Genomic DNA, 144179 nt, shown 5'->3' on the forward strand with positions numbered 1-144179 from the left:
TTTCCATGTTTAATTTTCTACTAGTTCCATGTTTAATTATCTACTAGTTCATAGGATACTCACATTCAAAATATCCAAAACTAAATTTTCACCTTTGAAAAAAATTAAATTTTCATCGAAACCCAATATATAAACTTGGGTTTCCTATCTTGCTGAGCTGCTTCACCACCTTCCTAACTGCATAAGCTGGAAGCCCCAAAACTCAGTGATCATCCTTGGCTTTTTCCTATAGCTCTGCCTATATGTTCATCCAATGGCCACCTTCTACCTATTCTGATATTATTCTGTCATCTAGAATTTATTGAGGATCTAAAGTGTGCTGGGCTAACTATTCACAATAGCAAAGACTTGGAACCAACCCAAATGTCCATCAATGATAGACTGGATTAAGAAAATGTGGCACATATACACCACGGAATACTATGCAGCCACAAAAAAGGATGAGTTCATGTCCTTTGCAGGGACATGGATGGCTGGAAACCATCATTCTCAGCAAACTAACTCAAGAATAGAAAACCAAACACCGCATGTTCTCACTCATAAGTGGGAGTTGAACAATGAGAACACATGGACACAGGGAGGGGAACATCACACACCAGGGCCTGTGGGGTTGGGGGGCTAGGGGAGGGATAACATTAGGAGAAATACCTAATGTAGGTCATGGGTTGATGGGTGCAGCAAACCACCGTGGCACATGTATACCTATGTAACAAACCTGCACGTTCTGCACATGTAACCCAGAACTTAAAGTATAATTTAAAAAAATTTTTAAAAATAAAGTATGCTGCGCTAGTGCTCCACAGGCTTTAATGCATACATGAATTACTTTTGAAATTGTCCAACTGAATTAGCTACTTATTCCGTAGTTCTAGAATGGGGTATGAAATGCTGCATTTTTCATAAGTTCCCAGGTGATAGCAATACTGCTGGGCCATAGATCATATTTGGAGTAGCAAGTTGTTTGAAATCTTTTGGGAGCCATTGGTGCCAGTGACCCAAAGTTTCTCTCCTCAAGCAGCTTACATTCTAATGAAGAAAGACAGAAATAAACAAATGTCAGAGGAAAAGAAATACTATGAAAAAAATGAAGCAGAGGGGTATAATATGAAGTGGGGGTAGAGAGTGGTAGTTGAGCTATTTTATAGGGTGCTTGGGGAAAGCCTTTCTGATAAGGCAACTTTTGAGCTGAGACACATAAGAAGTGAAGAGCCAAGCAATTTGGAAATGCAGGAAAGGGGATCCCAGGCAGAAGTTGCCTGAGAGGTTCCATCTCTGCCACCAGAGTTGAAGTACAGGACCAGTGCCGAAGTCCTCCTTCCAAGCGTGCTTGTCTCTGACCCATTTTCTACACTGTATTCAGAATGATCTTTCTGAAACATACATAAGTTTATGTCTTTTTTCTAAAAGTCCCTGTTAACATCCATTGCTCTTAGTATAAAATATGATTAAATCACTCCTTGTTAAGAGTGTTATGTGCATTAGCTTTCCCGCTTTTCCAATACTACCATGGTGGAGTGAATAGTGGCTGGGTCTTCTTAACGTAGGAAAGATCCATTTTAACTTTTTTTTAAATTATTTTACTTTAAGTTCTGGGATACATGTGCTGAATGTTCAGGTTTGTTACATAGGTATACCTTTGCCATAGTGATTTGCTGCCCCTATCAACCCATCATCTCGGTTTTAAGCCCGGCATGCATTAGGTATTTGTCCTAATGCTCTCCCAATGCTGTCCCTCCCCTTGCCCCCCATCCCCCATTAGGCACCGGTGTCTGATGTTCCCCTCCCTGTGTCCATGTGTTCTCATTGTTCAACTCCCATTTACGAGTGAGAACATGTGGTGTTTGGTTTTCTATTTCTGTGTTAGTTTGCTGAGAATGATGGCTTCCCTACATCCATGTCCGTGCAAAGGACATGAACTCATTCATTTTTTATGGCAGCATAGTATTCCATGGTGTATATGTGCCACATTTTCTTTATCCAGTCTATCATTGATGGGCATTTGGGTTGGTTACAAGTCTTTTAAGTTTTAAATAACTGTTTGCTGTGTCTTTGCCATTTTTTTAGATCCCTACCAAATCTTTTCATGCGTTGTTAAAATGCCCACCTAAATCTAAGATTTTTTTTCTCACCAATTTGTGTTTTTATGGGAAAATGTAGATGGTTTCAAATCTGGATGCTTGCAACAAGAAGAATGCAAAAGTCTTTTTATATTTCAAGTTTAAACTTCTCTGAGAATTGGATGAGCAACAAATTTAGAACTTGTTTAAACACTTGCAAATTCCCAAGACACTGAATTGCTATGAGAAAATATGTTTTTTGATTTGGTTCTTAGTAAGTTAGAAGCAGGTCCACTATAAATATCTGATCTATTCTTTTTAAAGTATTGTTTCTTTTACACTTTCTAATGTCCTTTTATATGTGGTTGACTTACAGTTATAGTCCTCAAAGCCAAGAAAACAAAAACAGTTAATGCATACATTCTCATAATCTTATTAAGAATAAGGTAACAGGCATGTCAAATCCTATACTGATATCCACATAAAAAACCATTGATACTTACCTCCTGAATATAGAACAAGTTATTCTGCATAAGAAACCTACAGGAAGATGACAGCTTTGGAAAACTGAGGCACTTTGAGTCTACTGTTTCTCCTATTCAACTGAAATCAAATTTTCTCCACAGTATTTCAAGCGGGATGCTGGCCAAGTCAAAGAAAGTTAGGTTCCTTTTTCTTTGTAGTTTTCATATCACTTAGCAATTTAAATACAAAACACTAAAGGTACTCTATCAAAACACAAGGGTTAGAAATATCTGAAATTCATGAAATAGGGCTCAGAAATTCAAATGCTGACAAGAGCCAAGTCAGTCTCTTTTCATAGGAAATTTCAATGAAATACCAAAACAAACTAAGAAGAAAGTAAATTTCAACTTTAGACATAGCAGGATCAGAATTCTTGGTTTGTTCCCTGCCTTAGTTATACTTTTCTTCTCTTTCCAATTCCAATTTAGTTTAATTAATATTCCAAAAAAGTTATGAAACTATAATTTAATTACATAATGTTGGTTGGTTTGCAAAAATTAGTGGCATAAAAAGGGTTTATTAGATTTCATGATGTTTTTCAGATTGTCTTGGGTCAGCTGGATCACCCTCAGTTCCAGAGAGCATTACTCGAGGTAATTTATGCAAATATATTTAGCTGGAAGTTGGACTACAGTTGCACCATCAAGTTGGCCTCAGTTACGTGGCTGATACCTCAGCTAGGGTGGATGGAACAACCAGAGACTGGCTGGTCCTCTGTCTCCAACAAGATTCAGCTTCTTAGTTGGTGCTTGGCTTTCAAAACAGCAAAAGTGGAAACTGTCAGATCTCTTAAGCTCTACACCAAAAACTGATATAGGTTCAAAGCAAGTCACAAGGCCAACACAGATTAAAAGAGAGGAGTCGTAGACTCCATCTTTTGATAAAGGAGAAGCATACATAGAGTAGGAATGGGAGGAATTGCTGGTTCCCATTTTTGGAGACAATCTACCAAAAAATTACTCTCTCCCATTAGTTTATTCATTTAAAATTATTTATGTAATCGTAAAATAAAACACATCTCCCTACCCTGTTAAAGAAATTCTAAACCTTATCAAATAAGTACGAAAATTCATTTGTGGCTATAGGTGCTTCCATGAACCGTCTATTTCAGATACAGGTAAAACTGATCGCACATCTAGAAAAGATTCAGAAATTTCTACAATTTACAGCTTAACTAGCATTATGCATGTATAAAAAACTAAGTGAGGTTTCCACCATCAATTTTCAAAAACGAGCCTTATGCTTTATTCATGACTTATAGATTAATATAAGCTGAAGTCACCAAAAATAAAGTCTTTGGTTTATGCAGGATATCTTGTATAGTACAGAGCTATTACTTAAATTCAATGGCTCAGAAAAGCAGCAACATTTATTCTTCTTGTTCAAAAATCTACATGGGGCTGTTCTGCTTCAGGCTGTGGGTCAGCTGGGTGGGGCTTCAGGGTATGTGTTGGATTCCAGGGAGCTCCACATCTCTTTCTGGGACCAGCAGCTATCCAGGGCATACTCTTCTTTTGACATTTAACATGAGCATAAGAAAGCAAGTAGAAATACACAATGTTTCTTAAGACCTATCCACATTGCATTTGCCTAAAAAAATCATTTGACTAAGCCCAACATGGATGGAGCAGAGCAATGCATTTCACAGACTCTAGTGCACTTCAAGGTCGTATGGCACAGGAAGGAAATAAGAATGGGAAACAATATTCCCATAGGCCACAATTGGTTTTGTCCAAATCTGTTTGCCCTTCTAATTAGAGTGGCAAATATGCCTACTGATGCCTAATAAGATGAGGGTGACTGATATTGATGATGATCTTGCATCAACTAATAAATATTATGTAATCTTCAAGAATCTTAGTTATTTAAGATACTAAAATGTTTTTTAAAATGTTTTAACACTGAAAAGGATTGTCTCTAGTTTCACAGACAAAAATTTCTATTGAACACATCCTATTACAGTGTTATTTGGCATGTTATTTGTAATGTATAACGTATAATGTTATACATTAATAATTGTAATAGGATGTGTTTAATAGAAATTCACATCCTATTATTTCTATTGAACAGCGCCCAATAACTGACATGTTACTGTAGTTAATTAGAATTTCCTGCTCTTCCAATATGCTATTTAAGGCTATAATTCCTGCACTCCAAAGTCACAATGTTTAGGTCTTTCTCTATATTCACACTCTAAATTGCAGCAGAAGTAAATCCTAAGAAGATTTATTTTCTTTTCTTAATTTCAAATTTATCTAAGAAAATTCTAGACAGTGTATTCTAAAATAAGCAAAGAATAAGCAATCAAAACTGCCCAGCATTTCCACTGAAGACAGAACAGTTACACTGAAACAACATTTAATATGCTTTTTAACTTGCTTCTTTTCCTCTGAATATGAAGCAAAACTCCGTGTTTAGAAACACTGAATACCTGTTTCACTCCAATAATAATTCATTATACATTTTTACTAACTTCTTGAATTATCTTAACACTTGTGGCCCTTGAAATGAAAGCACACGGTTGAAGTTGAAGATAAAATACATAGTATTATTCTCTCTTCTGTATTAACAAACTCTATTCCCTTGAACTGTCTCTCTTGACATACTCAGATAAAATATTTGTATGCCTAGGTACTTAAAAACCAGGAGCAATTGTATAGTAAGCTCTACTAATATTGTTTTAATTATACTTAACTAAATTTAAATATCACTCTTTTATAGAGACTGGGAGGAAACGAATTTAGGCACCACATAAACTATAGCTTTTTATAGTCATCATGTAGTCATTACTTCTCTATACAATATGTTTCTGGTAGGAATTATCCTTTACAAATTAGATACATATTTCCATTTTAAGTTAAATGACAAAACCATCAAAAACTCAAGAACATAGTAACATATTAATAATAAAATAAATTATAAAATGTTATAAATGTTTGGAATACATGTACTTACATCAAAATGAGTCAACCTATTCTTTTGGTCTAGAATGTTCTTTCTTACCCTAGCTAACCAAACTTGTGAATCCTACTTCTTATGATTAAGCAAACTCTCCATCTTTAAAATCATTATTGATGATATAACCTCCAAATTTAGTTACCTTAAACAACAATCTATCCTTTTCCTGAATTCCTACAGCATTTATTCACTATATCTAATCTTTGGAACTTAGTTTAACTTGGTTTGTATTAGCAGTTCTCTTTTTTAAGTATATTACCTCTGCAAAAACACTATAAGCTCCTGCATATGAGTAACAGGGTGTTATAACTACTTGTATCCACTGTATCTCATGGGATATCCATCCAAAATTATTTGAAGTCTAAAGAATTCAGTATTAATTAATCAATTTTGATGTTTCATTTTATTATTTGTATAATAATTGGTGGAGAGCAATCACAAGCATATATTAGATTATCATTGTACTTTTTATTCATGCAGTTTCTTTACGTAATTTGAAAGGAAAAAAGGTAAATCAAACTTGTATTTTAGAATTAGGTTGGCGAGCCGGGCGCTGTGGCTTACGCCTGTAATCCCAGCACATTGGGTGGCTGAGGCGGGCAGATCATGAGATCAGGAGATCGAAACCATCCTGGCTAACAAGGTGAAACCCCGTCTCTACTAAAAATACAAAAGCAATCAGTCGGGCGTGGTGGCGGGCGCCTGTAGTCCCAGCTACTTGGGAGGCTGAAGCAGGAGGAGAATGGCGTGAACCTGGGAGGCGGAGCTTGCAGTGAGCCGAGATTGCGCCACTGCACTCCAGCCTGGGAGACAGAGCGAGACTCCGTCTCAAAAAAAAAAAAAAAAAGGAATTAGGTTGGCAAACCGTTTTGTAAAGGGCAGATAAGTATTTTGGATTGTGTGGGCCGGCCCATCTCTAACACAGTTGTTCAACTCTGCTGTTGTTGTGAAACATTCATAGACAATACACAAACAAATGAACATACATAGCTACGTTCCAACAAAACTTTATTTACAAAATGAGTGGTGGCCTAGATTTGGCTGCCTAAAGAGTTTTGCTAGTGTGTTGTTCCAGAGTGTTGGTGAAAATATACTAAGCTAAAAACATATATCTTATTTCAATTGTACGTAGAGATACAAGTTTGTAAAGTAAATAAAGCAATATTCCCTCAGTAGAGTAGATTTTCCTTAAACACTTTCTGATATTCAGCAAAATTTATGCTAGCAAACATATATAATGTGATCTTTGGTGCTGCAAATTTTGAAAATACTTTGCAGTACAGCATAACTTTGTTTTAAAAATATAATCTTCCATGTATTGATGGTTTCAGTGGTAAGATTAGATAAAACAATAAAATAAATAGTTGTTACATTTTTCTTGAAAATTGAAACAAATAATTATCATCTACTGATGATTCAGAGTTGATTTTAAACAGTTTCATTATGGAGTATAATTTTTTATTAATAAATAAGTGTATTTGGAACCTTCTAAGCAAATGCCACTTTAAAGCTTTTCATAAATATCTGCCTTTATCTTAAGCAGATTTGCCCTAGAAACACACTCAATGTGTGTTCTGGGTGCTTCTCTTTTGTATAGCTCCAAATTTTCTGAAGAAACAGATATATACCTTTCATCACCTCTGTATAATTAATAAAAGTACCCAGAAATCAAGCTTTGACTTTTATTTGCAGGTTTTAATAAAGAAAAATATGACTTGACTTTAGAAGTTGATTTTCCTTAATCCATCGTCCCAGCTAAATGTTAACAGTTCATTTTGTTTTCCCTGGTTCAGTGTGTCATAGTGCCACCTGCTGGTGTAATTAAAGAAATTGTCAGTATAATGGAGGAAAAAGCAAACACAGTGAGCATAGTATGAAAGTGGACTGTGAGAATCTAGAAAGCTAAGTAATGTACCCTGTGCAAAGTACGTAAAGTTACTTTACCAAATTTGAATTTTACTTTTTAAAAATTCATTTAAAAATGCAGTAAGTGTCCATCCAAGACCTGGAAAACATTTGTAATAGCAAAAGTTTCTAATGAGGAGTTGACTTTAGGTACAAGAATTGCTTCCAATTCAACTTTTTGTTTGAAATTGTTCTAAATTTTTTATATAAAAAATTTTAAGAATTTTTAAGACTATTTGAATGCAATTTGTGCAATGCACACGCATCAATAATAAGCATGCCTTTAATCAATTTTCCATTATATTTCCTGAGTCTGTGGGTGAATGTTCACTGCATGCTATAGTCAGAGTAGCCCACAATACAGGCCTCTCTCTTCCCCTCTCAAGTTCTTTCTAACTTCTTTTATTCATGGAAATCACCTAAACAATTAACAGAAATGTAAAACTACATTTAAAATAAAAATAATTAGAATGGAAGTATCGGTGCCAGCTTACAAAAGGCTTATAACTTAGCTCTAGAGTGTTTGCATGGGGAGAGACGAGGAATGACAGATCCCTGCTTAGAAAGTCTGTTTGTTTTTATTGAATAAACGAAATAAAAGTTTTACCACTCTGGATTAACTCTCAGCAACTGGCTCTTAATTTTGTTTAACCCATCCTTCCAAACATATTTTGGATAACAGTTTACTGTTCTTTTCCTGGGGCAGAAAAATAAAGTAGGGGAGAAATGGCAAAGCAGATGCACCCTGAAGGTGAAATTGTGTAACAGGCAAAGTTTATAAAGTCACGTTTCTGAGCGTTTGTCAGAGGGGATTCTAGAAATGCTCATGACTTTATGCTGTGCTCTAGTTGCACAGTGCTGCCATGAAACATTTAGTACTTGGAATATTTGCTGTCTCCTTTAATGTAGTCATCCATGTGCCTGCCATGAACCGAAGGCCACGGTACCCCTCTCTGTATCCCTTCTGCTACATAACTTGGATATTTCTTTTCTTGCTTCATTTGTAATTCTCTGGCTTTCAATACTTTTTTTGTAAGTGACTTAAAAATTTTTTAAAAAATAGTCTGGGTACAAAGCATAAATATACTCAATTAAAAAATCTACTGTAGGTTTTATTCTCTTGAAGACCTTTTTTGGGGAAAAATGATCAGTTTTACCAGTGACTTAAAGAATGCCTGGTTGAGGTTTCGTATGGTTGGTCGTTTTCAAAACTTTGTCTAAAATGAAAGGAGTAATAAGAATATGAGCATTTTATCTAGTATATTGTTCCAAATTATGGGAAAGATGCAAAGTCTTTGGGAACCTGGAGGTTCACAATCTGTTTATTGCTTTTTTGCTCCCTAATCAGAGCTGACCCTACAGGAATTTAATAGTGAAGTTGCCAAGACAACTCTGATTGAAGTTTCTACTTGCCATCCAGACCCAAAAACAAACAAATGAACAATTTCCAACACTCTTTTAGGCTTTGCTAACGTAAAACAAATTTAATGTAATTTCTATAGCAAAAAAAAGTAATGTCACATAATGCTTACATATTCTACTAAACTATAGAAAAACCATAACTTATCACCAAAACCATAGTATCACGTACCTCTGTGGAGACATATCTAGACACTCACTACTTAAACTATATAGAGAATACTTTATACTGAACAAAGTATTAATATTCTTTTGAGGAGAAGATTCATATTGTTATTCTGTGTTGCTTTGTCATTAAATGATGGTCAATGCTGACCGTCTGCTTGAATGAGCAACAGGAAAAGTGTCTAATTCTATTCGATGATAATTTCTTGAGAATTTGAGTTGACATAACATTGAGAAAGCCTATTTTTATTTCCTGAAATAATTTATCTCTGTATATGTTCGCTAAAAGTGCTTTTCCTATCTCTAAAGAACTGTTTTAAGATATAGTTTCAGTCTGACTAGAAAAACTGCAACTCAAACCATCATGCTTAAAATTTTTAATTTAGAATTAGGGACTGCCTAGCCCATCCTTGACACCCTACGATGTAGAACCTCTTAATAAATAAACCACTCTTGAGTACTGCATTGGGTAACTTTTGAAGATATAAGAATTACTGAAAGCTAGTAGAATGAGATTCAGTAAAAATGGATACGAATTTAGTAGAAAGTGCCTGCTTGTACTAGAGATTATTGCTGCTACACAGACAATGACACATTTTCTGCTAGTGTTTTAGTAATGTCCATTCTGATTAAATGAACATTAGTCATAAACTAATTCAAAGACAGGACTGTTATTTGCATAAATGCAACTATGCCTATGGTAGTGGTCAATGTAAATGCCCAGTAAATGCCATGACATTCAAATTTTATAAATTGGAGCCATGGGAAATACAGTAGGTAGTTCTCAAGTAATGAAGAACCTGGTCTAGGAAATAAAGAGATTTAAGTGTAAACCCATGATACAGTCCAGATATCTGTCCCCTCCAAATTTTATGTTGAAATGTTTCCCAATGTTGGGAGTGGGCCTGGTGGTAAGTGTCAGGGTCATGGGGGTGGGTCCCTCATGAATGGCTTGGTGTCCTCCATGCAGGAATGAATTCATGCACTGAGTTGTTTTAAAGAGCCTGGCACCTATTCCCTTCTCTCTCTTGCTGTCTTGCCATGTGATATGCCTGCTCCCCCTTCGCCTTCCACCATGATTGTGAGCTTCCTGAGGCCCTTACCAGAAATGGATGCCAGTATCACACTTCCTGTGCAGCCTGCAGAACCATGAGCCAAATAAACCTCTTTTCTTTATGAATTACCCAGTCTCAGGTACGCCTTTTTTAAAGTTTTATTTTTCCGTAAGTTATTGGGTTACAGGTGGTATTTGGTTACATGAGTAAGTTCTTTAGTGGTGATTTGTGAGATCTTGGTGCACCCATCACCCCAGCAGTATACACTGCACCATATATGTGTCTTTTATCCCTTGTCCCCCTCCCACTCTTCCTCCCAAGTCCCCAGTGTCCATTGTCACATTCTTATGCCTTTGTGTCCTCATAGCTTAGCTGCCACATATCAGTGAAAACATACAATATTTGATTTTCCATTCCTGAGTTACTTTACCTAGAATAATAGTCTTCAATCTCATCCAGGTCATTGCAAATGCTGTTAATACATTCCTTTTTATGGTTGAGTAGTATTCCATCATATATATATGTGTATATATGATGTATATATATGATATGATGTATGATATATATGATATGATATATGGTTTTATATATATATATAACAGTCTCTTTATCCTTTCATTGATTGATGGGCATTTGGATTGATTTCACAATTTTGCAATTGTGAATTGTGCTGCTATAAACATGCGTGTGCAAGTATCTTTTTCAAATAATGACTTCTTTTCCTCTGGGTAGATACCCAGTAGTGGGATTGCTGGATCAAATGGTAGTTCTACTTTTAGTTCTTTAAGGAATCTCCACACTGTTTTCCACAGTGGCTATACTAGTTTACGTTCCCACGAGCAGTGCAGAAGTGTTCCCTGATCGCCGCATCCATGCCAACGTCTACTGGTTTTTGATTTTTTGATTATGGCCATTTTTGCAGGAGTAAGGTGGTATCACATTGTGTTTTGTTTTGCATTCACCTGATCATTAGTGATGTTGAGCATTTTTTCCTGTTTGGTGACCATTTGTATATCTTCTTTTGCGAATTGTCTATTCATGTCCTTAGCCCACTCTTTGATGGGATTGTTTTTTTCTTACAGATTTGTTTGAGTTCATTGTAGATTTTGGATATTAGTCCTTTGTCAGATATGTAGGAACGGTCAGCAAAGTAAAGAGCCAACCCACAAACTGGGAGAAAATCTTCACAATCTATACATCTGACAAAGCCATTCCTTTATAGACATGCAAACAGACTAACACAGTTCATTTGCCTACCTAACCTGCTTTTAGTATATGAAGTTTTAGTATACATATTTAGTAATATAAAGTTTTAACACCTACTTACAGTACTTGCTATTGGCATTATAGTTAAAATTAGACTTCACCAAACATAACAGCTTATGACATTGTGGTAAACAACCCTTAATTCTGAAATGACTTAAGTGTTTTCTGATCAAGGTTTTTGTTGTTTAAAACTGCCAGTTACTCTAGGTAAATATGCACATTAAGAATGGTATAAAACATTTTTACTATGAAATGGAGTATTTAAGCAATTTTCTTATTAATACTTTAAACAAATCTTGATATAATACAAATTGTATTAATGTGACAGTGTTAATAGATTTTCTCTTGTGCCGTAACTATCCATTCTATAAATACACTTTCTCTCTGACATCTTCTCTGTCCACAAATTGGATATTTCCTGGGTTACAATTGACATATGACAATGCTGTAGCAATATTTGCAATTTAAGAGGAAGTTGCAAATAATATTTCAAGCAAATGTGTAGATAGGCTATATAGCCTATACTAAGATGTTCTTAGCTTATGAAAAGGGATTAAATACAAGCTTTGGAAGATGCTTCATTTTAAGCACTATATTTACAGGGTCAAGTTGTAGGATATCATGAGCACATTGGTGGACTGATATTTTTACTTCAAATTCTTGTTTCACAGTGACACTTCAGCTTAAGCATCTATTATCATGAGTTTACTTATTATCTTATTCCAGTTAGAGAATAGTGGTATGGCTACTTGGAGAAGAGAAGATTTGCAGGCAACTCTTAAGCAGAACTCAAGGACTTAAGAAAGGATGAGCATAAGTCCTGAAGAAGGTTCAGTCCACACTCGGAGCTCTTCACCAAAGATTTCTGTGTTATTTGGAGACTGTTATTCAGACAACTTCCTTTGGCTTCTATATGTCCACTCCCAATGTCAAATGCACTGTTACCCTTCCTGGATGCAACCAGGAAGCATCTCTCAACCCACAGATGCTTCTAAAAGGCCCAGGATGAGGCTGGGTCCTTGTAATACGGTAGAGAGGTTGAAAGAAAATGTGGAATAGGGGCAGCCAGAAGACTCATAGACTCCCATCTAGAGCAGTCTCTGTAATGCTTCTTTCTTTGAAATATCCCACCCCACAGAATTTATCACTCACTATCTTTACTTCAAACTTCTTTTTTAAAAAATCTGTCTGAGTTTTAGCCTCCAATTGCTGATTTCCCTTCATTACTGAGTGACTTAGTTTTGTATTGAATAGCTCTTGATTTTTCCTGACCAATGTCTTTATTTTCTTCTTTAATTTAACCTCAATATTTCTTTGGGTAACTATAGCATCTATTCATAGAATATAGATGTCAATCAAGACAGTCTTCCTTCCTTCAGTCTAGTCAAATGAAAACAACTTAGTTCTGCAGACAACCATGCTGTTTCTTGTGTCTTCATCCTTACACTCCTCTGCTCTCTTTGTTTCTTTTATTGGTATATTAATATCTCAATATCTAGCTACAATGTCACCTACCTACTATGTTATTAAATCTTCCACAGTTTCCTCCCCCCTCCCATGACCACACTTGTAAATGCAAATGAATTACTCTTTTCTCAGTAATCCTTAGGTGTGGTGTATGTAATTATATTATAGTCTTGCCTTGTTGCATTGTTTAGTTTTGAGGTTAGGACTCTCTCAAAATCATAAGCTTCTTCTTAGTAGGGCCTATATGTATAGCCCTACTGTCTTATAGTGTCTTATGTGGTTAGATCTCAATAAAGCCTTCTGAAGTTATTTTATTAACTGATTAGCAAGTTGGACTACGTGATCTCTAAGGTGTCTTTCAACTCAGTGTTAAGTGATTCTGTTGAAGATGTGAGACTCTGGCTGTGAAAGAGTAACGGTGCGGAAATTAGACTGGCTATATGAGCACTGAGGAAGAACTCTTATTCCAGGTCTCTTTAGACCAGTTCAGTTTCTCCAAAACAATGAAATAAACTTTTCCAGCAACAATGAAGGAAATAGTATTTCTTGATGGTTGAAAAACATCCTAAACTCAAGCAGGGACAATATCTTATGCATCTCTGCTTCTCTCCCAACCAAGAATCACAGAACCCGATCTGCTGTGTGTGTTTAGTAAATAATTCTTGAAAAACTTAATTATTTTCATTTCTTCAGAATTATTTCTCTGTGGAAAAAATAGTTTTGTAGAACTGATATTTTATCTGTTGAAAGGTATAATTGAAATACCTCTGGAATACACTTGCAAAAATGTTTGGTAAATAAATATAGCATGTTGTATGAATGTTTTAGCATATTTCAATTTTAAGAATGAAATTCTGGAATTCATAGGACATATATAAACATAATAAACACTGTTTATTCTAAGCCTACTCCAATTGCCATTAGTTTGTATCTCTTTTTATATATGGGTTTTAAATATCTGGATAGTGTGATCTAGTACAAATATGTTCCATTATTTGCCTTTCCTGTTGCCCACTGTCAGCCTCCATCTCCCAGTTGAGGCCATCATCACACCATATCTGGATAATTATGGTTCCCCTCAATGCTTTTCCTGTATTCTAAGTATTTCCCTTCTAATCTTGCATTCTTACTTAAATGATTCATAAACCTCTCCTTAAATCAGAAAGCCCTTTTAAAAAGTTTTCCATAAAAAAGTCAAAATTGATAAATTGATAAATTACCTGATAAATAAGGTAATTTACCTTATGCTCAATACTGTGACATGAAGTGGATTGTTTGATCAACTAAGACTGAATTCACTTGGTAGACAATAGAGCCAGATGACAAAAAACAGATAAGCAAATAAGAAACAACCCATTAAGTCATCCCAAAATGTCAATTCCTTAGGGTTGTTTTTTTTCTTTGTTGTTTCATTTTGTTTCGTTTGTTTTGCATTCCAGGTGAAGAAGATATGGAGAATATCAATTTCTAGAATAATATCCTGATTCACCAGAAAACTGAAATTTTTATTTTATGTTGATTGATTGATATAATTGTTGAATTTTCATATCTCTTTTATCATCATTTTAGAAAAGAAGAAATACAGTTTCTAAGAATTCTAGTGTCTTATTTACGAAATTTTAAACTATCAACATGGTTCAGAATACTTGTCCAAAATCTCTGTGAAAGCTCTTCTTTATCTTGCTTTGTTTATATTTCTATAATGAGATTTATTGCCTATTCCATTAAATATTTTTTTAAAACATTTTTTCCACTGCTGCATTGTATTCCTCATATGTAAATACTATTATTTATTTGAACATTCCCCTATCATCTGACTTTTTCATTTCTTATTAAGAAAATAATAATTTTATGAAAACACTTATACAGAAATATGTGTTGGCATCTCTAAATATTTGTGATGATACATTTCTATGGGCAAGAACACTACATTAACACTTTGAGATTCATCATCATATTGATGACGATGCCGAGTAGATGTATAGATACGTAATACCAATTTGTAGCTCCAGTGGCGCAATCAGTTAGCATGTGATACTTATAAGAAATGTAATACAGATTACATTTCTACACAGAGGTACGAGAATAACATTTTCAATTTATCTTTTTTATTCTTTCCATCTTAATATATGATCAATGATATCTTATTGTTATTATAATTTTTATTCCTTTGAGTATTAGTAAAACAGAATATTGTTTGTATTGTTTAATGACTATGGGTATGCTTTGTCAGGGTTTCCTTCCTTGTTATATCTCCAGGGCCTAAAACTACCTGACACATAGTAGGACATGAACATACTTTAATTTGTTATTAACTGTATTTTATATCTTAATTTATTTTCAATTGTATTCCAAATGTATAAAAAACTCAGACACTGACATATTTAGCGCCAGATTTAATAGTTGTTGACTTTGTTTATTGCTTAGATTTTCCTTTTTTATATTTATTTATTTTATTTATTTATTTTTTTTGAGATAGAGCCTCGCTCTATCGCCCAGACTAGAGTGTGGTGGCATGATCTCAGCTCACTGCAACCTCAGCCTCCCAAGTTCAAGCCATTCTCCTGCCTAAGCCTCCCGAGTAGCTGGGACTGCAGGTGAGTGCCACCATACCTGGCTAATTTTTGTATTTTTAGTCAAGACAGGGTTTCACCAGGTTGGCCAGGCTGGTCTCTAACTCCTGACCTGAAGTGATCCACCCACCTCAGCCTCCCAAAGTGCTGGGATTACAAGGATGAACCACTGTGCCAGGCCCAGATTTTTATTTTTTAACTGATCCATTATATTTCACATTTTTATGGGTAAATGTATTTGTTACATGCTTAGAATATAGTAATATAATGTATTAATATAATGATCAAGTCAGGGTATTTAGGGTAACCATCACCTTCAGTATTTAGTGTTTCTATGTGATGGGAACATTTCAAGTTCTTCTAGCCACTTTCATATACAATACATCATTGCCAACCAGTCACCCTACTCTGCTATTGAACATTAGAACTTACTTCTTTGAGGCCGGGTGCAGTGGGTCATGCCTGGTAATCCCACCACTTTGGGAGGCCGAGGCAGGAAGATCACTTGAGGCCAGGAGTTTGAGATCAGCTTGGCCAACATGATGAAACCTCGTCTCTACTAAAAATAGAAAAAAATTAGCTGGGCGTGGTGGTTGGCACCTGTAATCCCAGCTACTCGGGAGGCTGAAGCATGAGAATCGCTTGAACCCGGGAGGTGGAGCTGAGATTGTGCCACTGCATTCCAGCTTGGGCAAGAGAGTGAAGCTCTGTCTCAAAAAAAAAAAATCATCTAACTTTATGTTTATATTCACTGACCAACCTCTCTTCATCCACCCCTCTACCCACACACTCTTCACAGCTTCTGGTATCTATCATTCTATTCTCTACCTCCATGAGATGAATTATTTTAGCTCCGATATATGCATGAGACCATGCATTATTTGTCTTTCTGTGCCCGAATTATTTCACTTAATATAATGACCTTCAGTTCTACTCATGTTGCTGCAAATGACAAGATGTCATTCTTTTTTTTTTTTTTTGAGACGGTGTCTCGCTCTGTCACCCAGGCTGGAGTGCAGTGGCGCCATCTCTGCTCACTGCAAGCTCCGCCTCCCAGGTTCACGCCATTCTCCTGCCTCAGCCTCCCAGGTAGCTGGGACTACAGGCACCTGCCACCACACCAGGCTAATTTTTTGTATTTTTAGTAGAGAAGGGGTTTCACCGTGTTAGCCAGGATGGTCTCGATCTCCTGACCTCGTAATCCACCAGCCTCGGCCTCCCAAAGTGCTGGGACTATAGGCGTGAGCCACCGCACCCAGCCGACAAGATGTCATTCTTATGGTCAAACGGTCATCCACTGTGAACATATACCCCATTTTCTGTATTCATTCACCCATTGATGGATACTTAGATTGATTTCATATCTTTGTTATTGTGAACAGTGCTACGAGAAACATGTAAGTGCTGGTATCCCTTTGATATGCTGTTTTATTCCTTTGAATAAATACTCAGTAATGGGATTGCTGGATCATATGGTAGTTCTATTTTTAGATTTTTGAGGAATCTCCATATTGTTTTCCATAGTAGTTGTACTAATTTACGTTCCTACCAATGATGAAAGAGGTCTCTTTTCATCCTTGCCAGCATCTGTTGTTTTGTCTTTTAAATGATAACCATTATAACTGTGGTAATATTATAGCTCATTGTGGTTTTGATTTGCATTTCCCTGATGATTAGTGATGTTTAGCATTTTTTTCATATACCTTGCATTAGTTCATTTTCACATTAATGATAAAGATATACCCAAAACTGGAAACACAGAAAAAGATTTAATTGGATTTACAGTTCCACATGGCTGTGGAGGCCTCAGAATGATGAGGGGAGGTGAAAGGCTCATCTTACACGGCGGCGGCAAGAGAAAATGAGGAAGAAGCAAAAGCAGAAACCCCTGGTAAAGCATCAGATCTAGTGAGACTTAATTCACTATCACCAGAATAGCATGGGAAAGACCAGCCCCCATGATTGAAATACCTCCCCCAGTTCCCTCCCATGACACGTGGGAATTCTGGGAAAAACAATTCAAGTTGAGATTTCAGTGGGGACACAGACAAAACAGATCATACTTGTTGGCCATTTGCATGTTTTCTTTTGAGAAATTATTCGTGTCCTTTGTCCACTTTTTTGTACTGTTGAGTTGTTCAAGTTCCTTGTATATTCTGGATATTAGTCCCATGTTGGATAAATAATTTGCAAACATTTTCTCTAAATTCAACAGGATACCTATTCACTCTACTGAATGTTTCTTTTGCATGCAGAAGCTTTTTATGTTTCATATAGTCCTATTTGTCTATTTTTGTTCTTGTTGCTTGTGCTTTTGAGGTCATAGCTGTAAAACCTTTGCCTAGACCATTGTTCTGAATTTGTTCAGAACCTGCCTTGACCAGGTTCTGAAGACCTGTTTTCTTCTAGTAGTTGTATAGTTTCAGGTCTTATGTTTAAATATTTAATCCATCTTCAGTTGATTTTTGCATATGGTGAGAGCTTGGGGTCTTGTTTTATTAATCTGCATATAGATATCCAATTTTCCCAGCACCATTTATTGAAGAGACTGTCTTTTGCCCATTGGATGTTCTTGGCACCTTTGTCAAGTATCTATTAGCTTCAAATACATGCATTTATTTCTAGATTCTCTATTATGTTCTATTGGTCTATATGTCTGTTTTTGTACTAATACCACGCTGCTTTGGTTACCATGACGTAGCGATATATTTTAAAGTCAGATAGTTTGATGCCTTCAGCTTTATTCTTTTTACTTGAGATTGCTTTGGTTCTTTGGGGTATTTTGTGATTTGCTTGGGGCCTACTGTTCTTGAATCTGAACATTATCTAACAGGAAATCTAGAAATTTCTTTGCCATCATTTATTTGAATATTGCTCCTCCCAGATTTTATGTTCTTTTTCTAGAATTCCAATTCATAATATAATAGACCTCATGTTATACCATCTCTTAAATTTTCTAGCTTATTTCACCTTTCTTTATTTCTTTGTACTTTGTTGTAAATTATTCCCACAGATATAAATAGAAAAAACTACTTTAAAGTTCATATGGAACCAAAAAAGAGCCCACATCGCCAAGTCAATCCTAAGCCAAAAGAACAAAGCTGGAGGCATCACACTACCTGACTTCAAACTATACTACGAGGCTACAGTAACCAAAACAGCATGGTACTTGTACCGAAACAGAGACATAGATCAATGGAACAGAACAGAGCCCTCAGAAATAATGCCACATATCTACAACTATCTGATCTTTGACAAACCTGACAAAAACAAGCAATGGGAAAAGGATTCCCTATTTAATAAATGGTGCTGGGAAAACTGGCTAGCCATATGTAGAAAGCTGAAACTGGATCCCTTCCTTACACCTTATTCAAAAATTAATTCAAGATGGATTAAAGACTTACACGTTAGACTTAAAACCATAAAAACCCTAGAAGAAAACTTAGGCAATACCATTCAGGACATAGGCATGGGCAAGGACTTCATGTCTAAAACACCAAAACCAATGGCAACAAAAGCCAAAATTGACAAATGGGATCTAATTAAACTAAAGAGCTTCTGCACAGCAAAAGAAACTACCATCAGAGTGAACAGGCAACCTACAGAATGGGAGAAAATTTTCACAACCTACTCATCTGACAAAGGGCTAATATCCAGAATCTACAATGAACTCAAATTTACAAGAAAAAAACAAACAACCCCATCAAAAAGTGGGCAAAGGACATGAACAGACACTTCTCAAAAGAAGACATTTATGCAACCAGAAAACACATGAAAAAATGCTCATCATCACTGGCCATCAGAGAAATGCAAATCAAAACCACAATGAGATACCATCTCACACCAGTAAGAATGGCGATCATTAAAAAGTCAGGAAACAACAGGTGCTGGAGAGGATGTGGAGAAATAGGAACACTTTTACACTGTTGGTGGGACTGTAAACTAGTTCAACCATTGTGGAAGTCAGTGTGGCGATTCCTCAGGGACCTAGAACTAGAAATACCATTTGACCCAGCCATCCCATTACTGGGTATATACCCAAAGGACTATAAATCATGCTGCTATAAAGACACATGCACACGTATGTTTACTGCGGCACTATTCACAATAGCAAAGAGTTGGAACCAACCCAAATGTCCACCAACGATAGACTGGATTAAGAAAATGTGGCACATATACACCATGGAATACTATGCAGCCATAAAAAATGATGAGTTCATGTCCTTTGTAGGGACATGGATGAACCTGGAAACCATCATTCTCAGTAAACTATCGCAAGGACAAAAAAACCAAACACCACATCTTCTCACTCATAGGTGGGAATTGACCAATGAGAACACATGGACACAGGAAGGGGAACATCACACTCCGGGGACTGTTGTGGGGTTGGAGGAGGGGGGAAGGACAGCATTGGGAAATATATCTAATGCTAAATGACGAGTTAATGGGTGCAGCACACCAACATGGCACATGGATACATATGTCACAAACCTCCACATTGTGCACATATACCCTAAAACTTAAAGTATAATAATAATAATAAAAAAATTAAAAAATAAAAATAAAAAAAGAATTTTTTACATTATTTCTTCAGTTATATCTGTTTATGCTATCCACAGAGTTTTTCATTTCACTTATTTTCATTTCTATGTTTTCAAGTTGGTTCATTTTTAAATGTACATGTTCTTTACTTTAGTATTCTTTTCTTACAGCTTCAAGTTTTTCTTTTAGCCCTTATTTATTTTGTAGTTTATTTTGAATAATATTTACATTAGCTCAAGTTCTTGGGCTGCTCAGTCTTTAATTTGTTGGTTTTGCACTCTTGCTCATGGTGGATTTCTTACTCATGTGATTTGTCATTTTTAGTCATGAGCTTTATTTTCAGTAGTGATGGTGATTGTGCAGCTGTGTGAATCCCTGGTACTTAGCATTATTAGTGAGTCCTTCCAGTTGTCAAAAGAGCGTAACTATGACTCTCACAGGAATGGTTTTTATGATTATTTCTTAGAGTGAAAAATACCTCTTTTCTAGAAAAAGTATCAAGGGAAGCTTTTGTGTTTTTTTTTTGTTTGTTTGTCTGTTTTCACCAGTAGCCCAGGCAGAGATAAGCTTTTTCTTGGTGTTTTTTTGTTTGTTTTGTTTTGTTATCTTTCTTTTTCTCTGTTAGCAGATACTTTTTCTCTCATTCTTTTTCCAGCTAGAATGCAGGCTTTAGAAGGTGATGTAGTAATTGAGCTGTCTAGAATCCAATTGTTCGCCTTGTATGGATCCATGCCTTTGTGGTTTCTTTTGTGTGTGTACGTGAGCCCAGTTATACATTTAAAAACTTTATTTTATACATCATTCCTACTTGTGGCAGAACATTTTCTCCATTAATAAGACTGTCATTTTTTCAGAGCTGAAAGTGTTAACCTGAAAGTGTTAAAATTAGTATGTTTATGGTGATTTTAATGTATAGACATTTTTATATGTATATATATATATATATATATATATATATACATACAAATCTATATGTCTTTTCCAAAAAGAAGCCTTATTTTTTTCTTTACAGGTCAGTTTTCAAGACGAGATGAAATAATCTCCTATAAATTCTACTTGTGTAACTGCATTTTTATAAAATGCATTTTAGTCTATGTGTGCTTATATAATATATGGTCAGAACTGAAGCTCAAAATGTTTTTCAATGTAAGCCAGGTGTCACAGTACCATTTATTAAATAACATTTTTTCCTACTCATTTTAAAAACATTTACATCAGAAACTAAATGCTTACAATGAGATTTGTATAAATGATTTTGAAATTATTAGTAGAATTTAATGAATTATTGCAAATATGAAATATTAATTACTAATTTATTAGAAAAAACTCCATTATAATGTTTTTAGGTTAAAATCTTGTCTTCTCTGTCTTATGTTTCAAAGCATTACAAGTGACCTTTAATAAGTGCTAGGCTTTGATTTGAATATGTTGATGAAATCACTTGGTGTGCAAGATGTTTGATAGAAAAATGAAACCTTAAACTACCGACTATGTTTGAACAGATGATGTTTTTCTGCCTATCACATCAATATTCATTAAACAGAAGTATGTGCCCAAAGTTCAGGTATGAATAAAAATGGAAAGGATTTTCTGAGTGCTTTCACGTTAATCTCCATTTGGTCATCGTTTCTCAACATCATTATGATTTGTACTTTGTTCTTCAACACAAAAGAAGCAATTAAAATATTACAAAGCCCCCATGAACTTTAAAGAACTTTTGTTCTCATTACTAGTCATTTTTAAACTAGAATAGTTAGCTTTACAAACTTGCGTAATTGACTAATCCTAAGAACTTGTTCTATGCATTCTAGTTTCATCCTTCCCATCTCCCTAATTTTTCTCTCCAAATTACGAATATCAAGTGCAAATTGAGCAGATGCTACAAGTAATAATTTAAGAATACAAAAACAAAATTCTTTATGATATTTTCCTTTGTACATCTCTATTACAATAAACTGAATTTTCTATATGGTTTATTTTTCTTTTGCATATGGCACATATGAAACATGAATACTATTTTCTCCTGTACATGTACCATGTGCATGCTCCTACCTACCATGACACACACATGGGCCTTTTAGATTTATGGTATATGGTCAATCTTTCTCAGTCTCTGCACCTTTCTCCCCTGGACCCCCTCTTCTCTTCCTTATCCTTTTCTTTCCCCTCACCCTGTCTAGTCTATTTAATCCCTTCAAAGTATATAGAGTTAAAGTAAGACAAGTTAAGGTACATGTTTATTTCACTGTGTATTGACTAGTCAATACATAGGCTTATTAAGAGAGAATGTATTTTAGAAAACATTGTCATGTGTTTTTATATTTTGTAAATATTATCAACATATTAACTATTAACCATTTGTAACTTCTGAATCAGTTTTTCAATTTTTCATTAGAAAAATAATAACTATTTATTATAGCATGTAATGTACTTAAAAATAATCTTACTTCATAGGATAAAGTACTTAGAAGATTCTAGTCAGTTCTGACTTTACAGTTCCTTACCTGACTTCATGCAAACTCACTTTTTAATGTTCGCTTATCTGTAGTATCTTAATATCAATGTCATTGATTTAATTTATTTTATGCATTTAAATATATTGTCTACAAACATTTTCAGGTCAGCTGTTTTACTCAGATTGATTATTTATCATCCTTTAAAATTCAGAATTTAACTAACCTAGTTTTTAAAAAATTCTGTCAAAGCACTTTGTTTACATCCTACGTGTTCTCTGAGAACCGTGAGAAGAACAGCTTTAGCTGCAGAGACAGTTCCTGCAGGGCACGACGTGGCAATTTTCATTTGCAGAATCAATGTAGTATAAGGCAGGTGTCTCAGTGAGAGAAATTATAATTTTATTTACCCATTATTGAATCTTTCAATTTTTCTTAATTAAACTTCCAGGCTCCTGTCAAAAGTAATGTAATTATATTTGTTTTATTCAGAGCTTTATTATCTAGACAGCAATTAATCAAATACATACACATATATACACACACATGCATGCACATATATATACACATATATATTCACACCTGCACATATACATGCATATTTCATTGCTATTTGGGACATAAGAAAGTATTCTCATATAAATTTTCTTTAATCTGTTCTCTCCATTTTCCCCTGCATAGAGGACAGCATATTTCACTTGCTCAGCATGACACCTAAGAATTAAACTTGAGTTTATCACTACATTTAGTTGCACAATAACTATTCAGTTCCTGCACTGAAAGAATTCTAGTACTTGATAAAAAAGTATGTGGGAAGATTATGATTTTTGAATTAAATATAAACCAGAATATTGAATATAAACCAGAATATTGAATATTTCTGTGATAGTAACACTATAAGAAACATATAGGAACGTGTTGTTTTTAAACCAATAAAAAGATAAATGACAAATTTACAAACAATAATCTTTCCAACAATGTTGTGAAAATATAGGACAGAGATGAGCAGATGACTCGGAAAGCACTACAATTATAATAATTTAAATAGCATATGATAGAATAACAATGTATTTTAAAGTACATTGTACAAATATGTCACAAAGTAGATGTTCAATAAACATTAACTGAATCTGATTTTGATTTTGAATTCAGAAAGAACTATCTTATTATAAAAGAAACAATTTTCACTGAAGAGTACTACACTAAAGAGTACTGCATTCTTAATTACTAAATAATTATTCACTAAATAAGCAAAAAGAGTACTACATTCCTATGCCTACATGCCAGGAACAGCCTTAAGCACTAAGTAATGTCCCCCAGTCACTCGGATTTTTCAATTCATTTAGTTATGCTGCCATTTATTTCTCTCACATCCATCAAACCACTCATTTTCTTCCTGCTTGAATCATAAATCAAGTAAGATTCAGCCACATCTACTTTCCTTAGTGATTCAGAATAACAATGATTTATGAAAATTTAATTTATTAGATACCCATTTTCTCGACAGAAGGAACAAAAATTTATAAACACTTCATCTGCCCATTACATTTCTGCATATTAGGTAGGGAAAAAGAAGACAGCATAAATTATACTTTGAAACAAAGTATTTAAAAAATAAACAAGGATAGGCAGAAGTTGTATAAACAATTTGTGGTAGAATAGATAGTCTTAAAGCAGAACATGGGATGAATCTGTCTTCTGAAAGCCTTCTAATTCTTCATTGTGATCTATGGTAAGTTTTGCCTACCTTCACTTTTATGAAATTGTTTTACCAAATTTTGTGGATTATAGAGACATGACTGAGTGTTCCTTAAACAATCCTGATAGGCTGAGTTTTTTAGTTAACATAGTCTAGGCCCCCTCAAAAACAAAACAAAACAAAACTCTGGGAAATCCCAAATAATCAAATATATTTTTTGATCCCCATCAAAGGAAATGAAACACCTTTCTTCTTCCCGCTTTGTACCCCTGTTTACCTCGTCTCCCTTCTGCAATCCCTACATTAGATTATCTTGTGTCATGAACTAAGCCATAGCCAGATGATTATAATTAAATAATCTTATTGCAGTAACTAAGAAAGCATTCTGCTTCTTTCATCTTTAGAGATGCCTAAATGAAAAAAGGTGGCAGACTCACTCAGCACAATGTCATTTAATTTGCAATGTTCTGTATTAATTTCTTATTAGACCATATGATATCCTTGTGTCACCCAGTAAGACTACTAAAGAGCTAATCATTTTTTCTTTTATTTACATCATGGGCATAAGGAATGAAAATCTGACTTCTTATTCAAGTGCAATAGCAAACATATCTCTTGTGAAAGATTTACACACTCTAAAATGTACCTCTATGCATTATCTATTAATGTGGTCTAAGAAAACCGAGCAAAGAGATTTTCCAACTAAATTAACTGAGACGCAGTGGTATATTGTTTGGACAAGGCTGGATCTATTTAAGTGAGGCAAATGATAAATCTACCCATGAGCTATAGTACAACAGAGAGATAGCCCTTATGGGCAAGCATCATATCTAAGTCAGTGTCTCACCTTGACATTTATTTGCCGTAAGTTACAAGTTTACCCTTTAGACAGCATTAAGAGAGCATTCATCTTCAGCACGGTTGCAAACCGTCAACATTATCTCTTCCTTGGGAAATAAAGAAACTTGATTTCTGTATGTAAAATAATTTAAGCAAGGGCGATCTACATAATGTGTACATTCATTGTTGTTTTCACTATCAATAAAGAGCCCAACATGGCATGCACGACTGATGATGTGTGCCTTAAATAATGTCTGCTTCCAGTGTGAGATGTGCTTTAAATAATGTCTGCTTCCAGTCCCTTTTTAAACAGTATGGCTGAGTAATCTTTTCCTTAATAAACTACTTTGAGTAAAACTTATCTTTTCAAAGGTTATGAGTTGTGGAAATACAACATTTTATTGCCACTTAAGCTAACTGAATAAATTAATTTAGATTCATTTTCACTTTCTTATCGTAATAGAAGCCCCCATCTTAATTCCTTTGTCTTTGTATCATATGTGTGTGTGCATATGCGTGTGTGTGTGAATTATCCACAACTTGTAATCAGCTCAAAGTAATTTGAATTGCAAGTTGGTGGAAATAACAATTATTAGCATCAATTGAACACATTATTGAACGGGGTTAAGTTATTCAGCATTTCCAGTCCATTGCTCTGCAAGGAATATTCCCCGTATCATTCATGTACTATAGTGCAATACTAATACGGGATTATACGGAGATACGGTTGAAAAGATCATCACATCATTGAGAATCAGCTTTCTTTCCATGTTTTCTCTCTGAATCTATGTGACAAATAAAAAGTCTACATATGAAGATACATAGATGAGACAGAGAACTAAGACAAATCTCAATACTATATAGATTTTCCTTATATAATAGAGGACAGGATTAGGTAGCTTGCTCAGGCTTTAAGTGGCTTATATTACTACACCAGCTTCAACACTTACTGAATGACCTTTGGTAAGCATTTATCCTGTGTCTCAGTTTCCCAGTCCATAAACTAGTGCCTATATCACTAGGTTAATGTGAAAATAAAATGAGATAATACATAGAAAGCACATAGACTACGCATAAACAATAGTTAAAAAGCTTTGCAATTAGTAATTGCTAATAATTACTGAAAGTTCATTACATGGCAGGCATTGTTGTAAGTGGGTTTAATATTACTATTATCTCCATATTACAGATAAAATAACTCAAAACACTAAAAGGTAAAATTACTTGTCCATCAATGTATAGCCACTAAGGTATAAAGCTTTGGTTTATAGCCAGACAGTTTAATTACAGACTCTATCTCCATGCTGAATATATATACTGCTTCTGAACTCACAAAAAAAGTAGAAAAATTAGAAAACATATATATGAAAAATAAAAAGAGGAAAAGAGGTTTTAATTTTATATATAACTCAGAGATAATAGATTTGAATATTAATTCTTTTATTTTTATTTTTATTGTTTTTGAGACAGAGTCTTGCTCTGTCACCCAGGCTGGAGTGCAATGGTGCCACCTCGGCTCACTGCAACCTCTGCCTCCCGAGTTCAAGCGATTCTCCCTGCCTCAGCCTCCCAAGTAGCTGGGATTACAGCCCGCCACCAGGCCTGGCTAATTTTTGAATTTTTAGTAGAGATGGGGTTTTGCCATGTTGGCCAGGCTGCTCTCGAACTCCTGACCTCAGGTGATCCACCCGCCTCAGTCTCCCAAAGTGCTAGGATTACAGGCATGAGCCACCGCGCCCAGCCATTTTTTTAAAATTATACTTTGAGTTCTGGGATACATGTGCAGAACGTGCAGGTTTGTTACACAGGTACACACGTGCTATGGTGGTTTACCGCACCCATCAACCCATCATCTACTTTAGCTATTTCTCCTAATGCTATCCCTCCACTAGCCCCCACCCCCAGACAGGCCCCGGTATATGAGGTTTTCCTCCCTGTGTCTATGTGTTCTCACTGTTCAACTCCCACTTAGGAGTGAGAGCATGCAGTCTTTGGTCTTCTGTTTCTGTGTTAGCTAGCTGAGAATGATGGTTTCCAGCTTCATTCATATCCCTGCAAAGGACATCAACTCATTCCTTTTTATGGCTGGATAGTATTCCATGGTGTATATGTGCCACATGTTCTTAATGCAGTCTATCATTGATGGGCATTTGGGTTGGTTCCAAGTCTTTGCTATTGTGAATAGTGCCGCAATAAACATACATGTGCATGTGTCTTTATATTAGAATGACATAGGATTTTTTCTGGGGTTATATATATTTTTCTCAACATGTGATTTGTTTTTTGAATCTCAGAGTATTTAAAAAAATCAATCCTTTGCTTAATTTAAGAGGAAATACAGTGAATAAATCAGGCTAAAAACACCTGGTGAAGAATTGTCTTCTGCGTATTTTCTTTTGTCATCTTAGATTGAAGTAGAATTTTCTTCTAATTTATCTGGTAGTTTTCAAATTGAGCTACAATTTTCATTATTATCTAAGTGATTATAAATGAGCTCTAGAAACATACAGAATACGGCAGCTTAAAATGTCAACAGAAAATTTCTTAGGGTGCCAAAATAACAAAACAAAGGTAAAAATAAATAAATGAGCCTTTGGATAAGGTAGAATTTTAAAGTCTGAAATCATTAAAAATGCATGCAAAAAATGAACCACATGTTAACTCTTACATAAAATACTATGTATACCAAGGTCCAGCATAAATTTAAAAGATGAGACATTAAGAAAATTTTAATCATACAATGATCAGAGCAATGAAAATTTAAATTTTTAGTGTATTTGTAAAAGACACAAATGGATAATAAAACTGAATGGCCTTTAAATAAAAGGATAAAATATAGAATCTGTTAATTAACAAAATGATAAATACAGATAGCAAATATAAATATGAAAACAGAGAATATTAGCAATCAGAAATGCAGATTAAAATATTAAAATATCAGATTGATAAGGCATATGTATTTACACATTATTACTAACAATGAGAATGCCAGACAATTGTGAATTTTACACCACTAATGCTAGTGTAAGATGGTATAAAAGCATCAGTCATATTTTAAGGGTGTCTTCCAAGACAATGTTCTATCCCTCCTTGTTTACAAACATCTGAATGTATCCAGGACAATCCTACCTATTCATAAGTGTGAACCACTGGGAACCATCTTTATACTTCTGGAACTTACCAAAAAGTTATGGCCAATAAGAATATTCCTCTCCACCCAGCGCAGTGGCTCACATCTGTAATCCCAGCACTTTCGGAGGCCGAGGCAGGTGGATCATTTGAGGTCAGGAGTTCGAGTCCAGCCTGGCCAACATAGTGAAACCCCATCTCTACGAAAAATACAAAAATTAGCCAGGTATGGTGGCAAGCGCCTGTAATCCCAGCTGCTTGGGAGGCTGAGGCAGAAGAATCTCTTGAACATGGGAGGCAGAGGTTGCAGTGAGCCAAGATCACGCCATTGCACTCCAGCCTGGGTGACAGAGTGAGACTCTCAAAAAAAAAAAAAAAAAAAAATTATCATAAATGTCGACTGAGAAGCTGCAAGATAGTCTCTTTGCCTCCTTGAAAGTTTAAGGCATGATCTGGAGATTTTCGAGGTGACCATGGATGGCGAATCAGCCTAGGCTGTTCTGTAGAGAAGGAAAAAAGTGAGAGACAAAAGAAAAAAAAAAAATGCAGGTAGGAGACTCAGAGAGGTGTGCCCTCATTTTGTATTCAGTCTCTCTGTATGGCCTGACTTCCTTCTTTTCTGTGAGTGCCAAGAAACTCCCGTGTCTCCTGATAATAAACAATTCTGTTTTGCTTGACTTACTCCTGATATTTTACATCAAAATCATAATATAATTAATTATTTGAAAAATGCAAGTTAGTAATGTTTTCAAGATGTTAAAAGTTTGTAAGACTTAAGCGTAGTAATTCTTCTTCTAAGAATCTGTCTTAAAGGGGTACATTCCAGATAATCCTATGGATATATTATACAGTAGAAGACTGTAATGGAAACATTTATTTCCTGGCTTTACCTCATTTTAACAGAACAGGTGTTTAATTTTTAAAAATGATTATGGAAGAAAGTCTAAGATTGCAATTTAAAACTTTTTAGATATCATGGTAAATAACTGGGAAAATTTTGTATTGTTTGCTAGGCAGGCTTTATGGTAGCTCATAAAGTATCTTCAGTATACTTCATAAAGTGTATTTTTCACACACTTTACCAACATATTCCAACGACTCTATATAACAGTAGTAAAATTATTAAGGGACATTTTCAAATTCTATTTTCTATAAATATCATTTAGCTTAATTTTTAACATACATGATGCCCAATAGACATACTTTTATTTAATTTTCTTAAAAGAAACTCCAAACAGACATACTGAAAATTACCTTTTTGTGTATGTGAAGTCTGAAAATGATCAGAATTCTGCAAGGGTATAATAATGCTTTTGATTACTTGAAACTGTCTCTCATTAGAAAAGACTAATAGAGCTTCAAAGATACAGAATTCAGAATGAAAAAATATGTCATTTTTAGAATAAATATTTTCATTCCATATCCAATGATTTATGCAAGCTTTTACATATTTTCCTTCAAAATATCAGCTGCTTACTGACAAAGTGTTCAAGTTTTTGAAAATGTCATATCAATATTAATATTAAATTTGACACAAAGCAACCAATTCCAAATTATCTTAAAACATTCCATAGTACAAAATTAGTGTCTACTCACATCAATAATATCTATTCCTGTTCGGTTACTTCTATTTGCTATATTACCTTAATATACAATACATAAATAGTATTTCATTTACTCATTATATACTCATAAATCATGATCATTATAAAATTTTGATGCTGATATTTATCTTTGAAATAGTTGGCTGTAGCATATTATTTTTTTCGTTCTCATATAAAGTCAATATATTTTGTGTGAGAAGTTTGCATCTAGTTAGGAACTACCATGGTTATCTCAGGCTTTGTGGCAGAACCACCAAGATCTCAGCCTCTGGCAGAGTCTAGCTTCGTGAGAATGGCAAGGTACACAACTCACATAGATGTGAGATTTGCATGACATAACTGTATAAATACCTAGAATACTGTCAGCATCTAGTAACGGCTTACTAAATACTGGGTTCTTGATGAGTGAATTGAAATCAAGGTAAAGAAACAATTACCCATATCTTATTTGTATTTAACTTTGGTGCAATAGTGATTGTGGTTCTTGCCATTAATGCAGTCACTTTTGCACCAACCTATCACTACTACATTTTATCCAATTTTTTTTCTATTTTCCACTTGTAGTAAAACTTATATTGGTTGTCATAGTTTTTAAAAGCTGTGCATTGTTGAGTATGAATCATTAATTGACAACATATTTTCTCATATTTAGTATTATATGCTTCTCTCAATATAATCTTAAATATTGTTTCTTAAAATTATGTATAATAGTATGCACTTCTTTTGTTTCATGTTTTATCGAAGATTTAATGAGAAGTTGTTTAAAAAAATCTCATATTTATACATATACAATCGTGTTAGTAGCAAAAAGCTACCTACTATTTTTCAATTGATTGTGGCATTATTTTTTTGAGGGATGTGTTTTCAAAATTGTTGATTCCTTTCTAAAAGGTCTGAACTACTGAAGTTGTCAAATAAGGTTTCAGATTTCTCCCTTCCCCTCCATCTATACCCCAGAATCAGCTTCCTTCTCTGCCATGGATTATGTTTGGGGTAAAAAAGGAAGACGGTTCAGATTGATAAAGCAATACTCCTGGGAAAAGACTATTAACATGTATAAAGGGATTTCCTTGCAATATAAATACTAGCGCGCACCCTCCTGGTGCCTCAGAGCCTTCCTGATGTATATATGCAGGTAGTGAGAATTGAATCGGCCCTTTGAGACAGTAGTATAATAAAACTCTGATTTGGGGAGCAGCAGTTCTCCTTATTTTTCTACTCTCTTGTGGGAATGAGTTGCCAAGCTTTTACTTCGGCTGATACCTTTATACCTCTGAATTCTGACGCCTCTGCAACTCTGCCTCTGATAATGCATCACAGTGCTGCCGAGTGTCTACCAGTCTCCAACCATGCCACCAATGTGATGTCTACAGGTACTGACTCCTTTGACAGTTTACATATGACCGGGCCTAAAGATTTCAGAATGAATGCTTTGAATCTTGATAGTTAATAATCTCTTTGCATCTTTCATTTTACCCCTCCAATTTAATTTGTTTTAAGTGAAGTAAGCATTAAGCACATGGAAAAAGCCAACAGGCCAAATAATTTTTTAAAGAAATATTAGCAAGTGTAGTAATTTCAATCATTGTTGGCTTTGTTATAAGGAAGAAAATGTGTTTTCTACATAAGAAAAGAATGAACTTGGACATTTTAAATCTAAAAACCATTTTAATGGAAATATTTATAGAATAAGGAGCAAATGAAATGAATATTATAAAATAACATAATATTTAAAAGGTGCTACTTCTTTATCTTAAAGGTTTATTTGGTTGTTAAATTACATTTACTACTTTCTAAAAACAGCTATAAAACTTATATTAAACACAACAGAACAATCTGCAGATCAACAACAATGGATTTCATAGAATAAAATAATTGAGTTTTAATTAACATATTTTTAACATAAGATACAGAAAATATAGCAAGAAATAACGTGGCATTTAAAGCCCATTAACTAAGGTAAATTTGCTCAAGATTGCGTTCTGAAGAGACTTACTTCACTTCTAACTAAGTTTTAACATTTATCTCACATAACTTTTTAAAACAAAAATTAAACTTCTGAATTCAAAGGCTCAACACGATCAGCCAAATACGTATGTTTTGCCAATGTGTTCATTCTTCATGCAGTAACAAAGTGCTTTAGAGTTGATTTACAAATGAACAAAGGCTTGAATTGAGTAAATTTCTTCCATTGAATAGCAATATAATATTCACTTTCCATTTGTTTTAAATGCAATTTGTCTCATATTTAGGAATGAAATTATATACATTTAGAAATCAAAATTTGAGTTGATACATTATTCTGATTTGGAGGATTTAAGCTCTATCTTTTATTATTATTAAGCACTTTCTAAATATATGCGTAAGTTTGGCACCAATCTTCTGCTGGATTTTAAAGAATCTAGAGGTCAGATATTTAGACTTTAGTAAAATCATTTAAGGGAGAGATTTTTCACTATTACCTTTTAAATTAAATTTCAGGAATCTGCCGAAGATTTCTGAAATTTAATTTAAAGAGTAATACAGGAAGTATCCTCCAATATAATTTTTGGAAAAGATAATGAAGAGTTTTTATCAAAAATATATGCTATAAATAAATCTAAGCAATTACCACATAGCTAATCATATATTTTAAATAGTAGGTCATCCTATAGATTGAGAATAATGAGAATAATACATTATTTCTGTGTTTGAAGATAATTTGGCCAGCAGGAAAATAAAATTCAGAATTGAGGTAATAATCTAGTAAACTCTAATTTTATGCTCAAAATGCTATTTATTTACTTTAAAATAAGTAACAATTTATTTAGTAAATTAGCCTATCCTGTATTTAACTTCCTAAAATCTGAAAAGCAAAAATTATTTAAGCCTTAAAATTAAAAAAGAACTGTAACTAATAAAAGTGACCTACAAATGTTTTAAATGGTAATAACATTGATTTATAATTTTTTAATGAAATTTTAATCATATGCATCTAATTGTCTAAGGAACTATTCTAGAAACACTGACAATGGGAACACTTGAGTATTAAATGTGTTTAATGATAATTTGTTTAATTTTGGAATGCATAGTAATGCATTATATGTAATCATTATATTGCAAAATGACTTTATTTTGACTTATTAGTTATAAAATAAAACTGTATACAGATTTTTAAAAATTAAAGATTTTTTCTATTTTAAAATAATATATTTTACTTTATGAAGAGAAGGCATGTCTTTAATCAGTAGTTTGTATATTGGTATTCTCAAAGGATTCTAACTATACTTTATAATATCTCATTTATTCAAGAAGATAGTTATAGTTATGAAAATTAACCAATATATTCAGAATATGAAGAAAAATTGAGAAAATAAAATATATAAGGAAATATTGGTTTTATTGTCAATATTGTGTGCTGTCAACTTGATGATTTGTGTTAAAAATTTGATAAAAGTCTAATAATTCCAATTTACTTTCAAAATACACATTGATTTCCTGAAGCATATAACCATTTATGAATGGTTATGTTTATATACGGCTTTATGGATTTATGGGTATTAATTCGTTCAGTGAATGAACTCATTTTTGACTAGCTTTATCATTAGAATGGTTGTATCAATTGTGTGTATGCAGACAACTAACAACCTCATGGTTTCATCATCGAAATAAATAGATCATATATTGTTACAGGTTTTTAATAGCACTCTGAATGTGGTGAGATTTTTATGATTGTATCTAATAAAAGGCTAGTTGCTCTGCCATTTACACTTTGATGAAACAAATTTGTTAGACAAATAAGCAAAAATACACTGTTCAAGAGTTAATTTCTGTATTCATTCATACAGACTGCTTTATAATACCATGCAACACAAGAATTTTAAAGGACTATTCTTCTAGTTGGTGAGTTGCAATGTCTGCATTGAACAGAACCAACGAGAATTCTGCAACTCCCGAAGACCAAGGTCTAAACTGGTCAGTCACCCCTTCGTGGGGCACTCGTAGCCATAGCACAGAGCACAGGATAATTAATGAAGTCCCTTTTGATGATTTATTATCTCGTTACATGAGACGAACTTTGATCCCCCCTAATTTTAACCTACTCATCAGAGAACTTACCCAGAATGAGAAAAACATATTGGCATATAACTTAAAGAACCACATGAATGTGTATTTTTGAAATAAAACGAATGTGTCTTGAACCCTTATACATTTTCTTACCAGTCCCATCTATTTTGTCTTTGATCCAAACTCCTAAATGTTTGTGCACACGTTTCTCGGTGACAACGTTGGGAAACACAGCAACGGGACTTCATTATTCTGTTCCTTCCTGTCATTATGGAAACCAGCCATCAACCTATGGAGTGATGGCAGGTAAGAAAAGTTGTCTTTTACATGTTATTGAATTTGGGGACACTTAGATGGATTTTCTGGGCCTGAAAGAATTGTGATCAGAGTGTGACATGAAATTCGATTTCTTTTTTTTATTCACAAAAGTCAAACATTAAAAAAAATTTATTTATACAATGTTAAGCATGTTTCTCTCTGTATGTTTGCCACTTTGTATATATGGCCTGGATATTCTTTCTTTTTTATTATTATTATTATACTTTAAGTTTTAGGGTACATGTGCACAACGTGCAGGTTTGTTACATATGTATCCATGTGCCATATTGGTGTGCTGCACCCATTAACTCGTCATTTAGCATTAGGTATACCTCCTAATGCTATCCCTCCCCCCTCCCCCCACCCCACAACAGTCCCCAGAGTGTGATGTTCCCCACCCTGTGTCCATGTGTTCTCATTGTTCAGTTCCCACCTATGAGTGAGAATATGTGGTGTTTGGTTTTTTGACCTTGCCATAGTTTACTGAGAATGATGATTTCCAGTTTCATCCATGTCCCTACAAAGGACATGAACTCATCATTTTTTACGGCTGCATAGTATTCCATGGTGTATATGTGCCACATTTTCTTAATCCAGTCTATCATTGTTGGACATTTGGGTTGGTTCCAAGACTTTGCTATTAACTTTGAAAATTACTGTTAAAAATCACCACTTCTTGTTTCCTGCTCTGTGACACCCACAGAGACCATAGGGGTTATACCTAATTTCCCTACTTACATATCCCTGAACTGCTGTGCTTCTTGAGTTTGCTTTGTATGGTTTTTATTCAAATTCACTATTCTCCAACTGTTAGTTGTAACATGATGCTATTGGTAGGCTTATCTTCACTAAAAGTATAGTAGCTACTAGACTCATGTGGCCATTTAAATTTAAATGTAAACTAAGTAAAATAAAATAAGATTTCAAATTCAGTTTCTCAGTTGCCCTTGCTACATTTCAAGTGCTCAATAACCACATGTGGCTAGCGACTCCCATATCAGACAGCACAGGTTTACAGAACACCCCCGCCCATCATTATATTTCTTCTGGACATTTGGTCCATAAACATAAATAAGACATTGATTGAAGCTAAGAGTGATTGGCAAGCGCTTTAGTGATAGCTGTTTCAGGCTTTAGCAGCCCTTTCTGTATTGCTTCTGAGTGAGTCTTCACTGAGATGGAAATCATTTGAAGTTACATACTTTTCTCCTAATGATAAGTGAAGTATGACTGTATCAAGTATAGGTACCTGTTTGTTGATCCTTCTATAAAGGCATTGAAGCACAGTTTTTGAGGAATGGGCAGATCTGGCTTATGAGATCTATTCATCAAAAATTCTTGCTTAATTTCATGGCATGGCCACATAAGATTTTAATTATTTTTAAAAAGTGCACAGTTTTATTATGCACAGGATTTTCATTTGTTGGTTTATTGTTAAAGAAATTCTTTGATATTTTATACTTATTACTACAGCAGGAAAAGAACTCTTATTGATGACAAACTAAAACTGTGTGAGTAAATGTGTGTGTGCATGTGCATGGCGTGTATGTGTGTGATACTGAGGGAGAAACTGTGGATAAAAGAATCACTTATTAGGGAAATCTTTTCTAATTGACTTGTGTTTTGTTATGATCCAGATAAGCGGTAAAAAAAAAAAAAAACCTAAACAAATATTGATTTATTCCTATAATTTTCAAGTAAAATGGAGCAAATAGTTTAATTTTAATTAAATTGTTTAATCTTTGATGTCTCAAAATTTGTCCATGTAAGACTAAATAGAACATTAAAACTTTAAAATAATAATCCAGAAAAATATTAGCTTCTCCTACATTCTATCAAGCAACATTCTGAATAAACCAGTAGCCTAACATTTATGGTTAAATGAAGACTGGTGTTCTTAACAATGACCTGTAAATCTTGACGTCTTTTTTTAAAAATTAAGAAATAAAGCCATATTTTTTTCTTCCTCTCTGAAAATTGATTATTTATGATCAACATGCTTAATTAGTATTCCTGGTTAATGAGAATAGCGCTCCTCAGTGATGAACTACTGTCATTATAAAATAGTAAAATAAACGCGTTTAGCTACTGGAGGTGCGGGTGGAATGCTTTCTGTGGCCTTTACAACATTTTGATTATGAGACAGGAAATGACGAACACATGCTGCTGTTTCCTGGCGAAAGGACCTTACAGTTCGTTTACAGGAACCCCCAGGAACCAAGGTACATTGTTAGTTTCTCTCTTAACCCAGCACAGAGGCAGTCCCTGCCAGTTGATTGAGGTTGGCACCAAGATTAAAACCAGTCACAGACCAGCGGCCAATAATCTCTTGGCCAAATACCTTCAGATAGTTTTTGCTACCACCTCCCACCCCGCCAAATCAAAGAGGGCCACCGCTGGCCTCCGGAGGTTGCAGCTGGCCTCAGAATTCTAACACCCTTCCTGCTTCCAGGACTGGAGTCAACATGCCAGTGTTCACATTGAGAGTGTTGGCAGCTCATGTCTTTCTGATCCAAGTTTCCTCCAGCACGAACTCAGCAAACCCACTTCCGTGAACCTCTTCCTCATTTCAATTAAAATGTAAAGACCCCTGGAAGAGCCTTTCAAAATGATTCAAAAACCTGGTTTAGTGACATCAAGAGCAGAAGACTTACACCAAGGTTTGGAGCTATCACTGTGGTCTTAAAATTAAATATATTCTGTGACTGAAAGAGAAACTCACTATCAGAAGCACAAAGATATTTGAATATTTTTTAGAGGGATCGTTAAATCCCTCTCAAAAATTTTGTGAAAATGTGATATGCTTTAAATGTCAGGATGTCTATACTGGGACATAATTTAGTATTAGCATTTGCTTCACGAGAGATTTGATCTTAGAGAATCTGAACTCTCCTGCCTTTATCCCCAGTAAAGCCGCATAAATTGAGTTACAAAATACAGCAATTCAGAAATAAGAGAGAAAAGGTAAATAAGAGACAAATGTATAAAGTACACAATAGAAACCTGATTATGTCATTTGAATTTTCTGAGACGTCTTAAGGCATTAATCAAATCAGCCACTTCCACACAATCCACAGAAGTGTCTTAACAACAACAAGGACACTGTGTCACATACTCTATATAAAAGTGAAGCTACAGAAAGAACTATATTTCTAAAATATGTGAAATTACTTTATTTTCATACGGCTATTTCATTACCCATACTCTGATGCTTACATTTAGTTTGAGCATTTCATTAAATTAATAACTCACAGGAAAAGAAGAGCTATAACTGATATTTTGTCAGGTTGGTAGGTAGACTTTTAATGATCAGATGAATCAACTGTACCTAATAGTCCAGGTGCAGGCAAAATAAAGAGAATGACTAATTGGGAGTAATGAATTATCCATGCCACTAACTAATTACTAACATTGTTCAGGTGATTAACACCTCTGAGTTTCAGTGTCTTCGTATCTAAGTTGTGGTGGGTACTACACTTCTATTGGGGTTGAGTAGTAGCAAATTTGTGTCAGCTCAAAATGATTTCTCTTTTGACCTTCTCTTCACATACTCTTGCAGCTAAATTCCTTCTGTCTTTTCACTCCTGAGAACTTAGAGAATTCAAATCAACACCTTACAGTACAAATCATAGAAAACCGAGAATTACAGATGCTGTTCAAAGTCTCTCCTAGATAAACACAAAACAAAACAAAATATCAAAAAAAAGTTCTCAAAACTCTGACTCTTGGGTTTCTGAGATTGTTTCTGTTCTCCAGTATCTGAAGCAGAGTACAATTCAGGATACAAGCTCAATGGGGGTTCACCATTTCCACCGTCCTGTGGAAACAGCAAATCAACCTCACTGTAATGAATGAATTAAACCCACCAACTTTACATGATGTAGTGGCCAAACCAAGAAGTAGTGTGAAAGTCCTTGCTTTAAAAATTAATTTCAAGGAGAAAACAAAACAAAACCAAAAACTTGTTTAAGTCCCAAAAGTTTGGGACTTAAGATGATGAGCATCCAATTCTTTTGGATGAGAAGTGGATATTAAAAAAAAAGATTGTTATGGCTGAAAATATTCTCGCTGCCTGGGCTAATACAGAAGAAAACGGAAATCAGCCTGGCAATTGACAGGGGGCAATAGTCTATTTTGGAACCCATCTTTTCATTTTTTGAAATTTGAAATTTTTTTTTCTTAATTTACTTATTTTGTTTCGTTCTTTGTTTTATTTGGCCCTAAATTGTTCTGGTTGTAACAACTCTAAGGAAACAAGTAATTCTGAAGATCTTTGGTTCCGCATCATGAAAGGTCTTTTGGTAGGAGTAACATGATGTATTTTCACTTCCAGACTAGGGGTTGGCAACCCTTTTCTGTAAAGAACCAGACAGTAAATATCTCAACCTTTCTAGTTTTTGTTGCAACTATTCAACTCTGTCATTGTAGCAGGAAAGCAGTCACAGGCTGTATGTAAAGAAACAGGCATTTCAAATTAAACTGAATTTACAAACACAGGCAATGAGCCCCTGTTGCACACGGATAGGATTTACCAATGCACAAAAGTGAAAAGATCACGGTGGAAGTTTATAATTTCCTTTGAATTTTTATGCCTAAGCAACACAGGGGACTATACGGAAATATCCAGATACATGTTCCCGTGCATGTTACAAGCACAGCAGGGTGGCGTATTTTACTCTGTCCCTCTGCTTCCCCTGTTTGTTTTTTTAAGGCATCAAGCCAGTAACCTGAGATGATGTTGTCAGCTAACCACATGCTGCAAAGATCAATTTGCCCCATGCTGTGGTACATTGAGTCAGCGCCTAGTAAGGCAGCCCTATCTCTGACCCCCATTGCCTGCTTTAAAAGATTTACCTCTGTTCTTCTCCCTCCTCTGTCATACAGAATGCATACACAGCAATTTAGAAAGGCTCTGGTGAATTAATCTTCAATGTGAACATGTATTTGGAACTACAGTGTGCAAACACTTCCGAGCTATGTGTGTGTGTGCTGTCCAGGCCTCAAGATAATTTTTCTTTATCCATGTTTCAGAAAATGTTGATGAGACCTCTGTTGCACATGACTCACAACATCTTTTATCTTATTCCTACTTTTTTCAGTAATCTAGATTTTAAAAATATTTGAAAAACACGTTGCTATACATATCATCCCAATCACTCTCCACACTCCCCCAAATGCACGCTCAGATGCTAGAAACAGAAGTTAGTTTGGCTTTTCTTTTAAATTGTTGTGATGAAATTCTGTGTGAAGTTAGTTCCAGGAAATCTGTGACCTTGCAGATAATTGTAGATACTTTCATATAATGAAAAATAAAAGTGAGCCGGGTGCAGTGGCTCACAACTGTAATCCCAGCACTTTGGGAGGCCGAGGCCGGCAGATCACCTGAGGTCAGGAGTTCGAGACTAGCCTGGCCAATATGGTGAAACCCTCTCTCTAAATAAAAAATTATAAATAAAAAATAAATTAAAAAATACAAAAATTAGCCAGATGTGGTGGCAGGCGCCTGTAGTCCCAGCTACTTGGGAGGCTGAGGCAGGAGAATTGCTTGAAGCTAGGTTTCAGTGAGCCGAGATGGCGCCACTGCACTCCAGCCTAGGGAACAAGAGCGAGACGCTGTCTCAAAAAAAAAAAAAAAAAAAAAGGAAAGGGAAAAAAATAACAAATGTATCACACATCACATTTTCCTTCTTGTTCTGGATGCCAAACCTTGGAGCATGGTATTTTCTGTGTACTTTTCATGGATTCCATTCAAATTTGTTTTCTGTGTGTCCACTTTCCCAGAGTACTTACAATGTATAAACTACTTTTCAATTTCTGTGGTTGGGTTCTGTGGCTTATACCTATAATCCTAGCACTTTAGGAAGCTGTGGCTGGAGGATTGCTTGAAGCCAGGAGTTTTGAGACGAGTCTGGGCAACATAGTGAGATCCCGTCTGTGCAAAAAATTTAAAAAATTAGACGAGCATGGTGGTGCATGCCTGTAGATTCCACTTAGGATGCTGAGGTGGGAGGATGGCTTGAGGCCAGGAATTTGAGACTGCAGTGAGCTATGATTTTACCACTGCACTCCAGTCTAGGAGACAGAGTGAGACCCCGTCTCTAAAAATAAAGAATAAATAAGCAAACAAACAAATAAACAACTCTATGGAAACAGGGATGACACACTTTATATATATTTTATTGTAATATTTTTGTGGAACAGTGTTTGTTTAGTACAGCCAAAGGTATTGAAATAGAGAGAAAAACCTTTTAAAGAGAAGTTATTTAATTTACCTGAGTATAGCCTGCCTGGAGAATGAACCGGGCAATTATTTTGATGTGGCTTACTGCAATGCTTATTAGACTTTAGTTCTGATTTAAACTGCAAAGTTAATTCACTGGGCACTGGACGCAAGTTATTTACTTTCTTTCTACTTAAATTTTCTCCACTGTAAATTATGGGGAAATATATATATCTTTCCTGACTCATTTTTTGTATAAGGATAAAGATGATGACAAATGTGAAATTAACATGACACAAAGTGTTGCATCTAAGATTTGTAGCAGTATATGATTATGATCAGCAAGAGAAATTGAAAATAATAATAAAATTTGATAACAAATTTAGACCTTTTAGTATGCGTATGTAAAAAACACACAAATTGTTTATATAAAATAAACATAATTTGACATAGATTAAATGAGTTATCTAAAGTGTCTTAAAATACGTTAAATGTACAAAATCTAACAGTAGCCTGGCTTTTCTTTGTACTCTTTCTCAGGGTATTTTATCATTAACTGTATTAAGTGATACCTGATGGACCTAAATAATGAAAGAAGTGAAAGTTTTATAAATATATGTGAGAATCAATTCTGAAAGCATAAGCACAAAAGTCTTCAGATAAACGTCAGATTAAATAGATGCTAACATAAATGTCATCAGTTTTCTTTTACATCTACTAGTCCTTCTTTTAATTTAGCAGAAAATTAAAATTAAAAAAAGCTAAAAACGAACCCCAAGGCAATAAACATTTTCAAGAAAAGCTATATAATAAAAGAAAAGTTGGTAAAATTGCTTTTAAAAATGTGCTCTGATCAAGATGCCACATAATAAAGCATAAAATGGATAGTTAACTGACTTTTACAAAAGTAAACCTGGATAATTTTGGTTTGTAAAAGTAGCAGGAATTTTTTAAAGACAAAAATAGTTTCTTTCACATCTTTTTCCCAGCTTTAGAGCAGACAAATTTATTTTATGCTAATTTGTTTAATCTCTCATTTGTATGTTTGTTTTAGAAAAATAATATACCCTATTAGATGGGGTGCACTTTATAATTACATATTTTTATATAAAAAATATAAACCAACAATTTGCTGAGTTACAGTATTCTTTGCTCATTCCATATTGATATATTAATGTAAGATTTATGTATTCTGGAAAATATATTATCACTCATGTCTTTGGTTTGAGAATGCATGAACTCTTGATGCATTTTTTTCCAGCAAGGCACATCCTCTGCTTTAAGTCATCTCCAGATTACTTATAATATCTAAATCAATGTAAATGCTATGTAAATAATTGTTATACTGTATTGGGTTTTTTATTTGTATCATTTTTATTCTTGTGTTGTTATTTTTTACTTTATTTTTTAAGTGTATTTAATTCACGGTTGCATCAATCCATGAAGGCAGAACCCATGGATATGGAAGGCACGCTACACGTCATTTAATATAAATTGAAGTAGAATCTTTGTCGATAAAAACTGTAATGTATTGATAAAGAAACCAAGAAACCAAATGTGTTGGAATTTGGCTTATATACTGTCCTCTCACCTATAGTTCCCAACTAAGATAGACACTTCCAATGAAGAAGGAAATCTGGAAGCAACTGTGTAATAATTTCAGACCTTTTTACATTTTTTGTGATTTAACATATCCACTCAATATGATAAGTAATTACCCATAAATGATAAAGCGGATTTAACATATCTGTTTTATCATTTATGGGTAATTACTTATCATATATAAAGTTGCAAGCTTTCTTGCTTCTTATCTTTGCTTTTCCTTAAATAATAATCAAGAAATTATTCTATTATATTGTATATTTTTCAAGAAATCTTGTTAGTGACTTTTTAATAGAACTTTTTTTTTTTTTTGAGACGGAGTCTGCGATCTCTCGGCTCACTGCAGGCTCCGCCTCCCGGGTTCCCGCCATTCTCCTGCCTCAGCCTCCCGCGTAGCTGGGACTACAGGCGCCCGCCACCACGCCTGGCTAATTTTTTGTATTTTTAATAGAGATGGGGTTTCACCGTGTTAGCCAGGATGGTCTCGATCTCCTGACCTCGTGATCCGCCCGTCTCAGCCTCCCACAAGAGTGAGCCACCACGCCCGGCCATTTAATGGAACTTTTAAGGTTACCTTTTGTTAATATTTAATCACTCCTCAATCCTATTTAGCCATATTAATATATTTTATTTTCTCATTATTCTCTTTCTGCCTGCCTTCATTTAATTAAAAAAGATGTGATTATTTCCTAATAAAATCAAGTTTTTACTGATTAAATAGTGGGGTGTTTTTATATTGTGAAATCAATTTCCCAATCACGAGAAAACTTCTCAGCATAGCACTTAGCCGAAGCATTTAGTGCCACGATTACAACAAACATCACCCATTATTTATTCAGTGAATTAAGAAAACAGAGTTCAATGAATAGATTCTGGTTAGAGTTCAACCTCAGATTCCCAGGAATAGGTGTCATTTAAGAGAAAAACATGATAGAAAATGTACACTTCTGAGAGAAGTTGTTTGTTTGTTTCTATTTTAGTTATTCGCAGTCCCCTGCTTCTTTCCTTTAACCCTATCTTTGGTTTTGCTGCTCTGGAGAAGGTAGAAGATAAATAATCTCAATTCTGCTAAGCTACTTTGACTCCTTCTTCGGAAGACTGAATGTAAGGTAACCTTTTAAGTACTGAGACAGGCTACAGCAGAATAATGGGCTAAATCACGCAAAACCCTTTCTTATATAGAAATAAGGAGAATTACAAATGGTCTTTTTCATTTTATTTCTTTGTTTACTCACAGGTAGTTTAACCCCTTGTCTTTATAAATTTCCTGACCACACCTTGAGTCATGGATTTCCTCCTATACACCAGCCTCTCCTGGCAGAGGACCCCACAGCTGCTGATTTCAAGCAGGAACTCAGGCGGAAAAGTAAATTGGTGGAAGAGCCAATAGACATGGATTCTCCAGAAATCAGAGAACTTGAAAAGTTTGCCAATGAATTTAAAGTGAGAAGAATTAAGTTAGGTATGTGCTTGTTAAAGGCAACAGGAAAAAGAACTTGGTTTGCAAATCTTCATTGCTGTTAAATCTCTTACATGTTGCTAAAAATATAAGATGATTCTCATTCTTCATCTCTACTGTGGATGTAGTTAGTTGTTATGGAAATCCTCCAAAAACTTTTGTTTTCTTATAATTTCTTACGAGCCTAAATACATAATTTTTAAATTAATAATACTCTTTCAAAATGTACTCACCTCAACATTAGTTTTGAAGTGCCCATTTTTATCTATATTTTATTTGAACTTTTGAATAGGCCATACATTTACATGATTCAAAAGTGCAAAAGAGTATAAGTGACATGTATCCCTTCTGCTTCCTTTTTCTGAATATCATTGTTGTTCGTTCCTTGTGTATCTTGTATGGATCTTGCTTCCGTGTATCTACGTATTGTGCCAAACATATGTACTATTTCAAGTTTTCAGTAGTAATTTTTATAGAGCTCCTTTTCCTCTGTGGAGCTGTCAAGTTTCACTTTATGAATATACCGCAATTTATTTGACCAGCCCTCTACTGATAAAATTCAGGTGGTTTCTGATCTTTAGCTGTTAAAAACAATGCCACGATTATTAACCCTACAAATGTTATTTTGCACTCATATAAATATATGTGCAGGAAAAATGTTAGAAGCACAATTGCTTGATCAAAAGTATGTGTAAAATATGTGTACTGGTAATTTTGATAGATGTTGTTGTCAAATTGGTCTCTAGAGAAGGGATACCAAATTTTGCCACCACTATGAGAAGCTTTTTCACCATCCTCAGGCTATATAAACTCCAAAATGGTATGAGTTTTTAAAATCTATTTCTTTTTGTTTTCTCCTTAATGATCTCTCCAGCCTCTAGAAGAGTATAACTAGAACACAAAATAAATAAATGGTGGTTGAAGGAAAAAATACGCTGTTAATATTTTAGATCTTTGCAAATCAGACAGATCAAAGTGACATCTCACTGTTATTTCATTTAAAATTTTATTATGAGTGTAAAGTGTATTATTTAATGTGCTTAACAATCATTTATATTTCCTTTTCTGTGAACTATCTGTTCAGAGCCTTTGCTCATTTTCTACTGAAGTGTTTTTAAAATAAAGCAACAATTGACTTTGGTTAAATTGCATAAAATTGTTTATATTTCTTAATGGATTGAAATAATAGTTCAAACCTCTGCACTTGCAGAATGAACCATAGATAACTTAATAAAAATATTTATTGATGAGCATCATATGCAACCATCTTATACATATAGGTATATAGCCTTAGGTCCTGAAATAATACGTAGCTATTACATGTAATAAGCACGGCAGTAGGAATCTTTGTGAAATTCATTTTCAGTTTTCTATTTATATTACTGTGAATGCTTCAAATTATATGTTGATTATTTCAGCTGTACTCTAAAAATGTTTGGGACAAACAATACAGATCATTAGTCTGAAGACAGAGGCATTACCAAAAACTATAAAATGGGCTCAGAGGTATACACGAAATGTGTAATCATAGCCTCTTAATAAATATGATTTTAGGGAAAGTAGCACAATTCTTAGTTTTATTTATTACCCTTCAACAATATCATCGAATCTTTTAGAGTTGAAATAAAAATTTTATGATATTTAACCATATATTTTATGCATTACAGTTAATATATTAAAAATTTTTGAACATACATTGTTTGATATTTAACAATAATGATAAAAAAGCCGTAATTTTCAAGTGCCTTATAAAGTGTTTAGGATACATCTAAACACTGGCTAAGTATCATGAATGGCAGATGTTTCTATCTGAATTCTTTTGGTGACTAGATAAAAGTAATTTATTAACTAGAAGAAATATGTTTTGAAGTATTGGACAAGTACTTCAAAGTATAACGAATCTTACTAAATAATTCTGATTTGCCAAGAACATATAGTTAAAAAACAGTATGTAATAGTTGACAAAGATACACAGATTTGTGTGACAATGAACCGAAATTAACATTTCCTGGAAAGTTGGAGCTGATGGTCTTCATTGTCCCTTCACAGGATACACCCAGACAAATGTTGGGGAGGCCCTGGCAGCTGTGCATGGCTCTGAATTCAGTCAAACAACAATCTGCCGATTTGAGAATCTGCAGCTCAGCTTTAAAAATGCATGCAAACTGAAAGCAATATTATCCAAATGGCTGGAGGAAGCTGAGCAAGTAGGAGGTACTAAACTGTGTCTCTGAAGGCTGTGCTGTGTTTTAACCTAAAAATAATGGCTTCAATAGGTAGGATTAATGCTAAAGCAGGAGGTTTGAGGGGTTTTTTCCTCCTTTTCTCTTTGAGATGAAAAATAAACATTTTGTTATATCACACTAAAACCAACATCAAAAAAGGAAGGGCGATGTAAATGTGGAAATAAATTTATTGAGGAGAGAATAACCTATATAAGGAAAGCTTACAACGTAAGTTGGCATCAGCATGAAGGGGTAAAATACTTATTTTTTTACACATCCATTTTTTTCCTCTGTTTTATACTAGAGAAATTATATATGAATCACATTTGTATCCTAATATTAGTGTACACAAAACATTTGCACACACCAGTCTTCCAAGTAAATAATATAAGCAATTGCTAGATATGCAACTTAATGAGATAAAATCATCTACTCATGCAAATGTCAGGGCTTGATAAAGAGTGAGGTTTGAGAGTATTTACAGCAAGCATTCCAACAGAAGTAAAGTGAGGATATTATTTGTAGAAAGTGTCTTCGCGAGGTTAATATTTATTTCTGTGTTGAGATTTTTCTCTATGGTCTGTACTAGAAAATGACTTAGACTGCAAAAATTGAAGACAAAAATGTCTGGCATTTTTATTTTGCATTGTTTTATGAAGAAAATTTGAAATCCAAATCAGATAGTTTTTTTATAAAAAGTCTACTTTGTGTTTGTAATTATCTCTCTTTTCCACATTATAGCTTTGTACAATGAAAAGGTGGGAGCAAATGAAAGGAAAAGAAAACGAAGAACAACTATAAGGTATTCTTTATATTAAAAGTTACTAGGGGACAAAACTGGTATTTTATAAATGGAATGAGTATTTGAGTGTAATGCAGGTATAACATAACATATAAATGTAAGGTGAATTGGGAGGCCAAGGTGGGCCTGAGGTCAGGAGCTCGAGACCGGTCTGGCCAACATGGTGAAACTCTGTCTCTACTAAAAATATAAAATTTAGCCGGGCATAGTGGCAGGTGCCTATAATCCCAGCTACTCAGGAGGCTGAGGCAGGAGAATGGCTTGAACCCGGGAGGCGGAGGTTGCAGTGATCTGAGATTGCGCCACTGCACTCCAGCCTGGGCAACAGAGCGAGACTCCGTCTCAAAATAAATAAATAAATAAATAATAATAATAATAATGTAATGACTTAATTGTGAGAAATGGAGAGCTAATACTTTTTAACATTTGATGGAAAATTGTGTATTGTTTGATTCAAGAACACTTTTGCTCCAAAATTTTGAATACAAACAGAAAGAAAACAATACTTTCTAAGAGACTGGCCATATCTTCTTCCCTTTTAGCTATAACTTACTGCTCTGGCAATGTAGTATCCATGGTGTCTATAGTATTTAAAAATGTGACGCTAGTAATCAGTGTTTTGGTCTCTTAAAGTTCAACATGACCTCTTGCATTTCAACCCAGAAAGATTGTTCATTGATCTTTTTGTAGTTTCTGTGAGACATGCTTAGGAAATACTAAAAGACAGGTTTTGTTTTGGTCAGTTGTTTACTAGAGATTTCCTTTATCGTAAACAGCCCTAAATGATTTTGGGGATATATTTAGAAATGTCTAGGAAACTGTTCATTTTCTTTTCAAGAACTTAGTGCCCTCTGGTGGCACAAAGTGGGAAAAACATAGAAAGCCTGAGTCCCCTACTTAATTCTTTCTGTGACTCTAGTGTAACTCTACCTTACATAAGACAAAACATCTACATATTTAACACCTTATACATTTGTCCTTGTTAAAGTGTCTTGCAAGTGTGTTCAGAGTTTTTAAGTTTCCTTTTCATGTTAATATTTAGGAAATTCAACCTACCTTAATTTTGATCTGCCAAAAACTTCACTAAAAACAACATAATTTCACCCCCTATGTCCACCCCACCCCAGCATTGCTGCTAAAGATGCTCTGGAGAGACACTTTGGAGAACAGAATAAACCTTCTTCTCAAGAGATCATGAGGATGGCTGAAGAACTGAATCTGGAGAAAGAAGTAGTAAGAGTTTGGTTTTGCAACCGGAGGCAGAGAGAAAAACGGGTGAAAACAAGTCTGAATCAGAGTTTATTTTCTATTTCTAAGGAACATCTTGAGTGCAGATAAGATTTTTCTGTTGTATAATAGCCCTTTTTTTTTCCTGTTTCATTCCTTTCTCTTCCTCAACAAAAGCAGAAATTAGTTGGTTGATTTAGAATCATTTTATATCAATAGCTTTTTACAGAAGCTTACTTTTCCATTTTTTAAAAAAAGAAACCAACAATTTAAATTATATTGATGTTATTTACTTAAAATAATTATCCCCAGAAGCCACATTATCCATTTTAAGCCAAATATATTAACAGTAATGAGCTCTCCGTCTCTGCCTCTCTCTCACACACACACACACACACACACACACACAGAGTGTGCATATGGGTTTATAGGTTCCTTTTCCAAACATGTTTATTAGCTTTTTAACATTTAAGTGAGTAACAACACATATGTAAAGCACATCGCCAGAAATATCCAATTCAAAAATTAACCAATGGTCTGCTTTCTACCAACTCTACTAGTTTGTCTGAACTAAAAGTTTTGAACTTAGAGCTGGAGGTGTCTTATAGTTTTATTACTACCTTTAGGAATAAACCTCAATTGGAATTGATACTTTGAAGCTAAAATTTAGGGCATAGCTGACAGAACTGTTTCAAAAGAGATTTGTAGGAACATTAATTTTTGATCTTTTTATTCTTCCTAAATATTAACTCTTTGATGTGTAGCTGTAGAAAATAATGCTTTATGGATTCTTCAGCCTCAAACCATTAGTCTGTAAGCTGCAACAGGACAGGAAGAGATCTGGCTTGTTTGGTGTTAACTCTCCAGGGCTTAGGAAAGTTCTTGCTCAGATTAGGCATGCAATCTTTGTTAAATGAAGGAGCGCAATGTTAACAATGGCTACAAATGTGAACGGTGTCACCTAATTTTACATTATAATGTTTTTGAAATCTCACAATCTAGAAAATCATCCAGGTTTCTATAACAAGACATGATCACTTTTGGTATAATTGATTAGAATCCGATTTACTATTTGTAAAAAGTTTGACATATTGAGATTTTAATTTTAATTCTGAGAATTGCATTGAAAAGAACATATTTATTTAAATTATAAGAATGCATTTCCTTGAAACATGCTAGTAGAGGCAAACTGTAATGTGATATTAACTTAGAATATTGACTTTTTTGCATTTGGAATGTAAATCTGCTGGCTATGTTTATCTAACTTATTTTAGATAACAAAAGTGGTAACAATTAGACCAAATTTTATTGTTGAATTAGAATGCTTACTAAATAAATTATACTGTCCAGTCTCTTTTATGATATTATTAAAGACCTAGCATTTTTACAGGTCATAATCTACATAGATCATATATATGTATGTTCATACATAATCATCATCAATTGGATGGGTAAAATTTGATATATTACTAATAAAGGTAGACATTTAACTAACAGCTTTCAGTGGCCTAATCATCCATGCTTACGCACACATTTAGCATCCAAAAGATATTAAATACAACATTCTTATTTAAGAGTAAATTCCAAATTATTCAGCCACACAGGCATTCAAATTCCTTCTCTGGTTAACTCAGTATTTCTTCGCCTACTTAAAACACATTAACTGGGGAAGGGATTCTTTAGTTTGCTAAAAGCCAGATCATGTATACATAAATGTATATGTATATATGCAAAAATGTATATATGCATAAATTTATATATGCACTTTGAACCTTGCAAATAGAAACAAAATGTCATGCAATATAAATCTAGATTAGTGATTGTTTTGCATTTTAAATATGATTCCTCTGGTAATGTCTACTCTTATGTAACAAAAATAAGCATGTATATATGCTTACATCATCAATATATGCTTAGATCATAAGCAGTATTATCAAACATCCATCCATAGGTCATTCTTTTCAAGTTTAGACACTACCAGTATTGGGAACCATGTTTTTTCCCTAAAATAAATTATTTTGAGTTAATACTTACTATTGAAATAGCAAATTATTATTATTATTATTATTGAGACAGAATCTCGCTCTGTCACCCAGGCTGGAGTACAGTGGCATGATTATTGTTCACTGCAGCCTCAGTCTCCTGGGCTCTCCACCTCAGCCTCCTGAGTAGCTGGGACTACAGGTGCCACGCCACCATGCCTGGCTATGTTCAAAATTTTTGTAGAGATAGGGTCTCCCTATGTTGCCCAGCCTGATCTTGAACTCCTAGACCTAAGCAATCCTCCCTCCTCAGCCTCCCAAAGTGCTAGAATTACAGACATGAACCACTGTGCCCAGTGAAATAGCAATTATTTGCTAACTGATATGGTTTGGCTGTGTCCCCAACCAAACCTCATCTTGTAGTTCCCATAATCCCCACGTGTGGTGGGAGGGACCAGGTGAAGATTAGGGGAGCAGTTTCCCGCATCCTGTTCTTACAATAGTCAGTTCTCATGAGATCTGATGCTTTTATAAGGGGCTTTCCCCTTAGCTGGGCTCTCATTCTCTCTCCTGCCGCCCTGCAAAGAGGTACCTTCCACCATGACTGTAAGTTTCCTGAAGACTCCCCAACCAGTAAATACCAGTAACTCATTTGTATTAATGTTTTGTATTATACAAAACTCATTTGTATTGAGACTACTTTCTAACTACATTAAAATAATACTTTAATATATTTTAATTAATCTTCAAAACAGTAGAAAATGGTTAATGCCATTTAGAATCCTAAACCTCAATTAAACAAATAACATATAATTCACTGTGTAGACTGATATGTTCATACTTCGGGGAATAAATGACAAAGGCTGACTTTAGCCATAGTCTTTCCCTCTTATATATTTGTGAGCTCTCTAAGTCTTCAGGAATTCAGTAGAGTTGTCCATTAAAATGGAATAAAGATGTTTGTCATTTCTACTAGTTTGGTACATTCAACTTTACCTAGTAAAGGTGGCTGATAAACTCATTCATACAATTTACCTTTCCATCTCTAAAGGTGGAAAGGATTTGCCTAGTCAGAGAAATATTTTCAGTGTTTGGGGATGGCGGGGTGGGGGGGGGGTGTATTTTCAAGTTTTTGGGGGAATGTGGTGTTCCAACAGTAGGACACCTGAAAGCAGGCTTCACAATCTTCAGGCTTCCTCTAAGGCAACATCAATCCAATTGACTACTAAAACAACTAAGCTTAGAATGGTTTTGAATCCTCAGCTTCTGCAGAGAGGAAATTGGAAAGTTGATCTGTGTTTCTGAAGTTGCCAAAACCTTTTCATGCACAGTAATGGCATCAAAGGGAAAGTCATCACAGGTCTCTTTTGAGACCACATTAAAACTCCTGTTTTAACAGAGGAGTGTCTAAAATAAGAGTACATATTTCAGTTAGGCCCACAGAGATCAGGTGAGAAGTATGGCAACTAGGATGGTAGGAAATGCACATTTTGGCCGAAAAGAGAGTACCAGATTTTCTCTAAAGGCATTCAAATGCAAAAAGTAAAATATACATCACTGTGCAAGTCAAACAACATAAAGCCCATAGGCTGACAGCTTCCTCTCTCTGGTCCATAGGGTCACAATCTTGAGCCCCTTTCCATTAGCTCTTGCAGTAACCAGATGCTCCCCTCAGAGCACACAGTACAGTGTGTGCGACATAATCATCTGACAGATGGTCGTTTTATGTTTTCTAAGAACAGGTGTTATCATTAGCAGTGACATTTTTGTATTACATTCTACTTCTCTGGTACTCTGAAATTTCCCCCATAAAGAACTTTTTCATTTGGTAACAAAATGTGGCTTTGGGCTGCATCCTTTTCAGTAATAGAGATACTCTTCTATTCTTTCTATGGCAACCTCTTGTTTGATTACAATTGTTAAATATTTATTTTTGTGCCTAAAGAAAAGAAGTTAGAAAAAGCAGGTTAAAAAAAAAAACAGTGTTTTCATTAAGCTCAATCTAGAAGAACCCTTATTTCTTATTCTTTAAGGGCTCAAAAGTAACTGTTTTCTTTTTAGCAAAGGATAGGGTAACATTACAAATTCACAGTGACAGTGATTGTGAAAACTACCACCAGAACACTTTATAAATGTAGCCAAATCAGAATGATCTCTCTGTCTTTTATGTCCGAATTATTTTGTGGTATCCATGTTTGACTGAAATGAAATAAGTCACTGGGACTTACACATTCAAAAATAAAACTTAAAAATGTTTAATCCCTCGGAATACTGGGAAAAAATTAATGTGAAACCACCAATTCTTAGGCTTATTACATTCACAAACATTAGTCTTGTACCAATTATTTCTTAAAAAGATAGTTTTTTTTTAATGTAAGTAGCAGAGTTTATCTGATTGTACTTCTAGGAACATAATAAAGATCATTCTTTTGAAAAATTACCAAATATGCATAAAATTTTTAATTTTAGCAGGAACCAAAAAGAGCAAAAGAGGTAAGAAAAGGACAACAATAATAAATCTTTATTGAGATTTTTTAACAAAATAATTTTTAAAAACAAAAGCTCCCACATGTAAACAAGAACGTAAATAAGTTAGATGGTATTATTATGTACATCCAAGAATCAAAACATGTTCTGGTAAACATTCCATAATCCAGTAAAATGTTTTGACCCATCACTGTTAAGAGAAACTGTGTATTTAATACTATCAATAACGAAACCTAATCTTTGAACGTTATAAAATGGTTTACGGAATATAAACTATACAGTTTAGTTTTTCGTTCCTCTTAGCAATCCGTGGTCACATGTATACTAGTCCTAAGATGTATTTTGTCAGTATTAGCCCAAAATGTCCACCATCCCAAATTAACCAGGTTACACATATCTCCTCCAGTTTTCATGGTAGGGTGTCTTAGAACTCATATGTTACAACAACATTTTTCAAAACTAACCTCATCCTAAATTCTATTCTAACTAGTCTGGCACTCCTTCATTTTCTCTCTCTGTCTACACATTCATTAGATACCATGGCAATTTCACCTTTAAAAATACTGCTAATACATGTTTAGACAGTAATTTCTGGTAAAACTGTAGTTTATTTATCAAAAAAATGTGAATTTTTATTTTAAAAATGTAGGTCAAGCATTGTCATAGTTGTAGTACTTAATTGAGAATAAGGCTTCAATTTAGAAGATTCAGTATACACATTAAACAAAATTAAATGGCTTAAATTATAATTCATATAATTATAATCTTCATTTTTAGATGGCCAAAATATAGTTTTCTTACTATAAAGTGTTATTTATTCATTGTCTATTTTTACTAATTATATTCAATTCACAGTAATGGCATCAAAGGGACAAGTCATCATAGGTCTCTTTTGAGACCAGGAAAACCTGGTCTGTTTTAACAGAGGAGTGTCTAAAATAAGAGTACATATTTCAATTAGGCCCACAGAGATAGAAAAGAGCCAGGATAATCTTTGTATTGAGGCCTTGATTTCAGTTTTAAATGTAATTCTTTTCTGCCAGCTGAAATAATTTAAAGATGTGCACAACAGGTCTGTGCTATTTAAGGCAGGTGCCATGCACATTTTGAAAGGTAATAAACTTACCAACTAGAATGTTCTCCTAATGGAAAAAGAAAAAAGAAAAGCTATGACAGTTTTTGTTTAAGACAGATGTTTAAATAGCACTCTTCTTTTTGACCATTTAAAAATAATTTGGCAGCTGTAACTGCCTATGGTCATAACACGTAATCACTTACAAAAGACAAACAACAGATACAGAATTAACGATACACTTTTAATATTTTTACTACCCTCTTTAAGTTGGTGCCTAGTGGCATTTAACAAGATTTTTATATTCAGTGAAAAAGATTTAGAACATAAACTGACATGAAGGAATATAATTTCTCTGTGCCATGCAAAAGAGAAGTCAACTTTTTACACATCATCACTCCTAAATAGTTCTAATTAAAATCCAAACTGTTCCCATTTCTGCATCATTGTCATTCTTTGGCAAAAGATTCAAAATAGCCATGGGTTAGGAAACAACTGTTCACTCATGGTCTTCATTTTTTTTTGCAAAATACATGTGTTTTGTAAAAGAAATCTGCACTGTGCTTGGTTTATACTACATAATTATAAGTAAGCAAAATATTATGACTTTTTTTGACTAATCTACTCCTAAAGCCTTGAGTTGCCGTTCAATCTCTTCATCTGAGATTGTAGCCTTTGAAGTAGAGGCAGATGGTAAGCCTCCAGCAGCTGATGGAGCTTTGGCCATCTATATTAAACAAAGAAAAAGACAAACGTGCATTAGCAAACATTTGGACTAGGACATACAGGATGTGCTGTAAAGAGGTCTGTTTAATTTACTTTTGAAACAGAAATAAAAAACATGCACCTCATAGTAAAAACAAAACAATTAAGTGACAAAGGTGGTAGGTAGAAACTATTTCCAACTAAGAAAAGATGATGTTCATACCTTTCCAGAAATTTCAATTCCAATTTCATCAAGAACTTGATTCACAATATCCTGGCTTTCTTCTTCATCATCAGAACCGTCAAAGATGTCATCAAGTGTATCATTGACTAGGGGATATGGGAGAAGGAGCAAAGCAGTTACTTTCAAACAAACTTCAGGTTAGACTTACGTATTTACAGTCTAGCCCAACTATTTTGTATATCACAGAAGGCAAATTCAGTGAACTAAAAAAATCCTTCAAAATGTCAGTGAAGTACACTGATAAATACATATTTGAGCCATTAAATCTGGAATAATGTTCATTTCAACAAAAATTATCCTATAGTAAACAAGTCTACTCTGTTTTTTTAAAAATTAATTCTAATAGACAAAAACCACGTGATATTCACAGCTACATGTTTAAGATTTTTAAATATTATTTCACAAATTGTATCCATTAAGCTGGTAGAGGAATAATATGCAAGAATAAATATCCTGTTAATATCTGGAAAACAATTTACTCTTTTTATATCTATAATCGTATTTTTATACCTCTTAAATTTACATTCAAGTATAGGTAGAATATTCTAAAGAAATCTAAGGTTCAATATTTTATTAAGTTTGCCCAAAGAATGATGTCTGATTTAACAGGATTATTACTGCTACAACCTTTTCTACCTCTCTTCCCTCCCCAAAATATTTATTGAAAGCACTCTGTATAGAATGCATGATGTTGAGTTGTGGGGAAGCAATTTTTGATGGATTGAGATTATGTCTTTTTTATCTTTGAAACTGGGCACCTAGTGCCTGAAATGCAATATAAATACGATGGGTGTACAGACGGAGAAAAATAAAGACCTCGGGTAGTTGACACTTGAGTATAAAAGAAAAAAATTAAGAAACAGATTGTGGTAAGAGAAAAGATGAATGATTATAAAGTTTCAGAGAAGGAGATTACATCCAACTTGGAGGAAGTAACATGTGAAGTAATCCAGTAAGGACACATAGGGTTTAACCACACAGAGATATATAAATGGAATGGCCTGGGCAAAGTCACTGTGAGGCAACAGGGATATAAGGAAGAAAGAATAAGTTCTTCAGTTTGGTTGTTATTTAAGGTACATAAATGGAAGATGTCTGGGAGAAAAAAAAAATTAAAGCAGCTAGCCTAAAATTGTTCCTCTCCTGGTATCTGGGGAATGTCCCCAGAAGAAGAAAGACAGGTAACCTAGTCTGATTTCTTTGTAATCATGTTGGTAACTGGGGCTCCTGGCAAACAGGATTAATATTTACTAGCAAGAGAGTCCTTGTCTATGGAAAGCTCTTACCAGGGTGTCCTGGTTTGGGACTGCTATAGTAACAAACCTATAATCTATGGGTTATGAGCCATAAGGTAGGCAGTCATCTAGGGTATAAACTGAAGATGTTTCATAACCTAAATACTTCCTTCTTGTTTTTTATTTAAAATTTGGGGATTTTATTTTGTAGTAAGCAAAAATGAAGGAATTTAATCGATATGCTCAAAGGTAAGCCGCTGGAAAAAAATAATTTAGCAGTATGTTACTCAGATGTAACTTAGTAAAGTAATACAGGAGATGCAAAGTCCAGGTCATGCGGAGTTTATAAGGAGTTTATAAGTATAGGTAAAGTAGTAGTTGCAGAAAAAAAAAATGAATGAATTAGATAGAAGAAAAAGATTAGACAGGTGTAATCAGACTAACAAAGAAGAATGCTTTCAGAAAAAGTGTAATAATGCTCATCAGAGGTATAGTATAAGATTTCCCAACGATCTTGTGTCTTAACTGTGAAGAAGCTTTGGAGCAACATGGCAGAATATAAATCCCAACTTGAAAAAGATATGTTGATTTACACCTTGAATTTATTTTTGGATGAAAATATTGTTAGTGTATTTTACTAGGTTATTAAAGAAATGAGTAACCATCAATAACTACTATTATACTACAGACTAACTTGCTATGTATTAAAATATACTACAGACTAACTTGTAATGTATTAAAATACAAATGAGAACAACTGCAGTAGGTATTATAGATATCTGATTAAGTAAGGGTTATTGATTTTCATTATAGCTTAATGGAAAAGTTAATTTCTCTGGTGAGAACTGCCATCACTGGCATTGGAAACCATATGTTAAAAACTATGATCATTGTATAAATAACAGTTCTCTCAGTCATTAAAAAATCATTGATGTTTCAACAACCTGAAACAACTCATAGTTGTCAAACTAAAGTCCTGACGTAAAAACTACAGAACTTTTGGAGCTGCCAAAGATAAACATGCAGTATTATTACAACTGAGAATAAAAATAGGTATACTGAAATAGAATACTAGAACAATAATGAGTTTATTAACCCTGGTAACTTAATTAGATACTATTTTATACACTAAATATTATTAAATGCTGTTAAACTAAAATACCAGCAGATAAGCAAAGCTAAACTGGTATATAGGGATACATAGTTGTAAAACATTTATTTTTCTATTTTTCATTTTTTATAGTTGTAAAACATTTAGAAAACATACTTTCAAAACAATAATGCCAGTTTCTGACATAATATAAGTAATAATCTAATGTTGATCAGGGTGCTATGAAGGGTCAGTCATTCATTATTGGTGAAATAAAAATTGGTGTAGTCTTTCTGGAAAGAATTGGTAGTACAAACCAAGAGCCTTATAAAAGTTAATATTCTAAGGAGATTTAAGAAATTCAGTCAAAGATAATATTTAAACATATTTTTCAATGGGCGACAGAGCGGGACTCCGTCTCAAAAAAAAAAAAAAAAAAAACATATTTTTCAAAGGATTATCAAACCCATTAAAAATTTTACAACAATCTTATTGACCAACACAAGAATGGTTTGATAAACTAGGGTATACTGATTTTAAATGATATTAAAGCTATTTTTTAAAAAGACTTCAGAGAAGATTTAATGTCAAGGTCATGAGTATACGCTTATGTTATACTATTATGTTTTTAAAAAGCAAGATATTCACAATTGTACATGTAAGGTGATCTCACTTTTGTAGATCAGGATTATGAGAAAAAACAAAATAAACGAGCAACATTAATGGTAAGTACATCTGAGTGCTGTGATTATTTTTATATGCTCTGTCTGTGTATTCTCTGTATTTCCATCATAACATACAATTAGTTTATATTCAAAAAGACAAAAACTAAATATTAGAAGACTCTTGTGAGAGGGAAAAAAAATGAGAAAAAAACCAAACAAAAATAGAGCTCCATTACCTCTACCTCTAATACAGGCAAATCTTCTGTAGTATCAAAGAGCTGACATAACTCTGAAACTGCTTGACTTACATCATGAAGAATTATGTACCTCACAAGTTGGTTTTGGTATACTAATCAATAAAGTAAAACTGCTGAAGCCAATGTGTAATAGAGATGTGGCATAACATATTTTATACCTTTCCCTCAGTTAAATACAAAGAGAATTTTGAGCCTATCATTTTTGGTTTCATCATTTCTGCCTTCGTGAATGAAAATATGAGACTTATAGTAAATAAATGGCTAATTCAAAGATGAGAAAACTATAAATTTCTTTATAACTCATTAAACTTACTCATTTCTTCAGTCATTTCCATTTTCATGTTTTCCTTCTGGAAACTCTGCATTGTTTGTAATGTCTTTTGTGGATCCATCTTCTTGTTAACTGCCTGCATTGTCTTTAAATGTATTTACAAGACTCATGTTACTTCCATAATTATGAAAATTTTACTATGAAATAAGTCAAAAGGGAACACATCAAATATAGATAGGCTTTAAAAAGATAGCCATCCTGCCGTAATCAAACACAGAGTGTTAAATATTCTAGAAAAAAATGAAATAGTCATTTGGAAACCATCTGCTTAACATCTATATAATAAATACCAGTGTGAAAAACCTAATCTGAACAGCAGGCAAGAAATTATGTAATAAAAAACATTATCAGCATAAAATCCTTTGCTATTCAAATAGGAAAATTAAATTTACCTGTTTATGTGGCAAGTAGGTAATGTCAATAAGTTTTTAAATTTAATTTTTATAAAAACTCATTAAAATTTTTAATGTCTAAATTAAAAAAGATTAGAAGATATAGTAGCATATATACTTTATTAACACATTTAAAACCATGGTTTAAAAAAATCTAAAAATGTGAATTTTGAAAAACTATGCGACAACAATTCTCTTACATTATATATTCACAACTCATTTCATTAAGAGATTAATGTTCTCTAGTACCACCAAAATTTATTTACAATCATGTTGCATGTGCTTACATTTTGGTTAATGACCCACAGCCCCAGTGACCCCATAAGATTATAATACTGCATTTTTACTATACCTTTCTTATGTTTAGCTACATTTAGATACACAGATACTTAAACCATTATTACAACTGCCTACAAAATTCAGTACAGTGTAGCCTAGGACCAACAGGCTATATACCATATAGCCTAGATGCGTAGTAGACTATATCACCTACGTTTATGTAAGTATACTCCATAATGTTTGCACAATGACAAAATTGCCTAAGATTAATTTTTCAGAATGTACCCCTATTGTTAAGCCAGACATGACTGCATTTTTATATATATGATGCATAATATATACATGATAAACATATACGTATGCATTATATAGCTAATTCAGTATATTAAAAGAAACCATACAATAGAAAACATGTTGATTTCAAAGATATGAAGCAAACAGTCCTTTCTCTTTTTTTTTTTTTTTGAGACGGATTGTCGCTGTGTGGCCCAGGCTGGAGTGCAGTGGCGCAATCTCGGCTCACTGCAAGCTCCGCCTCCCGGGTTCACGCCATTCTCTTGCCTCAGCCTCTCCGAGTAGCTGGGACTACAGGCGCCTGCCACCGTGCCCGGCTAATTTTTTGTATTTTTAGTAGAGACGGGGTTTCACCGTGGTCTCGATCTCCTGACCTCGTGATCCGCCCGCCTCGGCCTCCCAAAGTGCTGGGATTACAAGCGTGAGCCACCGCGCCTGGCCCAAACAGTCCTTTCTCAACTGCATGCAATGCTGTAGCCAAAGTATTCTTTCCAAATATGACACTGCATTCCCCCATCCCTCCCCACCCCCAATACACCTAACTCTCTAGTGGCTTTCCAGTGCTCTTAAGTGCTAAAAGCCAAATTCCATAATTTGCCTATGAGAACTAACATGGATTAAACTTTGCACTATTGCCCTCTAGACACACATCTTTTATTCTTTAAATGTGCTATGTTTTCTCCTGCCACTTGAGGCCAGGAGTTTGAGACTAGCCTAGCCAACATGGTGAAAACCCATCTCTACTAAATACACAAAAATTAGCAAGGCATGGTAGCTCATGCCTGCAATACCAGCTACTCAGGAGGCTGTGGCAGGAGAATCACTTGAACCTGGCAGGCAGGGGTTGCAGTGAGCCGAGATCACACCATTGCACTCCAGCCTGGGCAACAGAGCGAGACTGTCTCAAAAATCAGACAATCAAAAAGAATAAGGTAACTGAGAAACAAAATGTATACTGAAACGTTCTCTCTCTCTTTTTTTTTGAGACAGAGTCTCTCTCTGTCACCCAGGCTGGAGCGCAACAGCATGATCTCGGCTTATTGCAACCTCTGCCTCTCAGGTTTCTGCAATTCTCCTGCCTCAGCCTCCCAAGTAGCTGGGATTACAGGTGCCCACCACCACGCCCAGCTAATTTTTATATTTTTAGTAGCAGTGGTGTTCTGCCATGTTGGCCAGACTGGTCTTGAACTCCTGGCCTCAAGCGATCTGCCCGCCTTGACCTCCAAAAGTGCTGAGATTACAGGCATGAGCCACCATGCCCGGCTTAAGGCTTGAAACTTTCTCTTTTTAAAGATTATAATGTGTCACTGTACTTTTTGTACTTCACAAAATGGATGCATTCTACTCTTCATTTGCACAAATGTATTGAGTACATATAAAATTTTCTTACATGTATATAATGCACAGTGATCAAGTCACAGTGTTTAGGGTGTCCACCACCCAAGTACAATATAATTTTGTTAACTATAATCACCCTACTCTGCTATCAAAGATTGAATTTATTCCTTCTAACTGTATGTTTGCACAGCATTCTACTTTCATGTGCTCTGCTGTCTAAAATGAAATTACAGTTAATATTCCTTATTTGTGGATTCCATATTTGAGAATTTACCTACTCATTAAAATTTATTTGTAACCTCAAATGAATACCTGCAGTGTTTTAATGCTCATCTGTGGACATTTACAAAGCAGCAAAACATTTGAGTCACCCAACAGGCACATTTCCAGCTGAGGTCAAACAAGGCGATGTTCTGCCTTCTTACTGCAAATTAAGTGTCCTTTCTATAGTTTATTTGGTGTCACATTTTTCTCACTTTTGTGCTTTTTGTTGATGATTTCACTGATAAAAAATGATCCCTAAGCATTGTATTAACATGCTGCCCAGTGTTCCTAAGTGAAAGAAGGAAATGATGTGCTTTATGGAGAAAATACATGTTAGGTAAGCTTTGTTCTGGAATGAGGTATAGTCCCATTAGTCGTGAGCTCAATATGAGCAAATCAACTATATATTAAAGACGGCATCTTTAAACAGAAACACAAGGTTAGTTAGGTACAGATTAGGCGATGAAAAAATGTTGTGGGCAAAGGCTCACAGAAATATAACTCAGTATTTCCCCTGGGAGCAATGGTTCAATATGCACTATTTCAGTGTTCCCGACTTCATGGGACATAACTACTACGAATAACATAAATTGCCTGTGTATACCATTTCCCTAACATAAAGCTTCTGCTTTCCTCTGAAGCTATTTTTTTCTTTTGCACTTCATATTCATAATCCCTCTTCTGTACATCTAACATCTAATGATATTCTTAAAATCTTTGTCTTATGCAATGTCTTTTAGATCACCTTGCTCAAAGGTCTGTGCAGTTCATAAAGCTTAGCATGGCTGATATATAGTGGGTAGGTTCCTAGAGACGTATCTTAAGCCCCCAATTGAACTATAAAATTTGTGAAAGCAGAGCTTCTGTCTTAGCCTCTTTTGATGACTAACAGTATCAAGGAGCACTTTATTTATTAAATGACTGAAAGACTCAGAGTCCTTTAAACTCTACAGTAAAAACACTGATTACAGATACAGAAAAATGTGTTTGTGTGTGTACGCAGTAAGTTAAACATAAGTTCTAGACAAACATTCTGATAAATCTTTCTTACTATTCATGTGACCTTCTCACACATTCATAAAAATGAATCAAGAGGAAATTATCACTCAAAAGTAGTCAGAACATATAATGAAATAAGAAGGTCAAAAATCTTCTGACAATTCGAGGAGAAAAAAGCAAATACTTTTAAAAGTCAATTTTATAAAATTAGAAGCTACATGTGATCTTTAGAAAATGGGATTGTTGGCTGGGTGCGGTGGCTCACGTCTGTAACCCCAGCACTTTGGGAGGCTGAGGCAGGCGAATCATCTGAGGTCAGGAGTTCAAGACCAGCCTGGCCAGCATGTGAAACCTCATCTCTACTAAAAATATAAAAATTAGCCAGGTGTGGAGGTGCATGCCTGTAATCCCAACTACTCAGGAGGCTGAGGCAGTGAATCACCTGAACCCAGGAGGCGGAGGTTGCAGTGAGCTGAAATCTTGCCACTGCACTCCAGCCTGTGTGACAGAGCAAGACCCCATCTCAAAAAAAAAAAAAAAAAAAAAAAAGAAAAGAAAAGAAAAAAGAAAACGGCTTGTCCTCAAACAAGAAATTTTGTATTAAAACATATCAATAAAGAATCTAGAAGTAATTACCTGGATTATCTAGTAATTCTACTAAAAATTACACACATTTTGTACCACATATACACCAGGAGGTGCTTTTAAATCTGCTTTCAATATTGATATTTAAATATCGTTGATAAAATTATAAATCTATGAATATAAAAGCTCCTACTTACTTTTGCTGTGGTAGACATTGCTCCAGCCATCTTCATTTGGGAATTCATCACTTTTGTTTGTGTAGACATAGAAGTAACTTTTGAACTTACAGCAAAAGTTCTCGTCTTCTGTTTCCGTAGATGCACAAGTTGTTTGGCTAAAACTTTGCAAGCTTCCTTATTACCAATCTTGGCCATTTTCTTAATTTCTAATTCCTAAGAGAAGAAACAAACAAAAGAAAATAAAATCATTGAGGGGTAGTCCTCAATAATTTATTTCAGAAGAACAGATCTAACACACATAACAGGCCCTTTATCCCCGATCATGAAGAGGGGAAGAAGCTATTATAAAGTCATAGAGCAAAAGAGTAATCTAAGAAGGCAATTTAGTCTACATGTTTACATGGAAAGAACTAGTATCTTCGTCCATGAATACAAAGCAAGTCTACAAAACAGTGCACATGTAGAGCCCAGAAGAAAATTTAAAAAAAAAAAAGACTATCCAAAAGAAGGTAAGAGAAAAGGAACAAACATACAAGCAAAGAGTTGGTGGGACAGAGCAATAAAGGGCAAGGTGATAGATCTAAAACTAATAATATAGATAATTACATTAAATAAAATAGTCCATTTTATACCTCAGTTGTAAGACAGACTGTCGGATTAGATAAGAAAGCAAACCCAACTATATGCTATCTCAAGACACCAACTTATACAAAAACAAAGTCAAGTAAAAGGACAGAAAAATATATGCTATCCACGTACTTATCAAAACCTGCCAATCTAGAGTGGCTGTATTAATAGAGATGAAATAAACTTGAGAACAAGGAATACTACCAGAAATAAAAAGGGGTATTTCATAATGATATAAGGGAATCAATACATAAAGATACCAGGACAATCTTAAATGTGTATGTACCTAATAAAAGTGCTTCAAAATATATAAAACACAATGGACAGAGCTGAAAGGAGAAATAGACAAATGCACAATTAGCATGAGAAATATCAACAACTCCACTCTTAAGCATAAAGTCTAATTGTTACAAGTAGATAGAAAATCTGCAGTGATACAGAAGGCTTAAAAAACACTATCACCAATTTGACCTAACTGACATTTGTAGGAAACTCCAACACTGAAAGCAGAATATACATTCTTTACAAGTGTCACTAAACAATCACCAAAGTATTCCATATTCTACATCAGAAAACAGGGCTCAATAAATTTTAAAGGACTGGAATCACACAAAGTATGCTAACTACAATGAAACTCAAAATTCGTAAGAAAAATATGAAAAGAAAATCAGAAATAAGCAGAAGTTTAAAAATAATAGTTCTAAATAAGTCATGGGTTAAAGAAAAAAAGCACAGAGAAAATAATATTTTGAACTTAAGTGAAAATGCAACATAAAAATTTGTGAGTTGCAGTTAAAACTGCTCTTAGAAGAGTTTATAGCACTGAAGTTTGTATTTGAAAAAAACTGAATACTTCATAAGCTTCAACATAACATAGAAAAAAGAAGTACAAATGAAACACAAAGTAAAGAAATAAGATAAACAAAAAAATTAATATATAAACTAGGAAAGAAAAATCTATGGCTCATGCCTGTAATCCCAACACTTTGGGAGGCCGAGGCAGGCAGATAATGAGGTCAAGAGATCGAGACCATCCTGGCCAACATGTTGAAACCCCATCTCTATTAAAAATACAAAAATTAGCTGGGCGTGGTGGCACACACCTGTAGTCCCAGCTACTTGGGAGGCTGAGGCAGAAGAATTGCTTGAACCAGGAGGCAGAGGCTGCAGTGAGCTGAGATCACGCCACTGCACTCCAGCCTAGTGACAGAGCAAGACTCCATCTCAAAAACAAACAAACAAACAAAAAAACACAAAGAAAAATCCATACAGAAAATCAATGAAACCAAAAATCAAAAGCTATTTTCTTTTTTTAAATAAGAGATCAATCAAATTGATAAACCACTAGCCAGGCTGATGATGAAAACAACTGAGAAAGAGACAGAGAGAGAGAGAACCCAGTTACAAATACTGAGAATGCAAAGAAGGGCATCACTTCCTATCCTAAAGATGTTAAAGGATAGTAAGGGAATATTATAAACAACGTATCAGTATATTTTAAAATTTAGTAGAAATGGACAAGTTACTTGACAGACTAAAGCCACCAAAGCTCATTCAATAAGACAGATAACCTAATCCACTGTATATCTATTTAAAAAAAATTTGTAGTTTAATAATCTACCCACAATGAAAATCTTCACTCACAGATGACTTTACTGATGAATCCTATCACACATTTAAGGTAGAACTACACAAACCCTTCCAGTAAGAAAAGAGTATGGGACCCTTGCCAACTCATGCTATGGGGCCAGCATTACTAGGCCAGTGTTATTACCCCGATATCAAAATCAAATAAAAACACTGCACTGCTGCCTGGGCAATAAAAGTGAAACTCCATCTCAAAAACAAACAAACAAACAAACAAAACCCACTACACAAAAAGAAAACTACAAATCAGTATATTTTATGAACACAGATGCAGATATTCTTAAAATTTCGGCAAACTGAAAATACATTAAAAAAAAACATCATTACCAAGTGGGATGTGTCCCTGGAACAAAAGGTTGATTCAACTTTTGATAATCAAAGTAATTCACTGTATTGACAGACTAAAAAAGAAAACCACACAACTATTTCAACAAGTACAAAACACTGCTGAGGAAAATTGAAGATCTAAATAAATGGAGATCTAAATAATGGAGAGATATAATACCTTCATAGGTTAATGTTAACTAACATTATGTTAATATGTCTTATGACACAATGTTAATATGTAACTATTCAACGTAATCCCAATCAAAATCTGATCTTTTTTGTAGAAATTGATTTGTATTCTAAAGTTCCTATAGAAATGCAAAGCACCTAAAATAGCCAAAACAATTATGAAAAAAGAAGTACAAAGTGGAAGGATTAACGCTGTCTAACTTTTAGACTTACTTTAAACCTTTATTAACAAAAATAATGTGGTATTAGCTTAAAAGCAGTCATGTAAATCAATGGAATAGAGCCCAGAAAGATGCCTACGTTTGGACAGCTGATTTTCCCCAAAGACGACAAGGGACAGTGTCAGCAATAATTATGTTGAAACAACCGACTTTCCATATGCAAAAAGTGAACCTCTACCCTTACCTGACACCATACTGAAACTTAATTCAATATGGTTCACAGTTTTAAATGTAAGAACTAAAACTGTAATATTTCTAGAAGAAAACATAGGAGAAAATATTACTGACTTTGGGTTAGGCACTCGTGGCTAGTACACTAAAAGTAAGTAGTACACTAAAAGTACTAATCACAGAAAAAAGGATAAGAAATATTAACAACTCCACTCTTATGTATACACGCTAATTGTGACAAGTAGACAGAAGATCTGCAATGACACAGAAGACTTAGAAAACACTATCACCAATTTGACCTAATTGACATTTGTAAGAAACTCCAACATTGAAAAAAAGAATAAAAGAATAAAAAATTGTACTTGATCAAAATAACCCAAAAAACCCTTTCATTCCTCAAAAGATGCTTAGGAAAATGAAGGACAAGGTTAAGAACTTAGAAATAATATTTGTACAACATATACTTAATAAAGCATTTGTTTCCACAATATATAAAAACCTATTGTAACTAAGTAAGAAAACAATTTGACGAAAAAATGGGTAAAATATTTGAATAGACACTCTGGCAAACAAAAGATAACTAAATGGTAAACAGGTATATAAAAAGATGCTCAACATCATTAGTGATTAAGAAAACGAAATTTAAAATGACAACGTACTATACACCCACTAAAATGGCTAAAATTAAAGACTGTCAACTCCAAGTATGTGAAACAACTGTAACTTTCATACATTGCTAATGGAAAGAGAAAAACATCACAGGCACTCTGCAAATTTTTCAGCACTTTAATTTTAATTTTTTAGCAGTTAAACATACATTTACCCTATGACCCAGCAATCTCACTCTCAGGAATATACCCAAGAAAAATGAAAACCATGTTCACAAAAACTTTGATTGAATGTTTAAAGCAACTTTATTCAAATAACCAATACCTGGAAACAACTCAAACGTCCACTGGCTGGTAAACAGATAAACAAATTGTGAAATATTCAAACAATTGAATAATACTCATCAATAAAAAGTAATTAACACTAATGCATGAAACAGCACTAATTAACCTCAAAATAATTATGCTGAGTGAAAGATGCCATAAAAAAGGAGTTGATATTATATGATTCCATTTATATAAAATTCTAGAAATGAAAACTAATCTACACTGACAGATCAGTATTTGCTTCACCAGGAAAAAGGGAGACAGGCAGGGATGGGTAGGAGGGATTTCCAGGGGCATAAGGAAACTTTTAGGGAAGACGTATGTTCATTACCTTGACTGTACTAATGGTTTCATGAGTTTATACATATGTCAAAACCTATCAAATTGTACACCTGAAATATGTACAGTTTATTGCATGTCAATTATCCCTCAATAAAGCTATTTTTAAAGATTTGAGGCAACATACACATGAAAACATAGCATAAAGAATATTTAAAAATGAACCAGACCAGTGTATTATAAAAGTACATTCATTGTCAAAGACACAATGATCTTTAAAATATCAAGCAGGACTCCCATGAGTGAATGTAATTTTTAAAATAACCTTCCTTTGTTTTCCATGACTATTTCGTCTTCGCTGTTAACTAAGAAGGCAGTTCTGTCTTGAGCAATCTTTCTTCTTAGATACTCATGACTCTCACAAACTGAAGAATAATTTGGATTCTATAATCAACAGAATACACAGAATCCCAATAACAGTCAGCAGAATGACACAATAAACAAAGGTAAGCAGAAGATACAAAAATCATTAACTGTCATTTCTTAGTTAAGTAAATCACTTACCACCTGCCATGTGCCTTCTTCTTAGTTAGCTAATTATTCCTACAGTAATTTCCAAATTTGTTTGAAAAGTTAAACTGAAATTTAATGTTCTACTTACCAGCTGTTTTTCTTGTTTCTCTAAAGCTGCTCGATCTCTGATTATAGCCCTCTGTGTACCTCGTAACTCTCGGTTCTGTTCCTTTATTACATCTAGGGGAATCACAAAAGAAACCTAAATTTATAGATTGTAAAATTTTCAATACCATTTAAAATACTGGATTCACAGATCATGATTTAAAAAAATCTTATATTGGCTGGGCGCGGTGGCTCACGCCTGTAATCCCAGCACTTTCGGTGGATCACCTGATGTCAGGAGTTCGAAACCAGCCTGACCAACATGGAGAAACCCTGTCTCTACTAAAAATACAAAATTAGCCGGGTGTGGTGGCGGATGCCTGTAATCCCAGCTACTCGGGAGGCTGAGGTAGAAGAATCGCTTGAACCTGGGAGGTGGTGGTTGCGTTGAGCTGAGATCACGCCATTGCACTCCAGCACTCCAGCCGGGACAACAAGAGCAAAACTCCATCTCCAAAACAAAACAAAACAAAACAAAACCCTTAGATTTACTAGATGTCAAAAATTTTTTTTAAAAAAAAATTAAATATTAAAACCTGAATTATAAATATTAATAAAATATAAAGAATTGACAGTAGGTGAATGCAAATATGCTACAGTCTGAGATTTAACCAAAAGTATTACATCACAATAAAATATTCCCCTAGAGAACGATTAGTATACAGTGTTTCATATAGCACATATATATGTCACACACACACACCCTTTTCATGTTTCCTTACTCTAATACTATATGAAATTCAGGAAGGAAGACAGGTTATATGTTTATTAAATCTGTTTGGTTTTCTGCAGTAAATATTAACAGAGTGAAACACCAGACTTTCCAGTGAGGCAGATCTGGATTTGAATCTCACCTCAGCCACTTGACCATCACGATTATACCTTGGAAGAGTTAGTTAATACTCGAAACCTCAGCTTTCTTTTTCATAAGAAAGGACAGTAAGGAGTAAATAACATACAAAGCTCTGATAACGGCAAGTATCCTCTCAATTATAGTATCTTTCTAATTTATCTGAATTCATTTGGATTCTTTAGACCTACCTTTTGAAGAATTAAAGTATTACTCTAGGCCTGATGCACTGTAATCTGGGTTAGTTGTTACTAAACAGTGGTTTCTTCAAAAGATCAGATATCAATGTCAATTCTTGGCAACCCTGATCTCTTGTCAGAAATTTTGTTAAGTTACATACATTATATAATTTAATGTTCATATAATGCTATGGAGTTTCTATTATTTTATATATAAGAAAACTGAATGATAGGAGGGTTAAGTGACTTGCCCAAAGCCACATAGGTAGGAAGTAGTAACACCAGATTTGGTTGGATCAACCATTCTGTCTCTTGAACCAGTGATCTTAACTACTTCACTAGGCTAACTTTTTAATAAAGAGATTTAAAAACAACAACAACAACAAGAGAAAGAACAGTCTCTTCATCAAATAGCACTGGGAAATCTGGACATCCACATGAAAAAGAATAAAACTGCACCTTTACGTCACACTGTATACAAAAATTAACTCAAAAAAGATCAATAACCTAAATGTAAGAGCTGAACCTTAGAACACATGGAAGTAAATCTTTATGACCTGGGATTTGACATTACATTCTTAAATATGACATTAAAAGCATAAAGAACAAAAGAAAAAAAGATAAATTGGACTTGGTGAAAATTAAAAATTTTATGCATTAAAGGACACTATCAGGTGAAAAGACAACCTATAGAATAAGAGAAAATATATGCAACCAATATATCTGATAAGAGTTTGGTATGCAGAATATATAAAAAATTCTTATAACTCAAGAAACAAGATACAAACAACCCAACTTTTAAATGGGCTAAAGGTGTGAGCAGACATTTCTCCAAAGAAGATATACAAATGGCCAACGAACACATAAAAAGGGTGCTCCACATCATTAGTCCTAAAGAAAATAATACTACTTCGCATGTATTAGAAAGGATAATTTTTTATGAAAGGAAAATAACAAGTGTTAATGAAGATGTGAAAATTGGAACCCTTGCATATTGCTCGTATGTAATGTATGTATGTTGCATATTGCTCGTATGTAATATATGTAATGAATATAAAATGGTTTGGTTACTGTGCTTAACAGTTTGGCGATTCCTCAAAAAGTGAAACATCAAATTACTGTATGACCTAGTAATTCTACTCTTAGATATCTACCCGAAAGAAGTTAAATCAGTATTCAAACAAATACTTCTACGTGAATGTTCACAGCATTAGTAACATTAGCCAAAAGGTGGAAATAACCCAAATGATCACAAAGAGGTGCACAGATAAACAAACTGTGGTATATAAATACAATGGAGTATTATGTAGCTATCAAAAGAAATGAAGTACTGATACATACTACAACATGCGTGAACCTCAAAAACGTATGGTAAGAGAAGATGCCCGATAGAAAGGGTCACAATTTATAATTACATTGATATGAAATATCAGAGGTAAATCCATACAGACAGAACAAATGGGTACATGGCAGGGGCTGGGGAGAAGAGACAATGGTTAAGTCACTGCTTAATGGGCACAGGGTTTTATTCTGAGGTGACGAAAATGTTTTAGAACTAGATACAGGTGGTGGTAACACACCATTGTGAACTGCTTAATGGGTACAGGGTTTTATTCTGAGGTGACGAAAATGTTTTAGAACTAGATACAGGTGGTGGTAACACACCATTGTGAACTGCTTAATGGGTACAGGGTTTTATTCTGAGGTGACGAAAATGTTTTAGAACTAGATACAGGTGGTGGTAACACACCATTGTGAACTGCTTAATGGGTACAGGGTTTTATTCTGAGGTGACGAAAATGTTTTAGAACTAGATACAGGTGGTGGTAACACACCATTGTGAACTGCTTAATGGGTACAGGGTTTTATTCTGAGGTGACGAAAATGTTTTAGAACTAGATACAGGTGGTGGTAACACACCATTGTGAACTGCTTAATGGGTACAGGGTTTTATTCTGAGGTGACGAAAATGTTTTAGAACTAGATACAGGTGGTGGTAACACACCATTGTGAACTGCTTAATGGGTACAGGGTTTTATTCTGAGGTGACGAAAATGTTTTAGAACTAGATACAGGTGGTGGTAACACACCATTGTGAACTGCTTAATGGGTACAGGGTTTTATTCTGAGGTGACGAAAATGTTTTAGAACTAGATACAGGTGGTGGTAACACACCATTGTGAACTGCTTAATGGGTACAGGGTTTTATTCTGAGGTGACGAAAATGTTTTAGAACTAGATACAGGTGGTGGTAACACACCATTGTGAACTGCTTAATGGGTACAGGGTTTTATTCTGAGGTGACGAAAATGTTTTAGAACTAGATACAGGTGGTGGTAACACACCATTGTGAACTGCTTAATGGGTACAGGATTTTATTTTGAGGTGATGAAAATGTTTTAGAACTAGATACAGGTAGTGGTAACATACCATTGTGAATGAATGTACTAAATGCCACTGAACTGTTCACTTTAAAATGGTTAATGTTATACGAATTTAACTTCAATTAAAACAACAAAGCCAAAAATCCATATCTTTTTTAGGATAATTATAGTTATTCTACAGTTATAATAGTTACAGTTAATAGTTACTATAGTCATATTATTGATAAAACTAATCAACCACCATTACTTTCTGAATAAAAGCTAAAATAAGATGTCAAAGCTCCTATATCCTACCTACGAGACATCTATCTTATCTCCTTTGCTCATTCTGTTTCTCAATTTTATACTGGTGGGCATCTAACACTTAGAATTTACCAATGAGGTATTCTACATGTTGTTTAAGTACAGGAATATGAAACCATAGCACATCTCTAACAGAGATAAAGAAGAAGGGGGCTTTCTCTCCTGCCACCTTTCTTCTTCTAAAATGAGTGAGACTTGATGGGAAACATACATTTTATTTAAAAGAGAGAGCATGGATGATCCACAGATAAATATATTTGGGAAATGTTGAAACTGAAAAAAAAATTAAACACATTTCTTTGCTTCAACGCTTCTGGGAATGTTTAATACATGGGAATGTACTGTCAATCCTTAAATGGAGAATATATCATAGATTATTGATCAAATGTATTAAGAACTGTTTTTAAGAAATACCTATTAGTATTTCCTAGATACTAGTGTCCCCTAGAGCATGGATTGGAACATGCTGTATTAGTTTGCCAGGGCTGCCACAACGAAATATTGCAAAGTAGATGCCTTAAACAATGGAAACGTATTTTCTCACAGTTCTGATGGCTGAAAGGAGTCTAGGTGCCAGCAGGTTTAATTTTTCCTGAGGCCTCTCTCCTTGGCTTCCAGATGGCCACCTTCTTGCTGTGTTCTCAGCCTTTTCCTTGTGGATCTTTCTCTTCTTCTAAGGATAGCAGTCATTGAATCAGGGCCCCATCCCCAAATATAGTCACATGAGTGGTCAGAGCTTTGTCATATGAATTGTGGGAGGCAGGGGGGACAATTCAGCCCATAACACACATCTTTCCTCAGACATCTATAGACCTACCCCAAATAACAAAAGTGCTCTCATTTCCCTGTCTTTCAAAGGAATCATGAACCTCTTCATCTGCAACACTCAAACACACCCGATCTTCTTTTGGACTTACTTCCCTATTCTGTCAAAGCCAATGGACTGATATAAAAAACATTTACCACTTACCCCACTGTTTCCATAGAAAATGTGCTCTAAATTTTAAAGTCAAATAATAAATGAACTTCCGGAGTACAACCCCTTTGTGTACTAAGGACTCCCTAAACTCAACTAGTATAAGATGAATTGTCAGTATCAGATGGTGGTTTTGTTTTGTTTTGTTTTGAGACGGAGTTTCCCTCTTGTCACCCAGACTGGAGTACAATGGCGCGATCTCGGTTCGCCTCCCAGGTTCAAGCGATTCTCCTGCCTCAGCTTCCCAAGTAGCTGAGATTACAGGCATGCGCCACCATGCCCGGCTAATTTTTGTATTTTTAGTAGAGACGGGGTTTCACCATGTTGGCCAGGCTGATCTCAAACTTCTGACCTCAGGTGAGACACCCGACTTGGCCTCCCAAAGTGCTGGGATTACAGGTGTGAGCCACCACGCCCAGTGGTGATGATGGTCTTTTTTTTTTTTTTTTTTGAGAGGGAGTCTCGCTCTGTCGCCCAGGCTGGAGGGCAGTGGCGCAATCTCGGCTCACTGCAAGCTCCGCCTCCCGGGTTCACGCCATTCTCCTACCTCAGCCTCTCCGAGTAGCTGGGACTACAGGCGCCCGCCACCACGCCCGGCTAATTTTTTTGTATTTTTAGTAGAGACGGGGTTTCACCGTGGTCTCGATCTCCTGACCTTGTGATCCGCCCGCCTCGGCCTCCCAAAGTGCTGGGATTACAAGCGTGAGCCACCGCGCCCGGCCGTGATGATGGTCTTACACAAGCTACAACAGTACTGCTCAGAAAGACAAGCCACTATACTCAGAAGTTAAATTGTGGCCAGATAATTGACAGAGGTGCACAGCAACTGCTGAAAGTTAAGATCTAAAATTCTATCTACATACATTTTTTTCATTACAAGGCTGATATAATTAAAAATATAAATTTGGTCTTTGTCCTGGGTTCCTGGCACAGAGGGCCTAAAACCCTTGGAATTTCCTGAATGATAGGAATGTCTTTTGTTATTCACAACAAGCTTCTTTGTACCATATCTGAGTACATGGGGTAGGTGCAGGAGGCAGCTGATAGCCTCAGAATGAGGTTGGTCACCAGAAAGACCAAACACTTGATGAAAGGGTGGGAACTTTTAACCCCACCCCCATATGTCAGGAGAGGTGGGTGCTTGAGATTAGGTTATTAAAAAACCTTAACTAAGAGATTCAGAGAACCTCTCAATTGGTGAACACACTGATATGCTAGGAAGATGGCACACCCAGAGAGGGCATGGGAGCTCTGTCCTCCACCCTAGACCCTTGACCTATGGATCACTTCCATTTGGCTATTACTAATAGTATACTTTAAAATAAACCAGTAACAGTAAATAAAGCACTCTGATGAGTTCTAAGAATTGTCCTAGTGAATTATCAAAGTTGAAGATGAAGTTGTAGGAAAACCTGGTCAGTCAGAAGTACTGGTGGCAACCTGGGTCTTTCAAGTGGCATCTAAAGTAGGGCAGTCTTCTGGGACTGTCTTTTACCTATAGGGTCAGCCCTAACTCTAGATAATTACTGTCAGAACTGAACTGAATTGCTGAACACCCAATAGGTGTCTGAGAATCAGAGTCAAGGCTAGATATAGCCATCTTTACTGAAAAACAAGTATTATTACATGAGAATTCAACAAAATATGCAATTGAATTAAAACAGTTTGATTTCACTTTTCTCGATTTAATGTAACTATATGTATCATAACAGTCACTGTATATCATAAAAGGAAAAATAAAGAAATTAACTACTGCATATTCCACAGCCTCATAGTTGTTAATAGGCCTATTAATATTTAAACAGTTCTAAGCTATAAACTCAGAGCAGCTAATGTTACATACTAAAACATAATCACAACACTTTAAAACATATTATGGTAAGTAGGAAAAGACAATAAAACATATTTCCTTACGAGACAATAGAAATATACTATAAAACTAACAAATTTCTCTTTTTAAAACAATATATTAAATCCACATTTAATAATTTGGTCTTCTAGATAATTCAGAAGGAATAATATGAGAACAGTCTGAGGCAATTTTAATGTTTTTACAGCCAAATTTATTATCCACTAGATTTATTTCTTAGTAGGTATGATTCCATCCCAAGATTACAATCTCTTTAAGAGAAGGGGATACATATATTTATTTATTTGCTTGTTTGTAGTCCCACCTTTCTTCATGCAAATAGCATTGCAATATATCACACTTACTAGCGATCTATGGGAGTACAAACATATACATTGAAATACGAAAGGATTCCTCTTACAGGCATATTTAACACGTCTTTAAAATGTAAAACAAATCAGTTGTCAAAAAAGATAATTTAACAACAGTAAAATCTGAAATATGATAGGTAGCTTTCTACAGTGGAAATGTGGAACACTGAAATAATTGGCTATTTTCCTTATAACTTGCTACTTTCCTCATTTTTCAATGTGAGGCAAGATCATGACAGAAACATGTACAGGGTACTGTTGCCACCTAAGAGAGATGGAGTGCTTGACTCCTGTCTATCCTCTGCTTCTTTCTTCAGGCAGATAAAGGCACGCACTGAATTCTTCATTCTCTAGGACTTCATCTACCTTGTGGTTTGTTGCAAAGACATCATAATAGGTGGTAATAGAAAACTTCACACTGTAAAAATGCCAAAGGTACATGGACATGATATGGTATATTCTCTCTCTTACCATTCAGTGAGATAAAAAGGGTCTGGAAGCTTGATTCATCCACCACCCTCTCTTCGCCCGTGCCCAGCACACCACTTTGAAAAGGCCATCCAGGCCGGCTCCACTCTGGGCATTAAAAGCCTATCTCAAGTCTTGCAGGTTCTTCCTGCTGAAGGAAATACACAGGTCTACAGTAGAGTGATAAGATCATAGACTTAAGTCTTGGACTTAAGAGACACAGGTGTTTCTGCCTTTTTTGGTTCTGAGTCAATATGGTTTATCTGCTCACAAAAAATAAAAAGTCAAAAAATAAAAAATAAAAACAAAACAAAAAAGGTCTCCCATGTGGTCCAGTCTAGCTCACCAGAATTCTCTACTTGGGGTTTGAGGCCAAGCTCCAACTTGAATCATGCCTGTCCTCCCTACCATTAGTTTAGATATAATTTGTACATTTGAGGATAAAAGCAAAAAGTAATTATGAAGTATAAATATGGACATTCATTAATTTGTGAGTAATACTATTTAAAGTGTCTTTCTTTTGGGGGAAGGTGGGGAGCTATCTCAAGTTTGCAAGGCAGTTCAGGATGAATGCCTCAAGAATGCTGGGACAGTATGCAAATCACCACCGGTCAGCAGGATTCAAGCTGATGTATAGACAAGTAGCCACTATACTGTATGCTGTGTTTTTCACTATAAGGTCATAACAGACTTTTTAATCTAATAAGCCAAATTTCCTACTATTAAATGTATTCCTTTTGAGAAAATACATTTTTATCTATGTGATTTTATTGCCTATCAGTTACTCTAAACCTAATCATCATATCAATTGAGATAGAAACAAAACGTTCCCACATCCTACTTTATAATCTCCATTAACTGGTTTTAAGGTATCAAGATCGCCAGGGAAGAGGTAGCTTCTACTTTAGACTTTACCTGCAAGCTCTGTAACAGCTAGTGTCAGTGGGAACAGTGAGCACTGTGACACTGGTAACAGCACTGGACAAACCCTGATTGTGCTATGGATATAAGAAAAGCCCAGAGTGAGCGTCAATTCAGCTAACTAGGCATGATGGAGCTTGCCAATGAACAGTAAAGTGAAAAGAAGTCCTGGCTATGTGAGGATGTTTCATCTCGACTTGATGAAGAGAAAAACACTGTAAAAATATGACAAACTCAAAAGCTAAGGCATTAAAAATAAATATTAAAGGTCACTATCTAGAAAGTTCTGGTTCTAGGAACAAGATTTACTCAAATGCAGAAGGAAAATGACAGTGAGAGTGGGTACAAAGTAATTAGAATTTGATATGCAAACTAAATTTGCTTCTCAGGTTTTGGGAATGGTATATCTGACACTCTGGGACAAATATTATCAGCTTAACTAATCAGTTCTAATACATGGCAAAAAGAAAAAAAAAGGCAACTATAGAAAACAAAAAGAACAAAGGGGGATCATGCCAACAGCTTTATTCTGCCTCTACATCGTCAAGAGAGCCAACCGACTTAAGAACCAGGTTTAAGTAGAAAAACAGCAGGACTTGGAAGAGGCAAAATACTGAAGAGAAATTGGGGAGTCAAGCCAAGCCCTAGAGTAGCACATGCAGTAGCAAAAATAATTTTTTTCTCCTACTAGTAATTCTCAAAAGTCACTCAAGCCCTGTGGAATTCATGTGAACCAATTTATAAACATAAAAATACCAGTGGTTTTCAAGAGCTAAAAGAAGGTTTTGAGATGGGCACATGGTCAGTAGACTTTTGAGTCTCGTTTGGTCCTCAACGGCAAAGGCTTCAGTAACACCATCAATAAAACTTCAGTCCAGAAAACTGTCAAAGCACATTTTTCCTCTTAGATAAATGAGAGAATGAGAGGCAATGTGTCCTGGAAGAAAGGCCTCACAGGCCAATGGACCTGAAGATAGGAAATGGTAGCCAGAAAGGAAATGTCTGTCTTTGGTGTCATGCCGGGGATGCAGAAGTACAGAGGGAACACATTTTTCCTACAGAAAGATCTGTTCTAAAAGTAGGGAGAATGTTTTTCTAAGAAAATGCTCAGAAGAGTATACTGTGTTCCTCAATCCCATGTTCAATTATTTTTCTTTGGTATGTCAAGAATGTAGCGGTTAAGTAGAAAGTAAAATTTGAGTTTTTTAAATATCCAGAATAAGGAGCACTAAAGGGACACACAGCATCCTGGGAAAGATCTGAATTCTGCAGGTACCACCCTGAGAATGGTGTATTTTATTCTGGAATACAGAAAAAATGTTTCTGAAGGGTATTCCGTTTTATTTCCTTTTAACATCAGAAATGTGGCATCACAACTGATATATTGACAGGGGATTTATCTCAACTTAGTCAAAACCTCACAGTTTCTGAACTCTAGACAACTAGCATATACAAATATCATCCCAATGAGGCAAAAGCCAAGAAGCTTTGTTCCTCTTCTCTCTGTAGTGTTCTTCAGATTACCTCTGACTTGCACTAAAGTCCACAGTGGGTGGCAAAGTGTGGATCCAGACTCTTCTAAGCCGTTGTAACACTACTTTGGTTAGTAAATGATATTATTTTAGATATTTAATCTCTAAATTAGAAACTCTTGCAGATATATTTTCATTTCTGCTGAAGACTCTGAAGCCCCTTACAAATATGGAATGTAGAAGAGACTCAGAATAAGCATCATCCAACTTTGAAAGTGCAGGAGGGTCTACTATGGTTCTAGTGAATCCAAGTCAGAAAGAAATGCCACAAAAGGGGAACACAAGGAGTGAGGTACTTCATAGAGACTTTGAGAAGAAATAAACCTAGGATAGTTCAGCTTAGCTAGAGGAAGAGAAAAAGGGAATTCTAGGCATAAGGGCATCAAAAGCAAAAAATATGTCAGGGTGAGAAAGAGTATGGGAGATAACAATGAACAGAAGAACAGTGCTGCTGGACACTAAAATGTCCAGAGACGTGACTAGAAAGAAAGGGAAGGGCCAGTTCAAGGAGAGCCATACATGCATTATTAAAACACTCACAGTGGATCCTGTTGGTGCCAGAGATTTCATAAAGGGGTTTACACTGAGGAGTAACATAGTCAGATTTAGGTTCAAGTTACAATCACATACCCAACTTTGTGGATGAAGGATTTAAGGGCTATGAAGCTACAGGAAAGAAAAGCAAAAAAGTGATACCGTAAAGTGCAAGGTAAGTAGGATCTGAATAGAGCAAAGAGTTGCAGACACAGAGAGGAAGATCCTATGTGTCCAATATTTAAGAAGCGAAAGAAGCAGGACTTGGTAATTAGTTGATGGTGGAGGGCAACATCAAGCACTGTCAACCCGGGAAGAGGATACCTCAAAGGAAATGATGATGAGTTCTGTTTGGGATCTTGAGTTTGAGGTACTGTGAAACACCTAGGTACAGATACTCAGCAAATTGTTGGACAACTGGCCTGAAACTCAAAAATACATCTAGAGACACAAATTTGGGATCCATCAGTACTTAAGTTATAATTAAAATAGGAGTAAATAAGATCATGCAGGGAGAGAATGCAGTTAGAACGGTGGTAGCGTAGGATGGAACCAAGAACACTAACATATAATGGGTAGGTTTAAGAAAAATAAAATAAAATAAAATAAATATGGAAAGGAGAAAGAAAGGATTGGTCAGAGGAATTTGAGGAAAATTAAGAGAGTGTTATGTCTTGGAAGTTAAGAGAGGGAATTTCAGAGAATAAATTAATTATCAGGATCAAATGCAAAACATAGGCCCAAGAGATGATCACTAGTAATGGCCATTAGATTTGACAATCTAGAAGTTACCCATGATCTAAGCAATATCTCATTACATGGCATGCAAGGCAAACTGCTGTAAGGTGGGGGAGGCAGTCTGTTAAGTAAAGAAGTGCAGATAAGACATCACTACTCCTTCAAAAGGTTTAGATGAAAAGCAAAAAGAAACTGGCCATACTTTCGAAGAAATGCTGTATTCAGGGAGAGTCAGGAATGGGTTATTTCCAGTTCCATCACCATTAGTAAGTAAAGTTCTACCACTAATTCCAAAAGAAAAGTCTGGTTCCAGAAAGAACGTAAACGTTGCATGGTATCTACCAAAAGTTGAGAATTCCATGTGCTTGATAAGAGCAAAATTAAACTGTGTCATGTATCAATCTCTAATAAGAAAAAAGTAATAATAATACTCAAAGGGATGAGGTCCTAGTTCTGACACTTAATAGCTGTATAATCTTGAACACATGACTTAGTCCTTTGCTTTTCTCATTTTATAAGGATGTTATATGAGTACTTATAGGTTTTATGAGAAATAAGATACTGCATGCACAATGCTTAGTACAGTGTTGGCTTAGTCAAATTTGTCTTTACTGAGGTTAACAGACAAAAATTATATAGTGTTTAAAGAACTTCACTTTTAAGCATGTTCAGTTGTGCATTTGTGACAAGTCCTAGTGGGATCCTGATTTACAGGTTCATAATTAGCTTCCGTAAATAGGTCACTATTAATCTACAAAGGGGGAAAATAAACACTGTAGGTAAACATAATACACTACATATATGTATATCCTTACACAGGTAAAAGGAAAACCAAGTAGTACTCAACTGTAATTTCAAATTCCAAAGAATCCTTCCCCTCTCTTGAGGTATACCTCTCATTAATTTCTTTAGCAAAGTATACACTGCAGAGACTTGTTCATCTTTGTGTCAAAAATGAATTAAACATAACTCTGAATAGTCATAAGTGCTGTAATGTTGTCTTCCTTTTTAATTTACATGTGCAGTAGTCTTTAATGATACAGTATATAACTCTTCCAGCCAATCCAAACAGAAAAAAAGATTCAATTATTCCCCAGATCTATAGGCAGGTACGTATTTCCCTTATATATCAGAATTTCATTACTGCTGGAACAGATTTAAAAGTCAGCATACAACAAAAGAGCTCATGATCAATTCAACGATCTGAGAGAAATAAAAATACATTAAATTTCACATTCATAATATACAGCCTCATTACCAAGAAGAATGCTGTCACCTTTTAGACAAAACAAAAAAAACCTTCCTTTCAATAAAACAGGGAATAAAAAAAGTAAAGCTCTATAGCAAAATAACGAAAATACAGATCTATTTATTAAGATGTCAGTAAATGATTGGAATTGACACAATAATGTAAGAAAACATCAAGTATGCATCTTGGTAGTTTATAGTAAATGTACCTGCTGGCCAAATTTACATTTGGAAATTGCACATATGGTTAATGTAGTGGCATAGTTCCTAGTAAGAGTCCTTAAGACTTTCTTTTACAAATAAGTCTATTCAGCAAAAACATTATTTCTTGGAAGAATTAACTGCAAATGAGTATACAGTTAAACACTCAATGCACATCCCCATTGTCTTTTTTTTCTCTCCTCTACACTTCAAGTACAATAGTCACTAGATTTCCAAAAGCACCAGGAAGCACAGAACTGAGATTTACGTCTTTTAAAATATTTGACAGGTATTAGGCGATTAAAACTAGTATGTTTGGCTTTTATTGTTAAAAAAAAATTAACTCTAATTGTAACATCACAGTAAGGGAGATGAAACCACTTTTCCTCCATTTAGTAAATTCTCACTTTATAAAACTAAACAACAAAAAAACCTGTAACTATATAAAACTCAAGCAAAAAGAAAATAAATCGTTCCCCCACCCCCACTCCCTGGAGTACTGTAAAATAAGTGAAGCTCACAACAGTGGCAGCTAAAACACTGAAAAAATAAAGTGCCATATTAAAGCACTTTAATTAAAGCACTTTAAAGCAGCATTCTCACGAAAAGCACACATAAAATCCATTTCACATCATTGTACCACCTTATATACCAAGTTGGTAGTTATTCCAGGTATTGCAAATGGTACTTAATAAAAAGTCAATAAATCAAAAAAAGTTCAGTCACCCAGAGTAAGGAAAAATGTATTATGTCATCTGATAAATTAGAGGTAAAGTAGATTATGTGTTGAAATGAAGAGTACAGCACGGCAGAGATGACTTCTTTGTTATCCTCCCCAAAATAATTTTGCTGGCATTGGAATAGTCAACACAAAGGAATGAAGGAGTTACTTCCAGGTCTGGACTGAGCACCCTATTTGTACCAATCACTGTCTAGCTACCACTGCTCCTTTTGTGGCAGAATTAGACCTTTACAAAGAAGTGATTCTTTGGTTGAACCAGCAACAACCTAGACTAAACATATAATGGGGAATGCAATTTTTGAATAACTTGAATGAGTTTAATTCCTGGTAGCAGTCAATGAAAACATCAAGTGTTATATAAACACATTATAGGCATCGCATATGAGCACCATAAAACTTGTACATTCCTTTACATTCACTTTTTTCCCCTCTTAAGATGATACTAAGCTAAATGCGGGAAACAACACAAGTATCTTTACATGTTAAACTTCTATGAAGACAATATATACCCCATCTCTTACTTTAGTTGGCAAAAAATAATCATAAGGGAGAAAAATCCATTATGAAAACTAAATCTGGGCACTTCCCTTGGGTTTATTTTTCTACTGGGGTTAATCAAAAAAGCATTTGTTTCACATCTCTTTACTGATGGGGTGTTCTTAAAGAAGCAACTGACCCAGACCCAACTTCATTTCCTAACTGGAGCCTGTTATCCCCTCCCCTCCCCATTCCGAGACTGCCAGTTTCTTGTCTGGATGCCTACAAGCAGTACATCGCCCAGCTGAAGAGCAACAATCGAAGCAGAGGAAACCAACAAGAAATCCATCAGATCTCCAAGTCTATTGACCCTCAAGTGCCAGCAGCACCCCGCTAGCCTCCTCGAAAAGCTCAGGATCCTGCTGAGGAAAACCCGAGGGTGGGGGAAGTGTGAGGATAGGGAAGCAACCAGACTGCCTAGGTGAGCCTAAGGTGAGGTGAGTCAGAAGCCAGAGGGAGGCAGAGAAGTGGTGCAGCGAGGGCGGTCACCTGTGGGACCACCTGATCCAGCCCCGCCTCCAGGGACAGCAGGCAGAATCGCAGCCAGCAGGCCTCGAAAGACACCGGGAAAACGCAGAGCTGGGCCCCTTCAGCCCGGCCTGGAACTCACCATCCACGGTTTTCTTCTTGAAGAGGGACGCCATGGTTAAAGACCGCGCCCGGGCGGCCCGGCTCGGCCCGGTCCGACTCAACGCTGGCAAAGGACAGGAGGAAAAGGACAGGACCTTGGCGGGTTCGGGGTGGCGCAGCGGAGAGACAGCAGGAGGAGGTCGGGGTCTCCAGGCAGGACCCGCGGAAGCCGTGTACCCGCAGCTACCGGAGCCGCGTCACCCGGAGCTCAGGTGACCGGGAACTAAGACACTTTTCGGAGAAGTCACTTCTAGGCGGCGCCTGCGCGTTGTGTATGGCGCCTGCGCACTACGGTGTTTGAAGCCGCGGCCGCTTTCCTCACGTCCGCGGCTGCCAGTTCCTCTTGCGCACGGAGTGGCAGTGGGGCGAGTCTGGGGCTGGCGGGGATAGGAGAGCGTGGAGCCACGGCTTCTGTGCGCGGGTTCGGTGATGACTGAGGACAGTGATCAGCCTTGCTTAGCGCGTCACCCCTTGCCCCAGGGAAAGCTGGATGAGGGATCTCCGGGCTCCTAGACTAAGTGTGGGTTGTCCCGGAACCGCCTGCACCCGCTCCGAGTTGATTTATTACAGTCCCATTGCTGTTAGTATTTTTGTTGTTGTTGTTGTTTGTTTGTTTTTACTCGAGTAAGTCTAGGAACTGGCGGAAACGTTGAGTTCCGTACCCGGTGATTGTTGGCCCCTGGAGTTCACGGTCCTTTCGGCACTGACTGGCTCGGAGACCTACCCCCACCCGCGCAGACCCCTGCGGGACCCTAGCCGTTCACCTGCCGCCCCCGGCCCCAGACTCCGACGACCCAGCGTGGGTCTCCGGGGATCTAGTGTCTAGAGTTGGGGGGTCTCGGGGACGAAGGGAAGTTTCTTAATGCTACACTTTTTGTTTAGGTTCTTGCCTGGAAACATTAAAACACACACACACACACACACACACACACACACACACACACACACAAATTTGTAGGCTGGTCTAAATGTCTCCAACTCTATTTCTTGATTTCTTGTAAATCATGAATCAGAAAGTGTCATGGCTATACGGTGATCCTATTAGAATTCCTCACAGCCCTTTATTCGGGCGTTATGTGAAAAACTGGATATCACGTTAAAGAAAAAATGTAATGAATTATTTAAGGAATCCTTGCATGTATAAAATGGAAAATACAATCTATGCGTGCGTACCTGTAGACAGTCTCTACTGTTTAAAGCAACACTACCTTCCACAGGATAAAAATAATGGTAGCTTTTTCTTTCATAAATATGATCTCTGATATGGAAGAAATCCAGCAGTGGCTAATAATATTGACACTATAACAATAATGCCAATATTATTAGCCACTTCTGGATTTATGAATCATGTCTCAAGGATTATTGAGTATTTATGATAATCAGGCCAGCCTTTCCCATTTTTTCCCCTCCTGAGATATCCAAGCCCTCATAGCCACTGATAATGCTGCTGCTGCTAAAAGTTAGCTGAGTCTGTTGAAGAAAACTTTCTTAAGAAAGACGTAGTAATGTGCAAGATATAATTGTTTTGCTTCTCCTCAAGTTATTCTTGATATGGGAAGATGAAGTAAGGAAACATTAGGAAGACATGTAAGTGAGAAGATTTAGTCTCTGCACTCAAGACCTGGCCTTTTCTGGAGTGAGCTCTATGGCAGTTTGCCCTGGCTGTCTGTTGTAATGAATGGCATAGAGCTGTGCTTGAACGCATGAGAGGCAATAAGCTGTTATGTGTGTAGTAATCGTACTCCTCCCTGCTGCAGTCACCCTTGTTTTATTACTCCTATACAATCCCCCCCACTGACCCAATTGTAACAGTTGGGAAAATGCCAAAATACTTAGCAGCAACCATATGGAAGACCCTCCAAAAGTGCACAGCAGGAGCTAAAGACAGGGCTTGTTCATTACAATAAAGACAAAATCGAAATATTTACTATTTAAACTCAGTACTCTAATAGCTTGTTCTCCCATAGTTTGAAGAAGGCTGGTACTCAGCTGATTGCACCAGTCTAGCTGGAGTCCATTCTGATTCGTTGGTGGCCACATTTCACCTGTACACATTTTGTATTATTATATCTCTCCTTATTTAAAGGGCATGATACACTTAAATATATGTTGTTTTCTGGAGTATTTCATAACATAGTTTCCTCCCCTGAAACTGAAATATTTGCCATTTTTTCATCTTTGGGTACCTCGGGTTATAGTTTGAATGGGTGCATTCTTCTCCTTGTTCAGCTTTTGAAGAAAGACAGCACCGCATTGGAGAGTGCTGATTCTGGACACAGGCTGCCCAGGTCTGTAACCAATTCTGTGACTTTCAAGTTTTAAGACCTAGGCCAATTCACTGAAGCTCTCCGTGTTTCTTTCATCACATATGTGATAGAGATAACATTAGCCCACCTTTCATAAGTTAGGTTGGTACAAAAGTAATTGGCAAAAACCACAGTTACTTTTGCACCAACCTAATAGCTGTTGCAAGGATTAAATGAGCTAACGTATTAAACATTCAAAGTAGTGCTTGACACATAATGTCTTAGCCCCTCTGTGCAGCTACAACAAAATACCATAGACTGGGTAATTTATAAACAGTAGAAATTTCTTTCTCACATTTGTGGAGGCTGGGAAGTGCAAGATCAAGGAACCCAGAGGTTTTGTTTCTGGTGAGAGCTGCTTTCTGCTTCCACGATGGTACCTTGCTGTTGCATCCTCAAGAAGAAAGAGATGCTGTATCCTCACATGGCAAGAAGGACAGAAGGGTAGAAGGGCAGTAGGCAGCTCCCTCACACCTGTTTTATAAGGGAGCTAATCTCATTCATGAGGGCACCACCCTCATGACTTAATCACATCCTAAAGGTCCCACCTCTAAAAACTATCACATTAGTGATTAAGTTTCAACATATAAATTTTGGGGGGGTACATTCACACCATAGCACATGATAAGCATTCAAAAGGTGTTAGCTGTCTGTATTGTTGTTCCCAGCTCTCTTACCTTTTTATGCTTTCTCAAGTAATCTCTTCATGTTGAAATTCTCTCCTCTGTAGTAGAGAAAACATAAATTGAAGATTTAGGCTTTCTGACGCTGATCTTGGTTACCTTCACCCTATTAGCCACCACCTCCCCAAATTAGCCCATTTCTTTCTCCTTAATAAAAAAAATGGTTTTATTCTCAGCAAACTAACACAGGAACAGAAAACCAAACACCGCATATTCTCACTCATAAGTGGGCGTTGAGCAGTGAGAACAAATGGACACAGGGAGGGGAACATCACATGCTGGGGCCTGTCAGGAGGTGGGGGGCAAGGGGAGGGAGAGTATTAGGACAAATACCTAATGCATGTGGGGCTTAAAACCGAGATGACGGGTTGATGGGTGCAGCAAACCACCATGGCACATGAAGACCTATGTAACAAACCTGCACGTTCTGCACGTGTATCCCAGAACTTAAAGTAAAATAAACAAATAAACAATAAGATAATGGTTTTCTTGTTCTTAAGTCTATTATTTGTATAGGAATTGACTTGTTATAGAAATATGTGTCTAACATTGGTATTGGAAGGATTCAGTGCAGATTTGTTTCTGTCTTTTCTCCTCAGCTTCAATTTTAAACTCCTTAGGTTCAGAGAGAATGTCTTGTCAGGCACTTCAATAATTTTCCTACTAGAATATAAATGTATTTAATAGAAACTTAATATGCAATAGTATTTTCATATTATCCATGTTTCAATGTTTTAATGCCAAATGACAAATATATATGTATATATTTGGTACATTTTTGTTGATTTGACACATTTAACTTCAAGTCTCTATACATATGAAAGCAGCTAACATTATCTATCTCCATGAACAGTAGAGATCTAGAGAACCTAAATCAAAGTCAATAAATAATTCTGTATGTATGTAAGGATTTAGCATAAACATCAATTCATTTGTTTCATGTTTCACATAGATTCAAATTTGAGCATACTTTAAGCTGTTTTGCTGTTTCACTAACTACACTGTATTCCGCTTTATATTTAATAATGCTACAGTGACTATCATGATGCTACATGATTATCATAAACAAAATTAAGAATAAAACATTAACCTATATAACATTGAAAAATTTTTTAGAGATATGTAGAAGCTTAGGACAGAGAGAATCATCATTTTTCAAGTCTAAAAATATCTCATTTCTTACAAGTGACTTCGTCTATTCAGGCTGTTATAGCAAAATACCTTAGACTGGGTAATTTATAAACAGATTTATTGTTCACAGTTCTGGAGGTTGGGAAGTCCAAAATAAAGGTTCCAGCTGGTCCCACGTCTGGTGAGGGACTGTTTTTCATAGATATCACCTTCTGTGTGTCCTCACATGGCTAGAGGGATGAATAAGTGTATTAGTTCATTTTCATGCTGCTAATAAAGACATAACTGGGTAATTTATAAAGAAAAGAGAACTCACAGTTCCACGTGGCTGGGGAGGCCTCATAATCATGACCAAAAGCAAGGAGGAGCAAAGTCACGTCTTACATGGTGGCATGCAAGAGTGTGTGTGCAGGGGAAATTCCCTTTATAAAACCATCAGATCTTGTGAGACTTATTCACTATCATGAGAACAGCAGGGGAAAGACCCGCCCCTATTATTCAATTACCTCCCACCAGCTCCCTCCCACAACGTGGGAATTATGGGAACTACAATTCAAGATGAGATTTGGGTGGGGACACAGCCAAACCATATCAATAAGCTTCCTCATACCTCTTTTGTAAGGGCAGTAATTCTATTAATAAGAGTGGAGCCTTTATTATCTAAACACCTCCAAAAGCTCCACCTCTTAATACTAGCACAATATGAATTATGTTTCAACATTTAAATTTTGGGAGAACACAAACATTCAGCGCATGATAAGAGGTAAGCAATCAATGCAGAAATAAAATGGCTTCCCCAAGTTATATAGTTAGTAAGGTGTTCAACCAGAATATGTGAAGACAGACTCTTTGAGTGTTCAGACCCTATAACCAGCAATGTAAGCTGTTTGTCAGTTTTCTTGAGATGGTATCCAGGTAGGTTGTATGTGCTCAGGGGCAGGACAGTGAAGAGTGTTGACCTGTCTAAGGTTGTTACTTTCCACATTTACTCACAGAGGAAGGTCTGGTTTCAGGAGAGAGTTAACTAGAAGGAAATTCTGTTATATCTTCCCTTCCTGTCTTCATTCCCTTCTCTCAACTTACCCAAATTCAGAGCAAGTAAGCAGCACTTATTCTAGCTGACTAAATGACAACAATCAACAAATTAAACACATGTATAATTTTTGTATATTTCATACCAAATAATGCATGGAACATTATTTTCATGTTTCAGTATGTAAGCCTTAAAATTTGGAATGTTTTTCATAATTTTTCATAATTTTTACATTTATACTTTAATAGCTCCAGGAATTCAGCACATTTCCCTCTTTGTCAAATCTTGCTTTTAAAACTACGTGCCATAAAGAATGGGTGAGACTATTCAGAGACTTAGTCAATGGAAAGCTAAATGAGTACTCTAAATGTGTATGGCTGCACATCACTGGTTTTATAGTCTAAAAGACTGCATGTGTTATTTGGAATATGTAACAACATGATCCTTCTTGAAAAATAAACTAAACTTTGCCCTGAATTCCTCACAGTGTTAATAGGAGTTGCACATGACTAAATCAAAACAGAATTTGTGCCCCCTGGCACAACACAGCATATGTATATATTTGCTCTTCAATTCAATAAGGACTCTAGAGTGCAGAGCTACTCTCATACAAAATAGAAATAAACTTAAGTATGGGAGTAATGGATTTGGTTCTTCAATAAAATAAAATAAAACTGTAATAGCTATCCCACTTTGTATTTTAAATGAATAGGAATTAAGAGAGGTGCTGGCTGGATGTTTATTACTAAGTATGAATAATTTACTAAAACAATGGCATTGAATTTTCTATACAAATGAGGTGGCCTTTTTATAATCACCATTTCAAGCTACATTTATGTGGTCTTCTATGCATTTTTTAATCTAGTCATCTAACAAATCCTTATAGAGCACCTACTACATGAAATGTGTAGTGCTAGAGAGATTCCTCACTCTGAGGAATCTATGAATGAGCTATACATGAATCTGTTCTAAAGAAGTTAAAAGTCCAAAGAAATTAAAAAGTCTACATCAAGAATTAAATTACAAGACACCATAGATAGCTATACAACTTGGAGTCACTAACAAAATTACATAAATGATTGAATTTCTGAGTGCAAATTTTGTTTAGAAATATTGTCAATAATTGGGCTATAGTTAATGTATTATATTTAAAAATATATCCCCATTAAAAAAATACCTTCACTTAAATTTGTTTCTCCTATATAGAAGAAGTAGTTCAGAAACTCAAACATGCCTAAGATCAGATGAAAAACTGAAACAATTTTAAAAATAATTTTAGATATTTTTATGTCTGGAAATATTAGAATATCTAAAATGTATAACCATGAATTTATTGATAGACACAACACAACAGTAATGATAAGTAATATCTGAACGGATATAGTGTTCAGACTCTGGAAGAATATTGTATCATATTTTCAAGAGTTTAATATGAAAATTGTTTATCCTTACTTGCAGTTTCTAATTTATTTGTGAGAGTTACAATTTTGGCTACTAACCACCATTTTAAAAGAATGCAATAAAAAGTTAGAATTTGAATATTACTTTTATATTATAAAATGTTTAGGCAATTATTCATAAACAAAGACCTACGCATTCAGTGTGTTGGAATTTTGTGAAGAATATGTATTTATACCTGTGGTGGGTTGGCTCTTTACCTGAGACTAACTTTTAAGAGTTCTTTGTGATAATGCAATGTATAATCATATTTAGTGATGACCTATTCTATACATTACATAAAGAGTTATAAAGAAGTATTAAGACAGGGTCTTTACCAAAATAAGGAGAATCTATTTTGGATGGTGACTGATATGGTTTGGCTGTGTCCTCACCCAAATCTCATCTTGAATCGTAGCTCCCATAATTCCCATGTGTTGTGGGAGGGAGCTGGTGGGAGGTAATTGAATCATGGGGGTGAGTGTTTCCCATGCTGTTCTCCTGGTAGTGAATAAGTCTCTTGAGATCTGATGGTTTTAAAAAGGGGAGTTTCCCTGCACAAGCTCTCTCTCTTTGCCTGAAGCCATTCATGTAAGATGTGACTTGCTCCTCCTAGCCTTCTACCATGATTGTGAGGCCTCCCCAGCCATGTGGAACTGTTAAGTCCATTAAACCTCTTTTTCTTCCCAGTCTCAGGTATATCTTCATCAGCAGCATGAAAACAGACTAATACAGTGGCAACTAATCACACAGGCAAAGTACCTTGTATTAAGAGGATTAACTTTGTACTTCAGAATAACAAGTTGAATTATCATGTCAAAACAGACTTTATGAATTACAACAATTATTATGTCAACATCTGCTTCATTTGGAGATATGGAGAGTCTTAAGAACAATTTTGACTTTAGGTGGGACAGGATATTGATTTATAAGAGAGATTGTTCAAACATTGTTTCTCCCAACTCTCTTCGATGTTGTGCCTCAGTTGGGGACAGAAGGATCCTGTATTAGTTTCCTATTGCTGCTCTACTAGATTTTTGCAAATTTAGTGGCTTAAAAATCCCAAATATATCATTTTATGGTTATGAAAGCCAAAAGTATGAAATGGGTCTCACTGAGCTAAAATCAATGTTTCATCAGGGCTGCACTCCTTCTGGAAGTTCTGGAGAGAATCTGTTTCCTGCCTTTTCTAGCAACCAGAAGCTGACGGCATTCTTTAGCTATTTGCGCCTTTCTCATCTTCAGTGGCAGCGGCCTATCATCTTCAGATCTCTCTCTGACTCTGACTCTCTTGCCCTTCCTTCCTCCACATTTAAGGACTCTTGGATTACATTGGACCCACTCAAATATTATCTGATATTTTCCTTATTTTAAAGTCAGCAGATTAGCAACCTTGACTCCATCAGTAATCTTAATTCCCCCTTGCCATGTAGCATGATATATTTACAGGTTCCAGGGATTAGAATGTGGACATATTTGAGGGACAACATTCTGCCTACCATAGATAAGACTAAGTTTTTAAATACAGTATATATTCATTGGTCCTATGTGATATTCTTTGGGCTATTCCAGTTGCAGATTGCTTTCTCAATGGTACCTAACATCTTCCATATGTTTATTAAGGTCACTGTTGACATTACTGACATGAATATGCTGTCCTTTGCTACCATTGTGCATTATGATTAGACATGTTCAAAATATTGACCTAATTGGCTTTCATTTGGCAGAAGTACTCCTGATGTTTTCTCAGATCAACCCTAGAAGATTTCTAGGAAAGATGAATTGTACAAATCCTGACATGACATTTTTCATTGGAACAGACTTGGTTTAATGGTTTATTCCAAGGCCTGCTTTATGGATACGTAAAACCACTTTAGTATTTAATGGAAGTTTTATTTATTTGTTAATATTATCATTTTGGGATTTTTAGAGATGGTGTCTCCTCCTGTGTGCAGCAATCATAATTCACTTCAACCTCCAGCTCCCAGGCTCAAGCAATCCTCCCTCCTTAGCTTCCCAAGTAGCTGGTACTACAGGTGTACACCACTAAGCTCAGCTAAATTTGTTTTTTGATTTTTTGTTTGTTAAACAAACAAAAATAAGATAAGAAGATATATGAATACAAACATATATGGATAATCTTAGTCATATTAGTAATATCTGTCATTACAAGTGAGGGCAGGTTCTTTTTTCTATATTTTGCACATAACAAACGTTTGTTTGATTTTTAAGAGACAGGGTGTCACTATGTTGTCCAGGCTGTTCTCAGACTCCTGGCCTCAAGCAGTCCCCTCACTGCAGCCTCCCAAAGTGTCGAGATTACAGGCTTGAGCCACCACATCCACCCTAAAAATTTTGCTTAATTGACATTTAATTTGGGGCTAAAGCTGCATTCATGGTATTAACCATCAGCACATTTTAAATGTTTCAATAACTGACTGCCTTTTTCTTTTATCCTCCACGTGTCTGGCACCTAAGGATCCAGTACGTATTTTTTTGTTTTGTTTTGTTTTGTTTTGTTTTGTTTTTTGAGATGCAATCTTGCTCTGTTGCCCAGGCTGGAGTGCAGTGGTGCGATCTTGGCTAACCACAACCTCTGCCTCCTGGGATTAAGTGATTCTCCTGCCTCAGCCTCCCTAGTAGCTGGGACTACAGGCATGCACCACCATGTCCGGATAATTTTTTTATTATGATTTTTAATAGAGATGGGATTTCACCACGTTGGCCGAGATGGACTCGATCTCCTGACCTCAGGTGAGCCACTGCACCCAGCCACATATTTGTCATATTAAGTTAAAAAAAATTCAATCTACGTTAAGTTTATGATTCAAATACATTTGGGCTGAGCACAGTGGCTCACGTCTGTAATCCCAACACTTTGGGAGGTCGAGGCAGGCAGATCACGTGAGGTCAGGAGTTGGAGACCAGCCTGGCCAACGTGATGAAACCCCGTCTCTACTAAAAACACAAAAATTATCCCCGCATGGTGGAGCACGCCTGTAGTCCCCCACCTACTCGGGAGTCTGAGGCAGGAGAACCGCCTGAACCCGGGAGGTGGAGGTTTCACTGAGCTGAGACCATGTCATTGCACTCCAGCCTGTGTGATAGACTCTGTCTCAAAAAAATAAAAAATACAGATGTAATTAAGACACTCAATAATTTAGTTGAAATACCCATACAAATAACTTTAAAAATACATTTTAAAAATGCATATTTGAGAAATGCCGTTCAATTTTTATTGTAAAAAAGATGAACTAGGCAGAACTAGATCAACATTTTCAATAATTGTATATTATCATTCATTTATTCATTTGTTCATTTATGTATGCTAAAATTTTAGGGGTTAAAGGGACCTTAGAGGTCATCTGTTATAAGGACTTCATTTAACAAATAGGTGTATCAGGACACATAACCAAGTATTGCCACACCTCACAGAATTGCACACCTGTTTTTCAGCAGAAGTTCTACAACTAGGAACCCGCAAGATCCAGCTTTCAACTCGATGCTTGTCCGGTACTGTAGATCTGTCTTAATAAAGCAGCAGAAAATAAAGAAGAGGAGAGAAGATCTAGAAGGCGAGCTCTCAGCAATCTGTACAAATTGTTGATACATTCAGACATTTTGGCATATGAAGAAAAAACAGGATGTTTCTACCACCTTTAGTGCCCAGGGTATAATTTATGTAGTTTACTGAGGCTGATTGTATAAACATCAGAGGCCAGCTTCTTGGGAAAACTTCTTATTCTGTTAGATACATTTGGGCTAAGAACTTTTTTTTTCCCTAGTAAATGTTTTCTGTCATTCAATGTGGAGATTTAGAAACACACTCAATAACATTCATATAAAAACAGTATGATTTTAATGTAAACAGAAAATTATTTTAGGACTGAAGCAAAATTGGGCTAAGATGAGATCAGTCTCTGATAAAACATAAGCAGAAATGGGATTGGGATCATGAAGATTACATTTAAAGTAAGGAAGGCAATTCCCATGGACAAGTCATGATGTGAACGTGTCATCATACAATTTCTAAGCCATGAAAAACAGTTTTTAGTTCTCACAGTTCTCTCAAACCCAGTCTGAAGTTATCCTGGTTAGTGTGAAGGGGTAAGGATTGGGAGAAAGTACTAGCATTTCTGTGGGATACATTTTTCATTGCAGAAGCAGAAAAGCCTAAAAATAAAAAGACATTTCAACTCAATTAAAATTGTAGAGACATTCAGTATCTCTGAGGATATAATTTTAAATTGAAAAATAAATCAGAACAGGTTTTATGTAAAAGAATGCCTAATGACTAGGAAGACTTTTCCAAAATAGAATCAGAAATACTGGTTAGATAGGAAGATACATGAATACAAACATGTATGGATAATCTTAGTCATGTTAGTAATATCTGTCATTGCAAGGGAGGACAGGTTCTTTTTCTATATTTTGCACATAACCCATTATGTAGAAGAGCAGATCTAAGCCCAAGGTTGTGTTGTCAAGGGAGGCTGGGGACTCTCTCCTTGGGGGTCATAAATACAGTTTTCCATCTGCCTGAAACTGTTTAGGTGAAACATGCCTGAAGTCAGGGGCTGGATCAGATGATCTCTGGGGGTCTCTTCCAGCCTTTTGAGTCTTTGAGAGAAATTCCTAATCAGCATGTTAATGAGTACTTTAAATTTGTATTCTGATTTTCTTGAAGATAATTACCAGAAATACTAAATAGGGAACAGCATTTCTACATGCCCGTTTAAAAGAAGAAAAATAAGAAAGAAAAAGAAATGGTTTCTGCTTACAAAGAAAAAAAGATGTGACCCACTTGATATTACAAAAAGATATTACCTGGAAGGTAGTATGGTTCAGTGGTCTTGGAAACGTCTGAGAAAGTCCAAGGCTACTGGATCTGTTCCCTGGTCTTATGATGTCTTGCTGTGTGACCCAGGGCAAGTCACTTGACCTTAGTTTCCTCACCTGAAAACACAAGAGTCTGGGAGTTGTGCTTGATTACCTGACTAATATCAAGGTACAGGAATTGAATGAAGAATGGAATTTCATTTTGGGTTTCATCACTGCTGCAGAGATGACAGATGGGAATCATATGAATTAGGTTAGCCCCTGCGCTTCATTAACTGACAGAAAGAAAGAACAACACGGATGGCAAACTAAACTTTGAAAATCCATTAAGAAATCTTAATTTTAAAGGATAAATGTTGCAAAGATTTATTTTGCTCTGCATTATAGTAAATTAATTGATATATTATCCTATGTATTCAGTTAACTGAGTTACTACAAAATTGGCCCTAGAAGAAAAGGAATTGGTAAAATACATACTCAGGCCAATACCTTTTCTTCCTGTACTTAGGTTTTTGGAAAAATACCTTCTTATTAATATTGATATATAGCTGTTTTATAAAAAGGAACAAAAGTATATCAGTCCAAATTATTTTTCTTCGTCTGTCCTTTCTTTATCAGTAGTCAAATATGTTTAATTTGAATTTTCATGTTTCTTGGCATAAGATGTGATTTACTCTGAATGATTAAGCTGACAGGTTTCCAAACCTTGCATGTAGGGTTAAGCATTTAACCTGAAAACAGAAGCATTTTCTAACAATATTTAATTACCAAAATTTTCATATGATTTAACTTTATGCACATTTCAGAACCTAAGAGGAACAACAAAGGAGAAAAACACATCCTGCCCCTCGAGGTGTTTCAGTGTCTGTTATGTGAGCGGTCAGCTAATACTGGATGCCCACTGTAAGCTTATGCAGTATTTATTATTGAATTATACCTTAATTAAAAGATTGAGCACTGTACTTTATGGCACATGCCATTTTCAACACGTTATTTCCACCAGAAATCACTGCTTGCTTTCAATAAACCTGCCCCGAACAAGAAATCAGACAAGAAAGGAATTAAACTTAAGCATAATACAGAAGATAATACCTTCTAATATCAACCAAGAATTATGTTTCTGACATACTCTTTGAGGGAGGCAAAAAACCAAATTTTAAAATAAACTAAGATGATAAAAAATGAATTGGCATTACATTTGTGACAAAGCTTGATAGAATCTTCGGTAACCTGATGTGATAAGATAATTGATAACATTATCTTTATTTTAATACACTATAGTGTACTGGAGTGAAAGAGCAAACCCATTCTGGAAATGTAGTTGGCATTTTGATTTGAAATTGAAATTATATGCAGCCTTTTGTTCATGAACATTAAAGAGAGGGCAGGGATATCACAGAAAATACTGCTCTACGTGAGGTTTGGGGAATCATAAATTCTGGTTTCAACTCTGCTATTAAGCTTTTAGATGGCATTATACCTTAGTCCCACCATCTGTACAGTATGAATAATCATATTTTGTTAACTCACAGGTGTGTTGTAAAGAATAGAAAATAAAAAGTAACTGAACATACAAGCATTCTCTGGGCCAAGACAGTAAGGAAAACAAATGGTTAAGAGATATAAAAAAATGGATCGAACTTTATAATGAAACTCTATGAGGCATTTAACCTGAAAAGAGAAACATTTTCTAACAATATTTAATTACCAAAATTTTCATATGATTTAACTTTATGCACATTCCAAAACCTATGAGGAACAACAAAGGAGAAAAACACATCCTTCCCCTATGGAGTGTTACATGAGGGACCAGGTAATGCTAGATTATCTCTGTAAGTTTATGCAGTATTTATTATTGAATTACGTCTTTAATTAAAAGATTGCACACTGTATTGTACATCTGAAGAGGAGAGGCTAGGGCAACTGTAAGCACTTTGAGGAACTCCTCTTTTTCTCTAGATACTGATATTTATTAGCAGGACCCAGATAAAATGCCCAGCAAATATTTGTGTCACTTCCTTGTAAATGTCTAATTCCAAGATTAGCAAATCTGTATTCTTAATTTGGGTTAAATGTCTACCCCTGTGATTCAGGTACACTCAGAATACAAAGCACTGAGTACAGATGTAGGCACTAAGTAATGGGCTATATCCATTTATGAAAGAAATTATTGTGAATTGAGAAATCACCTCTGTTTGTGATTTCTAAAAGCATGTTATTAAATGTCCATTTGCATATGGGAGAAAGATAACATGCTCACTTTCTTGTCTTTATGCTTAAGAGAATATTTCTTACCCGATAAATGCCTTTTTGTCTTAACTCCTTTACCATGCATTAAAGAAAATCCATTTGGAAATAGAGAGTTGGAGAGCTATATGTTTCCAAATTTATTTCTTTGTATGACTTTCTGGTAGGAATTTTCTTTCAATATACCATCTTCTTTTACCAACCTCTCTTAGTTTCTTCCTTTTGTAAAATTCGAGCTTATTACAAGAAAAATAAACAACACAAATAGGTAAGTTAAACCACCCTGATTTAGTGTTTCAGAAGGAAACAGAATTTCAAGGATGAGTAGTCAAAACTGTTAAATATCATACAGAATGTATAAAAAATATGAAATGGAGAAAAAGACATTTTATTTTGTGATTATAACTGATGAACTTCAGAAATGCAGCTTCATTAATATAGGGGCAGGAAGTCAAAATGCATGGAGTTAAAGACTAACTGATGGTGGGAAAGGAAGTGGAGGCAGCAAGGATCAAATACACTTCAAAAGTTTCAGAGTAAAATGAAAGGAAGTAGATAGTTTCCAAGACACTTGGAATGAAATATAACCTCACCATTGTGCCTTATGATGTCTGGCGGTGTGTATAGCTCCAGTAGCTCTCTTTTAATTTATTAGGTTCAAACACACATAGTTTATGGAGAAAGGTAAGAAACTGTATTAGGTTTTATCCACAGTTCCCTTTAGTCCATAGTCTACCAGCCTTCGATGAGTGCCGAGAAGTACCTTTATCTTTTATCATTCACAGATTTTTCTCTCTTTCATCTTTCTTCTCATTCTTTTCACCCTCAAAGGATTAAAGTCAATAGAGTATTTTGTAGTCAAGGCAACTAATACTCTTGTTTTAAAGTTTCATCGTGTCCTCAGTTTAGAATAGTTTAGAACATCTGTATTCTTTTGAGTGTAACATCAAAAAGACAAACAATTTTCTACTAATATTGATTACCTTAAAGGAAGGGAACAGAAGGAACAGAAAACTTATATTGCCGCCTATGTATACTTACAACAAGATGAAAACTCTCAGTGGAAAGATAGTATTACCATTATTTATTAAACTGATCTGGAAACTACCTTCATCAGTCACCTAGGGTGTTAGCTATGTACACAGATTTGCCAGTCCAAGAGCAAAAGAGAGAGTTTATCCCTGGAAAGGAAAAAGAATATCTTTGCCTTTGAGATGTAAGCAAAGGAACAAAGGCTGGATGAGACACGTGAGAACATAAGCAGCTTACTTATAACACCTCTATTCTCTATGCAATGTAGAAAGGGAAGTCATCGAGTGAGAAAGAAGTAAATGGGTGAAATTGTCAGTTGAGAAAAAAGTAAAGAATTTTTAGAATAGTCATTGTTCTGAATTTTCTAGGAATCAACAATACTTTGTTGTTATAAAGCACATTTTTTTCTAACATTTTAATAGCTGAGGGCAACTTACAATCACCGCTGGCTAAATCTTGATGGAATTGTTATTTCCAGCACATGTGGGAACTCCATTATAGCTATTCATGTTGTCACTTAAGTTGAATTATGTGCATTGCTAAAAATGTCATCAAAAAGATTACTCTGTGATTTGGCATTAAAACAATATGTTATTGTGTACTTAGAAGGGCATGAAAACAGAGCAGTGGGGCATAGACTTGATATTAATGAAGCAAATATTCATTAGAGGAGGAATGAATACAAATCCATAATTTCTTGCAAAGAATAACCAAAGCTTTAATGGGATCCATACATATGAGATATTCACATGTTTATTACTGAGACGTTTGTAAAAAGAATGGCTGTCGTATAAAAGGCAATGCAACCCAAGGTAAGGGAAATTGCTGTGTATCTCAGAGTAGTTGATGAAATATCAAAACAAATGAGAAGCTTGTGTGACTAATTCAATTGTAGCACAGGACTATCTTTAAGGTGTTTGATAGCAGCTTGTCAGAAATTTTCAGCTAATTGAGTAGTAGTGTTTTTCCTTTGAGCAACATGTGATTCAACTGGGGAAAACAATAAATATAAGTGTAGTCAAGTAGGATAAGCCAGTGAATCTTGGAGCTCTTTAATATGTCTCACAATGGTCCTGTCGATATTAAAGACACTAAAAAGTTGAATATTGTGAACGTAGATGAAGAAAGGCAATGCTGTCATTGTGAAGCTGTGCATAACTGCCAATCACCAAACATTTCTTCTATGTTGAATTTTTGACTTTAAAATACCTCTCAAGACTATCTCCCCCAAAATGTTATTCTGTATTTGCATGCACACACAAGTGCACACGCACACATACACACACAAATGGAGGATAATGACTGAGTTAATGGACTGCCTTTTGTTATCTGAAACAGGCACAACCCCTTTTTCACATTTGTCATTATTTCACTTTTTGGTTGTATTTAGATAGTGGATATACATCAGCTGTGTTTAAAAATAAACGTGCCCAAACCTATATAGTTGTTATTGCTGTTAGTAAGAGTGGACAACAGCGATCTCCAAGTTTTCAATCAACCAACCCTCAAAGGACCATTGAGAAAGGGTGTAAATCCTTGTTGTCAAAAGAAAAATACCTATTGATATCTTCTGGTAAGATTAATAAAGTGACAGGTTCAAAACCTGCAGAAGAGGGGTCAGAGTTGAGATGAAAATCTTGAAGAAAATAGTGAGCTCATAAGAAATAACTGCATCAAAAACACATGGAAGTACAGAGAATGGAAATTGGTGGGAAAACATGGTCAGTGATGAGTGAGTCAAAAAGAGATTCAAAAGAGTGGGATTCTGTGAATATATTGTAGGAATTTCATAACCAATTGAAATTGAAACTTAGGTCATGTAATCTGCCCAAGATGATACAGTCTGCTTGCATTTTTCTTTGTGTGTATGCATAAAATAATAAAGCTTTGTAATAAATAATTTTAAATAATATTTAAGAGTCTAAAAGCCCTCTTTCACTGGGCATGGTGGCTCCTGCCTGTAATTCCAGCACTGTTTTTTTTTTTTTTTTTTTTTTTTTTTGAGACAGAGTCTCACTCTGTGCCCAGGCTGGAGTGCAGTGGCACAATCTCAGCTCGCTGCAACCTCCGCCTTCCCAGTTTAAGAAATTCTCTGCCTCGGCCTCCCGAATAGCTGGGATTATAGGCGCGTGCCACCACACTCAGCCAATTTTTTTGTATTTTTAATAGAGACGAGGTTTCAGCATCTTGGCCAGGCTGGTCTTGAACTCCTAACCTCGTGATCCACCCACCTCCGCCTCCCAAAGCGCTGGGATTACAGGCGTGAGCCATTGCACCTGGCCATTTCCAGGACTTTGGGATGCCAAGGCAGGAGGATTGCTTGAGCCCAGGAGTTTGAGACCAGCCTCGGCAAAAGTGAAACCCTGTCTTTACAAAAATTACAACTATTTGATAGCACAACAGGGTGACTGCAGTCAATAATAACTTCATTGTACATTGAAAAATAGCTAAGAGTGTAATTGGATAGCTTGAAACACACAGGATAAATGCTTGAGGGATGGCTACCCCATTTTCCATGATGTTACTATTAATACCTAGAATTTGATAGCATAACAGGATGACTATAGTCAAAATAATTTGATTGTAGATTTAAAAATTGCTGAAAGAGTATAAATGAATTATGTTCAACACAAAGGATAAATGCTTGAGTGGATGGGTACCCCATTTCCCATGATGTGGTTATCACACCTTGCATGCCTATGTCAAAACATCTCATGTGCCTCACAAATATATAAACTGGCTATGTAGTCACAAAAATTAAAAATTAATTTTTTAAAAGTTATAAAAATATTATCTAAGCATAGTGGTGCATGCCTGTGGTCCCAGTTACTCAGGAGGCTGAGGTGGGAGGATTACTTGAGCCTGGGAGGTCAAAGCTGCAGTGAGCTGTGATTGCACCATTGCACTTCATCCAGCTTGGATGACACAGGGAGACTGTCTCAAAAAAAAGACAAAAAAGGCTGGGTGTGGTGGCTCATGCCTGTAATCCCAGCACTTTGGGAGGCCGAGACGGGTGGATCAGCTGAGGTCAGGAGCTTGAGAACAGCGTGGCCAACATGGTGAAACCCTGTCTCTACTAAAAATACAAAAATTAGCAGGGTGTGGTGGCACATGCCTGTAATCCCAGCTACTCAGGAGGCTGAGGCAGAAGAATTGCTTGAACCTGGGAAGCGGAGGTTGCAGTGAGCTGAGATCGTGCCATTGCACTCCAGCTTGGGCAACAAGAGAGAAACTTTGTCTCAAAAAAAAAAGAAAAAATGAGAGAGAGAGAAACAAAAAAAGAGAGAGAGCTCTTTCAGCAAATATAAATAAAATTCTTAAATCTGTAAGCTTTAGAAAAGCATATGTCATGGCTTAATTGAGCTGGAAGCCCATCTGAAATATCTTATTTGCAATGATGAAGAGCTTGTAGTAGTGGGAACCACTAAAGACCACTAAATGTTCTCAGCATTTGAACCACTTTATTTATATGATTTTTTATTGTGGTAAAATACATACAACATAACATTTATCATTTGTAAGTGTATAATTCACTAGTATTAAGTACATTCATGTTGTGGTGCCAATATTTGATTTTTTTTTTCTCTGAGACAGAGTCTTACTCTGTCGCTCAGGCTGGAGTGCAGTGGTGTGATCTCAGCTCACTGCCAATATTTGATTTTTGAGAAGACAATTGTATGGAAGATAAGCTGGGAGTGCGAATCCACTAGATAAAAAGAAATGAATATTTCAGTTGAGTTATGATAGGTCCAAAATTAGAACTGCAGACTAGTAGATAGAGAAAATTAGGATAAAGATTGCAGGAGGCACATTATTTGAGGGGAATACAAATGAGTTCCACTCTAGACATGCTATGTTTCATATGTATATGAGACATCTGTGTGAAGCCCTCCAGCACAGAACTGAAAATAGTTCTGAGCTCAAGGAAGATGTGAAGCTGGAGTCATCAGCTTTGTTCAAGTAAATTCTCCTAAAGAACATTCAAGGAAGTGAAGAAAATGGAATCAAGGATGGAACTTTGATGAGATCCAGTATTTAGCAGCTCATTAAGAGCAAGTATTCAACAATGAACACAAATAAGGAATAAGCAGAGGGAAGAACTAAGAGAGAGGGAGACATGGTAAACATCAAATAAAGGAAGCATTCCAAGTGGGAAGAGCACCTAACAACATCAAATATTTAGTATTAAAGCAGAACAAAAAGTTTTCATGTAGTTCATTGGATTCGACAAGGTTCTTGGTGACTCTTACAAGGGTAACTCCATAGAATTATGCAGGATGGGTTTATGGGCAGAAGTGGTTATAGTGCATTGAAGAACAATAGTAAAAAAAAAAAAAGAACAAAAATATTAAGGGATAATGATAGATAATATTTATGGGACATTTATACTATATCAAGTATTGTGTCAAGTGTTTTATAATATTATGCTATTCAATTCCTCTACCAATTTTGCACAGTGGGTATCAACATTTTATAGAATAGAAATTGGGACTTAGAAAACTTATATAATCTGCCCAAGGACCTATAGCCTTCTATATATGCTTAAGCCAGATTTTCGCTTCTCTATTTACCCCTTTACAAGAAATAAATAAAAATTCAGGATACAAATAAAAGGAAGTCTAAAGTAGTCTTTCAAGAAGTTTGGCCAAATAGAGAAAGGGTGTGAAGGGACATAAGTCAGTAACTGCAGGACGTAGTAACATGGAGATAGGGTTTTTGTTGTTCTCTGGAAAAAGGAGTCAGAGTTGTTTTTGGATTGAGAAGGATTTACCTATTTTAATTAGGTAAGTAAAAGAGAATCTGTACAATGCAAAAGAGAAATAGGATAATTAGTGGAGTGAGATCACAGAAGGAAAGAGAATATAATTTCTAGTTCATAGGTCAAAAGTTTACTGTCTGAGAACTGGAGAAGTTTGATCTCAGAGACAGAGAAGGAGAAAAGGAGAAGTGGGTGCCCAGCGCTGGATGTGAATAACTGAGCCTGGTAGAGAAGTTATGGGATTTTTGACTGATGTGCATCTTTACTAACAGTGTGGGATAGGGATATGCTTGGGGATTTGAAGAGCATAGTAAATATTTGGAACAAATGTTTTAAACAATAGACAAAAATGTAATTATAATAGGAAGCACCTTATTGATGTAGTTTAAAGTAGAAAACACATCTTTGTGTGAATGCTAAGGAATGCTGAAATGTGATTCATCTTTACCAGTGGGTGAGACATCCATCATAAAAGAGGATTAAAGGTGGGGCTTGTATTGATTCATGGGGAGCAAATAGTTTTGAGAATGTAGCAGAAAGATGACAAAATGAGAGAATCCAGGAAAGTGTAGCAAATGCCATTATGTTAAATTCAGCATTGAGCTGCAAAATAGAGTAGGATTAATTATTGAATTCCCAAGTTGCGGTTAAAGAAAACATGGAGTGTGGAGAAAGAGACTGAAAATTCTGAAAATTTAGGTGGTTGTGAGGAGTACACCACAATTTAAGAGTTGAAGCTGACAAGAGCACTCCTGAAAGCTGACTAATTTGAGTGTTCCATCTTGAGAGAGTTTTCCTAAAGAAAAAAGAGTGAGAATTTCACAAATTAAAATGATAGTAAAGTAAACAGAAGTTTTAAGTAATGTGAAATTTTACTTCTGGTTGAGTCATTTTTCCAGCGTATCATTCAACAGTGGCTTTGACAGGGAAGAGCGGTACTCAAGAATACAATTCCACTAAAACAGAAATTCGTAAGCCCAACTTTTTATTTCATTAAAATTAATGCATTTTCTCACCACTCCCTGAAACAGACCCTCTTACCAGTATACCAGGTTGAGGGTGATTCCTCTTTGAACTCCAGTTCTGGTTAACATGGATGCTGCTGCGACTCCGTATCTCAGAGCCTGCATCTCCTTCCAGTTAAATTTTGGATCAATGAGAACATGGCCATTACTCTTTTCCTCAAGGGTTAGTTTTTTGTATTCATAATCAGCCACTGATGACTGGCAACCATTTTTGAAGAGTTTTTTTCGTGTTTTCGTATCTCTTCATTACTAAGACCACATTTAAGTATTTGCATAGTATCAATTTGCAGAATGTACTCCATCAGCATTTATGTGACATTTTACTGTTTCACCTCTTCTATCGTCTCCTTGCCCTCTGCCTTTCATTGTCACACAGTTAAAAAAAAAAGAAAAGCTTATTTCAATGACAAAGACATCCACAGTTGGAACATAAACACATGTCCAGGCTTACTATTACTATTTTAGATAAAACTCTGGGTAATAAGGCAAGGACTTTTTTACTTGGTTGCATCTGGTTCATATTTTTTTTGGTGTTAATCAATAAATATTGAGCTACCTGAAGGTGATTGACAATCAGGTAACCTATATTTATAATTTTTCTTCAAAACTAACTTATATTTTTGTAACCAACTTGTAGCAATATGGGCCCTTACAATGCTTCCTGACCCAGTTCAAATGCTACTTATCATAAAATCTTTTCTGATTTCCCCAGGCACAGTTAATTATTTCCTTGTCTGTGTTAGTAAAGAACTCTGCTCATATATGTCATTTATCATTTACCACATTGCGTTGTGCAATCTGTTTGCAAGTCTGAATCTTTCTTTAGACTTTGACTTGCTTGAGGGTTGAGACTGTCTTCTTTATCTTTCCTGCAAAAGCAGTAAATGTGTGACTCATAAATGTGTGATGCATAACATTTCTTAAATATTTTATTACGTTGTAAAATATATAAATAAAAACATACAAATTCTAAGTGTACAACTGGATGAGTCACAACGTGTATCCAACTTTGTCATGAAATGGCTGCTCAGAATCACTCTGTCACTCTGAGCGTCCCCTCAGACCCACCCTCTCAACTTCTCAGAGTCACTCTTCCTTCCCTGTGTGTCAGAGTAATCACATTCATACTTTCAGTACCGAGACTAGTGTTTTAGTAAATAGTAAAAATACTATTTTACATAGTTTTTGGATCCTATATATTTTGGGTAGTTTTTTGATTTCTTTCTTTTTCTTTTTATTATATATAAATATAAATAAAACACAAACTCATAAGTGGAAGACCCAGCATAATTTAAAATTAATCAATAAAAATGTCCAGCTGTGTTAATAATGCTTATCTAATCTGAACACACAATGAAGATATGTGATACACTAAAAAATGATTGACAGTTGTTTATCTTATTCTTCCAGGAATATAGGAACAGATATTTTACTTCTTGTCACAACCAACATGCAATTTCTAAGCTAGATATTTAATGGTTGTTATGAACCTAATGTTTGTCACCCCAAAATTCATACGCTGGTGTACTAACCCCCAATGTGGTATTGTTTGGAGCTGGGACTTTTGGGAGGTAACTAGAGTTAAATGAGTTGTCAGTGTGGCCCTCACAATGGGATTGCCTTTATAAGCTTGCAGTGAGCCGAGATCGCGCCACTGCACTGCAGCCTGGGCAACAGAGCGAGACTCCGTCTCGAAAAAAAAAAAAAAAGAATAGATACTAAAGAGGTTGTTTGTGCCCCCCACCCCCACCCCATTCACCAAGAAGAGATCATGTAAGTACACAAAGAAGAGGAAACTATCTGCCAGCTACAAAAAGAGCCCTTACCAGACCCCAACCATGTAGCTTGTTGGCACCCTAATCTTGGACCTCCAGCCTTCAGAACTGTGAGAAAATAAATTTCTGTTGTTTAAGCCACTCACTTTATGGTATTTTGTTATGGGAGCCCAAACAGACTAGGATAATGGTATTTCAAAAGTTTTGTGATATTTGAATCATAAGTTTTTGATATACTTGTAATATTTCAATTTCCTAGAATGTATATAGGAAACATGTGAGAAGCCCAGCTCTACCTTGCTATCCATAATATGTATGTTGCAACTGAGAGTTTGGTGATAGTTTCTTTTCCCATTGTTAATGATATAATTACAATATTGTCAAATTTACAGTAGATTTTTCACTTAGAGCAGTGGTTCTCAATGAGCGTGCTTTTGTCCCCCCAGGGACGTTTTTGGTTATCACAATTCATGTTGTGTTTGTGGGGTGAGATGGGAGCGCTAATAAAATCTAACAGGCAGAAGTCGAGGATGCTACTAAAAATCCACAATGCACAGGACAAACTCCAGTAACAAAGAACTAGGCAACCCGAAATGTCAGTAGTGTAAAGGTTGAAAAAAAATTGACTTGAAGAAATTTCAATAGATAAATAATATCTTATTTATCTTACAATTTTATACCCTAATATTATTTGTTGGATTTTATGATGCCTGACCTTTTAAAATTGTTGAATGACAATCATATGCTGTTTTGTTTTTGCTTTGCATTTTTAATGTCAAGAGGATTAATATCAACTTAAGATAAATTAAACTCAAAACACCTGGAGAAATTCAGTAACTAAAAATACTCAAACATCACTTGCGGTGCATTCCGTCTTGTAAGTTTCAAGGAAGAAGCTCTTTTTGCTTAAACTTACTTTGGACTATACTCAGTACCAGGTAGATATTATTATTTACAACAATAGTTATAAGTATTCTTAATCACAAAATAATAAGAGATGAAGATTCTTCAGTTATTAACACTGCTGCTTTTTATTTCATAAATGATGATACCATAGTCTAAATAATATTTGCATTCTCTGGCTGTGAAAAGTAACAATATGTGAAAACACCTTTCCTATTGGAAAAGATACCAGATTTAATTTACTTTCTAAAGCATGAGTCTTAGAATATTATTATATTTGAATGTTGTGTTTGGCCTTTAAAAATGGTTACATATAAATGGTGATTCTTTGTATGACTTTGCCAAAGGTAAAACTCCAACTGAATGATGTCACTTTAGTAGAAAAATACTGTTGTTCACTTCTTATCATGATTTACAATAAGGCATGTATATTAGTAAAGAAGGAGAGGAGGACGGGCGAAGAAAGCAGCAGAGGAGACAGATTATACCCAGGCTGTATATATTATCACCCTGAAGTCAGTAGGGAAGGCTGCTAAATGCTCTTACAACTGTAATAGCCTATCTCATGTTAATTCTAGCCCGAAGCTTCCTGGCACTTCTTGTTCAGAGATAATGGGGACAAACCTACTCTTTTTTTTTTCTTGGTTGAACAGCAGATTTCTTTTTTCCCAAGGATGTCAAATAAATTAAGCAGTCTTTGCAAACAGCAACACAAAAGCGCTTTGCTTTGTAGAAATTCCCAGGAATAACATGCAAGAGTTATTACCCTTGATACTTAGTGGATTTTTTAATGGCTAGCAATAATCGTTTTGATTGAATATTGGCTTATAATAGGCTTGTAAAGGAATTTTAGCACCCTTAACTGCTTTCCACTTTAGCTTCATGAGCCTAGGGAAAATCCCTGAAACAATAGATCTTGAAGTCATTAACATGGAAATATTTTATAAAAATGAAAGTCATTATCTATTGACCTCAAAAGTAAGGCAATTAAAGTGGACTATTTATATTATTTTTTAATAATTCAATATATTATTGATCCTCTTCTTTGAAAGAGGAAATTGTTTTATAACAAGTTATAATTTAGTTCCTTTGGACATTCAACTTTCTTTTATGCAGACCTTTCATAATTTTCATAATTCTTGGCATACAAATCAGCTGGGATTTTACGTACTGAATCCTTAATCTAAATATTCCAGAATTCTTCAACCAGTTGGGAAAAAAATGTTGGGATGCTTATTAAAAAAAACCAAGATTGTTTGAAATATTGGAAAGCAACGCTACTTTAAAATTATTTTGTTTGATATTTATGTCTCCTTAGTGAGGATGCTTGTAGGCTATATACTCTGTTTTACTGGACTTTGTGAGTGAAAAAAGAAATACTCCAGAGGCTAATCTACTGAAAAATATGTGAAGTGATTCCACTCTGAGGCAATAGAATCCACTAAAACTCAGCTTCCATAGCATGAATGAACTGCAAGAGAAGCGGGTCTGAGGCTAGATTGGACTCTGAAGAATTATGAAAAATGATTTCTTACTTGTTGTTTTATCACTTCCTATCTCTCAGGGCAGGATAGGATCGGTAATTGAAAAATTCACTAGTTAAGACCCTGGAGTCTTACTGCCCAAAGGAGACCATAGCATAAAGCTATGGGAAAGATGGTTATAAATTGAAGGTCTGCATCTGCTACTCTTTTCCTGCTTTGATGCACTTGCTGGAAAAAAAATGACAAACTCCCTTAGATTGCCAAGGAATTTCAGTTATTATCATTTTTTAAGCCACTGAATGAAGTAATTCTGGACAGCTCTTGCTATTTTACCGTGTACATTTTAATGCTTCTTTATTTTCAGTGGTTGATTTCAATTTTATGGTATATGCGAAGCGCTTACTATGTATTTATGATATAGAAAGAGTTTATTGCCTTCTTGCATATACACAATTTCATGAGTATATAAGCTTTATTAGGGCAGGAAACAATATAATAGGCCTTTATTTAATAGTTACTGAATTAATAAGGAGAAGCTTACATCTTCTTGCACATTTAAACGACCATATGATTGAAACAATGCTGAAAAAAAGTATTAAACACCCATTGATTATAATTTTCAAATATGCTTCTTGATTTTTACGTACAAAATGAACAGAAATGACCCACAATCTATAGAATGTGTATATTGAATGACAGGAACATTCAATATATTGTACTGAATATGTTGGTTGTTTCAATATACCCAACCCGATATGGATTATGCCACTTTCTTTACTTATCACAAGGGCACATTTGTAAGATTGACTTCTGAGACCAACGGCAAGGCCTGTCACCTTAAAATATAACCAGTGGAGTAGGGAAACTGCTCATGATATAAATCAAGCTTATGGCTTTAAGCTAATTAGTACCATATTCCAAATAGGCATTTAAACATAACAGTAAATTCCAGATTATTCACAACATTCATATTAATGAGTGATCATCTGTCTTAATGTTTTCTTCCTCACCAGGATTGCTTCCCCCATCCCTCCTCAGTAGCTTTTCCCTGCCACTCTATAACTATCTTGGGATTACAAGCCTCTCTTCTCCTCACTACACACCCCCTACAATGATGTCTCAGGCCAGACTCTTTGCTGACACCTGCACTAATAGCAGGGTAGATTATGTACTGTTCTTAATTATCTCTCCCACAGCTTGCCTCCATTAGCCTGGATAATTGACTGTATGTATAACATTCATAAGCAGAACAATGTGCTATAGAAAAAAATAAAGGAGAGAAAAAAATGAATCTTTAGTTTGTATAAGATTAGCTGTGTGTGGTGTCAGACATTGTACAGCATCTGGAGTTTTGGGGGGAGCATCTGTTTTCTTTTGTTGGGGAAGTCATTAAGAATTTTAAATGAGATTTTTCAATGGATAGGAGGAAGTGTTGTGTACATGTTTTCATTGGAAAGGTATTCAAGAAAGAGAGTGTCTGTAATCCCAGCACTTTGGGAGGCCACGGTGGGTGGATCACCTGAGGTCAGGAGTTCAAGACCAGCCTGGCCAACATAGTGAAACCCCATCTCTATTAAAAATACAAAAATTAGCCGGGCATGGTGGCAGGCACCTGTAATCCCAGCTACTCGGGAGGCTGAGGCAGGAGAACCGCTTGAACCCAGGAGGCAAAGTTTGCAGTGAGCCTAGACGGCGCCACTGCACTCCAGCCTGGGCAACAGAGCAAGACTCCATCTCAAAAAAAAAGAAAGAAAAAAAGAAAGAAAGAAAGAGAACGTGAATGATGAGGGAAAATTATCTTCTCATGAGTGAGAGTACTCAGGAAGCAAATAATGATGAAAACTGATGAAAAACAAAAAGATTGGCCACAAGTTCCAGAGCTGTTTGGAGGTCTAGAGAAGGTAAGGGCATGAATTCAGGGGAAATGGATTATCAACAGAAAAAATATGAAAGAAGAACAAATATCTTTTCTGTATTCTTTGACTCAGTCCTATAGATTGCTCCTGTAATTGCTATCTCTACAAGATAGGAGTAACAGATTTCTCTACTGTATAACTAACAAAACTAAGTGTTGAATGGATTTAACAATTTCCCTTAGTTGACAAATGATGAGACTGAATTTCAAACCCAGGGAGCATCATGGTTGAGGATGAACTGTGATCCAGAATTATGTTTGTACCATTTGGACTATTTCAAAAATCACAGATCAAAGTTGTATTGCTTTAAAAGTAAAAAAAATAACAACAAATACATATATATGAAATTATTACTACAAGTCTTAAACATGTAAATGTTGAATACTACATAACACATCAGGAGAATTAGAATGAAAGTAAACTTCTGATTTAGTTGTCCGAGCACTTCTTTAAAAGCCAAGCAATCTCAGGTATGATACATTTTCCCTTTCTTTGCATTAAATAATGGTGCAAACTTCTTTAATTTTGCATATTTTCAAATTAATTTTCACAATCAATAAAGGCTATTTCTACGCTTATCTATCTGAGCACTAAGACTGCCTGGAATATTATTATTGAGATTCTAGAAATAAAAGGCAGAATTTTGCTCTCTCATACCTATCATTCCTCTGATGGGTTGACCTCATAAAAACGAATGTGCAAAAAGAAAAGTGTACTTTGAAGTGATTTATTAATTGACCTTGTGTGAGACATAGTTGTTTAAAGCTGTTTTAAAAAATTCAGATTTCATCTTGCTTCGTTCAATTTTCATGCTGGTAGAAATGTTTAAAGCTGAAAGGTTTTCATTTGTGTTTCTGCTGACTTGCACATTTCACACAATAGGCCTTGTTATCAAGGGTCTGATCATGGTCAATGCAATTTGCAGTGTTAGCTAATTTTCTAAACTAGTAGTGAGTTTAAAATTAATTACAGACCATTTTTGGTTCATTAGTGCCCATGTTTTATGCCTGTTTGTTTGTTTTTAATTGAGTACAGGGGACAAAGACAAAAGTGCTGCTTTCTCTCATATGCAGAAATAAAGTGGTACAATCTTCAACTGAAACAATGAACATAGTAGCAGCAAAGACAACAGAGTCATATGATTTGGCAATGGGAGAACCTATGCATCTATCTTATTTGCTACTTGTACGTCTTAAAGCATGAAGTAAAGTGGGAGATATTAAAATAATCAAGTGAAAAAAAAGAAAATAAGTTTTGCAATTTCATGCATATTTACTAAAAGGGCTCAAAGTTCTAAGCATTCCATATAATCAAATAATTTATTAGGTTTGTGAGGTTAACTGCTTACAGCTAAGCAACTTGTAGCTTAATTGCTTCTCATACTACAGGAGAGTTAGAAATATCTTTCTGGCCCCTATCCCCAAAGCGGGAAACCCAGCCCGAGGCACTGAAAGTGCTATACAGGAAACAGTAGGTAGCATAATTCAGCCATGTCAAATTAATGTTGCTATCCTGGGAAAATAGATAGCATAATGAAGGAAGAATAAGGACATTTAGGAGAGAGAGTCCTTCAGCAGGACATCCCTACTGGTTTCTATTTATGTGCAGAAAATAAGGATTTGTCCCCCATTAAAAATAATATTCTGGAAATTAATTTTGAGAGACTAGATATACATTTTAGATTTACCCATTCCTACTTTGTCTTCATTATCTGGTTACTTTTCTCTGTTGTAGCTAAGTTTCCAAAAGGAGACAGGGAAGGAACATTATATATAACTTGAGCAAGGAAATGTTGAGTTGAATATATTTCTCTGTGTGGAGTTCAACTTATAAATCTCCTTGTAAGCCAAATCTGTGACTGCCCTTTGCTCCTGTGGTTTGAAGCCATCCTCACTCGTGTAAGATGATAGATTATCAGCAGAGAAAAACAGCAGGTTTGTGTTCACAATGATAGATAATGGATGGAATTAAAGTGTGTTCCTGAACTTGGTTGAACAACCAGCCTCATCACTTGAGACATTTAAAAATACCCTGTATAAAGAAAAAGAAAATGCCCTTCAGGGTAAATCATTTCCTCTATGCATAGATAATCTATCTTTTCAAGATTGTTCTTTGTATGAAAAGTGGAGCTAATGGTATTTCAACAGGAGTATAAGAAATCTCTTTAAACTCACAAAAGAATAGCTAACAACTATGAAGTGAGTGACAGTGGGGAAATGACAGTCTGTCCTCTAACACTGGGCATGCAGTGACAAGCCTAGGAAAGGCTCAGTTTTACCCATTGCTTGTCACTTAACTGAACATCTAGTGGCGTGCTCTATACTGTTTTTTAGCACGATTTTTACAGCTCATAGAAAAATAATAGAAACTAGAGGTCATGCCAATAATTACAAAATGATCTATTAATAAAGTGGCAAATAGAGGGAATTTTATTTTTCTGTAACTGATCATATTTTTCCATAGTGTGATGATGTGTCAGAATTACCTCCTTGATGTATTCAACAAAATACACAGTCTTGATAAGTATGAATTCCTAAGTCACCACTGCAAAAATGCTCAAAGTAAGTTTTCAAACTATGTCATATGATTAGTACAACTAGAAAATTATATTTGTTCAAGTATTAAAGTATTAGTTCTATTTCAAAAGCAGTCTTAGACACAAGTGCAGTGATAACATAGGCAGAAAGCCATCTTATCCTATTATTTGTTTTAATCAGCAATAGCAAATGAGATATGACCTGTTCCAGATATTTGGATTTCTTAATGTGTTGTAGTAAATAGATTGTTGTTCATATTATAATAGATTGGATTCATTGAGCAGGGAGGGGAGACTGCATTATAATTAACATGTTGCCAGAGGGGTTACCACAGATTATTTCCCCAGGTTCTTAAATTCCTTGAGCCAGACAGTTGATTGTGTTTTAAAAGATTTATTTATTATTAGCGAGAAAACTTCTCAGGGGGTCTGATGTTTTATTTTCCTTTCTGAGAAAAGCTCTAGGGCATTTTATATCACCTGTTCAAATGCATGGAGGTATACCTATGGCTAAGAGGAGCTTAGTTCTATAGTCCAAGGAACCACCAAATGCTGCAAACATATGTCATCAAATTTGTAAAAATTTTAGAATATTGTATATAAATACATTCTCAAAAAAACTTTGTAGTCAGTTTCTGAGAAAGTTTGTATTAGAAAAACTTGTTGTAGCATCTTTTCCTGATTCCAAAACTTGCTTTTACTTCCCATTGTCACTTTCAACAGTTCTAATCGCGGTTACTTTGCCAGGGATAAGGAGAATTTATCCAGGGCAAGGATCACCTTGCTGTTCCACACCCCTTCCTACCATTAATCTCTGGGATGGCCCTGACTCCCTTCCAGGTTAATGACTGAAAGAGGAGAGATGTAAGGAACAGGAAGGAGCTTACTGACAGGCACAGGTATAATCTAGTGGATGGTGCTCTCTAGATGTGGTTGTTTGCTAACACCAATACGCCCTGCTAGATGCCTTCCTGGGTTCCTCAGGTATATGCACAGCTGGGAACCGCTGATTGAGGTGCCTTTGAGGTGGGCAATACTGTTCTCACATAGTCCATTTCATTCCACATATGACCCCTCCTTCAGGCCCCTACCATGAGCATCCAAAGACCCACCACTCTACTGGGGTCATATAAACCTACCAGGCAGTCAACTGTAGTAACATTTAAAAGGGCTTCAGGCTGCACATGGTGCTTACGTTACTCATCTGCCAGAGAGCACCACATACCTTTCTTTTGCCTTTAATGAGATTCGTTTCCACTCTAGCCTCTTACCTCTGCCATTCAGTCTATTCCCTGTGGACTTTTTAAGGTACACATCTGGCATCAGCTTCTGTACCTAACAAACTTCAAGGGCCAAGTCCTATCACTTGACTTAGATCAAGAGGGAAGAACTCCCTCTTTTTCTTTCCCAGTGCATGGGAGTATGTTTGTGTGTGGGTGTGTCTGTGTATATCCAATGGAAGGAGGGTGGATGGTAAAGCACTCGAGAAAATTTATCTACACCCTCAGCTTGGAAGTGGGTGACAGGCTAAGCATTGCAAATCCAGTCTTGCCACTCTCTTAGTAAGTCTACATACATAGTGCATCACCTCATTTTGGAATGTGGCCACATATAGCATGATGGGGGGCACCCCTTCACAGGGCAGCAGGAGAGAGAATGAGTGCCAGCAGGGGAAATGCCAGATGCTTATAAAACCATCAGATCTTGTAAGAACTCACTATCACGAGAACAGCATGGGGGAAACCACCCCCACGATTCAATTACCTACACCTGGGCCCTCCCTTGACACATGGGGATTATAACAACTCAAGGTGAGATGTGGGTGGGGACACAAAGCCAAACCATATAATTCCGTCCCTCGCCCCTCCCACATCTCATGTCCTCACATTTCAGAACACAATCATGCCCTTCCAACAGTCCCACAAAGTCTTAACTCATTCCAGCTTTAACCCAAAAGTCCAAGTCCAAAGTCTCATCTGAGACAAGACATGTCCTTTCCACCTATGAGCCAGTGAAATCAAAACCAAGTTAGTTACTTCCTAGATACAATGGAGGTGCAGGCATTGGGTAAATACAGCTGCTGCAAATGGGAGAAATTGGCCAAAACGAAGGGGCAGTCATTAAACCTTAAAGTTCCAATATGATCTCCTTTGACTCCATGTCTTACATCCAGGGCACATTGATGCAAGAGTTGGACCCTCATAGACTTGCATAGTTACACCCCTGTGGCTTTGCAGGGTAAAGCCGCCCCTCCTAGCTGCTTTCCCAGGTTGGCATTGAGTGTCTGTGGCTTTTCCAGATGCACGGTGCAAGCTGTCAGTGAATCTACCATTCCGGAGTCTGGAGGACGGTGGCGCTCTTTCACAACTCCACCAGGCCCTGCCCCAGTGGGGACTCTGTGTGTGGGCTCCAGCCCCACATTTCCCTTAGGCACTGCCCTAGCAGAGGTTTGCCATGAGCGCCCTGCCCCTGCAGCAAACTTCTGTCTGGATATCCAGGTGTTTCCATACATCCTCTGATACCTAGACGGAGGTTCCCAGACCTCAATTATTGACTTCTCTGTACCTGCAGGCCAAATACTACATGCAAGCCACCAAGGCTTTGGGCTTGCACCCTCAGAAGCAATGACCTGAGCTATACCCTGGCTTCTTTTAGCCAATGCTGGGAGGCAGGACACCAAGTCCTGAGACTGCACAGAGCAGCAGGGAGGCCCTGGAATCAGCCCATAAAATCATTTTTCTCTCCTTGGCCTCTAGGTCTGTGATGGGAAGTGCTGCTGTGGTTTCTGACATGTCCTAGAGACATTTTCCCCATTGTCTTGGTGATTAACATTGGGCTTCTTGTTACATATGCTAATTTCTGCAGCAGGCTTGAATTTCTCCGGAGAAAATCTTTATTTCTTTTCTATCGCATCTTCAGACTGCAAATTTTCCAAACTTTTATGCTCTGCTTCTTCTTGAACACTTTGTTGTTTAGAAATTTCTTCTGCCAGATACCCTAAATCATCTCTCAAGTTCAAAGTTCCAGAGATCTCTAGGGTGGGGCAAAATGCTGCCAGCCTCTTTGCCAAAGCATAGCAAGAGTGAGTTTTACTCCAGTTCCTAACAAGTTCCTCATCTCCATTTGAGATCCCCTCAGTCTAGACCTCATTGTACATGTCACTATTAGCATTTTGGTCAAAGCCATTCAACAAGTCTCTAGGAAGTTCCAAACTTTCCCACATTTTCCTATCTTCTTCTGAGCCCTCAAAACTGTTTCAACCTCTGCCTGTTACCCAGTTCCAAAGTCACTTCCACGTTTTGAGGTATCCTTATAGCAGCACCCAACTTCTGGTACCAGTTTACTGTACTAGCGCATTCTCATACTGCTCTGAAGAAATATCCAAGACTGGGTAATTTATAGAGAAAAGAGATTTAATTGGTTCACAGTGCCACATGGCTGAGGAGGCCTCAGGAAACTTACAATCATGGTAGAAGGCACCTTTTCATGGGGCAGCAGGAGAGAGAATTTGTGCCAGCAGGGGAAATGTCAGATGCTTATAAAACCAAATCTTGTGAGAACTCATTATCATGAGAACAGCATGGGTGAAACCACCCCCATGATTTAATTATCTCCACCTGATCCCACGCTTGACACATGGGGATTATTATAATTCAAGGTGAGATTTGGGTGGGGATACATAGCCAAACCATATCACTAGGTTATTCATTATAGACAGAGAATAAATGAGAGGAGACATTAAGAAAGAGTTCTAGGTTTCCGTCTTAAGTAACAAAACAAAAAGTGGTGCTATTAATTGAGATATGGAATATAGGAGGAAGAACAAGCTTGTGTGAAAGATGATAGTCAAGGATCCTTTTCATTGTGTAACAAAGGCAGATATGTGTTTATATATATGTGTGTGTAATCTACACTCACATTAACTGTATATGATATAAATTTTTCTCAACTAATTCTTTCTGTCACTTTTATAGAGATCCAAAGTTGCAAGACTTTCACAAAGAAGCACAGGAATTGGAGTCTTATCTTCATTGCAAACTGCAGGTAAGATTCTGGTGCTTAGAACAGAAAAACAAATAGTAAGCATTGACTACATTTCAATAGAAATGACTGGAGCCTTCTAAATTGTTGCATAAAGACTTTTAGCTATGGATTATAGGCAAATAGCTGAAATACTAGCTTAATAACACATTATTTTGCTTCAGATTGGGAGGGCAACTCAACTGAAGCTGGATAGAGTCAGTATTTTTAAATGAACACACTTTACCATTGCAATGGCTATTTCCATTCAGCTAATTTAAAGTAAAGGAAGTATAGGAATTTGACTTATTAACGTGGAGTCAACGGTCTTTAGTCTGGAAATCTTCTTGTGAATTAACAATTAAGTGGTTTAGTTGAACCATGGCTAAAAAATCTCAGGGCATTCTGAAGACAAGGGGATTGGCCCGTTTTTTCATACTTCCATCACCTGACTAATATTGCATATGGTTTCTGACTTACAGTGGTTTGATTTAAAACTTTTTACTTTACGATGGTGTGAAAACAATATGCGTTCATTAGAAACCACACTCTGAGTACCCATACAACCATTCTGTTTTTTTACTTTAAATATAGTGTTTCGTAAATTATATGAGATATTCAATACTATTATAAAATAGGTTTTGTATTAGATAATTTTGTCCACCTCCACGTTAATGTAAGTGTTCTGAGCATGTTTAAGTTAGACAAGGCTAAGCTATGACGCTCAGTAATTTAGTTATATTAAATCCAATTATGATGCTTTGTATTTTCAGTTTATGATTGGTTTATTGGGACGTAAACTCCTCATAAGTTGAGGAGCATCAGTAGATAGAGAAGGTCTCAGAGGCAAAAACAAAAAGAGCAATTTGTTGATTATAGAGCTCATTGTACTTAGATTAGGAATGAGCTCAGTTAAAAAATAATATTTATTCCTGAATTACCCAACGTGTCAGTGCCTGATTGCAGAAATGAAATTAATTCTTTATAGCTACTCCATTCAAGTAGTGAAGTTTATTCTTCCATTCCTCTAATCTGGTTGGCTTTGTAATTTGCTTTGGTCAACAGAATTTGGCAGAAGTGATGTACTGGTTCTGAGCTCAGGCATCAGGATATTGTGTGTGTTTTCTCTCCTTTCACTATTGACTAGCATTTGAACAAGCCTAAACTAACTTCTGCATGATGAGAGAATGGTTCAGTTATTCTTGTTGCCCCCGAGAGATGTCAGTGGTCCAATATTCAGACATGAGTGCTACACTATCCCAGCTAGTCAGAACTAGCCATCACACTGTCTGACTGCAGATACATGCATGAACCTAGCTAAGATCAGCAAAGGCCAGCCTAGATCAGCAGAATCATTCAGCCAACCTGTGTAGGCTCATGAGGAATAATAAAGAGTTGTTTTAAGCCACTAAATCTGGGCGTGGTTTGTAACACAGCAAAAGCTAACTGATATAGGAATTATTCTTACCACATTATTGCCTTGCTTAATTTGCCCCAGTCTGCTGCTTTTGGAGGCATTTGGACTCGGTCTTATTGCATGTATATATAAATGACAGCTATATGAGCCAGCTGTCAGAATGGGTACAAAGTGCCAGTTCTCATGTAAATAAAACATTCTTATTTTGACCACAACTCTAGCTTTTTAAATTTGTGTTTTATATATAACTTATTATAAATTCGGCAGATATAACATAAATAATTGGGGTGTTATTTTCTAACTTTAGAAACTTACAAATATAATTTGACTATTAACAAATATTAATGGTGTCAATATTCTTAAAACACGAAATAAGATAATTTGTTTCATTGTTTGCCTTATATTTTAGAATTCACTTCAAAAACTGGGGAAAATTAAAGAATTTTTGTCCATATTATATATTACAGCTATGTGATGATATATTTCATCCTAAAATTGTATTCTGACCAATATTTAAGAAAAAAAAGTACATTGAAAGATGTTTTTAAAAGAATAGATGAAGAGATAGAGAGTAATAGGGCCACTATTTACACTCATGTTATACTGTCCCTTATTAGTAGTTTAGATTGAGCTAATTTCTATTGGGATCAGCAAAGAGCACACTGTGACTAATTATCTAATCTATACCTCCAGGGTTTTAGTTATGGTCTCTTGTTCAATTAAAAATACTCACATGCAATTCAAGATTTTTTTGTAGCTTTTCAAAAAAGTATTTGGTACATTGACTAATAAGCACAGTTAGTTATATCAATTGATATAAGTCTTATTTGGAACACTTCCAAAAAGCAATGGCCAGTATTAAAACAGATATTCTCTTTCAGTGGAAAGCATTTCTTTTTATTTATGACAAAACTGTGGATCAAATTCAACTGAATTCGTTCTGACATTATTAACACTTAGTAAAATTATTTTGGAAATAATAATAAAGCAATACAGATTTTATGATTAATTAGCATGAGCATATCTTTGGTCATCTTTCACAGTTTCAAGTCTCAAATGAGCTAACATAAGCATATTATAATTTATTCCATGGCAGATACTATTATAAGTGTTATTAATATTAGCTGATTTAATTCTCATCAACAACTTTACAGTTACTATTATTGTGTTCATGTTATAGATGCAAAAGTTAAGACAAGAGAGAGAAAAATTAAGGCAAAGAGAGATAAAGAAACTTGACCAAGGTTACATGGCTAACAAATAGCAGAACATGGACTTTAACTTAGGAAGTCAGAGTCTATCATCCATATTTTTAACGACTATTCCGCAAGCATGTTTGCTTCCTGAGTTCATCACATTGTGGATATCATTAAATATTTGGTCTCCCATTCCAGAAATTAGATAACATTTCTTTTTAAAACTATGAGATAATATTTTAGGTGTGGGCTACTTTTAGTTACTCTTTCAGCTTTTTAATGATATTGTTCTCACAATACTCAGAATGGATTTTATCATCTTTATAGACATAAAAGGAACGCTGGATATCAGATGAAGCCTGGAAATATGTTTCAAATGTTTGAATATTCAGTCTAACCCATGCTAGGTACAGAAAATTTCTTGTGTACTTGAGCAAATAGCATTATGTATTTACTGTAGTATGTAATGTATATGCATATGTGTGCACATGTATTTATTTAAAACAAAATCTAACAGCACCAAAAACATCCAAATACTCAAATATTCGATTTGCCTAAAACTGCAAGTGAAGCAACAGATGGAGGGGAGGATACGGAGAGTCTCCAGGAGTGCTTACTAATTATCACGTGCTCTAGTCACCAGCACTGTATATAAATTGTCAGTTGTGTATTATATTTATCACTAATGGCATCCTTTATCTGCAGGCTATTTCCAGAAGCTAAGTACTCTGCCCAAACTATTAACCACTTCATTTAGCCCAAAGTGGAAAGGGGGCTTTTATGAGTACAAATATATAGAGGTAGCAGTCAAATTCATAATTTAGTAATGCATCATGAATCCTTAACTTTCACATTTAAATAGTCTACTTTGAGGGCAAATGTAGGTTCTCTTTCAAAAGTATGGCCATAAAATATTATCTCCAGGAAATAAAAAATTATTCTAATGTGGAATAACACGAAGGCATTATTTCTCAGTCAACTTTTGGCTATATTTTTCCTTAGGGCAATATTTAATGTTGTCATTATAAAATACTTTGACAGAACATAATTTATGTAAACCTGTATGCTGCAAGGGATTTTTTAAAAAGATATACTCAACTTTATTGTGGAAAAATCAACTTGGCTTTTTTAAACATATGAAGTTATGTATAATAGAAGGGAATATGACTAATATCTAGACAAAACAATACATTTTTGGTTGAAACAACATGATTCCTACAATATTATATTCAGAACACATCCAAACTTTGTATGTTAAAGTGGAAAATGTAGCCAGACGATGGCTAGAAATACAAATGTAGAATCATTTAGAAACTAAATATTTTTTAAGAGATTGATATTAAATAGCAAAAGAAGTAGTGTTTGAAACAGTGGGTATTCTGGAAGCAAGTGTTCGAAGACTCAACTCGGTAAAAGTAAGAGCAATAAAGATCCTGTTTGCGTGGTATAATAACAGTGGTGGAGGGATGCCTGTCTGTTCTGCCACGTGTGGCAGGAACAGCCTCAGAGTTCTTACATCTTTTCCTGTGACTTATCTCCTGACTTGCACCTTTGAGATCAGAATTAGGAGAAAAGAATGAGAAGTTTGCTTACCTTTAGGGACATCATACATCCCAAACACTCAGAGAGAAGTTAAGCAGATTGTCCGTGTTTCAGAATTTCTTTTTTTTTCTGGTAGTATTTGTGGGTTACACAAGGATCAGCTGTGGCTTATATGAAGTCGGTTGGGTTTATTCTGATGGTTTACGAGCTTATAGTCTGCCAGAGCAGTCAATAACAAGTAATATAAATTTGCTACAGCAAGCTGGAGCGAAAACAAAAAGCAAAGTTGTCATTGTCTACATTTCAAGAGAAAACCTGAAGAAAGATTTTGAAATGAACAATGAGAAAATGTGAAAGATAAAGAAATCAACATGAGGAGGGAAGCTCACTAAAAGAGAGACACAAATAGCTAGGATTCAAGGAAATGCAAATTAAATCCTAAATGATATATTGTCTTTGCCCATCAATATGAAAATATTTTTAAACGGTAAATTAAAATATTAAGAATGGTATAGTACAGGGGTTCTCAATGATTGATCCAGGAACCTTTGGGGATCCCCAAGAACTTTTCAGGAAGACTATATGGTCGAAGTATTTTCACAATTATATCATGACACTATCTGCCCTCTCACTCTCATTTTTTCCCAACTGTTCTGTAGAGTTTTCCAGAGGTTACCTAATGTGTGATGGGTCATCACTCCAATAACTAACAGAACGTGACCTTGTGTGTTTATATTTTTCTAATCTGAATTTCTATAATGGTAAACAAAGATAGTAAAATCTCACATAAACAAAAGCCCCCTGGGGTCTTCAATAAATGTTGAGTGTATAAGTGACCAAAAAGATTGAGGGCTGCTAGTGTAGTTACAATGAACACATGATTTTGTAGAGAGTGCAAACTGCTTAATTTGAATCAGGAGTCTTAAAAATAATCATTTCCTTGGCCGGGCATGGTGGCTTATGCCTGTAATCCCAGCACTTTGGGAGGCTGAGGCAGGCAGATCACCTGAGGTCAGGAGTTCGAGACCAGCCTCAACATGGAGAAACCCCGTCTATACTAAAAATACAAAATTAGCCGGGCATGGTGGTGCATGCCTGTAATCCCAGCTACTCGGGAGGCTGAGGCAGGAGAATTGCTTGAACCTGGGAGGCGGAGGTTGCGGTGAGCTGAGATCGCGCCATTGCACTCCAGCCTGGGCAACAAGAGTGAAACTCCATCTCAAAAAATAATAATAATAATAATAATTTCCTCGATCTAACGTTCACTTATAGCAGTCACAGCTAACATAATAATCAGAACATAAACTAAATATTATTTATGATAAAGACATCACAATATTAAAATAGTAAAAGTACTGAGATTATCAAACAAAGGGAAATGTTTTAAGAAATGTTACTAACAGAGAAATCAAACTTTCAGGGATTTAGGAAATGATTTAAACAATTGTTTTAAAATAATTATGCATTAGTAAGATTATTGTAGTTTATTTGCCTATCAAGGAAACAGAATTCTGTAGTGGTTAGAAGCATGCCCTTGGTAGGCGGGGTGTCTGGGAGCTTACCATAGCTTAAACAGTTGGCTCTAATGTGACATTTAACAGGCAACAATCTCTTTAAAGCTCAGACTCTATATCTATTAATTGGGCACTATCATCATAGTGCCTACCAAACAGGGTTGTTGTATTAGATGAGATGCTGCATGTAGCATTTAGCATGAAGCTTGATATATTGTTCAACAAATGTTAACTATTGTAAATACCCATGTAAAATATTGGAAACTAAACTAAACAAATTTATTCATTTGGTAAATATTTATTAAATATCACCAATGTTCCATGCACTGTTCTAGGCACTTGGGTCAGATCTTTGAACAAAAGAAACAAACTGCTATGTTGGGACACACATTAAATACAATTTTCTTTAAATGATGGAGTTGTAAGTAATTTTCTTTTTCCTATTGATATTAGCATATTTTCCAAATTTTCTTCAATGAACAGTATTAATTTTAGCAGAAACTAGAAACATATATCCAACATAGAAGAGGTGAGTAGCTTCTGTTCTTGATCCATTTTTCCATTTGTAAGTTCAAAAACCTTAAATCTGTAAAAAAAATTATGTGGTTTATTTTCAAAAAAAGAAAATATATATATATATATATATAGAGAGAGAGAGAGAGAGAGTAAGGAATATGATTGGCAATACTACAATCTCTAATCTTTTCAAAATGTTAAAACCAGTGGAATTAAAATAATTATATCAGACAAATCCAATTTAGTGATAGGTGTATTCTATGTTAAATAAAAATCATATGGCTAATTAAATAAGAACATGGTATTTTAAGCTTTCTGAAAAACAGTTTTCAATATTCATGAGATATGAGAAAAATTTATACCCTCTGACAAAGTAATTCAACTTCTAGGAATTTATGACAAGTAAATTATGAGAAAAGTTTGAAAACACTTGGGTAAAAAGATATTCATCAAAGCACTGACATCTGAAAGGAACCAAAACACATGCACACACAAGACAGCAGTAGGTAAAGAAACAACCTAAATATCAAACAAAGAGGGAAAAGTTAAATTCATTGTAGGACAGCCATAAAACAATCTAATATAGCCACTCAAAGAAACTTTGATGATGCTGAGGAACACTTCTAAAGATAGGTAAATGTTCATGACATAATATTAAATAGAAACTCAGATTGCAGTATGGTATAAAATGGGATCTCTATTATACAGAGACATAGAGATAGAGATGCATACTCATTAACTGTCCCAGCCCCATATGCTTGGAAAGAAAGCCTGGGAGAAAATGCTCTCAAATATAACAATAGCTTTATTTTCAAATGTTTAATATAAGCATGTATTATTTTTATAATCTGTGGGCATAAGAATGAAACTACCTTTAATGCATCATTTACCCTGAAGACTACGTAGTTCTCTGATTTTTATGTTAGAACTATGCAATAGATCTTTTTGAAAGAAAAACAACATCAGGGTTGCAGTTCCCATGACAAGACTGTTATCTACAATCCATCTTTCATTCTAGACATTCATAGCCAACATGCCACTAAGTCCTGTCATAACCTTTACATATATTCAAGTGGCTCCCAGTTTTGTCCTCTCCCCACCCTATATTCTCCTGGTTAGCATGGATCTAAGGCCTCAGCCTTTTTCATCTGATGTATTGCATCTAACTACTCTCCCTATCACATTCTCACCCTCTTCCATCCCCAACACCAAGCCCTCCTCCATAGAGTTCTCAGGATGACTTCTAAAACACACCCATCCACTCATGGCTCTGCTTCACTCCCTTGTCTAAAATTCTTCAAACATCCTAATTACATCTAGCATAATGTTCATGCAACAAACAAGGCTCTTCGTAATCTGATCCCTGCCTACTCCCCCAGCTTCATGTCTCTCCTTCCCTACCTGCAGTCTGCCAAATTATTTGCTTACCCAATCAAGCCATATCTTTCAGTCTTCCATGCCTTTGTCCTGCTTATTACTTCTCCTGGAATGTGTGTCAGCACCAATTTAGCTTAATTAACAACAGCTTAGTGTCTAAGATTCAGGGAAAAAGTCCCTTCTCCATAAATGCTTCTGGGAGACCTCCTAGGAGTAATGTGGGTGTTCTTTTTCTGTGCTGGCAAAACACCGCCATCATAACTTAGCATTTTCCCTGTGGCGCTATGATTGTTTACTTAGCAATCTCTCTTACGGTATGTTTAAGCTTCTTTATCTCTAGAACTTGGAAAAGTATCTGGTGCTTTGAAGGTGCTCATGAAGTATTTTGACTTCATAAATATTTTACATTTTCTCTGCTTTCTTTCTCTTCTGAGCCTCTTCCTCTGGGAGAAGGTACTGCTATCAAAATATACCAAGAATATGGGTGCATGGTTAAAACATGCTAGCTCCCTTTAAATATGCAGTACGACTGAGGAGGGGAGAAAATGGAGGGACTTCTTAGTGAGTAGGGACTAGAGGCACCAGAGATACTGGGGTGAAAACTTTAAATATACAGAAATAAACAGAGAAGTTTAGACAACTCTAAATAGGGAAATAATATTCACAGGAAATATGATAAAGATTTCATATACTCAATTTTAAAACCACTTAGTACTTAGAAGAATATAGAGCAGCAAGCCCTTAAAAAACTGGTAAGATGCCACCATAAACACTTTACGTTAAAAAAAGAATTAGCAAACATATGGAAATACGCTGACTCTCAATAGTGATAAAAGAAACACATTTAAAAAAAATCATAATTTTTTGGTAAGATACCAAAAATCGGAAATAATGAATGTGTTCTTTGTTTATGGGAATGGACTGAAATTTTTAACTAATACATTTTAAATTGATAGAACTCTTTGGCAAAGCAATTTAGTCTTGTGTTTAACATTAGAAAAAAATGTTTAGTCTCTTACCCAATAATCTTAGTCTTCAGAAGTTCCTTGCTTGAGAAGGGGTGAAAAAGAGTCTCAATAGATACTTATTAAGTATTCTAACTAAAGATGCTTCTTTTATAGAGTACATGCATTATGCCTTTGTCAAATGACAAGAGAACATCCTGTTTTCCTTATTTTTTTATAGGCATACCTTGTTTTCTTGTGGTTTGCTTCATTGTGCTTCACAGATCCCATTCTTTGTTTTTTTAAATTTTTTTCAATAGAAAATAAATGATAAAAATATTTTTTAAAATTTATAGACCTGGGTGAAGGCGGGAGTTTCACTGTGTTGTCTGGGCTGGCCTCACAATCCTGTGGTTAAGCCATCTTCCTGCCTCAGACTCTGGAGTACCTAGAACTACAGGCAAACACCACTGTACCTGGCCAGATAGTGTTTTTTACAAACTAAAGGTTTGTGGCAACCCTACATAGCCAGTCTGTTGACATCTGGTATGGTTTGACTCTGTGTCCCAACCCAAATCTCATGCTGAATTGCAATACTCAGTGTTGGGGGAGGGACCTGGTGGGATTGGATTATGGGGGCGGATTTTCCCCTTGCTGTTCTCATGATAGTGAGTGGGTTCTCATGAGATCTGGTTGTTTACAAATGTGTAGCATTCCCCGCTTTGCTGTCTCTCCTGCTGACCATGTGAATATGTGGTAGCTTCCTCTTCACCTTCCACCATAATTATAAGTTTCCTGAGGCCTCCCCAGCCATTCCTCGTGTATAGCCTGTGGAACCATGAGCCAATTGAACCTCTTTTCTTTATAAATTACCCAGTCTCAGGTAGTTCTTTATAGCAGTGTGAGAATGGACTAATATAGCACCATTTTTTTCAACAGCACCTTCTCAATTTATGTCTCTGTGTCACATTTTGGTAATTCTTGCAATATTTCCAACTTTTTCATGTTATTTCTGTTATGGTGATCTGTGATCAGTGGTCTTCGAGGTTACTATTGTAATTGTTTAGAGGGACCACAAACTACACCCATATAAGATGTCTAACTTAATTGATAAATACTGCATGTTCTGAGTGCTCCACCGACAAGTGGTCCCCTACTTCTCTTCTTCTCCTCAGGTCTCCGTATTCTCTGAGACGCAACTGTATTGAAATTAGGCTGCTTAAGAACCCTACAATGGCCTTGATGTGTTCAAATGGAAGGAAGAGTAGCACATGTCTCACTTGAAATCAAAAGCTAGAAATGATTAAGCTTAATGAGGAAGGCATATTAAAAGTCAAGATAGGCTAAAAGCTAAGCCTCTTGTACTAAATAGTTAGAGAAGTTGTGAATGCAAAAAAAAGTTCTTAGAATTAAACATGCTGCTCCAGAGAACACATGAATGATAAAAATGCAAAACAGCCTATTACTAATATGGAGAAAGTTTTAGTGATCTCAACAGAAGATCAAACCAGCCACAACATTTGCTTAAGCCAAAGCCTCATCCAGAACAAGGCTCTAACTCTCTTCATGTTCTATGAAGGTTGAGAGAAGTAAAGAAGTTGCAGGAAGAAAGTTGGGAGCTAGCAGAGGTCGGTTCATGAGTTTTAAGGAAAGAAACCTTCTCTGAGGCAGGAGAATGGCGTGAACCCGGGAGGCGGAGCTTGCAGTGAGCCGAGATGGCACCACTGCACTCCAGCCTGGGCGACAGAGCGAGACTCCGTCTCAACAAAAAAAAAAAAAAAAAAAAAGAAGAAACCTTCTTTATAACATAATAGTGCAAGGTGAAGCAGCAAATGCTAATGTAGAAACTGTGGCACATTATAGAGAAGATCTAGCTAAGATTATTGATGAAGGTGGCTACACTAAACTACAGATTATTTTTATTTTGATTTTCTTTAAGAGACAGAGTCTTGCTCTGTAGCCCAGGCTATAGAGTACAGTGGCATGATCACAGCTCACTGCAGCTTCAAATTGCTGAGTTCCAGGGATCCTCCTGCCTCAGCCTCCCTAATAGCTGGGGCTACAGGTACACATTACCACACTGGGCTAATTAAAAAAAAAAAATTGTAGAGATAGGATCTCTTTGTCTTACTTAGGCTGGTCTTGAACTTCTGAGCTCAAGCAATTCTCCCTTCTTGGCCTCCCAAAGTTTCTGGCCAGCAACAGGTTTTGAATGTGGATGAAAGAGGCTTAAGATGGAAGAAAATGCTATCTAGCACTTTCAGTGCTAGAGAGGAGGTCATTGCCTGGCTTCAAAGCTTCAAGCACACGGTTACTCTCTTGTTGGGGTTAATAAAGCTGGTGAATTTAAGGTGAAGTCAATGCTCATTTACCATTTTGAAAATCCTGAGGACCTTAAAACTTATCCTAAATCTGCTCTGCCTGTGCTCTGTAAATGGAACAACAAAGCCTGGATGGCAGAGCATCTTTCTAGAGCAGGGTTTATTAAATATTTTAAGTCCTTTGTTGAGGCCTACTGCTCAGAAGAAAAGATTCCTTTCAAAATATTACTGCTCACTGACAATATACCCGGTAACCAAAGAACTCTTATGGAGAAATACAAAGAGAAAAATGTGATTTTTATGCCTGCTAATACAACATCCATTTTTCAGCCCATGGATCAAGAAGCCATTTTGACTTTCAAGTCTTATTATTTAAAAAAGGCTACAGTTGCCATAGATAACGATCCCTCTGATGGATAGAGGCAAAGTAAATTGAAAACCTTCTGGAAAGGATTCACCATTCTATAACAGATGTCATGAAGAATATTCATGATTTATTAGGGGAGTTCAAGATATTAACATTAATAGTTTAGCAGTTGATTGCAAATCTTATGAATGACTTTGAGGGGTTGAAGATTTCAGTGGAGAAAGTAACTATAGATTTGGTAGAAATAGCAAGAAAACTAGAATTTGGAGTGAAGCCTAAAGATGGGACTGAATTTCTGCAACTCATGATTAAACTTGAGTAAATGGGGAGTTGCTTTTTATGGATGAGCAAAGAAAGTGGTTTCTTGGGATGGAATCTACTCCTGGTGAAGATGCTGTGAACATTGTTGAAAGGACAACAAACAACTTAGAATATTACATTAACCTAGTTGATAAAGCAGTGTTTGAAAGGATTGAACTCTAAGTTTGAAAGAATTTGTACTGAGGGTAGTTCCATCTAACAGGATTGTGTGCTATGAAGAAATCTTGAAAGAGGCTATTGATGCAGTGTTGTCTTATTTTAAGAAACTGCCACAGCAATAAAGTTTTTTTTAGAAATAAAGTATTTTAAATTAAGATTACACACTGTTTTAGACATAATGCTATTGCACACTTACTAAACTATTGTGTAAACATAACTTTTATATATGCACTGGGAAACAGAAAAATTTGTGTAACTTGCTTTATTGTGATATTTGCTTTATTGCAGTGGTCTGTGATCCAACTCACAAAATCTTTCAGATATGCCTATAATTTAGTTTGTCATTATTTCAGATTAGTATTCAAGTGGCTTAATTAGACTTTTCTAATAAATTCAGCATGAAAATAGTATTTTTTATGTTTTTAAATTATCTATAAGTTTCCATTTGAGGACTATACTATTACAGACTGAATTTCTTTTTCGTAACATTTTAAGAAATCATCATAATTGTATTTCTAAACTAGATTGTGAGCTCATTGCCAGACTATCCCCCTCCAGACAACAAAGTTTCTCTCATTTATCCTTAAACCTTCTGTGCCTAGCCAGCTGTCATGGAGAACACACATAATACATGTTTGTTGACTAACATATGAAGAAACAATTTCTAAATATTAATCTCTTCCATTTGGAAATTTTGCTTCCTATTTTCTTCCTACAATATATCTTTGTATTTTAGAGTGTCTGTTCCTATTTAAATATACTCAGTCCCTAAGGTATTAGTTCTACCTAATTTTATTCAGATGGTTCCAATCTTAAAAACAAACACAATTTTTCAAGTCATCTACCGTTACTAATTTTTGGTAATTTTCCATATTTCCTTTTCTTTATCTTAACTTCTGAGATATCTTAAGGCCTAGTGTTTTTAAGCCAGAGCTTTGGTGACAGAGTGAAGATTTGGGAAGGATTTTAGAGTACCAGTAATTCAAACTTAGAGATGTAATAACTGGGTGTCAAATAATTTGTTCACAATTTACAAACAACTTGTGGCAAAGTCAGAGCTAGCGCCCAGATCTAGATAGCACTGCTGCGGTCTTCTTCCCACTAGAATCCTAAATATTGAGTTGTTCTCTGATTTTTTTCTTTTAACTGTTCTTTTATTCCAGAACAATATGTTGAGGGCATATTATTGCTTGGCCCTGTGAGGGTCTCCAGTGTTAAGCAAGAGCAGATGGGAAGGTCAGCATTTGATGTGAAGAGACCCACTTGGCAGTGAGGTATATGGAAATGTTCTCTCTTTCATGTGTCATACTTCTCAGATGTTTTCAGATCTGTTGTTTGGTGTCTTAAACAAGCTGATTTAGCATAGTGTTCTACACTGAGTTTCTTCACTATTTTTTAAATTATAGCCTTCCCTTGAGAAACTTGATTAATTCCTGTTGCTGAAATTATCACCTGAGTGCAAATGACATATGGTTTCATTCTGTTTCTAGTCTCCCTGGTTTGGAACATATTTTTGAAACACTAATAGATTTTTTATATTAGAAGCCTCTTAATACTTTGACATTAAACATAGGCAGTAAAAAATGTAGCAGTGTTAATTGAGAATGGTAATCAGGATGTCACCACTGGGTCCTATTTCTTGCGAGTTAATGTTACTCAATTATGTCTGCTGTCCTTAGAATGAAACTTTAACAATGAGCTATTGCTTTAATTTCATATTATTTCTACATAAAACTGTGCTCTTATAGATTCACAGTATTTAAAGTTTTCAAAATATAAGAAATACTTAACTGCTACTACAGTTGACGTTAGTGTCTATCAACATTCTCAATATCTTTATTTTTAAGCTTCACCTTTTTAAAGGGGTGTTTTGATTGTTGAAGGCACAGACTTCTTGTAATATTCACATTTTTATTATTTTATTGTATCTATGTTATTTAAAGAATAATGTTTGCTCTTAAGTTTGAGAATTCAATTAAATATTTTTTTAAATGTCAACCACAAAAAACACCAAATAGTAATTAATAATAGCTGATTGCTATTATTTTTTTAATATGCAATTTAAAAATTAGAAGTTAAATCTAAGACCCTTCTGTAAGAAATTCACTTTATCTTTCCCTACTCTACCTTACTGTTTATAGCTCTGAAGTATAAAACTGGTGCCAAGGGTAGAAATATCAGTGCAGTTGAGAGGACTGTTCAAAAGAGACTTTGAGTTCATTGTAATGAAAATCATCAAGGTCAATGCTATTTGACTATAGTAGAATATTCTACAACCTGTATCTTTAAAACCAAGGGTGACAATGGGAATGGTGGGTACAAAATCCACTCCTGGAATTCTGTGAAAACTGAGTTGGATCCCAGAAAATTATTTGGGCTGATTTTTCTTTTCAGTATTTGACCCTGGCTCTTGCCCATGTTTTTCCTCCCTTCCATTTTTGTTTTGTTTTGTTTTTAGAGGGGGACTTAGGCATCTCACGCTCTGCTTCCTCAGTGACCATTTTCTTTCCTCTCAACATTATTCCTCTACTTACTGCCATTTGGAGTCGGTCTCTCTCTTTACTTGCCCCAGTTCAACTCATGCAATGTTTTCTAGCTTTGTGCCTTCAAAGACCTGTCTTTTATGTGGCAAAATTAACCTAGAGAACAAATACTTTGATTCAGGTCCTGGACTGTGTATCGGTTCAGAAACTTTCAGCTACAAGTTACAGAATACACTAATTTATAGTGGCTCAAACATTAAGGAATCAAGAATGTATTTCACATAACCATGGTTCCTAAATAGAACAAGACATGGTGCAGCATGATCAGATGCCTAGGTATCTGTGTTTGCTCCAACGTTCTGTCATGCTCAGTGTCAACTTCACACTGAGGCTAGTTTCCTTTATGCTTGCATAATAAAAGAGAACGATGGTAACATTTTCGGAAAGAAAAACTTTCACAAATATGCTCATCCGACTTCTCACGTCTCACAAATCTAGGCTGGACATTGGACATAGGATTTCCATGATTGATTTAGAAAATTCATTGGGGTATCAACCAATAGCCTAAGGACTCCCAAAAATAGACAATGTCTGACTAGTTCGTGACTATATTCTCAATGCTGAGATTTTTCTGGCACATTTCAGGGCTTCGCCATATCATCTTGAATAGATATTCAGATCCCCATGACTACTACATATGGTAGGTAACTACAAAACTTGCAGATAGATGATAATGCTCTCAGGAAATCAACTGAAAGCCATCTGTCAGTTATCGCCCTGTGCAATCCTTAGCTTTTCAGATCCCTATCCATACATTAAGCCCTGCCTTGATTCCTAGACCAATATGGCCTTAAGAGTTTAAGCCAGCCTTTCTTTTGTATTTAACTCCTTCATCATCATAATGGAAGTAATAATGCCCACCCAAAAAGTGTTTGTGAGGATTAGAAAAAAAAATGTGCACAAAGCAATTGGCACAGCAGACATGTAGAATGTAGCATTCTGATAGATGGTAGATTTCCTCTCTGAATTTTTTAGTATTGAACTAAGCAAGATCGCTATGTCCCCACAAGCTCAATCTCATATTACCAGTAACATTTGTGGGAAACTTGACTTGAGATCATGGACGACAGAGCTGACACTTGGGCCTCACATAGTTTTGAGCCTTCTGTGATGTTCTTGCTCCAAAGATGTTTTTGGTGCCAGAGCCTCTGTAGCCAAGGTCCTGGCTATACTTGTCACTGACCTCAGCTTCTGGTTTGGTTTCCATTTTAATTCAGCTCTCATCGCCTGTCTAATTCCCTAGTTCCTCTGGGACAACAGCCTTGCTTTGCTCCTATCTGCTCTATGATGAGGGAGCTGGACACTGCCTCAGAACTCAATTGGTGACTTGGGCTTCGTATTCAAGGACTGATTTCCTGAAGGCCATATCTTCCTCTCTACCTGTTCATTCGAGTGCCATCTAGCTAGATTTCTCATCCTTTTGAGTGTCTGTCTTGCTGGTGTATCTTATGACTAAAGCTTCAAACCTCAAGCCTAGGTATTGTTTGAAAACCACCATAGTTTGTAACTCTAAGCACTACCGACCCTGCACAATGGTTAATAGGTACCAAACCGAATTGTTGCATTCAGCTTTCCATTGGGGATATTTAAAATTTCAGTTTTTGGCTCTGTCTCAGTTTGGGTTGTTATCTAGGCATTCACAGCCATGTCTTTTCCCCAATTTTGCATGCTTGACACACCCCACTGTTTCTTTAAATGTGCATTGATGTAAAGTTATAGAAATTACTTCTCAAGGCTTATTTTTTAGAGAAAATATGTAAGACTTTAAGTATAGAAGAAAAAGACATAGAAAGAGACAGAGGGAGAAGAAGGTAGAAGGAAAAAGGGAGAAAGCTTATAGTTATAAACCTTGTAGTTTTTTTTTTTCCTGTTGTTGATACTGAGACAGGGTCTCACTCTGTTGCCCAGGCTGGAGAGCAATGGTGGCTATAGCTCAATGCAGCCTCAAACTTCAGGGCTCAAGAGATACTCCCAATTCAGCCGCCCGAGTAGTTGGGACTACAGGTGCACACCACACCTGTAGTTTTATTATTTTGTAGTTTTTGTACAGAAGGGGTCTTGCTTTCTTCCCCTGGTTGGTCTCAAATTCCTGGGCTCACATGATCCTCCTGCCTTGGCCTCCCAAAGTGCTGGGATTGCAGGTGTGAGCCACAGCACTTGGTGGTAAAGCTTGTGGTTTTTTAGTATTAACAATTAGGATTGGTAATCTCCAATATAAGGCAGTTTTGAATTATTTCTATCAATGTCTTTCTTGAAGATTTTTTTTGGAAGTGAAGACAATACTGAAAAAATAATTCTGCATATCTTAGTTCCAAATAGCTGAGTTTTTCTTACTGTGCAGGGAAAGCAGATTTACGGTTTGTCTAGTAGTAAATAGCTGATAACTAAATGGCATCTCATCAGGTATAGTAGTAACTATGGGGACTTTCCGCTCAGTAGTAAGGACAGAAATAGTTGATATATCTGCTTTCATGGTATCTGATAACGTATTGATTTGCATTTTATGTATCCCTCTCCATCTACTTTTATTTTTCTTAATTATCTTGCCAGGAATCTGTTTCTGTGGTTTGACTAAAAGTATCTTTTGGGTTGCAGTGGGTTATGAGAACTATGAGAGGGCTTCAGGAAAATTCCCTACATGTGTCATAAGAGCCTTTGTTATTATGAAAAGTAGACTAAATTGACAAAGCCATGACTCATGTTCTTAAATAAGATGACTTGTCTTCTAAGATAGTCTGTACAGAAACCACACATGCTCTATGAACATAGCTGCATGTATGCCTATATATAAATTATATATGAATACACACATGAATAATATATATTAATTAATGTGCTTTGATTACATATACATACATATGCTATTTCTGTAGTTAGACCTATTTATATATGAAGCTGCTTAAATTCTGTTTCTTTTGTATATATTTGCTTTCTTGTCCTGGCTAGTCTCAACTCCTGGGCTCAAGTGATCCTCCTGCCTTGGCCTCCCAAAGTGCTAGGATTACAGATGTGAGCCACAGCACCCAGTGGTAAAGCTTGTGGAAACACACTGAGTCAGAAGCAAACAGTTCCAAATAGTTCCAAAACTATTCAGGGAAACATACTGAATAAAAAGCAGCTGAGGCGAGGCATGGTGGCTCACGCCTGTAATCCCAGCACTTTGGGAGGCCGAGGTGGGTGTATCTCGAGGTCAGGAGATTGAGACCATCCTGGCTAACACGATGAAATCCTGTCTCTACCAAAAACACAAAAAAATTAGCCGACAGTGGTGGCACACGCCTGTAGTCCCAATTACTCAGGAGGCTGGGGCAGGAGAATCGTTTGAACCCAGGAGGCGGAGGTTGTACTGAGCCAAGATCACGCCAGTGCACTCCAGCCTGGGCAACACTAAATCTATATCACTTTTAATATAAGTACTCTATGGAGGTCAAGAGTCTTGCTATCTTTGTTCATTAATAAATCCAAAATACCTAAGTAAGTGATTTATGTACTTTGATTGAAGGAAAGAATGTTGTCGGTGCTTTATAAAATGTTTGGAAAAGCTTGTCTATCTGTGTTCTAATAAAAGAAAAAGGAGGTTGTGATTGATACATTTTTACTGTTAGTGAAATGGTAGTAGTGGTTAGAACATCTCTTCCCTCATCACAGTTTTCCAGTCTTCTCACAGGAGCTTAACCTATAGGTCTAGGGGAAACCCACTGCTGCCAGCCTGTAGTGCACTTGGAACCCACAGGATCTTGGATCTTGAGGCTCTTTAGAGAGTGAGTGACTCTTATTCTCAGGGACAAATCTGAAAGCTGTGTGGGACATACCTGTCTCTATGTTTAATAGAAAACAAAGGGAAACTAAAATCTCCTGATTTTTCTATTTAATTATAAATGATTTTTGTTGATTATGATTAAACAAAGTAAAGTCTAACTCAGGGTAGATAGCCCTAATATTGTTAAATTTATAAGTAAATTCGTATGTAAAAACAAAAGGTTTGCATTTTTGAATGGGTGATGGAGTATCCAGGTATTTCTTAATAATGGCTATGGATTTCAGAATATTTCAGATCTAATTGTGTGATGGGAAAAAACAGACAGAAAACAGCGTCAAAAGTCTAAGCGCAACATTAGAAAAGCAAAGCTAGTAAAATAATACACATATGAGTTCCTGGGACTTCTGGGGCCAATTGAAAAGAAAACAAAGTGGATAAATATGTGATTGGTATAGTCAGCAGCTTTTTATTCAGTGTGTTTTTTTTAAATTTAATGTGCAAACTTAGTTCCAATTGCAATACCAGAACCAAATTAAATATAGGTCACTCTTGACGGTGGGAATTTAACTGGTAAGCTTATGTCTAACTTTTCATTTTCAATACAGGAATTTGGAGTATCTAAATAACCCTTTTCCTTACTCATATATCGCTCAGTTACTAAGTTTATTTGCAGAGGTCAACCCACTTCTGCTTATGCAGATAGAAAATTGTACAGTGCTGCCTGCAAGCTTGCATTCTTGATATGCAGTGACTGCACCCTCTTCCTTTTTTTATGGCTGAGGACATTGCTGGGCATTCTACAACAAATTCGACTGGAACTGATCCTCAATTGGCTGTCTATATTTGATTTTAGTAATACACCCTGATTCTAAAAAAAAAATGCTGACATGTGGAAGATTAGCATGAAGGTGAGAGGGAGGAAAGAAATCAAGCCAGTAAGCCCCGAACTTGTGTGTGTTGAATATTTCATGGGGAACTGCATATGGGACTGTGTTTTTTTAAAGTATGTGTAACATCTGGTTCTTTTTTCCACTGAAATCATGTGCAGTGATTTTTTTTCCTACTTAAAAGCAGATTTTCTATTGTTTCATAAATAATTTTGCATTTGTACCAAAGGCATTTCTATTAATTCAATATGGTGCAATAAAAGTATTCTGTGGAATGGATTTGATCATATTGTTTATTGATCTCTTCACTTATTGGCTTTATGTTCATCTTTTGCCAAATATCACATTAAGTTTTTTATATTCCTCTGAACACAGATATTAGATATTAAAGGAACCCCTACTATTTATGTCCTTACCTCCCCCTCGCACACACCCCAGGTTTTGGAAATCAGTAAGTGGGAGGAGAGAAACAGAATTTGAGGCAACTTCAGTTTTGCAAGGCAAGAACATATATACATATATATACATACACACACACACACACACACACATATATGTTTCTGCTGCTACTCTCCACCTAACAAAGGAACAACATTCTTGTATCTGAGACTCTCTAGGAAATAAAAGACCGGCAGAAGGACTCAGTTCCATCCTTGAGGTTGCATTTTTGTCACTCAAATTGACTTAAAATGGACTTGAAGTCTTTTTGAATATGTGGGAAGAAAAAATGGATTTGAAGTTCAACTTGTCAGTTTTTAAATTAAAAGATCTATTATTGTTTCAGTTTTATGATAACTCTCACTTCTTTTTACACTTTCAGTCTTAACTTCCATTATGATTCAAGATGAGGACCTGAATCAAATGGCTTTGCTCCATGATCAAGCTGAAGACATGTAGAGGGTGCTAGGACTATAGCGTACATGTAGGCACCCTTGGGGATGCCAGTCCTATATGTCTACCTGTATGCTAAACTTCTCTTCTGCTCCATGGTTAACTCAAAATTAGCAGGCCTTAAACTGAAATTAACATTATTTCCCACTAAACTAATATTTTCTTCAACCTTCCTTAATTCTGACAATGGCCTCATTAGTTCACTGTTTCTGCAGCCACCACATTTCATCTAATCCTCATGACTTTAAGGCTTGAAAAATTCACCTCATTCATACATTCTTTCCTGACCACCTAATCCCATTCTACTATGTAATATTTATTGTCAAGGATCACGTGTTTAGCATTACAACTTGTTGTCATGAATTGCTATTTATTTTTGTACTGATGTGTGCTATTGATTAGATTGTTCATCTTGAGTAAATAGGATTATGTCTTATATCATTTTCCTACCCTCCATTTTGTACAATCACTTTGCACTATGCCTATTACAGATATCCAGTAAATGTTTGTTGATGATGTTAACGATCCTTTAACTTCATCTGTGGGGCTCATGGTCAGCTTTTGATGACTTGTCAGATCTGCCTTCTACATCAAATGTTGCCTTACTGTGAAGCCTGAGTAGTTTCTATGTCCTCTTAAATTTTTTAATACTTTTAACCAGTCTAACCTTTTCTTGACACCACTCTTGCATTATAAATAATCTCTCCCTCTCTCTGTTCTTTTAAGTACTCTGGGCACACAGTGTAGTAGTCTGTTCTCACACTGCTATAAGGAATACTGAAACTGGGTAATTATAAAGGAAAGAGTTTCAATTGACTTCACAGTTCTATAGGCTTAACAGGAAGCATGGCTAGGAGGCCTCAGGAAACTTACAATCATGGCAGAGGGAGAAGGGGAAGCAGGCACCTTCTTCAAAAGGCAGCAGGAGGGGTGTGCAAGAATGAGGAAGTGCCACACTTGAAAACCATCAGCTGTCATGAGAACTCACTCACTATCATAAGAACAGCATGGGGGAACCGCCCCCATGATCCAATCACCTCCCACCTAGTCACTTCTCTGACACATGGGGATTACAATTAGAGATGAGATTTGAGTGGTGATACCTAGCCAAACCATATCACGTAGTGAGTGCTTATAATTGGTATTTATGATTAACTGGCAACTACTCCCTTGAGAACATCTAAATCTTTTTCTGGTTCTCCAGTCTGTAGACAAATTGAAGAGTTGTGCTGCGATACAAGTAGGTTATCAATATCTGAAAAGTAATAGGAGTGTATACGAAACCATCGTGTGTACTCCATAATTCCAAGAAAGTATGTCTAGATAAAACTCAAACTAAAGGGCTATTTGGAAAGTTCAATGAGAGTTTGCCAACCAGCTGGAGAGGGTGACCTATCTCCACTATGGGTCATTACTTCCTGTACTGTGCTCCTATCCTGTACACATCACTCCTAGGTATGTGAAGCTTGATACACATTTTTCAGGCCAACCAACTAGCCTGTATATAGAAAAGATAATTCAAAACCAGTAGGACATACTACCAGATTAACAGTCTCCATCATCACAGACCTAGGCATCCCAATGACTAGACAGACATTTTTGCATGACTTCATTCACTAGTTCATGCCAAAGAAAGACAACAGAAGGAAAGATCCCATGTAGACAGCTATGCCAAATGGATGTGGCGCCACTGCTACCCAGGAGTGTTGTCCTGGTATACAGTCCTATGGAGACAGCCAAAGGGTGGAGCAGCCTAACATAAATATAGATAATATTTGTGGTTTGACTCCCACGCAGTTATGCAGAAGACATTATGGATTGGCTTGCCATTTGGTCTGGTATTTTTAAAATTACTAAGACATAAATAAACATATGCAGAAATAGGGGTCTCTGTCCACCATGTGCTAGAAAAATACGTCAGGGTCTCAGGACTAAAATAAATAGAATTTCTACCATATGTTAAAACTATTGAATTTTGTCCAATTCAGAATAAGGCAAAGCATGAGTAATTACTTTTTTCTCTCTTTTCATTATAGCTACAGGGCAAGAGTATGAAAGATGAACAATTATGCGATGCTCTTAATTGATACAAGAAGTCAATTGAGTTAACTCATAGAAAACCAGTTTCTATTCTTTCCCCCACACTCCTTTGTAGAAGAAATTTGTATATTGAAGACAATTACTTGAACTCTCCTTTTCATTTCTATACTATAAAAATATCAATAGATTTTTTTAAATGTTTTGAGAAGATACGTAAGTAGAAAAAGGAGCAGTAAAGAAACAAATATCTCCAGGTAGAAAGACTTAAAATGTTTGTGTTGGTATTGTTTAAGTTATTGTAAAGAGTATCATTTCAAAAGAAAAACTAAGAATAAAATGAAATAAACTGGGGGGTGAGCATAGGCATCAATTAAGTATGGTTTCCTAACATATTAACAATAAATATATCAATTAGTATTTATAAGGGTTATTTTGCTCTAAAGGAATAAATGATTTTTTTCATTAAAGTTCAAAGAATCTATGTAACATCTCTAAAGCGAAATTACATTTCCCTACATAGTTTGTAAGTAATTGGAGTATGTATAGTATCTCTATTGTTGTCCCCCTAATTCACCTTCCTAATTTAGTCCTCATGTTTAGATCTCTTCTGCCTTAAAGAAACACTACTTTTTTTTTCTTTGGTGGTAACTAGTCTGAGCACGTTGTCTTTCCTAGGGCCTGAAACAGCACAGAGAATGTTGGTATTTTCAAGTTATAGATTAGATAATTAATTACCACAAAATAGTATAGTGAGAAAAGTTCAAGTTTTGCACCACAAAGATAAGAGTTCAAATACAAACATCACACTGTGGCTTTCAGCATATCGTTCCAGTTCTCTGAATCCTAATTTTTTAATCTGTACAATGATGATACTAATTTGCAGCTTTGTTGAGATAATTTATAAAGTGTATGGTACATGATGGGCCCAAATAAACAGTAGCTCTTACTGTGGTATCAGAGAGAAGTATGCGGTAATTACTTGCTTTATGTGTGGCTGTGGGAAATTTTCTCATTATTCCTAATTTCTGTATTTACACAAATAGGAAAAATATATTAATACCACGTGAAATACAAAGCTGTTTGTAGAAATTCAACAGGAGTATGGACAAATCGACTGGCGAATAGTCCTATTAATTAATACAATCAAAAAAGAAAATAAGTTACATGTTAAAAGTAGAAAGAGTAAGAAATTAACTGTGAAAGTCATGACTAAGAATTCATTTTAGGGATGGAGTAACCCAGTTTTTTTTTTTTTTTTTTTTTTTTTTTTTATTATACTTTAGGGTTTTAGGGTACATGTGCACAATGTGCAGGTTTGTTACATATGTATCCATGTGCCATGTTGATTTCCTGCACCCATTAATTCGTCATTTAGCATTAGGTGTATCTCCTAATGCTGTCCCTCCCCCCTCCCCCCACCCCACAACAGTCCCCGGAGCGTGATGTTCCCCTTCCTGTGTCCATGAGTTCTCATTGTTCAATTCCCACCTATGAGTGAGAACATGCGGTGTTTGGTTTTTTGTCCTTGCGATAGTTTGCTGAGAATGATGTTTTCCAGTTTCATCCATGTCCCTACAAAGGACACGAACTCATCATTTTTTATGGCTGCATAGTATTCCATGGTGTATATGTGCCACATTTTCTTAATCCAGTCTATCGTTGTTGGACATTTGGGTTGGTTCCAACTCTTTGCTATTGTGAATAGTGCCGCAATAAACATACGTGTGCATGTGTCTTTATAGCAGCATGATTTATAGTCCTTTGGGTATATACCCAGTAATGGGATGGCTGGGTCAAATGGTATTTCTAGTTCGAGATCCCTGAGGAATCGCCACACTGACTTCCACAATGGTTGAACTAGTTTACAGTCCCACCAACAGTGTAAAAGTGTTCCTATTTCTCCACATCCTCTCCAGCACCTGTTGTTTCCTGATTTTTTAATGATGGCCATTCTAACTGGTGTGAGATGGTATCTCACTGTGGTTTTGATTTGCATTTCTCTGATGGCCAGTGATAAGGAGCATTTCTTCATGTGTTTTTTGGCTGCATAAATGTCTTCTTTTGAGAAGTGTCTGTTCATGTCCTCTGCCCACTTTTTGATGGGGTTGTTTGTTTTTTTCTTGTAAATTTGTTTGAGTTCATTGTAGATTCTGGATATTAGCCCTTTGTCAGATGAGTAGGTTGCAAAAATTTTCTCCCATTGTGTAGGTTGCCTGTTCACTCTGATGATAGTTTCTTTTGCTGTGCAGAAGCTCTTTAGTTTAATGAGATCCCATTTGTCGATTTTGGCTTTTGTTGCCATTGCTTTTGGTGTTTTAGACATGAAGTCCTTGCCCACGCCTATGTCCTGAATGGTATTGCCTAGGTTTTCTTGTAGGATTTTAATGGTTTTAGGTCTAACATATAAGTCTTTAATCCATCTTGAATTAATTTTTGTATAAGGTGTAAGGAAGGGATCCAGTTGCAGCTTTCTACATATGGCTAGCCAGTTTTCCCAGCACCATTTATTAAATAGGGAATCCTTTCCCCATTTCTTGTTTTTGTCAGGTTTGTCAAAGATCAGATAGTTGTAGGGAGTAACCCAGTTTTTATAATATACAATCTAAAACTTTCAGAAAATCATTTAGTTTTTTCCCTTACATTTTCTACTGGTCTAAGTTTCCTTTTTTATTTTTCAACCCCCAAAAAAGTAGATATTAAGATGATGGTTATGTTATCAATATGTGAGAGAGAACTTTTTAAGAAGTATAGCAAAATTTATACTACTGAGGAGAGAAGATAAAGCATTTTAAATTATTCATATTGATAGAAGTTTGACTACGCAAAAACTTTGCTAAAATACATTTAGAGGCATTAAATCTAAGATGCTTTATTGCAATTTTAGAATTAAAATTCCACAAGAAAAATATTAGAAAATTTAGACTTCCTTTTGGAGATAAAGAAGTTCATTTTGGCTTGCCATTCATATTCATCCTCCTGTTTTTTGGTCACTTATATTATGTTGGTATTATACTGTTTTTGTGTTTTGAAAGTATTATTTCACAAATGAACACATTAAAAGTGTCACTTGATAACTATATTATTTCACTATGCATTCAAATAACAGTGAGAAATATTATGACAATATGTGAAGTGTTTCTAGAGTTGTAGAGATAAATTGATCAAAACAAAGAGATCTCTGCATCTACCCAGCATGAAAACACCTTTTAATTTAAGCTGAACCGATCTTCTAAGCATACCTGAGACAATTTGTTCTACTCAGATCTCAGTCGTGCTCTCATACCAATTAAAATGATGAATGACATAAGTTTTACAATTGTGAAAGAAAATATATATTGTAAAACAATATATGTCTAAGATCTGTTTTTATTATAGTAAAAAAGGCTTTAAAATACTTAGTGCAATACGACAGGGCTTTTTTCCATAATTGTTTGGAACTTGTGTTTACGTTATTCTTCTCTGTAGGCACACTACAGTATTTATATCAACTTGACTTAACCTGTGGGCAATTTATCAGCAGGCGTAGACTTTCACACAGTGAGTGCAACCTTTAATGGGGAGTTATTATCAACATTCTTATTAGTAATATTTATATAGTGTAATAAATATGCTTATTTCTAAACTGGTGTGGCAAAGCAAGTCCTTGCCCCGATGATCTAGCTTTAGGGTGCTGTTATTCATTAGAAATCACATTTGTATACATGATTTGGACCAAGCCATGCAAACACTTCTCTATTTATCCTTCTGATTTAAGTATCCAGCAGCCAGTTATTTGAGGTGCACACAAAGTAACTTGAATGGAACCCCCTACTTCTAAATACCCTAACTCACTAAGAATGACTCCCAATTCTGATTGTTTATGAATTATCCTGGCTAGCTTACTATATAGAGGTGAACTATGTTTTACTGTTCAAGCCAGGACAATGTTGATAGTGCAAGGAGCCCTCATTAACAACCTGGAAGAAAAACCATAAATCAGACTGTCTCATGCAAATCAGACACATTTTTGTCAGCCTTGTTATCTTTGCAGCAACTTTATTAATAAATGCTTCTTCAGCTCTCCTGCTAGTCATCCATGTGAATTCAAATCAGGAAGCTTCAGCTCCAACATTTACTGGTTGTACAATATTGAGAGCTCAAGTCCTCTAAGATCTCTTCACTCATCTTTAAAATTGACATGATAGACTGGAATTGATGGCTTATGCCTATAATCCCAGCACTTTGGTAGGCCAAGGTGGAAGGATTGCTTGAGGCCAAGAGTTCAAGACGAGCCTGGGCAACATAGTGAGATTTCATCTCTGCTAAAATAATAATAGCAAAATAAACATCATAATGTGGATGTTGTTGTATGCAAAGGGCTTATCACAGTACCTGAGATACAGTGAGTCCTCAACTGATAGTGATTACGATTATGACCATTTCCCTAGAGGATCTCCAAACTGGAGGTATGGATGCTGTCATTGAGCAATGTAGTTTATGAAAGTTGTAGTCCATGGCACTTGCCTGAAAGATAGGAGGTAAAATCTGGATGGCATTACTTTAGAAAGCACTCATTTCTTTGTGTAACATTAACAAAAGAATAGATGTGTAAAAATTTTTTTTTATCAAATACAGATATTCCTAGAGAATTCCTATGGCTTTTCCCCACACTTTCAAGACACATGTGTTTTCTAATACCTTGGGAGGCTGGCTCTTAATAACACAGCAAGATAAGGTAAGCACTAACTACGCATCTTTCCAAAATAATAGTTTATGATGAAAAATATGAATCTAAAATTTACAATTCATACAATGACCTGGAAAGTTTATTTAACTGGCCCTAGTTTCTGTCTATAAAATGTGGCTTATTAGGGTGCCTCTCATGATTCACTATAACAATGCATGCACTTATCATAGCATCTAGAATATAATAAGTAATCAGCAAATATTAGCTATTCTTTATTATCTGTTCTATGTTTCATCTCACGGGATTACTTCTCTGTTTAACAAAATGATGCTTACTATATTTCAACATTTCTTTAATTTTAAGACACATCATTATGCTATATGCCACTAAAGTAAAATAAAAACCACTATTACTAACTAAATTATCTGACACTATAGATTATAGTACACATCACAATTTCAAAAATGTTAAATATAAATTTAAAATGTGCATTTTTGAATCAATGAATGTAATAGACAATTATGCCAAACAATCTGTTTCAATGCATTAATGAAATCAAACTAGAATATCTTCTTAAACATATGTGAATATATATATATGTGCTTATATTAAATGCATCTGAAGATCTTTTAAAAATGCAGATTAGGAATCTGAAAAATCAGTTTCTAAATTAGATTCCGACTTTGAGGTTGACTATGATGTTCTGCTTAAAAATGCAGATTAAGAATCTGAAGAAAAAACCTATTTCAAAATTAGATTCTGATTTTAGAATTGACTCTGATGTTCTGCATTCTTAACAAGCAGCCAGGTGCTGCTGATACAGTTGGTTGGGGTCTACACCTTGAGTAACAAGGAACAACAATTCTGGCCTCCTAGCTAATGGTCATTTTTCTGAAGATAATGCTGTCATCAGAATGATGGAAAGGGTGTTTTCAAACTGCTTGTGCCTCATAGGTAGAATATCTACTACATATGTTCTTATCCTCCATCCTTTTCTACCACTCATCTCTTCCTCTGCCTCCCTGTCTCCGTCCCTGTGTGCCTCCCTGTCCTTTTGTCTATCTCTCCTGCTGTCTCGCGCCCACGCCTGCATCCACACACACACACCCCCCACACAGAATATACTCACAAATACACACACATGAAAACATAATGACCCACAGATACTTCAGTTCTGAGCTACACTGTTTTTGCAGATCCCTTTGTGTCAAGATGTGAACATCCTCCCTTTCTTAAACAGAAAACACTAGGAAAGAACAATGCACTGGGCAGAAAGTTTATTTTAACAGTAGCCTTTTGTTTGGTATTTAGTTGGTATTCTAACAGAATCTGGTTTATCCAGAGATAGCTAAACTGGGGTTACTACAAGTCCTTTGCACACTTTCAAAGGTTTTGCCTAACAGCAAAGCGATCAGTTGACCAGAGCTGACGATGTTTTATTTGACCAACAGATGGCAGTAGCATTCTCTTTTTTTCCCTGCTGAAATAATCAGAAAATTGAAACTAACCAGTTCATAAGGTTTTCCAAAGAGCACTCATCAACGTTTTCTAGGTTCTTTGAATTCTTAGCTGATTTCAAAATGTTATCTCATTCTTTGAGCACTGGACCACTTAATCACTCTTATAAAATGTAACCATATTTTCAGGAGACATGTTACCTACTAGATCCATATTTGTCTAATTCAAATGGAAAACTAGGAGACCGAGACTGTCTCATTTCGCATATGCATAATTTTTTACTTTATGCATCGGGATATTCTGACTACACTAAAAATACATTTCTTTAAAGCATAAAGGAAAACTTACATTTCTGAAAATTACATATATTTGCAAATGAGCCAGAGTAAATCATTTCACCAATCTCCATCAAGATCAAATTTTCAGATCTAATCAGTTGTACACTTTAAGGATATCTAAGTGTTTCCGTCTATAGTGTGTCTGAGAATATGTGTTACTTTTATTAGTAAATTTTGACTTGACTTATCTTTACTGAAGCATTCTCATACTCATTTCACCACATCTTTTATGTAAAATTTGGCAGGACTATATTTGAATATCTTTTTGTGGAGTTTCACATAAGAGATATAGAAAATATTTTTTAATCCTCACTGTTCTATAAAATGGGGCATGTGTAAATACAAATGTTCATAACTGTAGAATGCTGTATATATACATATAGATAGGGCGTTTTAAGTTAAAAATAGCAAACCTTTAAAATTATAGAGGGTTAAAATAAATTATACATATATACAGAATTCCAGAATTACATACATATCAAACAGTTTTCTATTTAACATTTAACTACCACATTTAAGAGCATCATAATTTACCTGCTAGCCTTAAATTTAAACTCAGAATATCATTAATACATTTAGATTCATTTTCATTCTCTCCTTTAAGCAAACCAGTAAATATTTATAATTTATCTGTCTTGATATCTTCTCTCCTTGATAGGTTCCCTATCTCCTGGCTGGAGCTTTGTATTATGCAGTTTTTGTTTTCTACATTTTCCATGACTTTATGCACTTGCCTGTTTTGGGGCTCAGTCTTGCTTTTAGATACTTAATTCAGAAATGAAAATAACACAGAAACTCTTATATTTATTCTCCATGGATATCTAAGTATAGGTTAATGGAAAGACTGAATGTTGTCTTCCGAAATTGTGAATAAGATAAGGCTGTTCATTTTCACCTCTCTCTCAACTTAGTACTGGAACACCTAATCATGTCAATAAAGCAAGAAAAAGGAATAAAAAATACACTGATTAGAACAGAAGAAATAAAATTGTCTTTATTTACAGATGCCCATGTTTGTCTACACTGAAAATTACAAAGGAACTATAAAAAATGCTCCTAGAACTAACAAGTGAGTTCCACAAAGTTGCAGAATAAAAAATCAACACACATTTCTCTGTTTTACAATTACTATGAGGAAGCTAAAATTAAAACACAGTGTCATTTATAATTACTCCAAGGAAAGTAAAAAAAAAAAACTTTTTATGGTAACAAATCAAAGAGACATACTATGTTCATGGATTGGACAGCTCAACATAATAAAGATGGCTATTATTCCTAAATAGATTTATACATTTAATAGAACT

General features: G+C 35.6%; 2 protein-coding genes and 1 long non-coding RNA gene across 5 annotated transcripts; 1 reads left to right on the forward strand and 2 right to left on the reverse strand.

Moving 5' to 3' along the window:
- The first annotated feature begins 30766 nt into the window (after positions 1 to 30766).
- Positions 30767 to 48667, forward strand: POU1F1 (POU class 1 homeobox 1). Of its 2 annotated transcripts, none has more exons than XM_055259631.2 (6): positions 30767 to 31030; positions 33861 to 34010; positions 43082 to 43306; positions 45353 to 45517; positions 46270 to 46330; positions 47458 to 48667. In XM_055259631.2, exons 1-6 carry the CDS (start codon positions 30889 to 30891, stop codon positions 47666 to 47668), a joined length of 954 nt encoding a protein of 317 aa, XP_055115606.1. In that variant the 5' UTR covers positions 30767 to 30888; the 3' UTR covers positions 47669 to 48667. The 2 variants fall into 2 exon arrangements, with proteins under 2 accessions (XP_055115606.1, XP_055115607.1); XM_055259632.2 differs by having other exon boundaries at positions 33939 to 34010.
- Positions 48668 to 52033: 3366 nt separating this feature from the next.
- CHMP2B (charged multivesicular body protein 2B) lies at positions 52034 to 81791 on the reverse strand. 2 transcript variants are annotated; one of them, XM_055259719.2, is made up of 6 exons: positions 81473 to 81791; positions 67013 to 67104; positions 61974 to 62168; positions 57608 to 57710; positions 54027 to 54133; positions 52034 to 53825 (listed from the first exon to the last, which is right to left on the reverse strand). In XM_055259719.2, exons 1-6 carry the CDS (start codon positions 81504 to 81506, stop codon positions 53715 to 53717), a joined length of 642 nt encoding a protein of 213 aa, XP_055115694.1. In that variant the 5' UTR covers positions 81507 to 81791; the 3' UTR covers positions 52034 to 53714. The 2 variants fall into 2 exon arrangements, with proteins under 2 accessions (XP_055115694.1, XP_063486597.1); XM_063630527.1 differs by lacking the exon at positions 67013 to 67104.
- Positions 81792 to 84476: 2685 nt separating this feature from the next.
- LOC129471124 (uncharacterized) lies at positions 84477 to 93056 on the reverse strand. The gene is made up of 3 exons (XR_008653490.2): positions 92910 to 93056; positions 91528 to 91606; positions 84477 to 84522 (listed from the first exon to the last, which is right to left on the reverse strand). It is a non-coding gene; the product is annotated as an uncharacterized lncRNA (long non-coding RNA).
- Between the last annotated feature and the right edge of the window lie 51123 nt (positions 93057 to 144179).

Source organism: Symphalangus syndactylus, chromosome 21, assembly GCF_028878055.3.
Source record: "Symphalangus syndactylus isolate Jambi chromosome 21, NHGRI_mSymSyn1-v2.1_pri, whole genome shotgun sequence".
NCBI lineage: Eukaryota > Metazoa > Chordata > Mammalia > Primates > Hylobatidae > Symphalangus > Symphalangus syndactylus.

Coding starts and splice junctions, on each gene's coding strand:
- CHMP2B (XM_055259719.2), bottom strand. CDS start 81,506: ATGGCGTCCCTCTTCAAGAAGAAAACCGTGGATG. Junction 62,169..67,012: donor AGAAACAAGAAAAACAGCTG/GTAAGTAGAACA, acceptor TTCTTCTCTTAG/GAATTAGAAATTAAGAAAAT. Junction 53,826..54,026: donor GAATTGAAATTTCTGGAAAG/GTATGAACATCA, acceptor TGTTTAATATAG/ATGGCCAAAGCTCCATCAGC.
- POU1F1 (XM_055259631.2), top strand. CDS start 30,889: ATGAGTTGCCAAGCTTTTACTTCGGCTGATACCTTTATACCTCTGAAT. Junction 43,307..45,352: donor AGTGAGAAGAATTAAGTTAG/GTATGTGCTTGT, acceptor GTCCCTTCACAG/GATACACCCAGACAAATGTT. Junction 45,518..46,269: donor GGAAGCTGAGCAAGTAGGAG/GTACTAAACTGT, acceptor TCCACATTATAG/CTTTGTACAATGAAAAGGTG.